The sequence below is a fragment of the Hakea prostrata genome, chromosome 5 (genome assembly GCF_041222555.1).
Source record: "Hakea prostrata isolate BN-2017 chromosome 5, UWA_Hpros_2, whole genome shotgun sequence".
Taxonomy (NCBI): Eukaryota; Viridiplantae; Streptophyta; class Magnoliopsida; order Proteales; family Proteaceae; genus Hakea; species Hakea prostrata.
This window is the reverse complement of record NC_142604.1, coordinates 25,372,888-25,503,873: the sequence shown is the minus strand read 5'-3', so window position 1 is coordinate 25,503,873 and position 130,986 is coordinate 25,372,888. Positions and strand designations below refer to the sequence as shown.

Sequence of the window (130,986 nt, the reverse complement as noted above, 5' to 3'; positions counted from 1 at the left end):
ATGCTAGCATAGAAAATAGACTTAGCATGCTATACAATTCAGTTTAGGAGCTGAAATCATGTTGCAATGAAGAGAATGATGGAAATGTATGGATAAGAATCGAAATGGGGAGCATAGCATCAATAGTTGGGAGGGGTTTAAGCAAATGAAAGGGGGAAACACATGAAGTGGTGTTTGCAAGGTTGCAGCACCAACTCCATGGTTATAACAGCAAGGAGAAGAAGAGGATAGAGTAGAATAGAGAGCAAGGGAGAGAAATCATACCTTGGGGAAGAGATTTGAGAAGAGAGACTATGATTCTTGTAGAAGATTATCACCCAAGCCAAGGAGGAGCCTAAGAGGAGCTTTCCCACGTTCCAAGAGAGTCCCAGCAATAGAATGGGGTGAAAACCATGAAGTCCCCTTTAAATAAAACTCAAAATGACCAAAAACCCCAAAATCCTCGAGCTTAAAAATGCAGCAGACTGCTTGGTTGATGCTCCTTGGTTGATGGGATCGACCAAAGAGCATCGACCAAACAAGATTTCCAGACATAGTTCAACAACTTAGGACAGGGATTCGGAGGGCTATATGGGGTCAAATTGAGTGGGGTTTTCTCCTACAAGTCAATCAAGAAGTTTAGTTTCAGGAAATACCTTTGGATCGAGCATAGGAGTTCATTAGGTACTTCAACTAATTCATCCCTCTTCGATGCACAGTATTTCACTAAACACTAACAATGTACTCAAGTAAGGGGCATCATCGTCAATGTCCATGGGTTTCGGGTCAAACACTGTCTTCCATAAAAAGGGCCCACAAGGACAATTTCCATCACTTTGGGACATGGATCCACCCTAAGGGAAAGGTCTAACATGACTTCCTAAGGCTTTCAAAGATAGTAACACTGAAATTAAGGTCCAACATCAAGGTCTAGCATCAAACAAGTCTTTCTTAACCCAAAACAAATAGGGTGTCATGGCTAGGTTTGGGCTGGGTTTCACAGAGGGTCACACATGAGGAGGAGAGGAAGAAGCTCCAAAATGACCATGACTCCTTAGTCAAAGTTGTGCACGAGGATATTGAGCAAGCTAAAGAGAATCTGCCTTTATGGGTTTCTGTTGGAGCTTTTTCAAGTCCAGTTTTGACGACGTATGGCGTGAAGTGCTCAAAGTCTCTCCTGATTTCAATTTTGGTAAGGTTGGAGACAGGTCCCTCCCCACCAGAGCATTGTTTCGTTCTCGTAAGATTCCATTTTCCAAGGGACGAAAGCTCCTCTGGAGAGACTGAAAGTGGATCATCTAAAGGAAAAGAAGAGGAATCCAGAGTTGGCAGAGAAGTTGATGTAGGGGCTGAAGAATAATTTAACGAAGGGAGTTCCGACACTGGGAGTGGCAAGACTGAATTGGAGAGGCCTCTGATGGTGAAGCTGAATGTTAACCATTTGCATGTTCCTCCAAACAACTCTGACATCTCTTGAAGATTTTTTTTCTAGACAGAGAACAATTTACTTGTCTTTTATTTAATGGTCTGTATTTTTGGTGCTATGATGCATCTTTCACACTATTTGCTTTTGTTTTCACCTTTCTTTTTAAGATCTACTTTTGCATCTACTCAATCCAAACTGTTATTCTTATATTTTGGTCTGCGCTTTTATCTTCTAATCAATTGTTGCATTATGGTTGTTGACTTTGTTGAATTAAGTACACAGCTTTCACGAGCTTCTGCAAGGACTTTTGCAAAAACTTCTCTATTTTTGTCTTGCACATACATGTCATGGTTGGTCTCCCCTCCCCTTGAGGAAGCTCTGTAAATGACTTATTTTATATTGCCTTATTATTTGGCCAACATAGAACCTTTACATTGACATATGATTGTCAGATTGCTTTATTTTGCTTCTTGAGAAGCTGGCTGGTCTAAGCCTCTTGGAAGCATGGCTTACAAAGAGCCTCAACAGAATGGCTAATCAAAAGCCTTTATAGAATGGCTGATCAAAAGCCTTTATAGAGTGGCTAATTAAGAGCCTTGTAGAATGGTTGACTAAGAGCCTTTATAGAGTGGTTGACTAAGAGCCTTTGTAGAATGGCTGACTAAGAGCGTTTATAGAGTGGTTGACTAAGAGCCTTCGTAAAATGGCTGACAAAGAACCTTTATAGAATGGTTGATCATAAGTTGGTTTGATCTGGCTCTGCGTAACTTATCAAAGGTGAATTACTCAATAAGCTTCATTTGAGTTATATTGTAAACTTCTTGACCAAATACAAGGTTCTTCTCTTCTTGTTGGGTCTGACAGATGTAAGTGTTGAAATTGGACTTAGCTTTACTGATAATATTTTTTTCAAATGTATCACATTCCATGGTCTTGGGAGCTGCTTGCCTTACGAGTCTTTGAGCTAGTAGGTGTTTGAACTAACCACTCTGGTTACCACATAAAGTCCCTCCCAATTTGGTGAGAGTTTCCCAACATTCCTTGGATCTGAAACTGGTTTTTTCCTTGGAACTAGATCTTCCACTCTAAAGAATATAGGCTTACCCTTGCATTGTAGCAAGCTGCCATTTTTGCTGATATTCCATGTTTCTAGATAGTGCAGTTTCTTTAATTTCATTAATGAACTCCAGATTCCCCTTAAACCTTCTTTTTTTGCCTCTGAGTCAAAGGCCTCTGACCTTTCTAATCTGACTACTACTACTGGGGCCAAGGCTTCTGCTCCATATGTTAGTTTGAATGGTGTTTCACCAGTTGGGGGACACACCATAGTCCTGTGGGGCCATCATACCTATGGTAACTCCTCCACCCACTATGATCTTGCTTCCTCCAACTGCCTTTTAATCTCTTTCACTAATGTTTTGTTGGTCACTTCGATTTGTCCATTACATTGAGGGTGCACAACTAAGGAGTTCTTATACTCAATGTGGTAGGGGCACAAAACTCTTCAAAACAATCATTGTCAAACTGTTTCCCATGATCAATGAGCAGAATCTTCAGCAATCCGAGTCAATGTATGACTTTATTTCTAAAGAACTTCTCCATTTGATTGGTTGTTATTGTGGCTAAAGCTTCTATTTCTACCCATTTGGTGAAGTAGTCTATAACAACGACTACAAATTTCCTTCCACCTGTGGCTGGTGGGAAAGGACAAAAAAAGTCCATTTCCCACATAGCAAATGGAACATGACTCAATATTTAAGTAAGTTGATTAGCTGGTTGCCTTTGGATCGGAGCATCGATCTTACACTAATGACATCGTCTTACATACTCCATAGCATCGTGTTGCATTTCTCAACCAATAGAATCCTTGCCTTAGAACTCTATAGGCTAAAGCTCTTCCTCCTAAATGACTCCCATACATGCCTTCATGAACTTCTGCTAGAACATATTGAGCATTTGATGGTCCTAAACACTTCAACAGTGGACCAGTTATAGTCCTCTTATATAATAATGCATTCTTCAAAGTGAGCTCTGCTGGTCTTCTCTTCACCGTCCTTGCTTTCTCTTTGTCTTCAGCCAGAACATTGTCTCTAAGATATGCCATTATTGGATCCATCTAGGAGAGTTCATCATCGATTTCAATAATTTTTGGTTCTACATAGGTTGGAGAACTTAACTCTTCGATATATATTGTCGGTGCTAGAGTTGAGAATTTATTTGATGCTAACCGGGCTAGCAAATTTCCCATTGCATTCTACTTTCTTGGTATCCTCTGTATATTGAACTAATCAAACCACATTTTGCATTCAAGGGCCTTTTGTAGATATATGATCATTTGGTCATCTTTTGCTTTGAATGCTCCTATAACTTGACTGATCACTAATTCTAAATCACTTCTAACTTCTATATTATGAACATACCGCGACTTGGCCAAGCGGAGTCTGACTATTAGAGCTTCATATTGTCCCTCATTATTTGAAGCATGGAATTCGAACCAAATGGCACTTTAAACCACAAAGCCTTCTAGACCTGGTCCTTACCTCTTAGAGTTGCTCGAGCCGTCAATGTGGAGAATCCATCTACTGGTACTACCATTGGGATTTCCTCCATCCACGGGTGGCGAGATACTCTTAGCAATGAATTCAACTAAGACTTGTGCTTTCATTGTCATTCTAGGCTTGTAGTATATTTCATACTCAATTAATTCCACAACCCAGGACACCATTCCACCTACAAGGTCAGGTTTATGAAGAACTTTCTTCAATGCCCATTTTGCCAGAACAATGATAGAATGTGCTTGAAAATAGGGTCATAATTTTCTAGCAACTATCACCAAGGCTAGAGCCTATTTTTCAATTTCAAGATACCTAGACTCAGCATCAAGAAGAGTGTGACTTACAAAATAATTTGGATGCTGATGAGTCTTTTCTTCCCAAATTAGCACTGCACTCACTGCCATTGTAGATGAAGCTAGATAGATCTACAACGTGTCTCCTGAGATTGGCCTTGAAAGGATTGGAGGGCTAATCAATCATCTCTTTAATTCTTCAAATGCGGACTAGCATTCTTCTATCCACTGGAATTCATTATGAGCATTTAAGTTCTTCAACGCCTTAAAGAAAATTGCACACTTGTCACTTGATCTATATATAAATTTGTTTAGCGCTGCCACCTTCCCTGTCAAACTTTGAATTCCTTTTAAGTTGCTTGGTGCTTTCATGTCCATTATGGCTTTAATTTTCTCTAGATTTGCATATATTCCAGGTTGTGTCACCATATAACCTAGAAAATTTTCAGATGATACGCCAAAAGCACACTTTTTAGGGTTTAATCTCATCCCATGCCTCCTTAGTACTTTGAAGCATTCTACCAAGTCTGCTAAATGATTAGTCTTCACTTTTCTTTTCACCAGGAGGTCATCCATGTATACCTCCATGTTCTAACCAATTTGCTCAGAAAATAGCTTGTTCATCACCCTTTGATATGTTACTCATGCATTCTTCAGCCCGAAGGGCATTACCTTGTAATTGTAGCTTTCTCAACTAGTCATGAACGTTGTTTGAGGTTGATCTTCCTTCTTCATGAGAATTTGATTATAGCCTGAGTACACATCCATGAGTCAGCATCTGTTGACCAGAACTATCATCGATCAACTGATCAATCCTCAATAATGGGTAGAAGTCCTTTGGACATGCCTTGTTCGGTTTGTATAGTCTACACACATTCTCCATTTCCCATTGTGTTTTTTGACCATGACCACATTTGCTAACCAGATGGGGCACTCAATTGATTCAATAAAGCCTGACTACCTCAAAATTTCCAACCCCTACTTTTATTGCATCGTGTTTTTCTACTAAAAGCTTCCTCCTTTGTTTTACCAGTTTCACAATACTATCAATCCAAAAACTATGTTTCGCAACATCTTTGCTCAGCCCAGGCATATCTTTGGATGACCAAGCAAATATATCCAAGTTTTGTTGTAAAAAGCTCATCAATCGCCTCTTATCTTCTTCTAATGCTCTATTCCAATCATGGTACCCTTTTTCGGATCATCAGCTTTTAAATGGATTCTTTCTAACTTCTCCACTGGTTCCCCCCTTTGAATCTCTTCTTCATCTTTGTTGTCCATAATCCCAATGGCTAGAGCTAGGGCCTTACCTTGAGCTTTTGTGTCTTTTAAGGAATGTTGTGTAGCATTGTCTTGAAAACTTCTTATTCGATCTACATTGGCCCACTCCTTGCTCCATGGGAAATTTCATCTTTATATGTCTAGTAGATACAATTGCTCCTATCACGTTTAAGGTCGGCCTGCCAAGGATCATGTTGTATGTTGACAAGCTTCTAACCATTAGAAATGTTTTGACGGTTGTTATTGTCATTAGTTGACTCCCCAATGTTATTGTTAGTTCTATTGTTCCTTCCACAGGGGTTGATTCCCTAGAAAAGCCGAACAACCTAGTCCCACAAGGCTTCAACTTCACAGAGTTAAGCTTCAACTTCAGAAAGGCTTCATATGACAAAATGTCTACTGAAGATCTGGTATGCACTAGAATTTTGTGGACATCTCGATTTGCGATTGCTACAACTATGACGATCGCATCATCATGTGGCTCCTGTATCACATTCATCTCTTCTTGTGTAAAAGTTATATCCTTCGTCTTTTTTATTCGCTTTGCTATTGATTCGATTGAATGGATTAACCTCATGTGCTCCTTCAACTTTGTCACACCCCACCCAGGCGGATCTGGTCATACCCGAATACCTGTGGGGGTGATACACTATAGGACCAAGGTTCAGTGACAATTCCATACAAATATATGATATAGCATAAATCCAAGGACAAGAGTAAATCAAGTTTAAATATCAAATCAAGAAATTTGAAATGTTATCATTACATTCATCCATCTCTAAGATCAAATAAATAGACATCGGAGTTCAAAAGAAAAGAATATTTGTTTGCAATGGAAAAATGTTTAAGAATCCTAATAAAAGATACCCTCACCTCTTCAAAAGATATCAAAGTGTAAATATAGAATAGTGCCACAAATGACACCAAGGAGTCTCTAAGTATGGTGAGGTCTCTATTAGAAGTCCTCTCCATAGGAGTAGTCTTGGCACAAGCACGAAGCTTCATGCGCCTCCACTTCCTCTCCAATTGTTGTCACATCCACCCAGTCGGTACCCTACCTGGCATACCCGAGTGTGTGATCCACATCCCCGAAGACCAAGTATCGAGGTAATCAACCTCCCACATAGACAATAACATAATCATGAACACTAATAATCAATGTGCAAAAGATCCAAATAAGGAAAGAATAAATCACATGTAATCAGAGTATGAAAGATAATCAGAATGTCTAAATCAATAAGTAAAGTGAGGTGGATTCCCACTCTACAACCAGTGGAAAGTAGATCGCAAATCAAAAGAAAGATTACAAATGTTTCTAAGATAAGAAAGAAATAACAAATTAAACTAGAGTCTATTCTATCTTATAGAGAACGTCTTCATAAACATAGACTTCATCAACGACGCTCAGACGTTCCCATTCCACGGTAGGGCTAATCCTGGTAACAAGCAAAACCACTTGAGCAATCCTCAATGTAATCTTCATGGTTGCCAGCACCTTGCGTGAAGTACGCCTCTTTAGTTTGCGCTTCCTCAAATTGACTTTCATAGTCATCAGTACCTGTAGAGTAGTCTAACAAAACATTGTACAAAAGGAATGAGTTTCAAAGAAACTCAGTAAGGCAACTAATCCATAACAACATAAATAGCAGGATTTCAAAGCAAAGTAAAATGCTATATGATATGAAACACATGATGCAATATGATTCTAACTCTATGTATGCTGGTCTCTATTGGCAGGCATGCTTTAAGTCATAACATTGTACTTCTTTAGGAAGGTCTCATCACACAACGCCTTTTGGTAGTGGGTCTGGTATCCCTCGGGACATTCCATGGTTGGGGGTTAAGTCACCACTCTCTCACATCACCATTGGTCTAAGTACCGGCGCATGTCAGGGTCAAAGCCTAGCCAAATACAAGTCTCCTACTCAGTTACATCAAGTCAGATCCAGATACGTCCATTCCTCGCCCCTGGCGATCCTTTCTGGCATCCTTCACACGAGAGTCCTCATAGTCCCTGACTACGGACTCATCAACCCTATAGGTCATCCACATATGGTAAATGGGAAGCTCTCACGTCCTCTCACGGATTGGTTACCGGTCTTGAGCGCCCGTAAGCCCAAGTCTATCTATATGCAACCCTACCGATAAATGGTCCCCACAATGTGATTCGTGTCCTCTCACGGGTTGGTTACCGGTCTTGAGCGCCCAAGAATCCCCATTGCTACCACGGGTCGTTCGGTCTCAATACCCCTCCGATTAGGGTCTGATATAACGGGGTATCCTAACCAAACACTACTAGACAGTCCTAAATATGTCATCCAACAGTTTAGGAAGGTGTCCAAAGGGCATCTCCGGAAACATCCCATAATATTCCCATAGTAGTCCAAGGACAGAAGTGTCAAAGGACACCTCTCCTTTCCAAACCGTACTTATTCATAGACAAACACAATTCCATAACATCACATATATGGCAGCTTCTTATATGGAAAGAATTCAATAATAACATTCCACTTGCATATATTTGGTAAGTAAATCATACTTGAGTCAGGCTAACATGAACGAGTAATGCTACTGTAGTCAAGACTATGCAACAGTAGTATGTCATTGTAAGCATCTAATTAAGGAAATAAACTAACAAGATTCAAATATAGAACCTAGGAAATGCAATCTATGTAGTTAAGGAAATAACCATCCTTAACTTATATAACTCGCAAAGGATCTTGGGGAATCAAGTAAGACCTTGACTAAACTTGGGAAGAAAGTCCTAAACAAGTGTATATAACATATTAGGAAAGATACCTAGAATGAAAGATATCAAAACATCCAAAACAGACCAAATATGAAGTTGCTGTCTTCATTGGTCGATTGACTTGATCTACTGCCTCGTCGACCAATGAGTCGACCAACAGAGACAGTGGCCTTAAAAAATCAGAGATTTAAGAATATGAAACCAAATTTGGTGGTTCAAAAGGGTACTAAACAAGAGGGAAACTACAATGGCATCATACTAGTATATAGAGGACTCCAAAACACTAATCGAATCAAGTCTTCAAGTTCTAAATTAGGAAACAAAAGTTACCATAATTAGATCAATCATGGTTCATGAAGAATTCATAGTAAAAATCATGGACAAGAACAATAAGATGATGGATCACTGTTTGTGATAAAGGAATCATGAGAAACATGCATAGATCTTCAAGAAAATTAGATCTAAGACTGAAGAACAATAATCTAAATAAGGAAAGTGAATGAATACAAGTTTTCCTTCAAAAGCAAGTGATGATCTTGATGAAGATCATCCACCAAGCTTTAGATCCTTAGGAAAAGAGAGGGAAAGAGTATAGTGATGGTTGCAACAGAGATACAACATCACTAGGTCAGAAGATGAGGGTGACATCGCTGAGGGTGCTGATGACACAGAGGATGATGGTGGTGATGATGATGATCATGATGATGGGGATGAGCACAGAGATGATAATGATGATGACCATTACGGGGTTCCAACTCAGGGTGAGGATGACATTAATGATCAGGGAGGTGAGGATCATAGAGATGAGGATCGAGGTCAGGACGAGATTTCTAGACACGAGGAGATTCCTACACCGCAGCTCTTCGAGGTTGGAGGTCCATTACATACGACTTCTGAGGCTCCAGGTGTGGCTTCTCATCAGTCATCGCTCCATTCTATACTGGAGAGGATAGAGTCCTATGTGTATACCTTGGGAGAGAGATTTGCACGACTGGAGAATGAGTTCAGATTCTAGGAGGGTCCAAACAAATCACCGGAGTCGATCACTTAGATAGATAATGCTAGGAGTTTCCTTTTATGCTTCACAGATGTATTTTCTTTCAAACTTGTAAACCTAAGTGATTAGTGAAATTCAATTTGTTTCACTTAGGTTATTGTACATTATGCATTTTATTTTGTTGCATTAGTAATTGTGAATGTTTAGTTATGACTTATAACTCATGACGACCACTCACGACCATTACTCCCAACAACAACACCCAACTCAAACTCATACGACGACACACGACTTAGACTCATGACAACACACGACGACAATACGACTCACAATAGAGACTCACTGACAAGGACGACTCACAACAAAGACTCACTGACAAGGAAGACTCACAATGACAACTTTCAACAGAAGACTCAACTCACAACTCATACACATACCCAATAACTTAAAACCGACAACTTAACTCTAACCATGACTACAACCCAAGTACAAGTCATAAACTTTAATTATTGTGTATTATTCAAACTTGGTATATTATGCTTCATTTGTTCAAGTCTCTAATCCAAGTTTCTATTATTCACTTCTAAGAAAGTTTGAGTCACTTCTGGATCTATGACTCAAGGATGCTTTCATTACCATGTTCTATGGTTATGATTGTCCGAAAACTTGGGCTCTGATACCATCTGTCACATCCCGCCCAAATACACCCAGCCTATACCCTATCTGGGTTACCCGGGGGAGTGATCCACAGCCCAAAAGATCAAGTTTAGGAACGATCATATCCATTTAGCACAATAACATAATCAAAAGCAAGAACAAATCATTGTATTCTAATAAGTTAACAATAAAAATCAAGAAAGGATCACAGAAGGATCACTAAAGAATATCAGAGTGCGGAATAACAAGATACCAAATCAAAAGACAACTGTAGAGTATAGCGGAAATATACCCCACAACATATGCGGAAGGTAGATCGAAATCTAAAGCAAGCTCTAAGCTAATACAAGTAAAATAAAAGTCTAGAAGAAACAAGAGAATCTAATCCACATCTTCAGTCGGCTCTTCTTCTTCTTCAGTCTTCATCCTCTTCACTTTAGGGTCATGCTCTTGAAGCTTCAGATCAGCATCTAGCGCACGATCCCATCGGCGAATAAGACGATGCCGGCTGCCGTCATTGGGAGTCGTCAATGCAGCCAAAATCCGAGTGTTGGCTGCCTCGTGGTTCATTACCTTGTCCAAGGACATCCGGAGCTGTACCATGTACGGAAAGGTTCTCCGTGCTGATGTACGGGTTCTCTTTCGTACCTGCAATGTCATCTAAAAACAAGTCCCCCGAAGGGTAAGCTCAAAAGAACTTAGCAAGTAAACCAACACACAATAAGCATCTTCACATGCATTCACAAACAAACATATATGCAATGATATGAAACAATATATGCAAATATGCTTCTCACTCTATATAGGTATGCTGGTCTCTATTGGCAGACATGCTTTAAGTCATAGCACCATACTTCTTTGGGTAGGTCTCATCTCACAACACCGGTTGGCAAAGGGTCCTTCATCCATCTTGGAAAATCCATGGCTCGGGGTTAAGTCCCCGCTCTCTCACATCACCATTGGTCTAAGTACTGGCGCATGTCAGGGTAAAGCCTAGCCCAATGCAAGTCTTCTACTTAGTCATATCAACTCAGATCCAGATACGTCCATTCCTCGCCCCTGGCGATCCTTTCCGGTATCCTTCACACTAGAGTCAGCATAGTCCCAGACTACGAACTCATCAACCCTATAGGTCATCCACATATAGTAAACGGGAAGCTCTCATGTCCTCTCACGGGTTGGTTACCGGTCTTAAGCACCCATGAGACCAAGTCTATCCATATGCAACCCTACCCATAAATGGCCCCCACAATGTGATTCATGTCACCTCACGGGTTGGTTACCGGTCTTGAGCGCCCATGAATCCCCATTGCTACCACAAGTGGTTCGGTCTCAATACCCTTCCGAATCGGGTTTGATATAACAGGGGTATTCCTAGCCAAACACTGCTAGACAAGTCCTAGGTATGACAGCCAATAATCCGAGAAAGTGTCAAAGGGCAACATTGGAAATATCCCAAGGACAGAAATGTCAAAAGGACATTCCCCAATCCCAAATCATACCTAAACAATCACAATCATAATTCAGTCATATCATCCACGACAGATATCTCATCAAATAGAAGAGTATAATAAGACAAGATTAAATGAATAAGAAACATACATGAATAAGTATTCATTCATGATCAAGTACATAAAGTAAATAAGAAAATAAGATCCTACTATACTAACAGCATTCATATCATAATGGAAACTAACATAACAGTAGCTAAATCATGCATTCATGTCATAATACATAAAGACATGTAAATAGGCATATTGTGAGTTGGAATACTCACCTCGTAATCCGAACTTATAGTCTTCAAATAAGAGATCAGAGAACAGATCCAAAATCACCTAAACAAGCTTGACAAAACATGTATAGGTCATAAGAAGTGATTCCAAAAGATTGGAGTCGAAACGGATCAAAAACAGAGTTCTTTGTCATCTTGCGGGTTGATTGGCTGGGTTGAGTGCTCCAGTCGACCCAGGCAATCTGCTCAAGAGCAAATCCGAAAATAAAAAGAGAATCTTGATTCGAAACCTATGCTACACAAACCGGAATGCGACGAAACTTGGAGAGATTGTCTAACACAGTAGTCTAAGACTAAAAAGCATAATTTAGACATCAAACCACCATTAAAACCATTACTTACTAATTTAGAATCATAGTTTCTATTTTGGAAAACAAGACTTTCTAATTTGGAAAACAACATGATTTTCATTGAAAACAAGCTATGAATGAAAGAGATGAACTAGAGATGATGAGATCTCATTCTAGTACATGAACACAGTAAATCAAGAGTAAGAATGATCATAGAGATGCATCTAATATGCTAGAAGAAATCGAAATAAGAACATGATCATAGTTTAAGAAGAAATCATGAAAATCATGTTGAGAATGAATATGAAATCATAGCATATAGAATGAGAAGAGATTGTAGAAGATATGATTGCAGAGATGCAATATCTTCCTCATAATCTCAGATCAGAGAAGAAAATGATCATAGTAAGAATGAATCAATAGCATAATAGATTGAATACTAACCTTTGATTGAAGAACAAGAGAGAGAAAGCTTGAGAGTTGAATGTAGATCTTCTTCTACACCAAAAGGAGGCTTGGAGATGAGTTTCCTTCGTTCTCTAGGTGTTTTGGAGGCTAGGGATACTAAAAACACGAAGTTATGAGGTATATATAGCAATAAGGACCTAAACAGAAGATTCTGCTTGAATTTGGTTTACTTGGGTCGAGTGGGTGGGTAGCATGGCCCAGTAGACCCAGCTAGTCGACCCAGGCTGACAGATAGCCTAAAACAGGGATTTGAGGGCCTTTCTCTTATCGGAATCACACGAAACTTTCTACACAACAACTATAACTTACCTAGCATAGGAAAATGACCTTAAATCATATCTAACCATGCTCTAAGGTCATCAACCAATCTTCTCTTCATCAAGGTGCATTCTCTTTTCTAAATCAACCAAGCTCTTCAAGTAGGGAATTCCATCATTAATTTTCTATGGGTTTTCGAATCTACACTAAGGGAGAGGTCCGACTTAACTTCCTAGGACCTTCTAAACATATCAACACCATACTCAAGGTCCAACTTCAAGGTCAAACATCAAACAACTTCTTCTTCATCCAAAACAAATAGGGTGTCTAATTTAGGTTTTGGGCTGGATTTCACATCCAAAGACCCGAAGTGGTGGTAGAAGGGACTTATGGGCCCTACTAGTTGATGACATGGTGTCGGAACTCCAATATATGGACATTGATGATGCTGCTCCTTCCTTGAGCACATTATCAGTGTTAAGTTAGAATCTGCTCACTGATGAAGAGTGAGACAGTTGAGATATCAAACGGACTCCTGTGCATAATCCAAAGGTACCCCCTAAAACTAGACCTCTTGAGTGAACTGTAGGAGAAAACCCCATGCAATTTGACCTTGTATAGCCCTCCAAGTCCACACCTAAAGTTGCTGAACTTTTCTGTAAAATTCTGCAAAAACATGTTTTGGTCGATACTATTGATCGACCAAATGTATCGACCAACAGGTTTGCTGAACCCAGGTTTAAAGATTCTCTGGAATATTCTTTTCTATTTATTTATTCCTCGAGACTAGAACCCTATTCTAGCGTTTTCAACATCTAAGAACGTGGGAGAGCCTCTCAAGAACTTCTCCTTGGTAATGGTGAAGCATCTTCTCCATTAATCATTGCCAACCACTTCCACTTTCTTGTTCCATTCTCAAGGTATGACTCTCTCTCTAAATCACTTTCTCACTCCTCTTTTCTCTATTTTACTGTTGGGACCATGGCCAAGGTGCTGCAACCTTGCAAACACCTTGCCGTGAGCCTTCTATACCTCATACATTGATGTTTTCACCGATATGACTATGATTTATTCACCTCATGATCATTAACGACACATTTCGATGATTTATTGCTCACCAACTTGCTTTATTTACCAAAACTGAGATGAAGCCTATGATTAACCTAATCTACACCTTGCATATGAGTTCAATGTTGCTTCTAAGTGATTCCCTACCTAATCCCCTATGTTTTTCCCCAATTTGCATTAAGATATAGCCAATGCCATGTTTAACAACTCTTGACCTTGATAAATCAATTTGGGGATTTCTAAATGGACCATTGGATTATGTTAAATTCTTGATAATTAGTGTCCCTATGTTGTGCTTAGACTATTCCCCAAGTTTCGTATTGATCCGAGACCCGGAAGACCAAATCTGGGCCAAAACCCAAAACGCCAGCTTGCTGTCCAAAATCCTATTGGTCGATGCTTGTTGGTCGATTCTATCGACCAAATGTATCGACCAACAAAGTTGCTGTCAGCAATTTTTGCCTAGTCCTGATTCGTTTGATCTCCGATTGTTCTGAATTCTTCTCTAACCTTTTATATATGCTTGTTTAGGGTTTTAAAACTATTTGGGCCACTTGCTTGTGATCTTGGACCATTCTCTTCTCCAATTCAAGGTAAGGATAGTTATCGATATAATTATGTAGGACATGAAATTTTGACTTGGTGTTCCTAACCTAGTGAACATGGTTTATATTTCATATTCTTATCATGTTAGACTTGCTACATATGTCTTTCAATAGGAGCCTTGTGTTTACATTATTTTATTTCAATGTCTTATCATGCTTATCAATTTCAATATATGATGAATTATGTCAATGTCATGAATCGAATATTTATTATATCTTGTGAATTGATATGATGAACTTGGGCATGTGATTGCTTAAGTATAACTTGGGATTGAGGAGTACCCTACTGGTGCTTCTGTCCTTGGACATCGGAGGGAATAGTATGGGATGTTCTCTGAAGGTGTCCATCGACGCTTTCCCGGGTTATTGGATGACATACATAGGACTTGTCTAGATGTATGGCTAGGATGTCCCTATCATATCAGACCCGATTCGGAAGGGCATTGAGACCGAACGACCCGTGGTAGTAGTGTGGATTTGTGGGCGCTCAAGACCGGTAACCACTTCATGAGAGGACATAAATTGCATTGCGGATACCCGGAAGGGGCCATTTATTGGTAGGGTTGCAAATGGCTAGACTTGGGCTCACGAGCACTCAAGACCGGTGAAATGATCCGTGAGGGGGATGTGAGAGCTTCCTGTCTACCATTTGTGGATGACCAATAGGGTTGATGAGTCCGGTGAGTAATATCCGTGACTTTAGTGTGAAGGATACCGGAAAGGATCCCGAGAGGGGAGGAATGGACGTATCTGGAATTGACATGATATGATTAAGTAGATGACTTGCATTGGGCTAGGCTTTACCTTGACATGCGCCAATACTTGTACCAAATGGTGATGTGAGAGAGTGGTGACCAAAACCCCCAACCATGGCTTTGTCCGAGAGGGATGCAGGACCCAATTCCCCCCGGTGATGAGTGATTGAGACTACCTAAAGAAGTATGGTGCTATGACTTAAAGCATGTCTACCATATATGACCAACATACTTAGAGTAGAATCATATTGCATTATATGTCTCATATCATCTGCATCATTATATGATTATCTTGTGGCTTATGTGTTGTGGAATAACTTTCTTGCTGAGTTCTATTGAACTCATTCCTTTTCTGTTGCAATATTTTGCTAGGCTACTCTGTAGGTGATTACTCTGATGGTACGTTCCCTGAGGCGGACCCGGATGCATCATACGACTATCCGGAGGCTAGCTACAATGAAGACTTTGGTGACGGTACCAAAGCAGATCCTCTGGCGTATTAGGGTTAGCCCTGGAGTAGTATGGGAACAGCCATGTTGGATCTCCATGGTCTTCGCTTTTGAAGAAGATTTATTTATCGTGGAGGAGACTTATATGTAGCTGCCCCCCCCCCCCTTTTTGTGACAATTAAACTTGGAAGAATTGTAATAACTTTGACTTATTTTCATAACTTGAGACTTGTGCTTATTTAGTTTTGACCTTACTTCCGCCTAATGAAGGAGTGGATTCCGCCCACTGCCTTCTTAATTTATCTGAGATGATATTTACTTCCGTACTCTGATTATCTTTGGTATCTCATTTCTGAATTCTATTATTATCAGTTGTTAGTTTAATATTGATTGTTCATAATTGTGTTATCGTTGATGTGGATGATGTGGTCCCTAAACTATGGATCTTCGGGGCTGTGGATCACATCCGGGTATGCCCAGATAGGGTACCGGCTGGGTGGATGTGACAGAAACAATCAAAAAGAGGGATGCAAGACCCAATTCCCACCGGCTTGAGTGATTGAGACCTACGCAAAGAAGTATGGTGCTATGGATTAAAGCATGTCTACCATAGAGACTAGCATTCATAGAATTAGAATCATACTTGCATCATATGTTTCATATCATTTTGCATCATGTTATGATTGGTACTTATATGGTTATGAATTATGGAATAACTACCTTGCTGAGTTCTTTTGAACTCATTCCTTTTGTGCAAATGTTATTAGACTTTTCCGCAGGTATTGAAGACTCCGATGGCATACCCTACGAGATGGACTATGATTCCACATACTACCCTCCGGGTGGTAGCTACGGTGAAGATCAGAGTTATGGTGCCGAAGAGGATTACTCTGCGGACCAGGGTTAGCCCCACTGTGGTGAGGGAGCGCCGTGCTGGGCTTTCGTCGTCCATACTTATGAAGAGATAATCATTAAGATAGAAGAAACCCTTGCTTAGTGCCCCATTTCCCTGGATTTTGTTAAACATTTGGGATATGTAATTAACTTTTCTTGAGTTACTCTTTAGATATGAGATTGTAACTTAACTTGATTTTACTACTTTTCCGCTGCCATTGAGAGAATGACTTTCACTCATTTTCTCTTTCTTATGATTATATATACCCTTGATATCATTTATTTCCGCACTCTGATTATTTGTTCATATCTTATTCATGATATCTGTTATTTATTACTTTTACCTTGATTATCATTGTTCATGATTGTGTTATCACGTATGTGGGAGGCATGGTCCCTCGATGCTTGATCCTTGGACTGTGGATCACATTCCCGGGTATGCCAGATAGAGTACTGGCTGGGTGGATGTGACAGAAGCTCTCTCGGCCGGCGTTACCGTTCGAGGTGACCTTTTCTTCGCAGCCTCTACTCCCTTGGCTGCATTGGCCCGGATGGCTACTGGGTTAACTTTTGGAGGCACTGCAAAAAAGCTGGAGTTAGATAATTTGATTAAGTAACATGATGATCAGAAGAAACACAAAGACAAGAAAGCTCACACTTAGCCAACCCCTAGTATTGAAGGATAGTTGTATATTCCATCTCCAAACCGTGAATCTCTTGAAACCACGGAATTGACTTGATCTTTTTGGCAGCAACTTGTTCGGCATCATTCAACGGGAGAACGCGGTTAGCCTCAGTATAAGATACAAGCCGGTTCCAACCGATCCGGAAGTTCAAATCTTTTTGGGGCGCTTAGCAAAATAAGTACCGTGTGCGCCACCCTTTGTGATTGGAAGGACAGGTACCCCTAGCTAGGATACTGCCCGACCATCCAAGCTTGGTCTTGTTACGCTTGGACAGGAAAACCCAACCCAGAGGGTTGGATTGAGACAGAACATAGAAATGTACAAAAAAAGAGCAAGAGAAGGTTCAATGCTAAGTTCGAAGCATAAACCAAGAAAGCCGGCGATATGACGCCAGCTATTGGGGAGAAGCATCCTGAGACAAATCTCCTAGTGGTTCAGAATGGCATAAAATAAGGATTAAAAAAGGGAAACCGGACTCCACTTTCTAGAGTATCCAGATACAGTGAAAATTCATTGGGAAGATTCGAGTTGGTCCTCTCGTCAGAATTGGGAAGTCGAAGAAAATAATCAAAAGGAAAATCAAAGTGTTCGATTGTCGAAGTCAATTCAACATCGGTATATTCAAAAACAAAGGAACTTGGGTCTTCTTTGGGGTCTGTTGGATTCTGGAGGGCCTTAGCGGCCACTTTTGAGGTTTTGGATGGTCTAGAATAGAGAGGCATGGTTGGAACCTCAATCTCTTTCTTTTGGCTCACTTCTTCAAACTCACGCCAAACCTCAAATAATTTATGTTCTCCATTATTTGATTGTTCGACGGAGACAGAGGCAATAGCCTCGTCACCAGAGTCAACCTAACTGGCGTAACATTCAGGGGACCCCTCGTCAGAGGTTTTACCACTTCCCATTGCAAGGAAAGTCTGGTTGTGACTCTTAAATCAGAAAGAAAATGAATGCAAAAGTAAGCAAAGAAGGTAAAAAAGTTACTAAACTTACTTGTTCGCCGGAGTAACAAGCTTGGAAGCAGGAAGATAGTTAGGGCACAGAGAAGACGACGACGAGTTTTCGAGTTGCAGACAAGAATGAAATTTGAAAAAGCAACAAGCGGTTTTTAAAAAAGAGAAAAGCTAGCTAGTGAGCATGTGTACGATTAGGATCAGTTTAGATCAACAATCGTGATCGGGAGACGATTCGAAAAGGCGTAAATGAATCTAATTGAAGTTGACGTTTTGACGAACCGTCGTTTTGAGTTAAAAACAATGATGGTTTGGGCTGTAACAGACACGTGGCGACTCCCGCATGAAAGCTTAAGACGTTTGCGTAATTCGAGGAGGATGATGACGTAGCAACATTAAATGCGACTTGACATTCAAGAGAACATGCAATCATTTGGATTCCATGTTCGACTTCCATGTTTGGTTTGAATCAAACCAAGCCCTTGGCGTTCCCGAACGCTTGGCCTGGGGGGCTTGTGATACAGGAAAAATACCGTTGAACCAGGTCGGTCCTTGGTTCAACCCTCAACCCCGGTTGGGGAAAAACCGACCGATTCAGGTTTGGGTGAACCAAGTTCAAAGATAGCGTGCTGAGGAAGAAATCTTACACGATCAACAGGCAAGCATGAGTCCGAGATTCTCGAGACAGATAACTCGTCATGTGACGGTTATAAACAGCGGAAGATCGTGCAAACTTGGAGAACTACCACACCCACAGCATCTGATCATGTGATCAATGGAAGTTGTCCATCACCCCACTAACGGGTCTAACCGTCAAGATCTGATGGCCATCAGAAGAAGGCACGAACGAGTCCAACGGACAGGATTAGAAGGTAAAATCTATATAAATCAAACCTATGCATAAGAAGGTAACTGAATCGTATTCTCAGTATTCGTATTCATACTTTAGCTCTACAATTAGCCAGAGCCTTTGTGATTAGTTCATTAACTGACTTAGCCATCGGAGGTGGACTCCCGACCCCAACGATCGGGCCACATTTGACAATTGTTTTGTAGGTCATTCTCGAGTGATCTAAGGGCTGAGCAGATTTTGGACGCATCATTGTGATACTTACTTTGACCATGGTATCGAGAGGAGGCCATTGTCTGTTCATGAGTCCATGTTTTCACTTTCAGAAACCATGGCACCAACAGTAGCATCATCGAACATGCAACACCTTCCTTGGCCCTATTCTCACTTCCCTCAAATTGGAATTCTCTTGGTGGTGGAAGATGACCTCTATAGAGCTGCAATTGATGATTATCTAGACCACTATCAGTATCGTAGGAGATGGGATCAATATGTGAGTTTTTTGGGGGAGCATCATTGGAGACAGTCTGAGTCATAAGAGTTCGATCCACCTAGACACAGTGCTTGGAATTGACAGTTCGAGATTTTATATGGTTGGATGACTCTATGTATTTGTACAATGAATTGTAGACTTTAGATGATTTGGTTTTTATGAGTTTTTAGATTTCTAGTTTTGGGGCTTTCGCCCTCAAATAGTAGGACATGGGTCGATTAAGAACATTAGTTTAGGTGATGATTTAGGTCAAAATAACACTCCCAATGTGTTTATTGGCCTCGAATTAGGCTACACGTCAAATTTCATGTCAAAATGACCCCAAATACCCTTCGAAATAGGGGTCGATTTTTCATCGAACCCCTGCAAAATATCGGGCGACATGTCCGACATGTCGCCCGTGTCGCCAGGGTCCGACATGGCGACACGAGGTGACATGTCAAGACCATGGGGAAAAGGTTGTAGAAAGGTCTCTATTGGTGATCAATCTTACCTTAGTTTTTGTCTCCTCGTATTTTTTTTTTTTTTGGAGAAAGGGAGCTTTGATTAAATAAAGGGAAAAAAAGAAAGAAAATTACATTCTGAAGAATTTCTTACCATTAGCATCATCCCGAACAAAAGCAGAAAGAGCTAACGGAAGAGCATCTGCAGCTAGATGGATTTCTTGGGAGGTATTAAGGAAACCTGCCAGGAAGTCCGCACAAACGTTAATCTCCCGAACATGATGAACAAAATTACATATCAAAAAACCACCCCTTAACTCCCTAATCTCCATGATCAAATCAACAACCCTCCAAGATGTAGAAAAATGTCCCTGAATAGATTGGATGGCCACCATGGAATCAGATCAAATTTCTATCATCGTCAAACCCATTTCACGAGCAGTCTCCATGCCACGCTTGATCGCATATAATTCCAATCGAGTAATATTTTTCTCATTACTACCACCTGCCAAAGCAAAAATAACCTTACCATGACGATTTCGGGCAATAGCTCCGTACCCACCAATGTCTTCTCGACTAGAACCATCACAATTTATAGCCACCCAATTACCTTCTGGCTTGGGCCATCTATGACAAACTGCCTTTGGAAGTTGAAAAGTCACCCCAATGTGCCATCGAGCAAAAAAATTCCTATCTTCTTGAGTGTCAGTAAGTTTGAGTGGAGGGTGTGCGAATCGCAAGCGGGTATCCTTCTTAATTTTTCCCAATACCACCTGAGCTTCTGTAGTAGTACCACTGAATATTCGACTGTTCCTTTCCTCCCAAATTCTATATATAGTTGTTGTCATAGAGAAACAACGGATTGCAGCTCTTGCTGTCGGACCTGCAAAATGTGTGGTGATCCATATGAGTTCATCCTTCCAAGAAGCCAATGGCAACCTGGTATACCCATTTAGCTCTAAGATATGACACCATATTTCACTAGAGTAGGTACAATAGAAGAAGATATGATCTAAATTCTCTTCACATCTATTACAAAGCACACAAGTTGTCTCTGTCACTACGCCCCAATTACGCAATTGGCTTCTTGTTGAGAGGTGTTCTAGACATGCCAGCCAAGTGATAAATGCAAAACGAGGGTGATTTCTTTTTGCCCAGACCACCGCCGACCAAGCAACTTTATTAGACCTCTTACGCAGGCTATCCCATGCAGTGCGAAGTGAAAAAATACCATTTGTGCTAGGCATCCAAACTACTGAATCACAGGGAAGGCGAGAATAAATGTGGGTATCGTTTATTTCATCCCACCGCTCCAAGATATATGGGTCAAACGTTGTTAATTGCCATGAAGCTGAATTTAATAAAAGCTTGTGCACCTTGTCAAATGTATGTCTACCAAGTGCTTGAGCAATCATCATGCCCTCCTTTTGCAAAACCCCTCCTTTTAACCAGGGATCGTCCCATAAGTTTGTGGTCTTCCCATCCTTGATAAGGCATCGAATGAGACTAGCTGCTGATTTCTTGGTGTCTAGAATATGACTGAGAGATAATGAACACCGGTTAGGTTTAGGTAGAGACCAAACCGAGTGATTTCCCAACCACCGAATTCAAATAAAATTCATCCAACATGAAGATTCCCCGCAGGCAAGCTTCCATAGGTCTCTCATTAGACCAGCAACATTCATTTCCCTCAAACGCCTTATGCCAAGCCCTCCCTCATCATACGGTAAGCAAACATTAGCCCAAGCCACCTTGTATTTATTTGTGTGTGCATTACCATTCCAAAGAAATCTTGCCATTCGCATCTCAATCTTATCCAAGACACTAACAGGTACAACAAGGATATTTATCCAATACGAAATGATGCCCATAAGAACAGATTTTATCAATGTCAATCGTCCAGCATAAGAGAGAGCTCTTGAGCTCCAAGAATGTATTCTGGTTTCAATCTTGTCGAGTAGAACATCATAATTAGTAGCTCGCAGAGATTTGGAGCCTAGAGGGATGCCCAAGTATTTGATTGGAAGGTTTGCTTCTGGTATGCCCAAGGTATTGGTGAAAGTTGTTCTGATATCAATGGGGCAATTCCCAAAGAACAAGGCGGATTTACCACAGTTTATTGAGAGACCCGACAGCGCCCTGAATTGTTCAAGAGACGCATGCAAAGCAATGGCGTTTGCTTGGGTACCCTTTCCAAATACAATCAAATCATCAGCAAAACAAACTGTTGTGATCCCAGGCTCTTTGCAGTAAGGATGATGTTCAAAAACATCTGATACAGCGGCGCTAGATAGGGAATCAGAGAAAAATTGTAGAACAATATTAAAGAGGGAAGGGGACAGTGGGCAGCCTTGCCGAAGGCCCCTATTGGCAGTGAACATTGGGGATTGAGCTCCATTCACAAATACAACATAGCTGGGTTCATAGGTGCAATGCTTAATCCAATCAATAAATTTATGAGGGAAATTTAGTTTAGAAAGCACCTTAAAAAGGAAGTCCCATTGTACTGAGTCATAAGCTTTCCTGAGGTCCAGTTTAGCTGCAAATTTCGACTGACCAGTGTTGGTGTGGTAGCCATAAAGAAGCTCTTGGCAAAGGAGAACATTGTCACTAATTTGCCTTCCTTGGATAAAAGCAGTCTGAGTAAGGTCTACCAGTTTATGGATGATACCCCTCATCCTGTTTGCAATAATTTTTGCCATAAACCTGTATAACAACGAACTCACCGCAATAGGTCTATAATCATTAAATGAATTCTGAGACTCCCCTTTTGGAACTAGGGTAAGTCTGGAAAGTTTGACCTGCCGTGGCATGCGAAGGTTGTTAAAGAAATCATGTATGGATTTGCAGACATCCTCACCAATGATATCCCAGCAATGTTTGAAAAACAGTGCCCCAAATCCGTCAGTTCCAGGTGAGCTATCATCATCCGCTTCAAAAACAACCCCTTTAATTTCATCATTAGTAACGGGTCTGATTAGCCATTCTCCATCTGCAAAGTTGAGATGCCTGTTTAGAGGTAACTCAAAGTCTGGACAAACCAAGGGTTGAGAGCCTGCATACGCTTCTTCAAAGTGTCTACCCGCCTCAATTCTAATCTGATCAGGATCAGTTAGAATGGAGAGATCATTTTTGGTGATTGATGTAATGGTATTTCTACTTCATCTAGATTTTAAGGAGCGATGAAAAAATTCAGAATTCCCATCTCCAAGTTGCAACCACCTCACCCTCGATCGTTGACGTAGTTCTGCCTCCTTAGTTGCCAGGAAAAATTTAAGGTCTGCTACTGCCTGTTTCTCTTGAAGTATGACTTGATCATCAAAATTATTGGTCATCAAAGTAGATTGGAGAGTATCTACTAACTGTTGAGCTTCATTTATTTTTCCATCCAAGTTAGAATAGGTACTACGACTCCAATTCTTAAGTACATCCTTCAATTCCTTCAAGCGATGCATGAGGGCAAACATGGGTCTACCAGGGGCTGGGTGAGCCCACACTTCTTTGACTAAAGGAATGAAATTTGGATGCTCCACCCAATGATTGGCAAAGTAAAATTGTTTACCACATATACGAGGGCGGTCACCAGTGCACACAACCATAGGACTGTGATCTGAAATACCGGGATTCTGAAATTGAGCTGAAGAGAGTGGGTAACAATCATTCCACATGGGATTTACGACAACACGATCAAGCTTACCATCAATTCTGCCGGCCCCTGTACCTTTATTACTCCATGTGTATTTACACCCAGACCATGAGAGGTCCTGTAAGTCAATGGAGTGAAAGCATTCAGACATAGGAGAGGTTTGACTGGGACGAAGCGGGAGCCCACCTCGTTTTTCTGATGAAGATTTGTATGCGTTGAAGTCGCCTAGAATAGCCCAAGGCAGTGTCATATTATCGCCTAATATTGTTAAGTCTTCCCATAGGTGGTTTCTATCGTTAACGAGTTGGAACCATATACAAAGGTTAAAGCAAGCTCTTGAGAAGTAGTACGACACTTTACCTTGATATGAATCATCTGATTGGAAACCTTTAAAGCCTGGACTTGTACTTTCCCTTCATCCCAAAATAACCATAACCGGCCACCAGGAGCATCATAATAATTTGTAAGATGTTGGTAATGACTAATGAAAGGGCGGGACACTCTATCAAATTGATGAATCTTTACACGAGTCTCTATCAAAGCAAAAACATCAAGCATGTTACGTTTCACCCAATCAAGAACAACACTAGCCTTATTCTCATCACATAGTCCTCTGACGTTCCAAGCTCCAAAAATCATAAATTAAATAGAAGAAAGATTTGGGTGAGTTTCAAGGCCACCCCCACCTTGCACCACATTAATACCAATCTCCATATTATCCATTTGGTTTGTATGTTCAACGAGGTTTGGCAGAGACTCTTTATCTTGAAGAAGAGCAAACCTATTCTTGTTAAAACGATTCACATTATCCGAAGTATCAGTTCTGTTAGAGAATAGCCGTGCACGAGATTTCACCGATCTAGAATTTCTAGGATGCAGAGTTTGCGATGTCGAGGAGACTATCGTCCCTTGTGATTCCATATTCTGCTGGGGATGCGATGTGTTTGGATCAAACACAATCATCGTGTTGTTCGTGGTGGGTCCCGCCTGAATGCCCAGATTAGGAGTTTGAGATTGATTCAAACTCGTTCCCGCCAATGTCGTTTTAGGAGTTTGAGATTGATTCAAACTCGTTCTCCCAATGTCGTTTTAGGAGTTTGAGATTGATTCAAACTCGTTCCCGTCAATGTCGTTTTAGGAGATTGAGATTGATTCAAACTAGTTCCCGCCAATGTTGTTTTAGGAGTTTGAGATTGATTCAAACTCGTTCCAGCCAATGACGTTTGAAGAGTCCCAGAGAGATTCAAGTTACTCTGGTTTGGACCTCTTCCATTCACCTTAGAATTAGAGTTTCGACGTCGATCCACTGTTTGCCACTAATCTGCCATCGGCGACAGAGTTTGCTGCTCTTGAGAAGGTAGCACAGTCGGGTTTGCGTTAGCGCATGATTGTTCCCTATGACCAAATATTGCACACTTGGTGCATACAGGAGGAGCCCATTCATATTGTACAGGCTGTTCTACAATGGTTCTGTCTTCTTGTTCAATTGGGATGGAATATGGTAGCCCATCAGATGCCTTAACCATTACACAGAACCTCGCGTAAGTAAGACGTTCAAATGATGACGTTCTCCGATTAGTAAACAATGGTTTCCCAAACATACTAGCAATACAAGCTAAACCCTCATGTGTCCAAAATTGAAGATTTAATCCATAAATACATACCCAGATAGGAAGCTCCGTTTCTTCTTTCTTTTGATGATTCACAGAAGGCGATCATGGTCGTAAAACAAAAGCTCTAGAACCAAAACCCCAAGGTCCCTCATCCATGATTCGTTTGGCCAGGCTTTTGGTAGGGAACTTGAAGATAAACAGGCCATTCGTCAAACCGAAAACTTCCACTGCTCCCACATGGCGCCAATTATCTTCAGCATATTGTTTCATGGCAGTGAACGATGGAGTCTTGCCAAAGACAAACCCAACCAGGGAGGATTCCCAACGTTCCTTGCCTTCCTTTAAGGCTTCCTGGCTGCAACGAACCACCCTCCTCCCATTCACCTCTCCAGGCTGTATATAAGGAAGTTCAACAGGACCTTCAACGTCCTTCCCATTGTTGAAGAGACCAGCCCATGAACCCTCACGCCTAGCATCAGGATTGTCTTCAGCCATTACGGCGACATCGTCGACGGGAGAGCTTTGCTGCATATAAGAGAGCTCAGGCGTTGCTGTCGTCGCTTTCTCCTTCCGCTCCTCTTCCACAATAATTCCTCCCTTTCAGAGCAATTTCGTCTCCTCGTATTTTTAGTCTATGACTCCCACCTTTGTCTTATCTGGTTCGTCAGATCTCCGATTCCTATTTCATTGTTGAGATTCGACTAGAGTCCAGTGGATGACTCAATGTGCATCTTTATTTGGATCGCCGGCTGACCCGGTTTGAACAGGTAGATGGGCGGTTTGCCCATAACACCTACGTCACCATTTAACATTTTAACTATAACTTCTGATGGCAGGGTCTGACTGACAAATTCAATACCTCAGGAGGAGGTGACATTAATTTTAGAGAAACCTGAGGGGATGGCGCTGAAAATTACCCCAAATTAAAAGAACGGGGCCTCTAGGCGCTTCGAAATGACTCCAGCAAGGCAGCAAAGCAGAAAGACGGGAAAGGGAGGCTCTTCCTTCTAGTTTGAACTCTGCAATGGACGAAGCAGCAGAAATGGGAGGAACCTCTATGGACGAGGAAACCGTTAGTCGTGTCTTCTCTGAGCTAAAAACCTTCTCCCTTAACATTCTCGACCTTCTCCAGAACCCCAAGAGAGATGTCCGGACGATCTCTGAACTGACCGAGTTTCTACGTCGGACTCCTGCCGAAGCTCTGCAACCATTCTTCGAGTAAGTTTGTTAGAACTTCGCTCCCTTGCTTAAGTTTTAATTTTCTTTAGCCATTTTCTTTGGCTTTACATTATCGGTTTTTGGGTTATTCTTCGTTGTTGTTGCTTTTTTTTTTCTCTGCTTCAGCGAAGTTTATTGGGCTGCAATATTGGATATTAATATTTCTTGATTCAGTGTATGGCCATTGTCATTTACTAGAAAAAAATTTGGTTTTTATATGGTGCTGGTGGTCTTAATAAATTTGCGTTCTCAGGCTTTTTTCTTCATTCAGAAGTGCAATTTTCTTTTTCGTCACGATTTAAGTGAACTGAAGGGAAGCAAAGTTTGCTTAAGAAAGGAAAATAAAAATGTTTGTAATCACTCTTACAAGACTAACTAGCTTGATGTCCTGCGGGATATGTTAATTGCACTTTTTGAATAGAATCGTTAGGTCAGCGTATTTTGATAGAATGGAGGTTTGGATCACGGGAGAGAATTGATGAACTGAGAAGGGTGAAAACAATATCGAGCTGGCGAGATTCCTTAAAAGGGGATGTGCAGTTTGAAGAACAAAATAAACAAGTATGCTTTTTATATACTCTTTCCAAAAAATACAAGAATTAACTAGTTGTCATTTTTCTTTGGGTAGAACCAGTTGTCATTTAATCCCATTGTACTTGGATTTATGGACACTCACACATACATACACACACATACATGTATTTGTGTGTGTGTGTGTGTGTATATATATATAAAAGCTAGCCTAATAGGGGAAGGGGTTTAGAAGGAAAGCAAGCTGAGCTCAATCTTAAGAGATTGGTGGAGGTCTCTGTTTTCCTCTCGAGTGGATTGCCTCTACTCTATTTGACCTTCTGAAAGTGAAGAAAGTTGGTGGGCTAGGAAGTTGTGCAAACCAGGCTGTTATGAGAACCCAGACAGCTGGGCTAATAGTTGCTGTTTCCTCCTCCTATTGGGAAGTGGATTTTTATCTGTCCTTAAAGTCTAGTATGATGAGATTAAATGACAACTGGTTAATAGTCTTTTTTTTATATAGTTTTATTTAAAAAAAAAAAAAAAAAACTCAGAGCACATAATCAGCAACTCACATGGTTATTTCCTAGTACTTTTGTGCTGGGTGCTGGTGCTTTACTGGACTGGGTCAATTAGGTTTTTGTCACAGCATCTCCCAATTCATGATCTTGTACTAATTCCTTCATTTGTTTCTGCATCAGTCAGCATGCAATTCCACATGTGTATCTTCATGCAACCTATCAAGAGACACCTTGTCCTCAAGGTGCAATGTAGGGAAAAGCTGCATTAGATCAGTTACACTCTCCCTAGATAAGTCTTTAACAAGCAGACCATCCCATCAAACTAGTTTATGAGTTATTATGACATCTCTACATAGCAGTGCAGGCTTTGAGAATGGCTAATGGCGATATGATGGGGTGATTTCGGCATTGTAGAGATGCTAATGGCAATATTGGTTAGTAGAAAGTGGGCCATGTGATGGTTTAAGGAGTGAAATGAGAAAGATATGCTGAATTCACTGTTGGTAGTAAGTTCAGTTTGTATGCACCAGGCTGATTTTGTGACTGATTTGGTATGGGCCATGAAACCTTTTGCTCAATTTGTGGCGTAGTTTGACTGCTAAGGCTTGTTGCTTGTAGGAATGCTGTTTCAAAAGCATGCAGTCATTTATTTGAAACTCTACAGTTCTTCATTAGCTTGTGCTTGCATTTTTTGTTAAGCCTTGACCAAATTCTCTTTGAGATTCTGTAAGACTTGAGTTCTCCAACTCAACTCCTGGTCCACTGGAGAAGTTGTATGGATGGCAACTTTTAGAGGGTCTCTACCGTACTAAGCCTTGGAAGGAGTCATCCCATGGTAGAATGGTAGGAAGTGTTGTACTTGTACCACACGTCTGCCCAAGGAAGATATGATGGTCAGCTTTTAGGATTTTCTTGGTTGAATGACCCAAGGCATTGTATACATTTTTTGAGAAATTCCGTCTGGCCATTAATTTGGTAGCCTAAGCTCATCTTGAGGGTAGCGGCACGAGTTTAAAAGAGGTCCTGCAAGAATTTTCTTGTGAAAATAGGGGCCCTGTTCAGATATTACTACTTTGGGAACTGCCTTGAACTTAGTTATCATTTGAGTAAATAAATTTGCCATTGATGTGGCATTAATGGCACCCAAATGATAGTATTTGGATAGTCCACCAATTATCACTACAATAATGAACATCCCTTTAGAACAACAATGAAATCCATGAAAAAATGTCCTCCCAAACTTGAGATGGAATAGGTAATGGCATGAGTAAACCTGCAGGATCATTTGTAGTATACTTGGTCCGTTATCACATAAGGACATATTTAGCAAAGCAACACCAGTATACATTTTAGGCCAGAGAGATTCACAGTCTCTTATAGCTCTCCAACACCCCTGCCTGTTTTCCAAAATATGTATCATGAAACACCTTTTAACAAGACTGGTTTCAAAGAAGAATTTGGATTCTAGCTGCATTTGCCTTAAAGAACAATACTCCATTTATCATATTACAATCATTGGTGGACAAGATTCCTCACATTCACTGGTTAAATCAAATCAAAGTGGAACAGTGGTGAGGAGAACACTAAATTCTAGCTGCCATTTATGCTGCTGTGATCAAAGATATCATATGGATGACCAATATCCTTGTCATCTGCGGTAGATCTAAACAGGGAATCATTGACTAGTTCTTTGCCAGGCCCATACAGGATGTTGTAAGTGTGCAGCTTACTAACCAGATAAGTGTTACTCAGGTGTTTGAATAACTTCAGTGAGTAATTTTTTAGGACTCTATGGTTTGTCTTGATGGTTAGTTGTCTTCCCAACAATTAATGTATTGATTTCTGGACTGCTTGTGTTAGTGCATGCAATTCCTTAACATAAGTAGAACCTTGTTTCATATGGTCACAAAACCTTTGCTTAAGAATGCAGTAGGGTGTCCCTGTGACCATAGTTGTTACGTCATCTACTCGGGGGTGAAGTAGGGATGGAAATAAAAGCGAAGGTGGCACTAGTTAGGCAACGAGTTGTTTCCAAGGCGACTAAAATGACACTGGATGCCTAGGTGCCGGTGTAGCACTTGGACGCCTAGGCATTGCCCCGTGATAACTATGTTTGAAACAGAGCTTTCCCTATTCCAGTGCCTGATGCATCAGTCTCTAGTCCAATATCTTTATAAAATTGGGAAATTCAAGGACTGGAGCTGCAGTTATATCATGTTTTAAGGGACGGTTTGGTTATCTGGAATCCGGGATTTCAAATCCTAGATTCATGAATCTGAGATTTATATCTGTTTGGTTGTAAAACATCCTTGGATTCATGAATCCAGGGATTTTTCACTTTTTTCCCTAAAAACGTGAATTAAGCCATTCTTGGGGATTGGGTGAAATCCATGAATTCCACCCTAAAGCATAAAATGGATGAAATTTGCGGATTCACGCAGAGTAACCCAACGAAACTCTAGGAACTTCGGTAGATTTGAGGCTAATCAAACAGTTAATATTTTGAACCATGAATCCATAGATTTTAAACCCCATTTCATTTCAAATCCTTGGATTCATGTAACCAAACAAGCCCTAAGAGCATCAGACTCAATTCTGTGGAATCCCCCAATGTAACTATCCCTTTTGAGCATCTTAGCGAGGGGAATATCAATATGAGCGGAAATGCTGCACAATAACCTGTAGTAGCCAGTGACACTGTGACACTGAAGAATCATCTTAGTTGAGTGAGGTTCTTTAGTAGTGGGCACTCTGTGACAGTGTAAACCTTTTGAGGATCAGATTCTACTCCTGCCCCGGAAATGATATGTCCCATGTAATCCAAGGAGTGCTGACAGAATTGGCTTTGCTACATTTAGCCAAAAACTTATTGCTAGAAAAATATTTCAGCACTTCAGTTAGATGAGGTAAGCGGTCCCCTAAGGTTACACTGAAAAACCGAGATGATGTCAAAGAAGATGGTCATAGGATTTTCATAAATGGCTTGGGAATGCTAGTCATAGTGGTTTGGAAGGTATAGGAGCATTTGTCAAGCCAAAGAGCATCACTAAAAATTCGTAATGGCCCTCATCTGGTCTTATAGCAGTCCTATCAATATCTTAAGCATGGAAAGGACAGTGGTTCCATGCAATTTGTCTAACACATCTCGACTGTTGGGATATGAAATCTATGCTTGATGGTTATGGAGTTCAATGCACCTATAATCGCCATAGAATCTCAAACTACAATCCTTCTTCTCAACTAAGAACACTAGGGATGATGAGGGGCTACTTGCTTTGTTGGATTAGACTCTTAATTAATTATTTCAGTTACCAATCTATCCATCTCACTTTTCTGAAAATGGGGTTATTTATGGGGGTGTACCTGTACAGTCACAGACTAAGCTCCTGTAGCTGGATGAATGATAGGGTCGGTAGCTCAATGAGGAGTTAGGGCTTTAAAGACTTGTTGGATTGGGGCTAGACTGTTTAAATACTGGCGGGGATTGGTCGTAATGCAGTTTTAGTGAATTGGCGGTGCTTTTCACCTTTGAGTGAAAGGAGGAAGCTATTTCAGCCTACTAGTTAGTTCTCTCATGTGAGTGACTGACAGTTCTGCTAGAATTTGGGTAGATTCCCCTAGCAAAAACACTGTTATCGGGTCCCACTAAAATTCTACGGACAGTCATTTGTAACCATTCAAAATAGTCCTGAAGTTTCAAAAAATTGAACGCCTAGGGCTATATTAGCTCCCTTTATAGGCAAAACAAATAAATCCACAACAAAAACTCTTTCCCGTAGCTTAAGAGATGCAACACTACAGCACTTACTACACATACAATTATTTCCATTACCAAGAAAACTCAAAGGACTTAAGTTGGGGTAAATGTACAATTTAAAACAACACCAATGGATTCTTGGATTAAATTATTGCATTCACATGGTCAATCAGTATGTTTAATCTATATGTTCATAATGAAAAGTACCGAGTCTTTTATGTGAACACAAGGACCCCCAGCTGAAAACTCAAGTGGCCCCCTAGGAATGATCTAAGAAGCCTCCATAAAGTGGCCGAACCCTATAGCAGGAGTATTTTGGGCATTTTAGCCCTTTACTCCTGAATTGAATTTAGAATTTATTTCAGAACTTTGTTAAGTCAGTTTGAGTATGGTTAGGATTTGTTTTGAGCATTTTACTTTGAGTTGAATCATGGTTGCCAAGGCGGTAAGGCGATAAAGCGGCGCCTAGGCGTTCAAAGCGGTTGGGTAAAAAATTTTCAATTCAACTACTTTTACACTACTTTTCAATACAACTACTTTCTATAGTAAGCTAAACAAATGTTGAATAGTCACATTCATATAAAAAAAAAAAAAATTCAAGAATCATAATTATGAAAAATTATTTAAAAAAAAACATAAACATAAGTTGTCAAAGCGGCCACCTAGGCATTTACTGATTCATTGATTCTTGATGTTGAGTATGGCTCATGCTTCACATTCTGTTGCCGATGGGCATGGGGTCCCGCTCTTCGGTGAGTGGGCGGGGGTCCTGGGAGGCCGCCCTGGTGGGGACAGCGCCCCTGGAGCAAAAAATAGGTTCTATGTCACTTTGGGCCTTGGAGTTCCTTTGCAGATTGGGCATCAATTAAGCGGTTGAAAATAAAGCTTTGCCGCCTAGGCGGACGCTTTGACAACTATGAGTTGAATTGTTTGCTTCGGCTTTATCTTTCAAGAAATTTGTTAGTGAGATTCTACTCAAAGGGTTGAAATCTTGTAGTAATTTGATTCCTTTTCTTAAGTGTTGATAAGAGCCCAATTCTATATGGAATGGGACCCTATTAGTAAGGAGATCCCAGTTAGAGTCAGAGTTTTATTTTCAGCTTATAAATAGCCTTTCCATGTAAGTTTTTTTTCTTCAGATTTGATGAATTAGAAATTTGAGTTAATTGCCTAAGTGTTGGTAGGGTTCCTAAGAGGGGGACCTTGTGGTTGTCTTTGAAGCCTTCAATTTCGATTCCAGTATTCAAGCATTCCTTCTTCAAGTTCAGAAGCATCAGTCCAGCAACTCCAGCAACTATTCAAGTAAATCCAAGAGGCCCTACCCCATTCCCAGCTCCCTTCTTCTGTCCCCTGCTTGATGAACCTTAGCATCCCTAGCCCCCTCCTCCCTTGCTTGGCCTAGAAACCCATCCCCACCCCATCGCAAATCACCCCTGCCCCCTCCCCTTTAGTTTTCTTTAATTCCAGCTCCTTCCCCTAGCCATCATGACTTTCCCCCACTCCCCCTCTACCCCATGACAGCATATCCTAATCACTCTAGTATATCCCAAATCCTAGCCCAAAACTCCACCATTCATCCACCACTAGAGTTGCAGGAACCCCTATACCTCATTCCTACTCCTAGTTTCTTCAAAACAGACCTATTCCCGAGTTCTAAAAACCTGCACTTCATCTTTTCCTTGAGTTTTGCAGAATTTTCAGAATTCCAGAAATTCTGAATTTTATTAAGTTCTTTCAATTATATCCCATTCTAGTTGAACAATAGAAGTCAGTTCTATCCTGCCAAACCAGCAAGGCTAGCCCCTTCCCTAGCCCTAAGGCCCCTAACTGAAACCTAGTTGCCCTAGAATTTGTATTTTCAAATCTGAATTTCAACTTCCAATAAAATTCAGATCTGAACTTCATATATTCGGCGGGCTTGAATTGCCTTAGAAACCTAGAAATCACTCTACCTATTTGCTGGAAATTCATGGTAGAAGATCTCGCTCTCAAGCGAGATCTTGCCACCTTGAAAAACTGAGATCTCGGTCGAGGTATGCAATTTTTTGGCGTCAACTTGGTGGCCCATCTCGGTGGGTTTTAGGGTCCCAATTGGGTTGAAACTTGAGAAGGGCGGGCCTGGCGCAATGGTGGAGTCTTTCCATTGTGCGCTGGAGGTCGCGGGTTCGAATCAGCCTCTCTGCAAAAAGCTGGGGTAAGGCTGCCTGGAAAGTCCCTTCCGCAGACCCCACAGTGTGGGAGCTTCGGCACTGGGTATGCCCTTTAATTGGGTTGAAACTTGGTATTTAGCCTATTTAAGGCCTTTTGAGCACATTGGTGGCTTTGGATTTGTTAGAAAACAACCCTATGTATGATTTCTAAGTCTACCTATAGTGTGAAACCGAAATCTTGTAGGATTAGAGAATGCAATGTTATACAACATATAATATAGAATCTTTAAGGCGTATAAATGAAAAGCAAGTGTATCAAATGCATCAAGTAACCTAAATGTCATCAAAATTTCATCCATATGAGTATCACAATCTCAATTTTCAAGAATAGAATAATAAAATTATACAATCATTAGAAGTTCTATATAAGTCATTAAATCATAAGTTCATAAGACAAGTAGAGAATGATTGATCTTCCTTTGATGTTGTAGATGTGCTAAGAGTAGTTGCAGGTGAAAGTCCAGTCGAAATCCACAAAAAAGGCAAAAATTGAGAGTTCTAGCAAGATCCAGGGTGAGATATAGTGAGATATGGCAAGATATGGGGAGATATGGCGAGATTTTGAGCGAGATGTTCCAACTCTTTGTTCTCGACCTCCATCTCGTCTCGCCTATGTGAAAAATGAGATATCTCACGAGATCTCCCACCAAGGCTGGAATTTCCTGGGCGGCCACATTCTAGGGAAATCACAACTTTACCCTTGACCCTAGATCCGTGGTTGCATCTGTCTCAAAAGTTTTTGGACTGAGCTAACTTGTTAAGGCATGAAGTCTACTTTCAAGTATTTCCTCACTGCATCAGGAAGCAGCTCTGATTAGTCAGCATCCGAACTGTTGTTGGTGATCACAGTGAACTATTTTTCATCCATGGAGATCGTAAACAACCATCCCTTACATTATGCGATGCTATAAATTTCTCATCACAATGGTAGCAGAGGCCCTTTTTGCATCTGGCTTTTCTCAGCAGACACAATCTAGGTCAAAGCACTGGACTGGGGGCATGGGTTTGGGCAGGGTCTTCAGAAGAGGCTCTACAGCTGGAGGCCCAAGCTTGGCCAAGAGGGTTTGGGACATGGTGTACTAAAAAGAAAAAATTTCCTAATTCAATCTTGGTAAGGAATTAGCCTGGTTTTCTTGCCACTATGGTTGTGTCACCAGTAGCTCTATGCGGAGCTCTGATTGTAATCTAGAGATGAGGAAACTGACAACAACAGGCTTTGGAACACTATTCGCCTTATTAAGGAGTTCTTCAAATTTGGATTGGTACTCAGTGATTGTGCCTTGTGTCAATATAGGTGACATTGTTTATGTTCCTCAGATAATGAAGTCCTGAGTTGAGTCTTCAAGGCGTTGAGGAACTGAAGACAGCTCGTTTAAGGCATTTAAGGGCATCCATTAATAACAAGACAGGTCCATCCCTGTGAAAGGAAGTGATAGTGATTTGTCAATCTTCTGGGATAAATTGTTACATTTCAAATTGCTGAGCCCTAAAGGTTCAACCTAAGGGGTCTGTGCCATCAAAAGAAGGAATCTTCCATCTCATATATCTAGGACTGAGGTCCATGTTGAGGTGGTGCAGAAATGGTGGAAGTCAGATTCAGACAAAGATTGGTACTAGTGAAATGGTGGAAGTCAGATTCAGACGAAGATTAGTATTAGTGCAGATCAGGACGTTCAGCATTCATGACAGATGTCTGGCTTCAGGAATGCTGTAAGGCTTTAGTGATATCAGCGAGAGGAATTTGTTTTGGTTTCATATGCGTTAGCTTCTTGCACTTGGGAAGCACTGAGAATTGAAAGGTTTTTAAAGGCTTCTTCTGGCTTTGACAGACAAGTACCACCAGCCACATTGAGGATGGATGAAAGCACCAATAAATAGAATGAAAGATTGGATTAAGGGAGAGTTTTGATGAGCTGAGAAGGGTAGTAATTTCAAGCTGGCGAGACTCCTTAGAAGGGGATGAGAGGTTTGAAGAGCAAAAAGAAACAAATATGATTTTTCAAAAAAATTCCTTCAATAGTTTGGTTAAAAGTTTTATGTCATTAAACCTGATTACAATGGGATTAAATGATAACTAATCAATTCTCAACTAATTACAATCAAGGTTTAAAGTATCGGTCCGTATCGGCCGATACGTATCGGTATCACAGGTTTGCGATATGATACATGCCGATACGTCTCTAAAAAGTTATTTTTCCTTGTCGTTTCCCATGTATCGTTATGTATCGGCCGATACGATGAGAAACGATACAAAATGCTACGATACTAACCGATACAGTCGATACAAACTACTGCAACGGGTAAATGCCTTTTGATGTCTGGTAACAAGTTGCAGAAGGGGGAAGAAATGGGTTCAGTCTTGATCCATTGGCCTTTTCTTCACAGAGCAAGAAATGAATTTCCAGAAAGAGAAAGGGAAGGAGTTGATGGAAGGGAAGAAGTTTGAGACCATGAGATTGAAGGCCATGAGTGGAAAAGAAAAACTCCGAAGCTAAACCTGGTGGGTCGTTGAACATCAACTTTTATCGGTGATTGATTCCAGAAGTTGCTTCAAACTTGGCGGGATAAATCGCATTTGTTTTGGATGTGAATGATTTCAGATTTTCAGTACCAACTTAGAATCGTTGCTACATAGTACAGGTTCTGATCAAGCGTACATAACTCCAGCGGCCCAGATGGGGTTTGGGCGTCGGAACACAAAGCCAATTCAACTTCTCTTCTTTTCACTCAGGTAGGCAGCGTCACCTACAGAGTACAGACTTGGGTGTGGCCTGCTGCCGGTGGTTTCCATAGCCGCCTTCCTGTACTGTTACCCTCCGGAGGACGTACCAGAGTTGAAGTAACTCACACCTTTGGCCTTGCCTCCAGGAATTCACTACTAGCCTTGACAGCTCTATCCACCACTTCGACCGATCTCCACTTCAGTTGTCTAAAGACTAAACTAAATTAGTTTTGCCAAGCGCTTTTTAAACCTAAAACAAAAGAAGACAGGGTTTCATTGATGTTCGTTTGATTTTTTATTTATTTATTTTCCATTATGATGGAGTGGTTTCATTGATGTTAGTACCGGTAAATTTTTAAACAAATGTAAAAGATAACCTCTGAAGTCTGAATCAATTTCCCTGATGCCCAAAACCAAAAGTTCATTGGCCTCCATCCCACTTCCCACATTCCCACCTTGTATGTATAATTATATTTTAACAATTACAGAGTTAATTCACAATAAGAAATTTTCATCATGAATAAAGTCTGATCTTAAGAGATGTCATGCTTAGTGGTTATGAAGTACACATGATTAAGTAGATGCATGATAAAATAATTATTTACTAGCTATGTCTATATATTATATATATATATTAGACTATTTTTATATATATGCACTTTGATCATTTCTATTTAATTCCACATCCATCGATACGTATCTACGATACGATACGATACAAACCGAAACGTCTCTTAAAATAACTCGACCGATACACTACCGATACGCGATACTTTAAACCTTGATTACAATAAACTCTTTTCTCTTGTCTTTTATGAAAGATACTCATGGGACATAATCAGTAGCCCACACTGGTATTTCCTAGTCTTTTCATGGGCCTGGCACTGATGTTTGACTGGATTGGGTCAATTATGGTTATCACAGCATCTCCCAACTCATCATCTTGTACATATTCCTTCATTTTTTGCTATTCTCAGTCAGTCTGCAATTGCACGTGCATCATATTTTTCCTATTTAGTTCATTGTCATTTGGTTGGAAGCTGAAGTAAAATACATTTATTATGTTCCTGTAAAATAATAATTGTTGTGGATGGTTAGCAAAGTTTTCATTTAATTTTGTTTAGTTTGACTTTCCTCCATTTCACCTTACCTGCTGCAACATAAATATGGAACTTTGACGTTTGAGTTATGCCATACTTTATTCTTATTATATGGTTTTGACATGTGATTATTTCTTGACAGTTACATCTTGTTCCCGTTGCTTCTTCTCCTAGATGCAGCGGTTGGTTGTCGGTCTTCCCCAAAGAATGAATCGTATGGGGACTTTAGTATGGCTAATATAGAGAAAACACCACATGAAGTAAGTGATAGTGTGGCAGAAAGCATGCTTCTCTGTCTTGAGGAACTTCTGAAGAAATGTCACTTTGGATCTGTGGATCAGGTAGTCAAATTCAAGAGGCATAGAAATTTCAAGTTCTCTATTTGTTATATTTCATGAACACAGTTGTGCATATTAGAAAAATATTCATCTTTAGAAGTTACTGGTTGTATAAAATCTTTGCCAACTTATCTTGGATTCCCTGGAAAAAGTTGAAATGGAACTTGTCAAGATTGGTGTGGTCTACCACTATCTGTACCATGCGCCTGGTGGGTTGGGTGGGGGGGGGGGGGGGGACAGACCTGTATGTACCTCGGTGGTGTTTGTGTGTTGCATAACTCGTCTTTGTTTAGCATAAGATACTTTTTCTTTTTCTATTTTCTATTATGTACTTTCTGCTTTACACATGTAATCTTTTCAGGAAAGTTCGTTCTCCTGTTTAATGCCATTGTTTTTTTTTGTTGGGGGGCCAGGGGCCCCTGGGGGGGGGGATGGGGGAGCTTTAATTGGACTACCAAATCATGAGCTACGAACTCTTTCTTTGATCCAACATTCAAAGCTTGTGAAGTTCTCTTCTTCTTTCTGTCTTCCCTCTTCTTCTCCGTGGTATGTTTATTTTATTTTATTCTTTTCTGATAAGTGAGATTGTATATTAAAGAAAAAACAATACAAAGAAAGCATCTTCTGCGAAACCCTTTAGAAGAGAGGTTAGGAGAATCTAGACAAGGAGGGCATTCCCTCCTATTCAGTATCTCAAATAGGAAAATAAACCCAATCCTAATCTGTAATAAACATGTGGTGCTGCATCGCTTTGAATCAAATCAACTAGTTCTTTAGGGAACTGTATAGGTTCCCACCACTCCTGTTGCTTCCTAAGCTGAACCTCTTTCATGTAATCTGCTGTTTGGTTTTGTTCTCGCCACATATGCCTAGATTCCACCTCAATTAATGTAGCTGCCTCTTGCGAAATCCTCCCTTTTATAGCTTGACACTTCCATGGCCCTTGGATAGACCCATTAATAATACTGCTAACTTTGAATTAGGTCTGATGGAGACCTTCAAATTTCTTCTTGAGTGCAAATTTCAACCCCTCCAAAAATGGCTTGCAATCCCACTGCCAACGCTGAAAGCTCTTCCCCTCTACCAACATATGCCATAATAAGATTGCCTGAATAATGTCTTAGCACCCCACCCAATGTAGCTATTGAATTCATTAATGCTCCATCACAGAAAGCCTAAACCAGGAACAAGCCTTTGGAACCCTATTCTTCCATACCAACTTGAATATTCCACTTCTCAGCCATATAAACAGCTTGGGCAGTTTGCTCACTAATTTTGATATCCCCATCTTAGTTTACTGGGAAGGTAAGATCAGCTAGGGGACTGATGGGAACCAGTGACTCTAAGGGGGACACTCTCTATGAAAACCCACCCTAGAACTAGCCTAAGAATCAGAGATCCAGTGAAGGAGAAGGGAAACATAGAGGAATGGGTTAAAGAATGATAAGAATGATTGAGGGTAGGTATGTGGACCCACAAAATACCTATTTATGGGCAACTAGACCAGCCGGTTGATAACCCATTGACAGCCAGACCACCCGGTCGATGATAAAAGTTAAGGTAAAAAATCACCAAAACAGACCCTAACACCTTGAGGGTAACCCTAATACATCCAGTTCGTCAAACTCAGATTGAGCCGTGGGTGAGAGAGAAGAAGAGAGGAGCTCTAAGCCAAGGTGTTGGCTGTCCATATTGGAGGTTGAAGGCTGTGTTTCTGCCAAGAAAACATCAGCACAAGGTACACCATCTTTCCCTCTACCTCCCATGTGATTTTTATTTAATTTGGCCATAGATGGATCCATTGATGGAACCATCAATGTGAGAAAGGAGAAATCAAAGGGGTTTTCTCTATTAATGTTTTCTGTATATTTCAAGGGCCTAAAATGAACTACTGATGTAAATGGAAGGGTATTCTAGTAGGAATAGGGCAGCATTGGTGTTGTAACCCAAGGTTTGGGTGGAGTGGAAGCTAAAGTTGAGATGGGATTTGGGGTTAATTAGCTAAGAAATATAGAACACGTTATTGAATATTGCCAACCCCAATCCATTGTACATATCGTTAATCAAATGTCATGTGATTATGATTGTATGATAAAAACTGTAAAATTAAACATCAGTTTGATTAGTAAAATTATTTGTTCAATAGATAGAAAATAAATTTTGTAAACCATTTAAAGAAATATCACTCAATCCAAATTCTTGTGCAATCAATCACTTGCATTGTCTCTACTTGATAAGACTAGTGATTCACATATGGCACCCCATTGGTTGATGGCTACCCCTTTTCTACCCTCTTCATCAAGGTTGTTAAAGTGACAAAGCGACCAAAGGAATGGAGGGCTTCCCAGACACTAAAGCAACAAAGTGCCAATAAAGCAATGACTCAGCGGTCAAAGCGATCTAGTGTTAATTTTTTGATATTTGATCAAAATATCAAAAGTTACATAAAATTCCTAGCATCTAAGTTTGAAACATTTTGCAAACTTAATGAAAAGCTCATTCATATAGTATACAAGATTGGAAAATGTAACATAGTCATTAACTTCAAATATAACAACTTCAAAGTCACAAATCAAACTTCAAAGTTTTAACAACCAAATTATCAAAACAACTAAACAACCCTACTGGGAGACAAAAAGTAACTCAGACACCTGCTGAATAAATAACTTAGGCATTATGCATTCACTTCTAGTTGATAACCAGGAAAAGTAACATTAAAAAAAATCCAATATTAAAATCTCAGAGAAGAAATGCTATTTTAGAATCACAGAGATGTAATATTGGGTTTATTGTTGGTAACCGAAGATGCGATATACTGATATTGGGTTTACCATAGAAGTATTATTTCAGTATCTCAAAGAAGAAAACAGGAAAAAAAAGGAATTTAAAAGAAAAAAAGCGCTAACAAAGCGGTGGCTGGGCGACCAAAGCGTCCAAAGTGCCCACTTGGATGCTTAAGCAACAAAGCAACCGCTTTATTGACTTCAAAAAAAGTGATGGTCGCTTTGACTGGGCAGGGACCACCCAGCGGCTTAAGTGACACCTTGACAACTATGCTCTTCATTGTCACTTCTCTTTGTGTTGATGCCTAAGTGCTATCCTCAGCATTGTGAACTAAAGTGATGTCTCCAGCAGTCTAAGTGTTGATTGGACATTTGATGTTTGTGGTTTTCCCAATTAAGTTTAGCGGATTCCATATAGAGCATCTCTTTCATTCATGATGCACAACTCTAAATCTATTAAAGTGATCTAAAGTTAATTTGACATCAATAGTTGATGCAAAAAAGCCTGGAATATTATGCCATAGACAATAAGGATTTCTGCAGTCAATGGCCAGTGAGTGATGGTTAGACATTTCTACTTAATACAATTAGTGGTGATATGTATGAGAATATCTACCTAATTCTTCACTGTAAATGCACTTAAGTGTACTTACATTTATGCCTTGAAATCAACATTTTTTAGTGCCATATACTGTAAAGACCATTTGAATAGGATTTGCAATCCCATCCCTGGTTGACAACATTTTTTTCCAATGGATCAAGCTTGTCAGCCCATAAATTAGTTTCATGTATGATGTATTATATTTATTTATTTCAGATAACGCTGCTAGTGCTTGCTGCTGGTCCCAAGCCTGGGTCAAGGAGGAGGGTTGATGTGTTAGGTCGGCAGCTAGCACCAGAAAATGCCAGCCAAACCCTTTTTTTACATATTTATTTATTTCAAAGTTATCTGGGTTCGATGGATACAATAAATGCATATGGCCTATTTCCCTATTGTCCTTTGAAGGGCATTTTAATTGAAATATTTTTTATAGTCTGGTGAATTTGGAAGGAATAAGAAACTCTTGAATCTTCAAGACATAAGGATATTCCCTCGGGTGTGTATGGAAAATCTGGGTTCTGTTTTTATATCAGTCATGCATGCTGGAAGAGTGTAACATCAAATGGAAGGGATTGGTTTATGTGGTATAAATAATAAGTGCTGGTCACCTTCCAAAGCCCAATATCAGTGGCCATCCTGCTTAATTACTTGAAGGTTTTTCTTTCTAGAAAAGGATGTAACATAGCATGCATAGGGGGCCATTATGTTGATATTCATGTACATTATTAAAATTTTGTACATATATTTCTTAGATTTGTGTCATAGACATGCATTCAACTTAAACAAGGATCTTGAACTGGATGGCTGATAACTAGAAAAGACAATATAAGGCATGACTAGATTAGAGCCAATTTAAGAGTAGCTCCAATACGTATAAGTTGTGCAAAGTCATTTGAGGTTGAACCGATGTAGTGGAATCCTTTGAGTGATTCAATATGGACTTATGGAGGGATGACTTATTTCAAGGTTTAAGGATTTAAAAGAGTCAGGTTGTGCCTGGGTTATGCCTAGAACCCTAGAGAAGTGGTGAAGAGTAATATGCATTGCATGTTGTTAATGGTCTTTTTGTATTCTCTTATTTTTATGGGGTTTTTTTTTTTTTTTTTTTTTTTGGTTTTTTTTTTTTTTTTTTTTTTTAAAAAAAAAAAAAACCCCCAACCCCATTTTTTTCTCCCCCTCCCCCCCCCCCCCCCCTAAGATAGAAAGTATGACTTTGAATAGAGCTGATTGGAGGGAAGGACCATTCAGTCAACCCTCATTTATTTGTATATGGCTGAGTTGAGTTGACTTTCATTGTTGCTCTTTCTGAAGTATGTACATTTACCATTATGTGAATGCTGTTTTTGCAGATGATTGTTGTGATGAAGAAATTAACCTATGGGGCATTGCTTTCACCGTCTAAGTCTGCAGAGGAATTTCGTGAAGGAATAGTTCGTTGTTTCAGGGCAGTGCTTCTGGGTCTACACCCATGCTCTGATGATTCTTGCATTTGTAAACAAATTCCTGGATTGCCTATTTTTCCATTGACTAGTGGTTTGCAATTGCCACATGTTCCATCGAGAGGTTCTTCAAAACCAGAAAATTGTTTAATTGCGTATCTCCAGTCACAAAATGCATTGGCTGCTGTTGGGCATTGGCTTTCACTACTTCTCGAGGTTTGTATAGCTTGCATTTTAACTATTTTTTTGATTCATTTTGACATTTAAATCCTATTTTCTTGTTGAATTGCTTGATTGTAACATGATCATCTCATGTGTGTTAAAGTTGTGCCTTGCTTAGTAAATCAATTTTGTTGTTCTCTGCAATTAATGCAGTGAAAGTTGAAACCTATTGCTGATTTGATCATGCACAAGGCAAGTTTGTGAGATGAGTTGATTTCTACAAGAATGGGTAAAAATAATTTGCTTTTGATGCTTGTCGAGACAACACTTTGAATGATGCAGGTCCAGCACCTAATAGGCCTATTTTCCTTTGAAATCAACCTAGGGTTGATAAGTATGGGTGTTGGCCCTTTGATTCATATGTTTATGTGGTCATGGGCTTTTCCTATGGTTCCATTAGTTTAGTTTCTAGGCCAAGTAAGAAAAAGGGGTATTTTATTTGGTTTAAATTAAGTCAGGCCTATTTAGAGTGATACACATTAATTAAATAGATCTTATTTGGGACATGATGCAGATTAGTTGAATAGTCCTAATCAGAGACATAATACACATTAACTAATTAGTCCTTTCAAGGATCTTATAGACAATATTATTATGCTAGATTGCTAGTACTTATTGTTGGAGTTATATTTCAAATCAGTTATCTATTTGAGTACGACTAGGAGTGCAATTGGAAGGCTAAAAATAAGCCCCTATGCATGTAACAGTTCATAGATTCAAATTAATAAGATTCAGCTTTTAAGCTCAGGCTTGTGTTTTGCTTTGCTGTTCCATTGAGAATAGTGCTCTCAGCATTGGTAAGGAACCTCCAAGGCTCCAAGTGTATGAGATTAGGGTCCCTTGTGAAGCCCAGCAGGGATTCCACTCGGCTGTGGATCGAGCCTTCATTCAAGGCATTCCATGTCCTCCACAGTTCAAGATAAGGCTCCTAGCCTTCTACATCCATGTAAATGGCAGCCAGCATATCCCATCCTCCTTCCGTCTCATATTTTTCTATTTTTTCTGGAATTCTCGGATCTCCTAAAACCCTAAAAGAAACACACTATGTATCTTTCAATTTAGTCATCCAAATCCAACCAAACTTGGAGGATCGTATCTCTATATCATTATCTACTTTCTCTCCAAGTTTCAGCCCATTTTGATCAGCCAAACCCTAAAATTAAGCCCTCATTCGAAATCCTAATTTGAACCTCATGCTAAGGTTGGTTTTGATGAGATCTTGGAAGAACTGATCCTCGTTAAATTAAGGCTACATCAAGTGGTACCAGAGCATGACATAACCAACCCAAAATTGCTTTCCTTCTCATCATTGTTGGAACAGAGGAGTAAAGGAACACCATAGGCCTCCAGTCATGTACAAATTGAGGAAGTATTACAGCGTCGATAATCTCCATGTATTATTTTACAAGTAGTTATATGATTTAGACAATTATTTTGATTAGTTGATTCATCAGAGCGTAGCAAGATGAGACTAGCACACGATCAACTAGTGGGTTATGCTTGTGAACAATGGAGCAACGCAAAAAGGAATATGGAATATGAAGGGAATTATATGGGTGGAGATCAAATCTTGCATATTTTTCCCACCAGAGTATAGAGCTTGATGACAGCATCAATTGAACTCCTTCGAACAACAATGCCACCTTAGGTCCACCAAAGCTGAAGATAGGAATAGGGAGGTGCTGACAGGAATGCCCACATTGGAGTTCCTAATAGTAGAGATCATAGGTATGGAGGTTACATGAACAGGGAAGCTGCTGGTAGGAATTGCCTGCATTGGAGTACCTCATAACAGAGAATTCAGGTATAACAGTGATGTAAACCAGGATCTAGGGCTAAGGGTATTGAGATAATTCCCCTAGATTCAGGTTTGCCCAGGAAATTCCAGCGACAGAGGGAGGCTGAATCAGGAGGTTTTAGGGTATTCTAAGGCTCTCTTTGGCATAATTTATATTTATGTTTATGACCAATTTATGAATAATCAATTTTGTTAATAGGTTATGAGTTATAAACAGTTTTTGTTTTGTTACCACTAGAAATGTATATTATATAACAAGAAATAGGTTTGGCGCCATTGGATGAATAATATATTATGTATCATCAATATGGTTTTTTTAGGTTAGTTTTGATGAACCTTCTGAAATATATGTTGGCTTTTAGTCTTGGTTTCATCTCGTTTTTATTAGTTTTGGGCCTTTTGGCTAGTTTTGATATCCTTAAAATATTTTTAAAGTGGAAATGGGAGCAATGTGGAGGTTGGACTAGAGAAAAAAACATGGTTTCGTTCTAATTTTATGTTACTTTACCTTTTACTCCTAGTTAATAATTCTGCACATGTTCATTAATGGTACTGGCATAAATAAAAATTAACAATTTATAGTGATAAATCATAAACAGTGCCTGACCTATTTATGAATTCTGTTTAAATCGATTTATTTTAATAAGAAACAGGAGTCATAAATCTTACCAAATACATCTATTTATATTTATAGGTCAAATAATCATCATAGTTGTCATGGCGACGAGGCGATGCGAGGCGGTTTTAGCTAGTTGGGGCGATGAGTCTCCGAGGCGCTTTTGAGGCGGTCAAGGCGTTTTAAGTGAAATTTTTACTTTGTAGTGTACATCTTATACACTAATTCATTATAAACCTATCTTATATATAATGAAAAAACTAATATTAGCCATTTAGCCTATCTCAAGTCATCCAACATACTACAAACCACACATAGTAGGTCCTAAATAAATTCCAAGTATCATCCTATCATTAACAAGAATCAAGATACGATAAAAAATGTAACTAAATAGTAAACACATAGAAGTACAAGCTCATAAATCAAATGCAAGGGATAAATAAATAAATAAAAGCAGATAATATCAAAAGAATTGCAGTTCAAAGGAATCTCATGTACATAGTGCATACACCAAGTAGTATATCTTAAGAATGCAAGCCAAACCAGAAAAAAAAAAAAGCAACTTATAACATTGTTACAACGTAGAAAAAAAATAATTCCGGCGACATACGGTTGTCTGAGATGGTGACCAGAGTCACTGCAACTTGGTCGCTGCAACTACAGTGGCTTTCGTATGAGCCTATGAGGGAAAAAAAAAGAAAAAAAAAGAAGCAGAAGTAAGAGATAGCAGGCTAGCAGCAAAAGTCGATCAATTTTGGACCTTCGAAACTGAAAAAGACAGTACAGTGGTGTCGCCGGTGATGTTTCTGGCAGTCGCTGGATGTCGTTGGATGTCACCGGAGTCGCTGGCTGCTGTTGTCGATCAGATGGAACTAAAGATAGTAGCAGAGAAGAAATGAAAAGCTAAAAGAGAGTTCTGGCTGTCGCCGGAGTTGATGATTTCATCGTCAATGAAGTGGAAGGTGAAGAGAGTAGCAGAGGGAGAGGGCCGAGAGGCAGAGATGACGAGAGCAGAGAGTTAGGGCTCGCAAATTGCAATTGGGATCGAGTGATTCTCGGGTTTTCTTCTTTCTGTTTTGTTTTTTTTTTCGGTTAATGATTTAATGTTAGAATGATCCCATGTATCTCATGTAAAACTTATATATGCACTCAACCATTAGATGATTCCCAATTGGAATCTAATGATCCCATGTATCTCATGTTGTTACTTATGGATTTCACATGAGGCGCTTGTCGCCTCAACCCCTTAAAGCCTTCCAGGACGCCAAGGCGTCGCCTAGGCGATGCCTTGACAACTATGATAATCATAAATTTGAACTATACCAAAGACTGCCTAAGGCTCAAAACCCTGCTGTTACTTGGTAATTCAGATCTGAAATTTTAACCAGAAGTCAAGTTAGGGTTTCTAAAGGGTTCAGCTAGGGTTAGGGTAGGGAAGCAACCTTGCTGTCCTGCAATTTCTGAACTGATATTCTTGCTGTTCTGCACCTTTAGAATTTGGCTTTAAGGAATGAGAAGGGTCTGAATGGTAGGAGTTTTAAAGTTTCAGAAGTTAAGAAAATTTGCAGAAATTAGGGAAGAAGATGAAAGTGCAGGATTTTCTAAAACTGGGTAAACTGGGTTAACTAAGAGAGTGACTACAGAATTAGTACCTAAAGGATGGTGCGACCTTAAGGAGAGATGAAAGGAATGTTTAAGGGTTTGGAATTTAGGAGTTGACGGGAAGGCCTCTATGGTTGCCGCAGGGGAGAAGAAGCCAACGGGGAAGAGGGGAAAGGGAAACTGTAGGGCAGGGGATAGTTGAGGAGGGACTAATGGAGTCGTGGGAAGATAGGGCAGGTGCAGGGGAAGTCGTAGGGGCTTATGCTGCACAGGTGTGGAAACAAGACCAGGGGTGGGGGATGTTGCGCAGGACAAGGGAGGGCCTGGGGTATGGGTGCAGTGGCTTAGGGGAGGTGGGGGAGCTGCTGTACTTGCTTGTACATTGAGGCTGCTTGCTGGAATTATTGCTTGAATGCTTGAAGAATACTCTTGAAGATCGAATGCAGAAAATTAGAATGCTCAACTTGACAACCGTAGGGTCCCCCTCAAAGGTACCCTGCCACATCTTGGCAATAACACTCAAATTCCTTATTCAATCAAAACTGAAAAGTACATTGAACCAATGGCTATTTATAGCCTTCAAAAAGAGACGCTGACTTGGGTTGGGATTCCCTAAGGGATAAGGATCCCCAACTCTAGACCAAAACACTCAAAATGGAATCAAATTACTTAAAAGACCTCAACCCTAGATTTGGAATCTACTAATAAAAGACAAATAAAAAACAACTCCTTGAAGATAAGAACCCTCTTGGATAAGGAATCTTATCTTCTCCACAACTAACTTATGATGGGCTTGGACTCTTCATAACTCAAAATTTACTAACCCAAATAAAAAATTGAAGATTCATAACCCTTGGAGCGTGGGGATTTAATCTAGACCCATATTGATCCCTAAAGGGCTGAAAAATGACCAAAATGCCCTTGAGGGGAATTTGGCCAGCTTTGGATCGGCTTATTTGGTCTGAGTTTTGGGCCCAATTACAGATTTTGGTCACATCCATGATACAACTTTTGAATTTCGGTTTTAAAAAAAATTGAGACGAAACTTGGGTTAAGTCGAAAAATACCAGGTTTCGATTGAAACGTCGAAATTTCCATTGAACAGTGTAAACCTGTTGAAACCTACAAGGTTTCACAAGTTTGGACATCTTCCGCTAGGTTTCGCCCTTTAAGTTTTGACCTCCAAACCATATTTTGGCTGGCTTTTGTAATTTCAACCTCTGTTTCACCCTAAGTCAATAATTCATTTGTCAAAACTTGTCAAAAGGGGAAAATGCTGGAAATTTGTTGAAACGGGGAAAAGTTCACGTGATGGGATATCCATATTTTGTGGATGACTCCACCTATAGAAACACAATGTCTCAGTTCATGGGTAACTTCACAGGCAAAATGTCATGGCTAACTTTCATCGAGTAATTGGAGTACTACTACGGATAGGGGATAGATCCACTGGTTCCTGGCAAGCACTTAATATGGAACTGAAGTATGGGACATTGTATTTGCTAGTTGGTCATTATATTTTGGACTTGCTGTATATGTAATCATTCTATCAAACAATTCATGCATGTTGATGATTCTATGCCTGTATGCAACAAAATTTGTACTTCTCGGAACTATTCATTTGTTAGTATACTTGAATGATAACTTTTCAGTGGTTTTTTCCCCCATGGCAAACTACTAGTTCCATTGTGCTTTAAATAGATAGAAGGCAATAAATCAGATGAAATGGAGGCTGTATATGCCTCGAAACCTAGGGCTGAAACCTTGCTCTGAGTGTATTCAGTTGAAACCTGAAAACTTCAGTTTTTGGCCGTGTTGAAGCCGGCCTCAAAACCAAAACTGCGATCCTTGGTCACATCATAATACAAACCTCGCTTTGAGGAGCACATACAAGCTATTTTAAATGTAGGTAAAGATCAAATACAAGAGGAATACCTCTCATCTAGATGCATCAACACCCCCATCGTTGGAGATCAATATCAGACTAATTTTCAGATTCAAATTCCTAGTGATGGACTGATGGGAATGGCAGTAAAGCCAAAAACAAGGTGGATGCTAGGATGGAGTCTTGATAACAAGGTAAAAGAAATTTGTGATCTCGTAGGAAGTCTAAAGGATCTGATGGTTGAAAGAATCAAGGCAAGCTGGTGGTTGAAAGAATCAAGGAAAACTGTGATATGGATAGAGGTAGCACTTGACGCTCCAACAAAGGATGTACTACAACATGAAGTCAAGCCCACACAGCCCATGGAAGAGCTGCTGCAGCCCATGTTCCCTGAAGTAATTTCAGAAGCAATCAGTAAGGAGAGCAAGGCTAAGACAATGGAAGTTGAAGAGCTAAATCTGAATGCTCCACTACTAGTCCACTAAATGCTGTTGAAGAGATAGAGCAGGTAACTTCATCAAAGAGTACCCCCCCTTCTTCTTCTTCTTCTTCTTCTTCTTCTGGTAACTAGCATGGAAAAGGTAACTGAAGCTGAAGATGGTACGACATGATTAAGATGCTGTACCAGCAAAAGTTGTGATTAAAGAAGATACCATGAGCATGACTGTTGATTTGACATTAGCATATTGAATTTGTCATGCCATCATGTTTTTTGAAAAGAAAGCTCCTGGAGTTGAAGGCTTCATTCCTAGTGTTCCTACAATTGTATGGTACAAGTTGCTACACATGTTATTCCCCCCATATCACTACCAAGTTCGAGGACAGATCCTTAGAATATGGAGGGAGTTGATGCAGATTGGTCACTGGATTTGCCTATTTTCCTTTGGAATCAACCTAGGGCTGATGGATATGGGTCTTGGCTTGTTGTTTCATACGTTTATGTGGTCATGGGCTTATCCTATGGGCCCATTTGTATATAGTCTAGGCGAAGTATGAAAATAGGTTATTTATTTGGTTTAAATTGAGTCATGTCTGTTTAGAGTGATTCACATTAATTGAAATAGACCTTATCAGGGATTCAGGGACTTGATACATCAATTGAATAGACCTTTTCAGGGACGTGATACACATTAATTAAGTGGTCCTTATTTGAGATTTCATACACATTAATGAAATCGTTCTTATTAGGCTAGTACTTATTATTAGGGTTAATTTCAATTTAGTTTTCTGTTTTAGTACTGCTAGGAATCAATTGTAAGGCCATAAGCCCCTACACATGTAATAGTTCATACTTCATAGCAAGGTTGTCAAAGCGATGGAGGGCTTCCAAGGTACTAAAGCGACAAAACGCCAATAAAGCGATGACTAAGCGGTCAAAGCGTTCTAGTGCTAATTTTTTGATATTTGATCCAAATATCAAAAGTCACATAAAATTCCTAGCATTTAAGTGTGAAACATTTTGCAAACTTAATGAAAAGTTCATGCATATAATCAGTATATAAGATTGGAAAATGTAACATAGTCATTTCTTCAAATATAACATCATCAAAGTCACAAATCAAACTTCAAAGTTTAACAACCAAATTATCAAAACAACTAAACAACTCTACTAGGAGACAAAAAGCAACTCAGACACTTGTTGAATAATAACTTAGGCATTATGCATTCACTTCCAGTTGATAACCAAGAAAAATAACATATAAAAAAATCCAGTATCAGAATCTCAGAGAAGAAATGCTATTTTAGAATCACAGAGATGTAATATTGGGTTTATTGTTGTTAACTAAAGATGAAATATACTGATATTGGGTTTAGCATAGAAGTATTATTTCAGAATCTCAAAGAAGAAAACAGAAAAAAAAGGAATTAATAAAAAGAAGCTCCAATAAGCGGTGGCTGGGCGACCAAAACGTCCAAAGCGCCCTCTCGGATGCTTAAGCAATGCTTTAAGAAACAAAGCGGCCACTTTATTGACTTCAAAGAAAGCGACGGTTGCTGTAACTGGGCAGGGACTACCTGGATGCTTAAGCGACGCCTTGTCAACTATGGTTCATAGATTTAGATTAAAAAAATTAAGCTTTAATCTCAGGCTTGTATTTGCTTTGCTGTTCCATTGAGTATAGTGTTTTAGCATTGGCAAGGAACCTCCAAGTGTATGAGATTAGGGTCCCTTGCAAACCCAAGCAGGATTGACTATGGCTGTGGATTCAACCTGCACTCAAGTCACTTCATGTCCTCCACAGTTCAAGACAAGGCTCTTAAATTCCATTTAAGTTACAGCCGGCATATTCCATCTCACCTTACCTTCTTTTTTTTTTTTTTTTTTTTTTTTTCTTTTCTTTTCTTTTTTTTTTTTTTTTTTTTTTAATTATTTTTTTTATTTTTGAATTTTTTGAATTTTTAATTTTGTAATATGCTACACACACCCCAATGACCCCGTGTCTTCCAGTTTAGCCATCCAAAGCCAATTAAACTTGGAGGACCTCATACCTTGCTTTCATTTATATGCTTAAAGGTCCTAAACAGTTGTATAACATGCATTCCATAATCCTACATTTCGGTTCCACACTTGGGTAGACTTAGAAATCAACATAGGGTTGTTTATGACAAATCCAAGGCCACCATTCTGTTCAAGGCCTTAATTAAGCTATACCAAGTTTCAACCCAATTGGGACCCTAAAACCCACCGAGGGGGCCACCGAGGTGGCGGAAAAAAATTTCGGCCCCCGGGGGGGCTCTTTCCCTGGGGGGGAAACCTCAAGCCCTAATCCAAAACCTTATCTGATTGTTAGGCTAAGGTTGGGTTATATCCAAGTAGCATCTGAGAGTGAAGCCAAACCTCAGCCCTCCAACCTATCGATTGTTAGGCTAAGGTTGGTTTTATAAGAGGTTAGAAGAACTGGCCCTCATTCAGTTGAGGCTACATCTTTCAATTTAAGGTTTACTTGTTTTAGATGTCTATTTCTTTCAAAAACCATAAATCTAATGATTCAGTACTCAGTTGTATAATTCATTTTTAAAACTATGATTCAATTAATGTGCACTGTTCTAGACAGAAGTATGAGCTCACATCTACATTTTTTCTCTCTTTTTCTCTCTTTTTTCTCTTCTGAACCAATTGAATCCTTGTATGTACCTGGAACTACTAGCATTCTCTCAGTTATGGTTGTCTAGGTGGCCCTAGGTGGTTGAGTTGGGAAAAAAATCAAGGTGACACCAATAAGACTCTCTCTTTGTGACCAAGGCACCCTTCCTATGCCTAGGCAATGCCTTCTTGACTATTATGCTGACAAGCATCATGAACTTCTCGAAGACATTTTTTCTCATGTGAAATGCCACTAAAATGTTGGATCAAATACTTGTATGTATCAGATACAGATTGCTTTGAAATGTGAGCCTCTTCATTTGTGCATCAATTTGGCTTCGTTGTCGCACATTTTGTTTAAAATGTGTTACTTATTTCTAGAATGATAGTTTTATCATGGGGAAAATCATTACAATTTACATTCTTTAGGAAAACTTTGTGAGGAACGGCTGGATCATCTCATTGGTTGGACAACAAGTAGCTTGTCTTAGGAGTTTAGAGGAAGTTGTTTTACAGAATTACAGAGTAGAATCTAATGAAAACATGTGTCTTTTAGAAAACTGGCTCCGTGGATTTGTGCTGGAAGGTGTGAGAATTGTGACTATATAGAAGTACGAGTTAAGTGAAGGACATTGATGGATTCCACTTACCTGTTAGGACAGATTTGATATACTAATCCATTGGGGGGAGGGGTGTCCTAGTGACCCGGCTAGGAGAAATTAGCACAGAATAGAGAAAATCAATAATTAACAAACCAGTCACAAATGAGGCTGAAAAATTGATATAAAACCGGCCTACACTTATGTAGTTGTGGCTAAAATATCTAGCAAACCCATAGTTAAATGGTAAGTGTGGTGGACAGATAAAGAAACCAAGGAAAACAGAAAAAGTACGTTTCTAAAAACAAGGATGACCCAGACTTTCTTATTTAGGGGGAACATCATATCCAGAATTGGGCTCAATCCCACTGTTAAATGAGCTGGAATTTTAAGAGGCCTGAGAACACAAGTGGACAGAACTGGTATGCAGGAAGAGAAACTTAGGAAAAATATTAGTATTTCATAGTGAACAAAACTAAACAAAATAAAGAAAATGGATACTAGGATGTAAAACTGAACTAATGTAAAATGGTCAACTAAGTAGAGATCCACACTTACCTTCTACCTGCTGGAACTGAGAACAAGATGGGGGGAAAAGAGGGAAGACGGGAAAGAAATGGAATATTACCTTGCTCCACCATCGAGATCTATGGGAGGCTTCAGCCCAACCAACGTACATTCACCACCTTGAATTTGCTGGTGATTTGCCACAGTAGCATGGTCTTACATTGACAACACTAGTTTCTTCAGCAGCCAAAAACTTTGGGAGGCCTCCCTTCTCTTATATTTGGGAGAGAAAAAGAAAAAAGAAAAAGGCATGTCGTACAAAAATAATGATTCATAGATACTAAGTACCCTTCTCAGCTTAACAGAACAGCAACTCCCTAAAGTTCTAATAGTAAGAACACAAAGAAAAGAAGCAAAAGAAAGAAGAAAGAAAGGCGAAAAGGATTATATATGAAATCTACTTCACTAATAGAAACAAACTACTTAATCCCTCAAAGGACCTAAAACCTTAATATTTTGGGGGATTTTTATTTGCTGCAGCGGCTGCGGCTTGCAGCCAACCGTCAAGATTTCGCCACGTGTACTGAATGTAATTGGACGGTGTCAAATGAAATGGCGGGGTTATTGTTGTAAATACGACTTTTTATTTTTACATTCATGGGTTTAATAGTCATTTAATTTACAAAATAAAACCATTAACTCTACGTGACTCAAATCTTCCTTTCTCTTCTGCACCGACAACTCTGCCGTGGAACTTCCTCTTCCCAGCTCCCACGTCCACTTCAAATCCCCATCCCCCAGTCCCCACACTCTCATGATCAGCCTACCCTTTTTTCAGTTAAATTTTTTTTTCCCTCTGATGGTGTTCTGCGGAAATCATTTTCAGAGACTGCATGGTGTTTCTGCGGAAACCGTTTCAGTAATGATGCCAACTGCAAAAGTTGATTCTTGCACAGCAAAATCGAATGATATACAACTTTAATTAATTAAAAAAATGAAGAGAAGAAAAGCAATCAATGAACCCTACCTATCATTAAATTGGAAATAAAGACTGATACAGCTAAGATTCTTTTTTCCGTTCTATAAATTTTCCACGTTTTGATCTGTCGAGTCTCTCTAATTGGGGTTTTCCCTCTTGATTGAGGATCTGGGTTAGATCCTGTATAGCCTTCTTGTATGCCTCCTTGGTTTCTCCCATCATCCGCTTCTCCTCATACAACTGACCCAAGAGGCGGAACACCTTAGAATTTCCTGGGCTGAGCTTCACTGCCTCAATCAAATCCGATAATGCCGAGTCAACCCTGTGCCTGTGATTCACTGCAAACTGCAGCTTAGCATGCTTGAAGAGGGTGTCTCCACGCTCGTTATCGGAGAGACTCTTGACGGCAGGTGGAGAGAGAGAGAACGATATTGAGTGATCTAAGAGCAAAGGACTTTTGAGTCAAGAGCAAGGGATTTCAAGATGTGAGTGGCAGTCTTTTGAGTTGAGAAGAAGGGCTTTATCAGCCTCATCGACAGCTTCCTTGGTGAGGGGTATGCAAGTGGATTTGTTGCGGGCAGATCAAGCTCAACTGAGAATCTGAGCGCCTTGGATGAAGTGGCGCTTCACTTGAATGTTGCCTCGATTTCTCGATCGCAGCTTTGCTATGGCTTCTCTGGGGAAATTCTGCATCGCTGCGAACATTCCTAGGCTCAGTAAGAGAAACAAGATTTATATGAGAATGTCCAACACCATCTTTTCTTTGGATCTCCCTCTCTCACTTGTTCGATTGTGTGGGGCGCATGTTGAACAGGTGGGTTGGATGTAGGAGCAGGGAAGGGAAAGTTCTAGGTTAAAGTAATCGGTGCAAACTGAGAGGAATCAGGGGTTTCCTTTTGTAAAATTTTAAACTATTAAACCCTTGAATGTAAAAATTAAAAGTTGTATTTACAACAATAACCTGTCATTTCATTTCATACCCTCCGATAACGTTTTGTACATGTGGCAAAATCTTGATGGTTAGCTGCAGCAAATAAAAATCCTATTTTGGGCTTTTAGAGTTCACCAATACAGTAGAAAAGCCAAAAATACTAAGCCCATTGGCTTTCAAAAATTCAAACTAAGACAAATTAAGTAAAGCTAGAGTAGTAGATTCAGAAAACTACTAAGCGAAGAACATCAGGCCCATCTTCTCTTCTTTCGGGAACTCTGAATGAGGTGGGATATCAATCGAGTCCAGAGATACTCTTAGATTCCCTTGGAGAGGATTTCAAGCATGGAATAAGATCTTGCGAGATGGGCCCTTTAGTTCACTCGAGTTGGCCAGGGAAAAACACCAGATCTCAAGCGAGATCTTGCTTTTTCTCAAGGGCAAGATTGCCTCCGAGGGCAAGATCTGGTACCATGATTTCAAGTATATTTCCCTTGTTTGTTTCTTGGTTTTTAGATTGTATTAGAATGTCAATAACCTCGTCACCATTGATGTGACAGTTTCATAGATTCATAGCCCATAAGACCAATTTGTCCTAGAAACTTTACTCTACTCCCGTAAGCTGGATCATATATGCCACCCATGCTCAGTTTGTTGCGACATTAACAATCATATATACTAACTGTATGTAGCTTCTTTTGACACTGCTGAAAGTAAACAAAGACGCAATGATCATGTGATGCAGGTCCTACACCAGATTGACCTAGTTTCCTTTGAAGTCAACCTAGGGTTGATAGGCCTTTGTTTCATATGTTTATGGGGTCATGGACCAAGCTTATGAGCTTGTATGTTTATTGTCTAGGCCAGGTATGAAATAGGTTAGTTATTTTGTTTAAATTAGGTCAGGTATATCGAGAGTCATACACGTTAATTAAATAATCCTTATCAAGGCCGATACATGTTAACTAATTAGTCGCTATTAAGAGTCATGCATACTAATTAAATAATCCTTACCTGGGCTGATACATAATTAGTCCCTATTAAGAACATTCCATATTATTAGAATTTTATCTCAAATTCTCAATTAGTTTAGTATTTCAAGTATAAGTAGGAATACAATTGTTAGACTATAAATAAACTCCTACACATGTAATAGCTTCTCAGATTCAGTTTTTAAGCTCAGGCTTCTTTTTGTTTTGTTATTCTATTGAGAATAATGAATATTACCCCGATTGTCCAAAGATGTGGAAGTAGTTATCAATAGATGCAAGGTATGCCAATTGGCTAATGGGGAAAAACAAAATATAGGGCTATACTTCCCCCTCCCTATACCCCACCAGCCATGGAAAGACTTGAATATGGATTTTGTTCTAGGACTTCCCTTCACTCGGGTGAAGATGAATCTATATCTTCATGTAGTTTACAGGTTCACCAAAATGGCACACTTCATCCCTTATAGGAAGACCTTTCATGCCATTCACATCACCAAAATCTTCAAGTAATTTGTGAGGATCCATGGTCTACCTAGCACTATATTCTTAGATTTGGGATGTCAAGTTTATGAGCTACTTTTGGAAAACCCTAGGACAAATACGAAGCTGCTATTCTCCACGGCTTTCTACCCCCAGACAGATGGGCAGACTGAAGTGGTGAACCGAAGCCTGGGGAACCTACTACGAAGCTTGGTAAGGGATTATGAAAAGACCTAACCAGCTATATTGAACATAGAAGAACTTGTTATAATATCTCAGTGAACAGAATCACAGGTAGGACGCTGTTTGAGGCACTTCTAGGCGTACAACCTTAGAAGCCCATTGAATTGGCACCAATGCCAGCACAAGCCAGGATCACTATAGAAGCTGATGAGTTCCTAAGGCATATGAAGAGGTCCACACAGACATTAGAAGGCGGATTGCTCTTAATGCCGAGATTTATAAAGCCAATGTAGAGAAGCACATAAGGTTTGTTGAGTTTAAGCTAGGAGTTATGGTCATGGTGAGATTCCACCCAGAGCGGCATCAACTAGGTGTCAACACCTCCATCCCTAGTAAATGGGACCTTATAAAATTGTTAAGCGCATATACCCAAATGCCTATGTGCTAGAACAATCACTGACAACATCTTCAATGTGGCTGACCTATACCACTATGACACTACCCTTGGCATCACTCTAATGAAGGAGACTCAGAGCATATGTAGCAATTGCCTCAACTTAAGCCCCCCATTAAAGATTTAATTGAAGGAGTTCCCAAATGACATGCATAAGACTACTTGAAAAGGGCCAGACTACTCTTTTCTTGTTAAGTGGAAAGGCAAGCCTAGGAGTGAGAGCACATGGATTCATGTTGATGATTTTGAGAGGATTGATCTGGATCTGTAAGAGAAGTATATGGCCTCCACAACTCATCGGAGATGATGTTTTCGAGGTAGAGCTGATTTAGGTCACCTCACCTACCCCAAGAAGAGCCCAAAGGCCCGAAAGAAGTCCTAAGCTGCCCAGCAGCATAATCCATTCCAGGGGTTGTTTGGTAATATTGGCAGTGATAATCGAGCCCAGCTGGGCATGATTTTAATTAGGAGTTCGTTGGGGGTTCAATTCTGTTTTAAATTTATTATTTGAGTCAGTCTAGGATGAGACAAGGAGTCTTTAAAGATTATACATAGAAGTTATATTAAAGTAAAAGTTCACTTTGAGGTAGAAGTCCTATTTGAATTTTATTTTTGATGTTAAGTACTGTTAGTAGTCATTATTAAAGGCTATAAATAGCCTATGCTTGTAGCACAACACAATTTTGTGAATACAATTATTGAGAGTTTTGTTGGAGCCAAGATCTAGGTGTCGAGCATCTTAGGTTTTTAGATTCAAGGAATTCTCCTTGGTAGAACTGTTGGTCTGCCTCCACTCCTATATCTCGATCGCAGCCCCTATGGTCTTGGTAAGTAACCATTCTGTTTATTCCATTCATCTTCTCCTATCATATACTTCTGTTCCCCCCCCCCCCCATTTCGGTGCTCCCTTTTCTCCCCCAAAACCCTAATTTTCCTATCTCTCAAACCCTCCAGCAAAACCCCCCCCTCCTTATAGATCCACCACGTCCCCACTCCCATCAATACTTGATCCCCATCTCGGCCCTATTTACCTTCTGAAAACCCCAAGACCTTGAAGCTTTAAATCCCTAAAACGTAAAAGCTTAGATCTGAAATTGAAAACAATATGATTCATATTTTTGTTTTTATCTATAACCCTAATTCAGACCCTGTATACCGATATGAGAGACCCACAAGACTTAAAACAACCCTTGAATGCATTAGCCGAGGGTTTTGTAAACCCTAATTAGTCTGCTGGGCATTGAGGGATCTTGGTTTCTTAGTCTTTATCCCAGTGAGACCACATCAAATGTAGTATAAGGTTAGGAGTCAAGGTGGGATATTACAAAAGGTGCCTCAAAGAATGTCAGGTCAGCACTAAAAAACTGTTTTTAGTTAGCTAGGTGACAATGTTGGTACCATTTTTGAGCCACACTAGAAAAAAAAATTAAAATAAAGAATGTAGTAGAACCTGCAGTTTAGAAAGTTAGAGCAGTAGTGGCGTTGAAGAGAAGAGTAGAGAAGAAGAAGAGAATGAGGACAGGGCAGGGGGGAGTTCAGAGAGTTCATTTGAACCTCTCCTCCCTACTTAAGCTTTATTTATAGTCAAAGATCCAGAAATACTTTCCTAAACTGAGTTACATAAAAAGAAAGATATTACACTTAGAAAATAGAAGCTACTTAAAAATTTTTCCAGATTAAAAGAAATCTTCAAATATCATTAAATGTGGTTTCAAATATTACCATCCTAAAGTAGACTTCTTTCACACGCAAGCAACATGAAGGAAAGGAGACAAAACTGAGGTAGAAATAAACTGAAGGAGTGAGGAATGATGAGCATGAGCATCACCCATGTGCACCCCTACAGTACACAAGGGTCATGCTCCTTTACCTATGTGAGGGGGAGGGTTTTGTGTGCAACCTCTCTCTCATCTTCATTCTCTTCTTCTTCTTCTTCTTCTTCTTCTTCTTCTTCTTCTTCTTCTTCTTCTTCACTCTTCTCTTCTCTTCTCTTCTTCCTGCGGTTCTAATTTTCTGAAACAACAGCAATTGTAATTTGAGAAAAAAAAGAAAAAGAAGAAGAATAGAATAGAAAAGAAAAGATAAAAGAAAAGAACCAAGGTTCCACCTTACCTCTGAAGAGCTGACAAGTATGAGCAAAATAAATGTGACCAAACTCCCGTGGAGGTAAGTGGAAGGGAGAGAAGTTAGGATACAAAATCTAAAAGGAGACTACGGGCCACAGGTCGAGAGTGAAAAGAAGCATTTTTCCAACTTATAGTTGTCATACTCTTAACATAAACCAAAATTTGAGCCTATTCAGAACAAATTTCTAGCTGACAGAAATAAGACCGTTGTTGCACTTGTGGGAAGAAAAATTTAGAGTTCTTGGAGAAACTTTTACCTCAGATGTAAAGGAAGATGAAGAGCAATGATCAGTGATGGGGTGCAGCTGAGGTTTAGTAGAATGTCGAGTTGGCAGGTGTCTCTGTTAATTGAATTTTAGAGGTTTAGTGCATGATCATTTTTGTATTTTGGATTTTTGTTGTCTTGGGTATCTTCTGTTCTTTTTATCCCAAGATTATTGAATGTTATTTCATAGTTAATTCTGTATTATTTTCTTATTGGCTTACATGTGTTGCGTTATTCTTTTACAGTTCAGTTTTGCTTTGGAAGCTTTGTTTGGTATCGTTATTATATTGATTTTATCTTCTTATGAAAAAAGAATATGAGGTACCAATTGTGGCCTTTATGCAAAGATTGCAGGTGCTGAGGCTGCACGAGGACATCGTGGAAGTTCAAAACTCCGTGTGGAGGCTTTTTTAACAATCCGAGTTCTTATTGCTAAGGTAACTTTTTAAAAAAATGCAGAAGCTACTGAGTTGCATGGACATAGTTCTTTTTCTTAAGTTTACAAATGAGTGGTTATTCAGATCTATCATAACTTCTCAAACTCATTCAGGGTTCACTGCTTTAAATGATGCGAGTGGGCTTTGATTTTCTATCTGAATCACAATTTTAGTGAGAAATCCAGAAAAGGTCTCAGAATTAACCCTTAGTCCAAGGTGGGTTCAAAGCAAGAATAATGCATGTTAAGTTCAGCAATTTCTCTCTTAGCATTTCTCACGGTCTATGCGCTCTTTCTACTTAATTTCTTAACGGTTCCAGACCATCTCATAGGATGAGCTGCATATATTCCAACCTTTCAAAGTTGTTGACTTCGTTGGTTATTTGGTTGCAAGATGCAACATTTCTCTTCATATAATTGAACCAATAGCACCTGGAAAAAGAACCACTGGTCTTTTCTTTCATTTCTCATGTTCAGTGAAACAATATTCTGTAGTGATAAATTGCATAAACAAAAAATGAGCTGATTCAATTTCCAAGTGTTAAAAAAAAGGAAGAAAAGGGTTACATGTGTTCATTCAGGTTAAAGAGATTTTACTCACTCTTAGAATTGAGATGCTTTTATTGGGAAAAAGATAGTTTCAGCTCGTCAAATTTTCTGTAGTTGATGCTCCAATCCATCAAAAGTGATTGGGTGTCATACATACATCTGTGGGAGGAAACTCATCACAGCACCTAAGATCTATTTATACGATTCCATAATTCAGCTCCACAGCCTTTTGCAACCCATTCTTCATTTCCCACCCACTGCCCTCAACAACTCCTGCCTTCTGCTGCCATATTTTTAGCCAGCCACACCGTCGTCTTGCCCAAAGCCTTATATATATAAGGCTATATACACACACTCACGCACACGCACGCACATGCACACTCACTACATAAATCACCTCTTACATAATCATGTGCATACGTATAATACTGCACTGTGCAAACACACACACACACACATATTATATGTTATTCTGTAATATATAATATTTGAACTTGATGACTCATGGAGGTGGCACCTTCCCTTTGCCTCTCCTTTGGCCCCACCAACCTTTTTCTTGCATTTCATGCATAGTTGTCACAGCGATGAGGCGTAGTTGAGGCAATGAGTCGACGAGGCACTTTTGAGGCGGTCGAGGCGTTTTAAGTGAAATTTTTAGTGTACATCTCATACACTAATTCATTATAAATCTATTATATTTTATATACTAAAAAAACTAACGTTGGCCATTTAGCCTACCTCAAGTCATCCAAGATACTACAAACCACACATAGTAGGTCCTGAATAAATTTCAAGTATCATACTATCATTAACAATTGAATTCAACAATCAAGATACGATAAAATATGACTAAATAGTAAACACATAGATGCATGAGCAAAACAAGTAGACAACATACCTTCATTAAACGTCACCAACACACGGACCACCTACAACTCCACCTCTTCTACATTGTTGAGCTGTAGCCAAATATCCTCACAAGTAAAAGAAAAAAATGAAACAAAGCATATAGCCAAATATCTAAATAGAAAGTTTTAAATATTTAAGCAAACAATCCAACTTATATCTAAAATCTAAAGTCCAAATCCCAAATATAACAACACATCCATATCCAAAATTCCCAATAAAAATTCACAATCCATATCCAAAATTCCCAATAGGAAAGTATAAGTCAGCTAGTTATAATCATCATCAAGCAAATTGGTAGCAAGTGGGAGATCTTCTCGAAGTTGTTGTTGCTCCAAAGAGGTAGACCTCAAACCATAATCATCTACAATGTTCTCATCATCATGCAAATCTTCCACTTCTTCCATGTCTCCATCAAACTTATAGTCATGTTCCTCAACCACCTTTTCAAAGACCTACGACGTGAGTAGCATATATTAACTCCAGCAGATGTTGATTCATTTGGTTGACATCTCTTCGGTCCTGTTCGGCCCTCAAGTGATGTAGATGCCCCTATGGCTCTATCAACAGTGCTCCAAGTAAGATCGCCCTTAGGGTGGACTAAATCATTAGGCTGATTAACCATCCACTCATTGCTCCAGTCAAGTTCATCAAGGAGTAGTGGATCATAATTTATACTCTTTAATCGCCTTTCATTGAACCTTTCTTGAAGACGGGCGATTGTATTGAATAAAAACTAGATCATTCAACCACTCATGTTCCAGCTTATTCCTCTTCTTGGTGTAAATTTGAATTCATAAGCAATTGAAAAGAATCCTAAGTCATTCTTCTAAATTTAAATTTAGAAGTGTTTTAAATACTTAAATCACTTAATACTTACAAACTCAAATGCATGCTCCAATTCCGTGCAATCCTTGTAAGCCGGGGGGCGGGGGCTTTGGGGCCCGGGGGGCCCCCCGGGGGGGGGTCTCTTGGGTTGAACTTGGTAAGCATTTTCTCCATGTATATCCCACCATGTAACTATAATTTAAAAAAAAAAAAAATAGATTAACATAAAAGCTAGAGTTATTAACCAAATAAGTATAACTAAAAATAAAAAACATACAAGTAAAAACTTATGAGGACTTATAGTTGTACGCTGTCTGATAGCCATTCTTGTGGAGAAAGGACCTCTACCTTGCTTTTATTCACTTGCTTGGTGCAATACCTTATATTGTAGATGTGCATCAGGCACTAGTCTTCCAACTTCACTGAAAGAAGTTTGGAGAGAATTGATCAACACACAATCATCTACAATATTTAAATTGTAGAACTTTTCAGGATTTAAAAATAAGGCTGCACCATATAGAGGTTTCTCAATCTGACACTCTCATCGCCTATCAATTATTTGTATCACTTTCTTCCACAGTCATTCTTTGCCTCCAAATTTGTCCTTCATTCTTCTCTTAGCCTTTTGCATGGCTACAAATACTTTAGGCAATTCGGGTCTTTCATTAGCATCCGCAATCCTCAATACAATCATAAGAGGTTGTGATTAGACCTGTAAATAGATAACCGAAATCCCCCCCCCAATTTTCTTTTTTTTTTTTTTGGGGTTTTCCAAAATTTTTTCTCAAATTCCCCCTTTTTTCCGTCTGGGTTGGTTTTTTTCGATTATTTTTTTGTTTTTTTTTTTTTTAAAAAAAAAAGCCGTGTGTGCTTTAATACAATCCTCCACACCATGCCAAAATGGTGTAGAAAAAGTTGTTTCAACTACTTTCTTCCCTGCTTCTGTCTTGGACAAATTGGATTTTGTCCACTCCTCAGAAATGAATAAGTGCCTTAAGTCATCCTTGTGTTTCAATAAGCTTTGCAATGTCGAGAATGAAGTGGCAAATTTAGTCACCGTAGCCCTCACAAGATCCCTGTCATTTGTCTTTTGTCTCAAGGCCTCCAACAATCTTTTGTGCCTATAAATGAAAGTGGTTATTCTCTTCCCTTGAATTATCACCTTCTTATATTGTTTCAAATTCCCAATGTCCTCTAGCATCAAAATCAATACAATGGGTTGCATAGGGAGTCCAATATAATGTAGTCCTCTTCTCCATTAATAATGCCCCTGTTGCTTTGTAATTTGAGGCATTTTCAATCACCACTTGAATTACATGCTCTTCCCCAATTTCTTCAACTTTGTTATCCGATAACTAAAAGAGCATTTTTGCATCTTGCACATGGCTAGATGCATCCACATAACCAAGGAAGAATGTTCCCTTTGGACAATTGACAAGAAAATTGATGAGGTGCCTACCCTTTTTTGTTAGTCCACCCATCAGACATGAGTGTGCATCTATACATCTTCCAATATCTTTCATAACTTTTCCTCATCTCCATCTTTCTTTCTTTTGCATTCTTCAATAAAGGCACCCTAACTTCATGGGAAGTTGGGGGCTTATACCCAGAAACATATTGTGCAACAGACTCGATCATCACCTCAAAGCTTTTAGCTCTAACTGCATTGAATGGAATGCCACACTGATACATCCAATCAACGATGTGGTTATCCACTCGCTTCTTTTCTTCCGCGGATCTCATTCTATTCAAGATTGTTGTTTGAGTAGCACCCTTTGCCCTCCTTTCATCAACAACTTCTTCAGGAGTGCGTCTAACATGCATATTCGTAGGACCCTTTATTGGTGTCTTATTGAGGGCTCTTTTCAATCTCTTTGATGCAATCCCAGAGCTTGGTTTCTTGGAGCACACCTCAGACCCTACACTAGGTAATGTACCTCCTTCAGTAGAGGCAGGAGTAGGATGTTCTTTTCCAATTACTTGTTGAATGTCATCATACTCCTCATTATCCCAATCAGTAACTACTGCCCTCTTTTTATTTTTCACCAACACTGCATTCATCTAATGGGCAATTTCTGCAGTGGTCTTAGTGCACTTCACAACATCTCCATATCCTCCTACTAGATGTTGCTTCAATCTTCTAATTCCTCCTTTAAAGTTTCTGTTGCACAAAGTGCACCTGATTGTATTCCTATCAGCCACATCTGTTCAATACCCATATTTCCACCCTTGGTCATTTGACTTGACCTTTCTCTTCGGGTTTTTCAAGGGATCATAACTACCTTCACCCCCACTAGGAATAGGCTGACTAGCAGGAACCGCTGGATTATCAGTTAAGGGCCTTGAGTAACTGGTAAATATCTACAATAAAAAACATGAAACATACACATATAATCAGCCAAAATTAAGAACAATAATAAAATTGATAATGATACCATATAATTTAAATTTTGCACCAGACCACACCACAATAAAAATCCTATGCATTCATCTAATCGTCTCACTTGATGATAATTAAGCTTCTATTCTGAAAAAATTGGTTCTTTAGCAAACAGTCTTTTATTTTTTTGTTGAATTTCAGCAAAAACTATATAAAAAATACACGAAGCTAATAAACCAGCAATAATCAGTAGACTAGAAGCTATTAAGCTAATATTGGCTGGTCTCGGTTATACTTACAAGTTATAACATGGTTAAAACATAGAAAAAAAAAAAAAAAAAAAGGAAGGCCAGCGACATACCGTCGCTAGAGATGGTGAACAAAATCACAGGAGTTTACTAATTTAGTGATTATTAGTGTTAACAAAATCTGTTAACACTTAACAGAGAAGAAAAAGAAAAGCAGAAGAAAGAAGAGGAAACATCCCAACCTATGCGTGAGACAATTTAAAGAACCGCCGGATTCCGCTGCCGCTGCAACTTGGTTGCTGCAAGTCTGCAATCGCAAAGGCATTTGTAATTTTGTACCAGACTTCTTAGGGGGAAAAAAAGTAGAAGAAAGAAGAAGAAAGTGAGAGACAACATCCACCTTCGCCTGAGATGCTGCCGCTGGAGTGTTGCTCCCGCTACAACTTGAGAATGGTCGTTGCAAGAGGTTTGTACCAGACACTTTAGAGGAAAAAAAAAAAAAAAAGAAAGAAGAAGGTAAGAAAAAAGCATCCCGACCTTTAGATGTTGCGATGTAATGAATCGCCGGAGGGTTGCTGCTGCTGCTGCTGCAGCCACGGGTGTTTTTGTACTAGACTTTTGAGGAAAAAAAAGAAAAGAAAAAGCAGGAAGTAAGAAGGCGTTGCTGCAACAAATCGCCGGTGTAGCTGGCTGTCGTCAATCGAGAGGAAGAGAGTAGTAGAGGCAGAGACTCAGAGAGACGTTAGGGCTTGATGTAAATTTGGGGCTTTCCCTCGACCGAGTCAAGTTTAATTCTCTGGCTTTTTTCCCTTTTTTTTTGGGTTAATGTAACAAATGATCCCATGTAACACTTACGTAAGCATTCAACCATTAGTTGATTCCTAATTGGAATTTAATTTTCAATTCATTTTCCGCCTTTGATTTGGAATCACAAAGATTGTGGTTTTTAAAATCCACAAAGGCGGTGGCCTAGGGGTCCAATGCGTTCGAGTCATCTGAGGCGTTGCCTAGTCGACACCTTAGAGCCCAAAGTGACCGCCTTATGGACTACAAGTGAGGCGATGCTTGCCTCAGGGTCTCCACGAGCGCTCGGACGCCTAGGCGACGCCTTAACAACTATGATTTCATGCATATGTAAATCTAATGCATGCAAACGGATGAGCTGAATTATGCTTCGTCTTTGGGAAGGATCTAATTGCCAAAGAACCTAGTCCATAGCTTGATCCCAAGTGAAGGCAGAATGCTATTGAGAAGGGGATAGGTTTTGTTTGGTTCTAAGGCAAGGAGACTTTAATATAGACACATAGTTTATCGAAGTGTCCACCTAGGCGTGCCTAGGCGGCAAGGCGGTTTTTCAACTGCATTGTTTTGAACCGCTTAATTGACGCGCTGTTTTTTTGCCGCTTTTTCGCCTAGCCTTGTGCACCTTATTAGCGCCTAAACGCTAAAGCAGCTGCTTTTTTGGCATTTTGTATATAATAGTTTTTCTTGACTCTTCTTTTTTTAAGTATCAAAATTTATTCTACAAAGCCGTATATAAATTTAATAGCTTAGTCATTTCGGAATCGAGGCCCAAATTGCAAAGGAACTCTGATGCCCAAATTGACGTATGACTTCTACAAGCTCCAAGGGCATTGTCCCCACACCCCCGTCTGTTGGCAACATAATGTGAAGCATTAGCCATACTCAACATCGAGAATCAATGAATCATTAAATGGACAATGACTTGAAATCGGAATAATGAGATCTATTAATTTATCGTGTTGGCCTTGTTAGTACATAGTCATTGTTATGATGTTTGATAAGATGAACTTATGTTTGTGTTTTTTTCTTGGATAATTTTTCATAATTATGATTCTTGAATGCTTTCTTTTTTTGATGAATGTGACTATTGAATGTTTGTTTAGCTTATTATAGAAAGTAGTTGTATTGAAATTTTTTGACCCAACTGCTTTGTTCGCCTTATTGCTGCCTAGGCGCCACTTTGTTGCCTAGTCGCCTAGGTGGAGCCCCAATCGCTTTGGTCGCCTTCCCGCCTTGACAACCTTACACACACACCCACCCCTATAACTAACGTAAATAACCTCTTACATGATTATGTTCATACAGTTAATACTGCACCGTGCACATTAATTTACAAATTCACATCTTTGAATCCAAACATGAATAGTTGATGCATACAGCCATTGCACAAAGCAAAATATGAAATCATAAACTAGTATACACCCTAAACATGATGACAAAAATAGACATGATCATAATGTTCTAGCATTAGAAGCAGGGGGAGTGTGGTTCATGATTAAATGCACAAACAAGGTTTATCCACTCACCTTGTTAAGTGGAATGTAAATTCAGGTTAGGTTGATGACATTCATGGTAATTTTACATGGCTTCCAAAGGGGTCCACAAACTCTAAAGTATGTGTAAAACATCATGTATTAGATCTCATTGAAGGGCCATATATGAGAGTAGAAGCACCCTTAATGTGCCCTAATTCTGTCCTTGGTGGAGACTTCAGCAGCAAGTGGATGGATGATATTAAGGTAACTTGAAAACCTAAGGGAAAGGTTATTGGAAGATAGGAAAGAATTAAGGTTTTACTAAATTCCCATGGGGATACTTCAGATCATCATGGTAGGGTAAGAATTATTTCAAATTGATAGGGGATGAAAAGGATCAATAAAAATTATATGGGTTTGCTTAATTAACAAAGCCTAGATGGGTTAGGTTTAATTGGGAAAAGGGAAAATTTAGGGTTTAACAAAACCTAGAGTGGGATGGTTTACCTGGTATCCAAACTTACCCTTGGTAAGATGGGATGAGAAAAGAAAGCCTTGGTTTGGTCTAGGGAGAGTTTTGGGATGGAAAGGATGTGAGCGGTTATAGGGGTCTTGATGGATCCTCTTAGGGTCTTCTTCTACTCCCCCCCCCCCTATTGCTGGTTGCTGCAAGCTAGAAAAGAGGGAGAGAGGGAGCCGAGAGGGGAAGGAAGGGGAAAGGGGGTGCCACAAGGTAGAAGGGAGGTGGGGGAGGCGTTCAGGTGTATCACAGGGGGCAGGGGAGGGATTCTAGGGTGCTGGCAGGGGTGGTGGGAGGAGGAATTAGGGGCTGCAATTGAGGGGTGTGGGGTTTCCTAGCTAGTGCAAGAGAAAGAAATGGAAGGTGAGGGATGCGATGGGGGCTGGAGTTGCTGGTATTTACTTGGTAGGCTGCTGGTTCTTGAAGTTTGAGTGCTGCAATTGAAGGCAAGAATATGTGAAATCCGCCGTGGCCCTCCGAAGAAGGCCACGACCTGTTTTCTCAAAAGAGTTCTCAATTCTTTATTCAATGTAGACTGCCTTTACAATGAAAAGATTGGCATATTTATAGCCTTACATCAAGAAAGAAATAATCTAACTCTAATTTGGAGACTCAACTTAGACTCACTAAGACTTAGAAGCCAACTCAACTAGGTTTTCCTTCATAAGTTAGGATACCCTTTACAATTAAATAACAACCACATAAATAAGGAACTCATCTTGAAATAAAAGATCTAATTATCTATAAAGAGTCCTTAAAAGAAAGACTCCTTTTGACATGAGAACTCAACTAACTCAAACTAAGACTTCAAGACATGACTGGACTGTAAAAATTAAAACTAAAATTCTGAAATTAAAATCCAAAATGCTCTTTTTTAGGGTTCGGCCAGCCCTAGGTGCGCCACCTGGGTGGGGACTTGGGGCCCACACCAAGGTTTCAGCCAGGGGGGAGGGCCTTTTGTTCATTTCAGGTGAAATTGCTGATTTTCAGCCAAGGGTTTGTAATTTTTTTGGGGGTTGGGAGATCATGCTATGGGAATCGAATGAGCTTTGAAGGGTGGTCCAAGGGTCACTATGGCTTGCATAGCATGACATCCATAACATGTAGGATACTTCATTAACTTTGCATATGCTGGCCACGTCAAGTCCTTTAGGATCCATGCTAGTCCACCCTTCTATTTCCTCAATAAAACCCAAAACCAAGAGGAAGGGTATTCCTTTTACTCCTTTTTTCTCTTCTTCTAAGCGTCTCCATGAGATTATCTTTCTCTTTGAGCTATTTATGAAAGTGCATTAAAGCTCATGACTTTATTTGTAAACCCAAGAGTAGGGGCTGTTTGGTTGTGACAACTAACAAGTGACAACTATTCATCCTAGAATCACTCGAGCGTGTAGTTTTATACTTGGATCAAGGGAATTAGATCTCCGAGGTCTATGTGAGCATTCGTAGTGATGTCCTTGGTTTATGATTAGCCTAGAATTAACATTTGGTATTATCATGTAGTCCTACAGTATTTATAGGCATTTCCCCTAGTAGATGTTTTGACATAAAAACACTAGTAATGCTTAGAACTAGTGTTCAAGGATAGTTATTTACCCCCAATTAACATTTGAGTGTATTGTATACTTGAGCCAAAACTCCTTAGTGACTAGTATCAGGAGAATGAACAACTACTATTCCACTATCAATGATATGTTAGCTTCCTATTGGGGAACCTCAATTTGTTCACCAATTCAATAGTGAAAGATCTGCTAAGAAGGCCTCATTGTTCTAACAATAGAACCAAATCTCGGTTTCCTTTGATAACGAGGCAAGGTATGTATGTGGCTTTAGAAAATTAGAAGTACCAAATTCGACTCAGTTTTTGACCTATAAACCTGTAAAACATTTACTGACCGCACTAAAATTTGTGGAAAGTTGACTAGTAAGCAAGACAGGCATATCCCATAGATATATAGATGTATAATGACGCACGTGCACATGCATGTGTGATGTGTTCTCGAATATAATTTTTTTATTTTTGGTGTATTTTTTTTTTTAATTTGTATTTTTTTCTTCTTTGGATTGGGCATTAATTCCATAATGAAGGAATATGAACTGGTTAAAATTGGTTACGTTTTAAACTGGGGTGGAATTTAAAGCAATAATTGGAGAGACCGAGAGGGAGATTTGAGTTTTTCCATAAAAGAGGATTCAAGAGAGAGAAAGACTGTTTGACAATTAATTTTAATACTATTGAAATTAAGAAGGAGAATTTACTATTAGGTAATTTCAATTAATATTAATAAAATTATTGAAATTCTTATGGATAAGAATGCCATAGGGAGAAGCAGCAGCAGCAGAGGAGAAGAAGAATCATTTGAATTTCCCAAGAAGAATGTTGAGGCCTTGAGGGCTAATGGCATATAAGAGGTTCACGTCATTAATGAATCTCCGTCTCTATCCTTGGATTAGTTTTTAAAAATTGGGACTCTTAATATAAATAAATATATTAATGATCAATTAATGATAATTATTATATTATTTTATTAATTAACATTATTTTTATGAGTTATAATTACAATTTTGGACATCATTCTTAAATGATTTAAATACCTAATGAATTGAATAGGCTAGGGTATTTTGGGAAAGAAAAATGTTACCATGTTCTTTGAGTTCGTACTCAATTAATGATAATTATCATATTATTCTATTAATTAATATTGTGTTTATGAATGAGAATTACAATTTTGGACATCTTTCTTAAATGATCTAAAGATCTAATGAATTGAACAGGCAAGGGTATTTTGGGAAAAAAAATGTAGCCATGTTGTCTTTTCGGTTTGTGCTTTTACAATAGTAGTATGAACTCTTGACCTATTCTTACATATGAGGTGATGGTTTTTGCCAACCAATGTAAATGATTTTCAAGGACAGCTTAGGGCATAGGGTTACTCCCCCAAACCCTACGGCTCCTAATCCCACCAGGTACATTTTGGTCATTTTTGGTAAAATTCATAGAGCTCAAATTAGGGTGTCATTGGGTCCAGCATGTTAGTAGGCTAGTTTTATTTTTGCAGTTAAAGTCACTATTTTGTAAATTATTGAAGGGTTCCTGTTAGTGTTGGATTTCTCTGTTGTTAGATACTTAGGTAGTCCTCTAGTTTCAGTCTACTTTTTGTAGGGATTCCACACTTAGGATCCAAATTGGATCCTTCTAGAATCTAGAGTGAGATATGATAGAATCCTTGTTAGACTCAGAGTCAAAAATTCGTCAAGTAAGAGTCTTAATTAGAATTGGATTGTTAGTTTGAAACCAAGTTGGTGATGTATAACCCAATATTAGGGTTAGAGTTTTTGGAAGAATTCCCTAAACTTGAGGGTTTGCCCAGAATCTTCCAGTAATTAAATGGATAGTATGGTTGAATTTGGGTTGAAGAATTTGGTTTAACTCAGAAATATGGGAAGGTTAGGGTTTTAACAAAACCTAAGATGGGATGGTTTATTTGATAATAGGGTATCAATATGGGTTGTAACAAAGAAATATGAATGTATCGGAGATGCCTAGGAAACCTGCAGTTGGGTATGGAAAGGTCTAGGATGAATCTTGGGATGGCTATGGGTTGTGGGATTTAGGAAATTAGGGTTTCAAAAGAGAATTGGATTTGAGAATGGATCTTGGGAAGGAAAGGATCTCTTCTAGTTCTTCCTTGCTCTTTTCTTTCGTTCTATTCTTCTTCTTTCTTTTCTTTTTCTGGTTTTTTGTTTCTGGATTGCTGCAAGAAAGAGGGGGAGAGAGAGTAAAAGAGGAGAGGTGTCGGAGGGGAGGGGGAGGGGGAGGGGTAGGGGTAGGGGAGGCTAGAGAGGGTCATAAGGTGTAGGGAAGGGGATTAGGGCTGTTGTGGTGGTCTAGGGAAACTGCTGCTAAGATTTGGCAGCAAGAGGGAGAGGGTTTGAGAGTGTCACAGGACAGGGGAGAGTAGGGGAGGGCGTCGTGGGAGATTGGGGTGGTGGGGAAGGGGGCTGGGGATGCTGCGATGGAAGGGGAAGGAAGGGAAGGCCTGCAATGGTGGGGGAGAGAAGGGAAGGGGTCTGGGGGTTGTTCACTTGTAGTCTTGCTGGAATTTCTGGAAGAAGACAGAAACTAGATTGTTGTTACTGATCTTTGAAAAAGAACTTAACTTGAAATCCGTTGTGGCCCCCTCAACAGCAACCATGGTCCTCAACTCAATTAATATTGTTCAAGTAATCAGACTTAAGAAACTTGCAAGCAAAGAAGAAGCTTAGTTATAGCCTAATAAAAGATTCTATACTTGAGTAGATTTCCTTTTTAGATTAGGATCCGCTTACAATTAATCTCAACCCTCCAAATAATTAATCGAAGATCTAATGAATCTCCTTGAAAATAGATTCCCCTAAGACTTCAACACTAAGGAACTTTTCTTGTAAATAAAGACTGGTAAGGGTGTATCTTTAAAGAAGAATCCCAATGACTTGAGAATTTATCATTATCTTAAACTAGACTCCTTTGAAAAATGAAAGAAAATTCTGAAATTTGAAACAACTAATTAGGGTCGGGATGGACCAAACTACCCCTCTAGGAGGGTTCAGCCAACCCTAGGTATGATACTTGGTATTTAGCCTATTTAAGGCCTTTTGAACATGTTGGTGGCCTTGGATTTGTGAGAAAATAACCCTAAGTATGTCTTCTGAGTCAACCCTATGTGTGAAACCGAAATGTTGTAGGATTTGGGAACACAATGTTAGACAACTATCAAATACATCAAACTTTGATCAAATAACTTGAATGCCTTCTAAATTTTACAATCATTAAAAATATTCAATCAAGATCCTTAGCTTCAGCTGCTCCACCACCAACTCCAGACTCTCCAGCATCAGCTCCACCACCAGCTCTAGCACTAGGACCACCAGCTCCAGCAGCACCACGACCATGAGGTATGGCCACGATGTAAATTGACAACCACACGTCGGCCCTCCATCTCCATGAGGTGGGCTACCATATATTCCCTCGCAGGAGTAGGGACAACACGTCACATAGGTGTATCACAATATCCACCAGCCAAGTATTGCTTGAATCGGCATTTTCCTCCATTGAGGGCGTAGTTGTATATGATCCTCTGGCCTCGTGGATCCCGGGGACGCCATGTTGCCACACAACATCATTGTCCTTCATGCTTATAAATAAAAATATAAAGCCACATCATCACATATTCAATTGAAATCAACGGTAGACTTAGAGTACTACATGCAACATGTCTACATTTGTTGTACACTTGTACACAAGTAACCAACTGCACATGTAAAATCTTAAGTTTGAATATTGAAACTTGAATCACCTGGTGACTGGGGCCACATACGACTCCCAAGTCAACTCATCACTGTGGTATGTTAGATATCGATTTATGTGGTTCTAATATGTTGCTATGTTTGAATATTGGAGGAATAACACTGGGGTAACCGTCAATCGTGGGTGGGTGAAAGAGCCATTGTTGCTCTTGTTGTTCGTGTTGTTGCTTAATATTTGGATAGGGGTTTCTAAACCATTCAGTTAGCAACCCATCTTCAGTCCCATATCTGTACTCTCGAGGTGTAGGGTCTTGTTATGATCTCCATAAGAAGAGTATCCAGTGTAATTTGACTCGGTGGTTTATCCTCGTATAGGTATTACGATGACTGCCAACTGGCCAAACTCTGTGTACCATTGTGACTATGATCTATGTTCATGCTTCCCATATTCAATACAAGATCTTGTATGCTTGCGTCATCATTCCTCTGTCCTTGGTTTGATCTAGTCTTCCTACTCCTACTATAAGTTTGGGCAGCAGGGGAGCCACGACCCGTATCCTGTGTTGCATATGTCGGATGACTTGGACCTGGTGGAGGTGACTCCTTTTGCTGACTAGCCTGACTTCCACTAGTAGCACAACCAACCTGACTGCCTCCATGACTTGAAGGCTAACTTGAAGGGATGGTACCATTGCCATCATCTGAACTGCGACTACTAGACCTCACCTCAATTGTCTCAAGTCGACCAGGTGGCTCCACAAAGGGTATAGTTGGTCTTACTGATGCAGCTACAACAACCTGACCCTCATCAGAAGACATGTTCTCATCCACAACATTTGGGCCCATGGCAGCAACAATAGTAGGATCTGGCTACCCTCCTGCCCATTCAGCATTGGGCCACCTCGATCCCTAACCCATTGATATATGACATCATCCTTCTCATCCTTTGCGGGGGGATTCGTGATTATCAATCAACTCAATCGGTTCACGATTTTCGTCATCCATGTCACCAACTGTTCAATTATTGTATTATATATATAATCAAGCAAGAAGCTGAAGAAACAATTAAATAAGTTCTCACCTCTCCATTAATTGTTGCATGACGGGATCTAGCATGAGCTTCTCCACCACTTCTTGCACTGGATTCATCAACCTTACAATAAGCCTCAGATCATTCTTGTAGTGATACTTTAGGTTGAGGTAGTAAGCTTGTATGGTGGAAATAAAAATTTGGTTAGTGACTTAGTTGTTTGGTTAATTTTATAATTTATGACAATGTAAAATGTAAATTAAAGTATACAACAAAGACTTTAAGTGACTCACTAGCTAAGTGCAAATGATGCATTAAGTGCATCTCCCATCTCTCATTGACGATCCTCTCTTAGGATTTGAAGGAGCTGGGGGCGGCAGCTCTATCAACCCCTTTATTTGCAGGAGGGCAACATATATGTGGGCCATTGTGAGCTTCTTCTCTGAATCCACAATCCTTAAAACAAACATAATAGGCTCTAAAATGCCCATTGTCCTATTCAGATGCCTCCAGAAGGAATTATCAGCAATGGTTTGTTGGGCTAATATTGCATTAGGATGGCTAGATCCACGCCAATTAAACCACTCCTCACTTGTAACATGTGTTGAAGACCCAACACTTTCCTCCTGGAAGCTTTTCGAGCCATATAGTTGGTGGCGAATCTAGTTAATCTAGGTCTCACTAAATCATCCTTACAATGGTTCCTCATCATTTTCAGCACATAACCATGGTTCTAAATAAAATTACTGACCCTTCTCGCCCTCTCAACCACAGCATTGATGGACTTCCTCTTCCCTAAGTCCTTAAACATGAGATAAATTGAGTGTGCTGCAGCTTTCCAAAAGAGGGGGATTCTGATGCTCTTCTTTGTCATCAAGATTTCATTAGCTTTCTTGAAGTTAGCACCATTATCTGTGACAATTTGGACAACGATGCTTGGCCCTACCTCGAGGACCACCTGCCTAAAAAGCTTGTAAAGGTAGTCAGCATCTTTGATTTTATCTGATGCATCCACTGACTTAAGGAAGGCTGTCTTTCCATTGCAGTTCACCATGAAATTGATGATGGACTGTCTAGTAGGACCAATCCATCCATCAACCATGACAATAACACCATCTATTGCCCATTGTTCCTTCAATGAACCAATGTATTCCTCCACCTCCTTCTGCACCTTTGGTAACTATTTATTCATCACTTCCCAAGCTGTTAGGCCTTTAACCCCTATACTTGCCCTAGCAACTACATTGACCATCCCTTGGTTGTATGGTGTTTTGGCTACATTGGCTGTAATGTTGTTGTAGAGCATGAATTTGTTGATCGCCAACCTAGCTTCCTCCTCCCTACTACCTTCTTTACCTCCAGCAAACATATATGGGATGCGTATTTGATAAGTGTTTTGATGCTTGAAGAGGGACGGGTCTTGGTCAAATGTGGCATCGTAATGTGTAGTATTCCTCCTCCTTTCAGTCCTCTTACTTCCCCACTTTTGTAAAAATTATGTTTAGGTGGCATGGTTGCCCTTGACCCCCACCCCCTTAAACCACTTGCTCCTCTTGTCCGTTCATATTGCCTTACATTCTCAAAATATAAGGACTGCTTGCTAGCTTCCATTGCAGCCTATATCTGTCACCATTCGAACTGTGACTCAATGCCCATACACCTCCTCTCTTCATCATTGTTTGATTCCTCATCAGCGTCAACAAAAGGTCTGTGTAGCACTGTATCCTCAAATTTCCTTTCCTTTTGTACCATCTCTTCCTTTCTTTGTCTCCCTCCCTTCAAAGGTGCTGCAATTTCTTGTTGCACTTCATGAGGAACCTTGGGACACTTGGCAACATCTTTGTAGTCACCATCCAAGTGTTGCTTTAATCTGGTTGAACCACTAGAGTTCAAGGTCTTGAGGCAATACTTGCATTGGGATTTTTTTTCTTGTTGGCAGTCAATGGATCCCCATGTTGCCAAGCAATGTCTTGGGTCCCACTGCTAGTGCCACTCCCACTAGTTGCCATTTAAGTTACAAGCCCACAACACTCAAATACATACAAGAATGTTCACAAATAATCATTAGAATAATTTTTAGAAAATTAAAAACATGTAAAAACAATTTATAAAACAACAAAACACACACTTAAGTTCTAAAATAAGATATATGCAATTTTCAAACATACATGTTTGCACTTTTAAAATAAACTACCTAACAAGGGAATCATTTAAAAAATAGATTTTTAATAAAATATTATTTTTCATAATTAGTTTATTTAATTATTTAAATCTGAAATAAAAAAAATAAAAAAATACAGCAAGCATGACAAATTAAACATGGGATTGTAGCCCTCTTAATGTAGTCCAACCTCAGTTACAATCACATTCATACCATAAGTATTTATTTTTTATATTTTTTTATTTTAATTTTTTAGAAATTATATTTTTTAAATCTGAATATTAAAAAAATAAATTAATAGCGGAAAATTAAATTTGTTTCGATGAAAGTGTAGATTGAAGCTAGTAGATCAACATATATTTACTATACACTCATACATCGATTGTAGAACATGCTATTTGAAAAAAATTCAAATTTGGGAAAAAATCTTACCTTTGTCGAATATCTAGTTGAAATAGGCTTGAATGATGGTAATTTGATGTTGTAGATGTGCTAAAGAAGGTTGTAACTTCAAGTCCAGCTAAATCCCCAACAAATTCCGGCAAAAAATCTTACCTTTGTGGTGATCTCGGCGAGATCTCGCGAGAGAGGCAAAAGAGAGGTGAGAGATAGGCGAGAGAGAGTTGAGATAAGGCCACTTAGAAGGCCCTGAATCATGTGGTCCAACCAAAATGGACCATATCTCGCCATTTCACGAGACCTCGCTCAAGACTTCCCATCTCTTCCCTCTCGATCTCCATCTCGTCTCGCTTCTTCAAAATAGTGAGTTATCTCGCGAGATTTCCCACCATGCAACCATGTGACCTTCACATACAAAAAGCACACCACCTGCCCCTATGTTGTATAAACCTTTTGAATGAATCTGAACATCATGTGCAAGCCTGGTTTGCATCTTTTTACTTGCACGTTTTTTTATTCAAGCTACTGAGTGAAGCACCTGCAATGTATTGATTTATAAGAGTTTCTACTTCTGTCTTAAATCTCCAATTACTTCTGCTTTTTTTCATTCTGCAATGCGTTCCAAACCAAACATATCATAGAACTTCTCTCTTCTTCCTCAATTTTTCTTCTTCTTCATTTTAAGTTTTAGAATGCTCAGCAACTTGAAGAGTTCCAGTATCATATAATTTCCTCAGCTATTCGTCTTCATTCCAAGCCCCATTCTCTTCTTGATCCTATTGAAATTCTTCTTCATTTCATGGTTCAAATAGCTCAACTCACAACTTCTTAAATTCAGTTGTTCCAACCTTCGTAAGCAGAACTCCTTAGTTGGAATCCCAGCTCCTATGTTAATTCTTGGTTTCATCCATCTTTTCCCTTCAATTTGATAACAGTACCAACAGCACCATTCTCTCCTATCCCAGTAGCTCCAATCCACCACATAGCATTTACAAATTAAGCTGCCATTTCCAATACTTTCCAGTCCTTGGTAAGTTCACTCAAGTTCTAAATTCATAGTTATGTTTTGGAACTTGATGAGCTAGCACCCAGATCAGCATGAATCACTCTTTATTGCAGAGTCCACCAATTTCTGATCTCTCTTCTTCCTGCTTTATTCTAGTGAGAGTGATGCAGTGCGTCTGAAACCTAGGTTCAGCTTTGAACTTGAAAGGCATCTTTCTACTCATAGATGAACCCAAGAATTACAAAATAAAGTCCCAATTCTGAACGCTACCCTAGCTGGTAATCAAAATCTACTTAAGACTGTAAGGCCCTTGAGAGTCACTCTGATTCTTTTGTTCACTCAATAACTTGTCAAATCCTTGAGGTGGAGTTCTTAAACCCTTAAAACAATGCATTTAATTCATTTTCTGCTCAAATGATTTCTAATTCAGCAGTTTAATTCATTTTCTGCTCAAATGATTTCTAATTCACCGGCTTATTTCTCTTTTCTTCTTGTCTCTATGGTTCCAGCCATTGAATTTACATAATTCGTCAGCTTCATGACCCATAATAACTCCTCTTGTCTCAGCGTTCAGTAAACCCATCAAGCTTTGACTGGCTCAACTGAATGCTCCTTTCATCAATTAGAAAATATTTTTACTCTAAATGCTAATCTATGATTAGACCATCAAATATTTGGTAAATTGAATTAACACAATTAACTTTTCTAACTCCCTTCAGCTTGCTCAAAACCCTTCTTAGGACAGCTTGTCCTTGCATGTACTAGGTGGCTGGTCCTCCCGTGCCACACCTAGGATCCCTTAATCAACCAATTAACAATGATTAATGGGGCTGTGGCTAGTGCACAAGACTCCGGCATGTAGCAGGGTTTGAGGACGTCAAATGTACACAGCCTACCATCCAGGAGGTTGCTTCTAGGGCTTGAACCCATGACAAAGCATTCTGCAAGTGAGAACTTAACCAATGCGCCAACATGACCTGCTACCTCTTAATTCACACATAGTATACACTGTAATATCATGTGCCTATATGAGAAGAAATAGAAAATTTTGTTTAACCCTAGAATGGTGTAAAAATCATGTTTCTCAATATGATAATATAAAAATGATAAAAACAGCTTTATCAAAATAATTACCTTCTTATGGCACTGCCATGATTGAAATTATGATTATGCCACTACTCTTTTACATTATTAAAATAATAACAATATAATATAATATAACATAAAATAGCTGTTAAGCATGCCCATGTTAATGCAAATATCATTAAAATATTTACAGACATTTAAAAAAAAATAAGGACTTCTGACAATGATAAAATAAACATGACATTCCATGCAGGATATTACACAAGAACCATGAGAACTTAGATGAGACAGTGGTGAATGACATGATACAGTATGTTGATTGGAAACAATACTTTAGGGCAAGGACCGCAATCTCAGTTTCGAGGCCAGTTTTGACCAGCCAAGAAACCGAGATATTGTTGTTTCAACTGAAATATTCGGTTGAAACCTGGAACTTTCCCCCCAAATTTTGACAAGTTTCGACAATATTCCAGCATTTCCCCCCCAAGTTTCCGTAAGTTCCAACAAATGAGTTATTGATTTAGGGTGAAAAAGAGATTGAAATCACAAGATCCAGCAAAAACATGCTTTGGGGGTTGAAACTCAAAGGGCGAATTCTGGCGGAAGCTGTCAAAACCTGCAAAATCTCTCAGGTTTCGACAGGTTTGGTATTTTTTTGATTCCACCCAGGTTTCCTCTTGTTTTTCTAAAAAAACTGAAATCTTGACCAAAATTTTAACCATGCTTTAGAGTATAATTTGAAGTTTCTTGTTGGTGTTGTTTTAGTGAATAGATGAGGCTTTTATGAACTTTTTTTTTTTGTGGGGTGGGGGGGGGTGGGGGGGGGGGTTCATATATCTTATGACTATCTGTATTATTGTACCTAGTTTGTAGCATTTGAGTTGATGTCCTGTTGAGTGACAACTGATCAGAAGTTCATCTAAGCCATCCAACTTTTGCTTGATCTTTTTCTTTTTTGGCTGTGACATTTTCTTGATCCTTACTCAGAGTGATCCAGTTACAGACATTTGGTTCATAACTGTGGGGGGAATTTTTTTTTCAATTTTAATGTTGTACGAACTTATGATAAGCCAACTGACTCTTTGTGAATTTGAAATAAAGAATGAATGGATAGAACATCAGTCACAGTCTGTCGACATCAATCCTGTTCATGCTTAGTTACAAACCTCGTTGTTTGGAATTCATTTGTTTTATAGGTTATAATGTTTCTTTCTGGACTCTTTGCAGGTTGGTACTGCTGATGCACTAGCTTTTTTCCTACCTGGTGTAGTTAGTAAATTTGCGAAAGTTTTGCATATTTCGAAGACAATGATAAGTGGTGCTGCTGGAAGTGTGGAAGCAACTGAGCAAGCTATCAGAGGTTTAGCTGAATTCCTTTCTATAGTTCTTGGAGATGAGGCAAACTTAAGTGGCTTCAATGTGTCCACAACAGATGTTATTGTCTCTGATTCAAACAAAGACAAGTCTACCCAATCGTTTCTTGAGGCACTTCGTCATTTGCCTAATAATACCCCTTATAATAGTGAAAGAGAGGATTCCCAGGCAATCAATATTGTTACTTCCTCAGTTGATCTGAAAGAGAAAAGCAATGTCAAGGCATCCAATACTTTGGGTTCTTTTTATGTGAATCGTACAAAATATTGGATTGAGGATACTTCTGCTCACGTTGATAAAATGTTGGCTGCTACTTTTCCCCATGTAATGTTCCTTCTGTTAACTTTTTCGTGATGTATCTGATGTTGGTATTCCTCAGCTTAAGGTTCTTGCTTATGAAATAGTCTACCTATTATTACTTGCCAATTGAAATGCTAAACAATTGGATTTTTGTCAGCTTGTTGGTCATCCTTCAAAAAAGGTCCGGCAAGGACTTTTAGATGCTATACGGGGACTGTTGTCAAAATGCCGTTATTCACTCAAGAAGAGTAGGTTGATGCTTGTGGTGAGCCATGAAAACTTCTTGATACAGTTCAGCATATTTTTTTGGTATTTAATTGCTGGCTTAGGTCTCCTGAACTGATGCCATACAATCCACTGGTACCAATTTGTGTTAGGACTTATTAGTTACCCTTGCATCCTGTTGTATTAATGGTACCTCATATAAAATGGTTTACCCATATACGTTTCAGTCATTGATTTTTTTGCTGTTCCAAGTGTACACCTCATTTAACTTTGTATGTGGACCTTACTGTGACTCTTTGTGTTCTTGTGTTCAACGTTCTGTCTTTTGCCTTGTGGGAAACTGATTAGCTAGTTTTTCTAGTCCCCAGATTTGCTAATTGGATGTATGTTTTTGCTTTCAGAGTGGAAACCAGAGATTGAGGGCTGGGAATCAGTCCTGGCCAACAGCGATCTTTTTCTATGTGGATTAATTTATTCTATGTGCAAATGTTTTGTATTTATAGTGGTTGACTAATTGGTTTTGCTCCAAGAATGGATCCTGTTTTAAGTTTCAAATTCAGATTGAGATTGCATGGTGAGATTTGGGAAAATGTAACGTCTGTCTAGACTCTAGACTCACACTAGTCTCTTCATTTATAATAGAATCTAGACTCACACTAGACTCTAGACTCACACTAGACTCACACTAGTCTCTTCAGAAAAGTATTGACAGAAAAAGTAATTTGAAACCATGAACTCATAGATCAGGCAAACTTACGTTACATATATTGGAATGAAGCAAATCCTGCAACATTTGAACAATTTTTTTCTGGTTGTTTTGAGGGAGAATGAGTACCTTCTTCTAGGTGAGATTGTGGGTGGCTGTAATGAAGTAGATTTTGTGTAGATATCCAAGGTATCACCTTTATGATCTGGCCAAAATTGGAAAAAAAGTATGACGGATGGGATTTGGCAAAGAAATCTGACGAATGGAGCTTCCAGCAGCATATCAAATCAAGGTCTATTCTAAATACAGCTTTGATTTAAACCTAGTCAAACAGAGGTCCCGAATCGACTCAGATTTCAACTGAGTTGGGGTACAAATGCTGGACCAGGTAAAGATTTAGTGAAGATGTCTCCAACTTGTTCACAAAAACAATATACGGTGTAGCTATAGCTCCTCTCATGATTGCATCCCGTACAAAATGCAAATCCACTTCCATATGTTTGGTCCACTCACTAGATTACTAACAATGTAGATTGCTGCCTAAATATCACAAAACATCTCAACTGGCCCTTGAACTTCATTCCCTACTTCTTTCAGGAAAGACTTGACCCAAAAAATTTCAGTTACTGTATGACCCATAGCATGATACTCAGCCTCAACACTAAACTGAGCCATTGTAATTTGCTTTTTACTCTTCCAAGTAATCAATTTCCCTCTAAGGAAAGTACAATTACCAAAAGTTACATTCGATCATCTTGCGATCCTACCCAATCAGCATATAATAAGCATGCGACTTTAAATGAGCATTTTTCATGTATACAAGTGACAAGCCCTTTTCTTGGGGCCTTCTTCAAATACTGTAAGATATGCATCACAACTCCCAGTGAGGCTTCTTAGGTGAATGCATGAACTAGCTAGCAACATCGACAACATATGACCAGTCTGGATGAGTCACAATAAGATATATAAGTTTCCCTACCCACCGTTTGTACCTCTGGGGATTCGCCAAATCCTCCTCTTCATCCTTGTTGAGTTTCCATGGGTGTATTAACAGGTTTACACCTAAGTTTACTAGTTTCGATCAACAAGTCTAGCACATATTGACGCTTAGAAAGGTTGATCCCATGATTGCTTTGAAGAATTTACTAAGAAAATGCTGCAAATGCCCCAATTCCTTTATTTGGAACTGTGTTCTCAAAAATTTCTTTACCTCATCAATGCCTACCTTATCACTTCTAGAAACAATTATGTCATCCACATAAACAATTAGTATCACAATTCCAGACTTTGTCTTTCTTACGAAGGCAAAATGATTTGAGTAACACTGGGAAAATTCAACTTCAGACAATACTGAACTAAACTTTTCAAACCATGCTCTTGGTGACTGTTTCAACCCATAGATGGACTTGTGAAGTCGATGTACTTTAGTAGAATTCCCCTGGAGCAACATACCCAAGAAGTTGCTCCATATACACTTCTTCAGCCAAGTCTCCATTCAAAAAGACATTTTTTACATTTAACTAGTGAAGTGGCCATTGAATTCAAACAAGCTACAAGGGAGAAAGTCTCAAAAAATCCACACTGTAAATCTAAGTATACCTCTTTGCAACCAGCCACACTTTAAGGTGCTCTACAGATCCATCAGGCTTCTACTTAATCACAAATACCCAATGACATTTCACAAGATCCTTACCTAGAGGCAAATCCACAAGAGTCCAAGTATCCCTAGTGGGTAGAGCCTCAATTTCAGATTCTATTGCAGCTTCCAACCTGGATCAGAGAGAACAATAATAGAAGACAAAGATGTGGTAAGGGTACATTGGCAAGTGAAGGAGTAGTAACATAATGAGAAATATGATACACCACTTTAAAACGTTGGGAACAAGAATGCTTTATCTTTCCTCAAAGCAATGGGAGTATAAGACAATAGAAGAGGATCTGTAGAAGTGACATCGACTGTTGTACCATCTCACTGTTTTTGTCCTTCTACTGATGATAGACTTGCACTGGTGGAAATTGAACTGGCACCTCATTTGGGCCAGGAAGTACAATCAGGAGTTTCATAGTCTGGTTCACCCTCAGGCATTTCAGAAGGAAATGGTACAACCACAGGTAAGGGGGGTCAAACCTAGCATCTTTGGACAACTGATTAGGGTCATACTATGATGTATCTTCAAAGAAGGTAACATCTGCCATAACGAATTGATGTTTGGCTGAAGGGTAAAAAACTGTGTCCTTTTTGGTACCGAGAATGACAAAAAAATTTGCACTTTTGAGATTTGGTTGAAAATTTATCCTTTGGTTGGAGTAAAACATGCACATAACATGCACATAACATGCACAACCAAAAACTTTAGGTGAGACAGAAAATAGAGGCAAGTCTGGATACATAACTTGAAACGATATTTCATCTTGCAACACTGAAGACGGCATTCAATCTATTAAGGTACAAGATGTAAGGACAACATCACACCAATATTCCGTAGGTACCTTGCTACTTCTAACAAGTACCTATATTTCTGCTCGGCTACACCATTTTGTTGTGGTGTGTATGAGCAACTAGATTGATGAAAACATAGATCAAAAATCGCATTTTGCATATGTTGGAAGTATATGCAAGTCTGGACTATTTTACTGTTCATGTTACTGTTCACGTGAATAGTAAAAACTGCATAGTTTCTATTTCTAATGTAGGAGTCTTGCTACATAAGTTTTGGGAGTTTTTAGAAAGTATATTTCTATTTTGGTGGTAGTTTCTATTTTCAGAATTTTCTATTTTAGGAGCTAGGAAGTTACTAAAGTTGTAATTTTTTGTTTCCTTTTTCTAGAGGACAATTACTTGTCTCGCAAGTTGTATTAGATTCATTAGAAGCTATAAATAAAAGGGCTTTGTGATTCTAGACTCTTAAGCAAGAATCACAAGCCTCTTCTACTAGTTCTTCATCTCTCTTCTCTTCTTCTTCTTCTTCTTCTCTCTTTTCTTTGTTCAAGTTCAGCTGCTGTTTTGATTATTTAATGCTTGTTTCCTAACAGCATATACTCCAAAGCATTATCCGAACGAAATATTTAGTAGATGTATTAAATTGAGTAGAAATTTCAGCAAAAAAATCTGTCATGATTTTTAAAACTTCACTTCGATTCATTAAAAATAACTGGGTAAATTTGGAAAAGTCATCTACAAAAATGATAAAATACTGAAAACCAAAACTATTAGGGATACGACAGGGTCCTAAAACATCCGAAATGTACTAGAGAAAATAAAGTTGTACTTCGAGGTTTAGTTCTAACAGGAAAACTTGCCCTATGATGGTTACCTAACTCACATGCCTTGCACTTTATTGACTTAACATCCTTGCAATCAGGAACAACCAACCTAACCTACTAGGAGAAAATTGTCCCAAACGATGATGTCCAATGGTGACACAGTGTATGCCTAGGCACATAAGTGTCAAAATTAGTAGATGGTACAATCCATTTTTCTTAATTCCTCCACCAATTATCCTTCTTGTTCGATGATCTTGAAATTCATAAAAAGGCAGAAAAAGCAACACAAGACAATACAAGGCTTTAACAATAAGACTAACATAAATAGGATTTATTAGAAATTGTGGAATAAATAAAATAGAGGAAATGTTCAAATTTGGTAAAGGGGATACACTCCCATTACCAATAGCAGAAGACTTTTCACCATTAGCCATAACAATAGGAGTAGGGTTAAAAAATTTGAAAACATGGATGAAATACTTGTCATATGTACGGATGCCTCAAAGTCTACAATCTAGAATTCCGAAGCATAAGACTTGGTTGATATACTTGTTTGGGCAAGATTGGTGGCAGATGTATTTTGACTATGCTCTAACTATTGTAGGCGCTTTAGGATTTGATTGAGGTCAACGTTAGGAGACGAGGAACTTGTAAAAGCCATCGGAGCGGATACATATGAGTTCTAATTGGTATCCTCTCTTGTAGATGTTGTCATATTAACATAGTTTTTTGCTCACTCCGGCTGACCGTGTTTGTACCAACAATTTTCTTCTATATGATTTTGCTTGCCACAGTAAGAGCACACTCAATTTCCTTTTAAATTTGCAGGGAGCGTTCTACCTCCTACCCTTCCTCTTCCTTGATCGTTGCCTCCATGTGAGGGATAAGAACCACGGCCACAGCTGCAACCATTGCTGAATTCTCCTTGCTTCCTTATGTACTCTTTTGTCCACTATTACGTAAGTACTTAACAACCAGTAGAAAGCATCACTCAAGGTAGGTATAGTTTCGAATGTCAAAATTTGACTTTTACTTGTCAAAAATTCTTTATCCAAACCAGCCAGGAATTTTAAAGCATAGATTCAGCACATTGTGCCTTCAAAGTTTCCTGATTGGTAGTAAGGGGCTGATGTTGCTGCAGTTCTTCAACTATTCCTTTAGATCCACTATAATATTCCATCAGCGAGCAACCATTCTGAGAGTAATGAACGTCCGATCATACAGATCATAAGCTCGTAAAATATTTTTTTCTTAACCAAAGGAATCACGCTAGTCCTCCCATATCTGCATAGATGTGTCATAAAATATGATGTTATTTGCAATAGGAGAACCAACGCTATTCCAAATCCATAGCTTTACTACAACATCTTCACAAGTCCATGTTTCATGTGCAAAAACAATGGTTGTATCCATCAAATCAACCTTAGGACAATCTTCCTTCAAATACTTAGATCTTCCTTGGGCATGAATAATTGCATTGCCTTTGAAATAATTTTTGGCTTCTTTCAACTTGATGCTTGTAATTTGGAAGGGCATACCTTTCTTGGACAGAATTTTGAAGGATCTGCCATTACGGAGCTTATGACTAATTACTGACTTTACGGACAGCTACGAACATAGAAGACTTAATTATCTTCTTAAAAATTCATTCATGTGAACATTACGCCTACTTTTGCAGCTTAAGGCTGCTGTGGCCACGCACGGTTTACCACCAAACGAAAGGAACCCAAATGGCCACAACCTCAGTTGAATTTCTCCGATGCCATATGACAAACAAGAATCTCTACTGAGGTGCAGCTGAAGGCCAGAAACTGAATGAAAAGAAGCTGTAGAAGAAGAAGAAAAGACAAGACAAAGTGAAGAGAAGAGGAGACACAAGGGGGTAGAGACTACTTCAATGGTCTGTGTCACTACCCCAGGAGGTTTATTTATAGATGAAAAAAAAAAAAAAATCCTGACTCTCTAAGATTCTAGAGACAATTTTCAGAAGGAAAGAAATTATAAATAAAGCTATTAGGATATTAGTAACTTTCTAATTCTGTAAAGCACTCAGTACTTTCCAAATCAATAACTACTTTTCCTCAAGGTAGAACTTTTTATTTTTGAGACAGCTTGGACTCCAAGAAGCCATGACTTGCTCTCCAAGTATCTATTAGCTATTGCAACAATCTCCAATTTGGACCAGAGAACAACTGGCTGATTTATATACCAAATCTTTGGTGGCCGAGAGAGTGAACTATTTCTTCAACAAGCTGAGAATATTTAATGTTTATCCAATTTGAGGGGGAGTGTTAAAAGGAAAACTTGAGAAAAGGAAATGGACTTTTTAGAGTCCTTTTATGACTCTTTTTTATGCTTTTAAGTTTAAACCTGTAGCAGAAATGAGGATGCTAAGATGGATGAGTGGCAAAAATAGGAAGGATAATATAAAGAATGATCATATTAGAGTTGGTTTGGAAGTTGCTCCCATAAGTGATAAGCTTTGGGAAAGTGATTTGAGGTGGCACAACCATGTTCAACGGAGACCTATAAATGCCCCGGTACGGAGAAGTGATATAATCTAGATTGAAGGAACTAGAAGAGCTAGGGATAAACCTAAGATAACCTTAAGAGAAGTGGTGAGAAAGGATATACATGGCTTAGGCCTTGTATCTAGCATGGCCTCAAACAGAACTGATTGGAAGGCAAGAATCCATGTAGCCGACCCTATTTAGTTAGGACAAGGCTTATTTGTTGTTGTTGTAACTTTGATATGTAATCGCTCGCTCTCTATAAATAAAATACAGCTTATCTGGAGTCTCTCACGATGATAGTGAGGCGCCTCTATTCTCCCTATCAATCTCTCTTTCTCTGTTTATCTTCGTCAATGTCCCTGTTCTCTGGTTTTCTATTTTCTGCTTCTCTTCTTGTTCTCAATCTCTCCTTCGCTTCTGCAGTTCAGCAACCCTAAAAACTTGCAAGTTCTTGAATCCAAGAGCTTGAATCCCTAGAAAATCGTGATTTTGAGAACTCCTAATCTGCCCACAAGTCCATCTAAGCATAAGGAACATCTTCTAAACCTACCCACTGAGCATGACCCAAGTTACAACCCCATCCTATCACTCAAAATTGTAATTTCCCATCTCTAGTATTTTACCCCATATTTTTTACACCCTATATACATCTTAAGAAACAGAAACCCTTAAATCTCTCATTTATTGTGAGTTGTGATCCCATTGTGACCTGTTGGTATTCATTCTTGATTCCCCAAACTTTTAACCCCATCGTGTTGCAGCTTGAACCTAAACCTTGACCACAAAACCTAATATGAGGTCATCCCATGAGCAACCTATGCTCCCTAAGTGTCTAGAAACCCTAATTTTTCATCCCATTTAAGTTGGTCTAGCTATAGATCTTGGTTTTTTGGCCCTCATCTAATTGAGGCTAAATCACCAAAGATTTCTTCTTTTGTGACTAACATGGACATGGGCACACCACTCCATTCAAGATCTCATTGTGTCAGGGCCACATGTCATAACCACACAATTAGATCTCAGATACCAATAGATATAAGAGAACCAATTAATCATGGCAATGGAAGTCCACTATTATTTAGTTAGATGATTAAAGGCTCTCTAAAAGTTTGAATCCACCAGAACAAACAACTTGTCTAGGTCTACGACATCAAATTGCTGTTATATGTCACCAAACTAACTTCTTAAAAGTTTAGTTGCATATTAAATAAATAACAAAAGTATAAGTTGCCCATGAATGTGCTCTATAAGCCTAACCCTCGCACATATAACCTGAATAATATTCTGTTGGGTTTATCCTAGACAATTTGTGGGCTTAGATTATTTACTGGAATTATAATTAATGGGGGTCTCAACACACTAGGCCGATGCATTGCCATTGAGTTTGAGATGGCCAAACCGGTTTACTATGGAAATGAATTAGGGTTTGGGTTTGCTATTATAAATAGTTATGATGGAGGTCCTCCAATCTCTCAAGTCTTCTGTTCCCTTTTTCTCCACAAGAAAGAAGTATGGAAGGGAAGAAGAGGAGATTGGAGAAGACTTCATTATCTGAGGTTTCAGGTTTTGGATTGATCTTCTTCAACAAACATTGGTGTAAGGTACATGCAATCTTCCCTTTGAACATTACATTGTATCCTAATTTTTGTATGCGTTTTGGTTAGGGTTTTGAAAAATTCCCATGGTTGTTCTACGTTCTAACATATTCATCTCGCTTCTGAGTATACCAAGTATACTCCTCAAAGGTTGGAGTATTATTACCTACATCATAACCTAAAATGCTTTTCCACGTGAGTTGAACTTTCATCCCGAAGTTCAACAAGGGGGTTGAGGCATTAAGCGTACACACATAGTCCATGATAAATGCATGATGCCAATTATTAGAAACTAAACCGCTAGCTATCAATTACAAAGTCTCAGCTGTTAAATATTAGATCCTTCATTTGGGATGTGTGCAAGGAAATACAAACCCAACACATATTCTTAAATAGGGTTGAATTTTTTCTTGCAACTTGGACTATGTTCATGTTATCATCTCCATGGTTTTAAAATTTTCATTGTCATTTGTCTTTTTGTGCTTGTGATTGTATATCTACTTATGACTGACCATGGTTGTTAAAGCATCCGCCTAGGCAGCAAGGCGGTTTTTCAACCGCCTTGTTTTGAACCACTTAATTGATGCCCAAACTACAAAGGAACTCCAAGGCCCAAAATTACATAGGACCTATTTTTCACTCCGGGGGTGCTGCCCCCACACCCCCGTGCTCGTTGGCAACAGAATGTGAAGCATGAGCCATACTCAACATCAAGAATTAATGAATCAGTAAATGCCTTGGTGGCCGCTTTGACAACCATGGTTTGATGAGATGAACTTATGTTTATGTTCTTTTTTCGAATAATTTTTCATAATTATGATTCTTGAATGCTTTTTTTATTTTTTTATTTTTTATTTTATTATTATTATTTTTTATTTATGCATGTGACTATTGAATATTTGTTTAGCTTATTATAGAAAGTAGTTGAATTGAAAAATAGTTTAAAAGTAGTTGTATTGAAAATTTTGACCCAACTGCTTTGGTTGCCTTATTGCCGCCTAGGTGCCGCTTTGTCGCCTAATCGCCTAGGCGGAGCCCCAGTCGCTTTGGTTGCCTTGCTGCCTTGACAACCATGTGACTAACAGGTTGTAGGGCTAGATCCTTAAAATTTTGGTGGACTAAATCTGGACTATTGATTGAATTAAATGATATGTCATCTTCTGTACTGGCAGCTCAGTATTCATTTTTATTGTCAGTAGGCTGATGATCTGTCTATTGTTCTTGTAGGAGTGCTTATGCATCCTGGTTTGTGATGACTTGGAGGAGTTGTCCATGGCTGCACAGGAGTTCCTTGAGTTCTTCTTCATTTCTGGTGATAAAGATCTTATGGAAAGTGATGTTGCTGAAATATTTGGCAGGTTTGTGTTTCCTAGATTTGGAAATTGACTGATTATTGAAAGCTTAAATACAAACCCCTGCCTTCGAGGAAAGTTGACTTTATTTTTTCCCTTATGGCAGGCTCGTTGAGAAGCTTCCGAAGGCTGTACTCGGAAGTGAGGAAACAGTAGCACTTTTACATGCTCGGCAGTTACTAGCTGTGATTTACTATGCAGGTCCTGGGATTGTTGTCCACCAGCTTCTATGTTCTCCTGTAAGTGCAGTTGACCTTCTACCTTTCTAGCAATTACAGAAAAGTGACAGAACCAATATAGGAGATGAGAAGGATGAGAAAGAAAAAAGAGGAGAGAAATTGAGCCAGCAAGAACAGACTCTCAGTTAGAGTGGATGGCCGCCCCAGAGCTGTAGTGTGTATTTGTAGTAACTAAAGGCACTTCAATACTAATATATCCAACCATAAATTTACTTAATAATTTTTATTTGGTAACAAATTTATTATAAATTTACTTAATAATTTTTATTTGGTAACAAATTTATTTAATAATAAATAGGGTGAACCCAGTACAGATGGCTTCAGCACAAGCAAAGTCTGGGGGACAATTTTTCCATGCAGTTTTACCTCAGCAATTCTAAGAGGCTCTTTTGATAACTTGACCTCAGGCTACAACTGTGGTCCACTAACCATCACACCAGGGCCCACCTCTCTATTTAATAATAAATATATAGATGTATTTCAAATGTTCCCCTGACTATAAACCATTTCAACTGTAAAAAATAAACATTAAATAGATACCTAAATAACGCCTTGCAGTGGAACAGCATTAGAATCTTGGCAACTCCTCTCAACTTGGAGCATATCCATCTCCCATGCCCAGCTTGGAGGGCCCCTCAAGAAAGGTTGAATGAACTAGGCTTTGATAAACATCTCACCAAGTTGATTACCAGCAGAAACAAATGTTTTAGGGATTAGTTTTCTCATTTCTGCCCCTATCACAAATGGTTGTCCTCCTTGATGTTTTGTCCACCCACGACATATCTATCAGTTTAGTAACTACAAGTCCAAGCTCAAGAAGGGCATATCTCAATCACAATAACTCATTGCTGTATGAGTGGCAGCTTTATACACAGCCCAGTACAATTACTGGTGGTAGATCTAGTACTATGTGCAGCACTAGCCCAGTTTGCAATAGAATATCTCACAGGATCAATATAATTAATGACAAAGGTTTGAGAGCTCAAGCTCTGAGGCCAACTTGGCATTCCAAAACCGAGTTGGACAAAGATCTCGCCGAGGGTCTTTTTTGGGGGGTGGGGGGAGTTTAGGTTTCTGAAATCGGAGCTAGATAAGGTTATATGGCATGGAATTACAATAATCCATGATAAGCGACTGAGGTATTGCTGAGATATGCTAAGGTTTGACTAAGATAACCAAAATCAGTGTTCAAAATCTCGCTGAAACATGGTACAGTGACATACCATGTTTCGGTTGAGTGTTTCAATGGGTTTTGGGTCTTCTTTTTATTTTCCCGTTTTGTGTACAGTCAGTCTAATTTGAGGCCAATAAACACAATGGCTTCATTATTATTTTTTTACTAAAACCTAACATAAACTGGTCTTTTTGATTCACACAAGCTATATGTGGACGTAATTGGATCACATATATTCACAAATCTATAACATGGATATACAAGAGCACGTTGAAACTTTTATTAAAATGGATGAACAAATACCAAGTAGTAGTCAAATCTGAATTATTACTTAAAAATTACAAATTACAATTTTTATTTAACCCTTTGAAATTCTCCATATTTCACCTGAATTTCCAAAATTTCACAAAAATATTGGAATTTCATTGAGATCTTGGCAAGACTTAGTTGAGATTTTGTCAGTTGACTGAATCTCATTTTAGACCATATTTCGTCTCGCCAAGGTCGAGATGGCCAAGATTGTTGTAATCTCATGAAATTTTGAAACTTGGTCAAAATATGATCAAGATCTTCAAGATATCTGAGATATGATCAAAGTATAACCAAGTTCTTCAGTTAAGTTGGGGTAATCCTGGTTTTAAACGTTGCCCAGATCTTGAGTTCTTGATCCATGCTATGTGCAAGTCTCTTCCCTGCATCACACTCAACAGACCATCTCCCATTTAAACTGCTTGGGTGATTCCATAAAGTGATTTATTACACCAATGAAAAAGATGTCATGTCAGGTAACATTATGATACATGAGTTTGCCACAAAGCCTCCTCTTCTGGTGTTTATGCTGCATGTTCCTCACCATCTTTTCTTCAGTGTGGATTCCTAGGATTGGAAAATTGGTTTAGAAGGTAGCATGACTGTCTCAGATAGAAGGTCTGACATATTTCTTCCGATAGTCTAATAAATGGCATCATGGTATAGAATTTAAATTATCTAACCAGGCTTTGGGTGACTGATTATAAATGACCTGTAACATTGAAACTGTAGCTTGCTGTATACCCAAGAGCATAGTCATCAAGGCACTATGTATTTCAAAGCGTCCAAGCTGCAGGTGGAGCATTCAGATGGCACCTAGGCAGTCTACATCAAATTCTAATATTACTTTTCTATTATGTCAATTATAATACTTGCTATCAATAGTCTAATAGGTAAAAATTGCAGTATTTTGATTACAAAAAAGTAATAAGAACTAACTAAATGCAAATTAAGATGCCAAATTATAAACGTTTCCAATATTCATCCAAACAACCGTCAAAATAGAACTATAGAAGTGATCATGTTATCATCGGTTACAAATTCACCACATAATGACATAAAATTATGGATGTAATGGGGAAAATGTCTGTTAAAGACTTAAATCACAGATTTACAATTGACAACATGATGACATGTTATAAAACAATTATAAATATAAAGAGGAAAAGAAGTCTGTCAAAGACAATTTGGGCTGGGAGAAAAGGGGAAAGAAAAGAAAATAATACATTTGTTATATGTGTGTTGTACTTTTCTTGCTTTGGGAGGTGTGTGTGGAGCAGTGGTATAGTAATCTGATATCTATTTGAGTCAAAATGCCTCTATATTGCTACTTCACAAAGATGCACTTCAAGATAATCCTCGTGCATACTCAATTGGATACTCTTCCATCGCATTGACATAACAGTGGATTTATGCTCCTTTGTTCTCTTCATTATTACTGATATTGGCATGCCATTCTTATTATTGTCCTATTCTTTGTGATCTAATCTCATGCTATTTAAATATAAAATGTCATATGTGCATTAGTTTTTAGATGCATTTCTTAGTTATTTGCTTATATCATATTGATATCATATCGAATATCTCTCCTGGTAATTAACACATGGAGCTTCCAGATTGCAGCTGCTCGATTCTTTGACGTTTTAGCTCTCTGCCTGAGTCAAAACTCTGTATTTACTGGTTCACTTGACAGGCTTATTTCAGTGAAACCACTGTCAGTAGGGTACTTGCCTTCTATTTCTGAGTTAAAAGGAAGTCCCCTGGTCACTGCTGACAAAGCTTCGATGAGTGTTGTACCATCTGAATTTCCTAAAATCTCAGAACTTGACAATAAAGCTTGTGAAGCTGAAGCAAGAAATACATCTAGAAAATATGTGCTACCACGAATGCCTCCATGGTTCATTTACATCGGCAGTCAGAAATTGTATGAGGCGATTGCAGGAATACTTAGGCTTGCTGGATTATCGGCAGTGGCAGGTCCTCCAGTTTCCTGAATCAGTATGTCCTGTTTAAAATTTTTTTATACTTGTTGACTCTACTTAACTTATGTGCATTCTAATTTGTCTAGACCCTGAACATGAGGTCTTGTTATCTACTATCGTTGATATTCCCCTGGGCTCTCTGCGTAAATTAGTGTCTGAGATTCGAATGAAGGAACACTATAAAGAAAGCTGGAATTCTTGGTATGCCAGAAGTGGTTCGGGTCAGTTACTTCGCGAAGCAAGTACTGCTGTTTGCATTCTAAATGAGATTATATATGGCCTATCGGATGAATCAGTTGATATTTACCAAAGGATGTTTGGTAAGTATAGGATGAATGCGGATGATGTACAAGTGTCTGAGATAACCAGTACAGATAGTCACCATCGCAAGCTATGTCATTTTGCCAGTAATGACTCTTTCTGGAAGATTTCTCACGGGAAGGTTGCAAGAAGTGAATTGGTTGAGTGCATCGGGAGTATTTTGCATGAATATCTCTCTCCTGAAGTGTGGGTTCTTCCTATAGATCAGAATTATGAACAGAACAATGAAGAAGAAGAAATTAAATTGCATTTTTTCCGAGACACCACCATGCTACACCAGGAAATACTTTTTTCCCTTGATTTTTTTTTTAATGCTAAACCATGATCATTGCATTTGTTTAGCTGGTTATGTTAGCCATTGTTTATTCACATTGTACCAATTTTGGTTTTTTTTTGAACAGGTTATTATTGATGGAATAGGAATCTTCAGTCTGTGTCTTGGAGAAGATTTTTCTTCTAGTGGATTTCTTCATTCTTCTCTATTTTTATTACTTGAAAATCTCATCTGTTCTAGTTACCAAATAAGAACTGCTTCTGATGATGTCTTACACATCCTTGCTGTTTCATCTGGCCATCCTACGGTGAGACTTTCACATTATAATATTTTTTTCTGTGGAATGGTGTATTTTTGCAGTGTGTGGATAATGTTATCCTCATCTTTAGCAGGTAGGGTGTTTAGTAGTGTCCAATGCAGACTATATAATTGATTCCTTGTGTCGGCAATTACGTCATTTGGATCTCAACCCTTGTGTACCTAATGTCCTAGCTGCTATGCTTTCCTATATTGGAGTTGCTCATAACATATTGCCATTATTGGATGAACCGGTAAGATACTAACTTCTGTCTATCATAAGCTGGTTGTTTTATGAGAATACACAAAGTTTATGGTCATTGCTCTACCAATTGGAATAACTTTTCTTTCCTTATTCTCGATGTGTGTATTTTATCACTTAAATTGCGATTCTCCTGTGGGTTCATTATATTGATATTGATTAATGTTACAGATGCGTTCTGTTTCCCTGGAGCTTGAAGTTCTTGGCCGGCATCAGCATCCAGATTTAACTATACCATTTTTGAAGGTTTTATGGCATGAATTTCCACTTTAAATTGTTGGTGCTTTCTTGTTGTACATCCATCTACAGTTCTAGGCTTCTCTTTTTCTTCCCCCCCCCCCCTCTCCTTTCAAACTGAAGGCTTTATCATAGTATCTGCTGGTTTACTTTAACTACTCACCTGGTTTTCAGGTGACCAATGTTTCTTCCATTTCATACATCTATTTTGGTTACTGATGGGAGAACGGGATTTTGGTAGGCCATATGTCAAATCATTCCTAGTTTCAGTTATATTCACAGCCATGCACATGCATGTTTTGCTGGCAGCTCTCTGATAGGGAATCTCTGTCACTCCTGCTTACTGCAATATCAATTATCAGATTATTAGGAAAATCTCTTAATTCACTTTTTTTAGTATCTTCACATTCTAATATTCATTAGCTAGTGGTCCAAGCAAACAGTTATATGTTTTGTTATCCATAATGATATCCACCCCAGAGCCCCTAAAAGGAAACTTTAGCTTAGAGGATGGCTTCCAGCCAATGGAATCATGCCCAAAACCACCTTTCTTTCTAACAAGGATCAGTTTGGCTCTGTCCAACATTTTGTTTTCTAATTCTGTTGGTGTTAAGGGTGCTACATGCTGTATATAGTTGGGGGCTTATGTCTAGAATTCTAATGATTGTGTGCATATAAATGTCCAGTATTGATTCAAATGGTTCCTTAGAATTCCCATTTGACTCATTGACTAAAATGCTTGATTAGCCAACATTGTTTACCTGTAGTCAAATGGGTTAGATAGTTCTACGATCAGATTAAACTGTTTCTTTAATTTTGAGCATGTGAAACCATCCTTAACAATCCGATTAAATTGTTTCTTTAATTTCAAGCATGTGAAACCATCCTTAACATTTCTGTCCTCAGATATCTCTGTAGAATGATGTACTGTTCTCTTGTAGACTTGTAGTCCATGTAATGCTGAAAACATGGTTTCCCTGGATTATAATGTTCTCCTGAGGGGAACTTGTTTGTAGATTGGTTGAAATATTTAGTTGTGATGTGCAATATCTTATTCTAAATGCATCTGGCATTTGAGGTTTGACATTCTAAAGTATCTTTCTCATTGTTATTATTTTCTTCATTAGGCTGTGGCAGAAATTGCCAAGGCATCAAAGCATGAAGCTACTGTAATGCCCACACAGGCTGAACACTATGCTTCACAGGTGAAATCCATGGTCTCTGTAATGGAAGACAGAGTGAAACAGGATTCTGAAACTAAAGCAGTGTCACATGATAATCACAGCAGTGAACTTTGTTATGTGGAATCAGGTAGATACTTGTTGCATGCAGAGTAGCCTTTTTTATCTGATAATATCGGTAATTTAATCTCCAAATGAATCTTATTCAGTGGTAGGTGGACAATGGGGGTGTGTATCTGGACCTGTCCCACTACCCTGCCACTCCCTTCTATGACTATTGGGTTTCCACCTCTCTTACCTTGTAAAATCAGTACATCCATTGTATTCTTAGGGGGCCAGGGAAATAGGTTGACTGATATGTGTACTGTTAGGTTTGGAAACCTGTAACTTGTCTAGCTGCCATTCCTAAATATAAATGACTTGTTAAAGAATTGAACTGTGGAATGCTTCATGAAAACACGGTCCTCTAAGGTGTTTTCCCAGTGTCCTGCTTTGGAGTGCCAACCAGCTTGTGCTTGATACTCATGATACACCCATTCTACCCTTCCAGGTCAGGAAAATTCTATCTCTCATGAGAATTACATATTTGTGATACACCCATTGTGCTTGATACTTGTAATACACCCATTTAGATTTACTGATCACGCATTGTGATTTGTAACTCATTTACTTCTGTTATATTTCTTAGTTTTATCTAAGGATTGAAATTTCAGTTTCGAGGCTGGTTTCGACCTAGCCAGAAACAGAAATCTTGAGGCTTCGGGCCTTATATGACCTCCATTTCATTTGATTTTTTGCCTTGTACTTATTTAATGCGTATTAGCACAATGGAACTAGTATTTTGCCCTCCCTCCCCCACAAAAAAAAAAAAAAAAAATTAAAGAAACCACTGCAAAGTTACTATTCAAGTATACTAACAAAAGACTGATTCCAGTAAGTACAAATTGTATTGCATTTACAATATTCAAGTATATTAACAAAAGAATGGTTCCAATAAGTACAAACTGTATTGCATACAAGGCATACAATCATTAACATACATGAATTGTTTGATAGAATAGTTACAGATACAAGTAGTCAACAAAATACAATGACCAACTTGGTTAAGTGATGGTGTTTCACATATATTAAGTTCAAGCCCATATATCTTGTATACATGTATTTTTTTTTCAAAAAACACAATTTAGAAAATAATTTTTAAAATATAAATAAATAGTGCAATAATCAAGATATAAGTTTAACAACACACAATCATTGATCATTGTCTTAGACTAAACATATATTAATTTCAAAGCAATACTAGATGGTCTAAGGCATGAAAGAAGCCAAAAAAAATAAAAAATGTAATACTAGATCGTCTAAGGCATGAACACCCAAAAAAAAAAAAAAAAAAAAAAGGGTTTGGAACTGTTGGGTATGGCTCATGCTTCACATTCTATTGCTAACGGAGTTTCCTTTGTAGTTTGGGATTTGGCCCATGAGTAGTTATTATGGAAATTAGGTGAAAATGGAATATAAATCAACAAAAACCAAAGAAAAACAAGTTGGAGTGTAGAAACCTAGCTAGAAAATAGAGGGTGAAATGGTTGAAACCTGTGAAATTTTGGTCAAAACTTTGTACCGAAATGAAATCTACCTAGTTTTGTTTCGATTTGGAGATATGCTGGCATTTCGATTAAAATTTCACATGTTTCGTCGAAGTTTATTCCATGGTTTTATCAACGAATGTTGAAGCTTTTATGTTGTTAATTTTCACTAGTTTAGTTATTGATATGATCTCTATTTATGACATGTAATGTTATCCATAGTAATGAGTAGGAGGAGACCAAGGTGGGTGGGCAAGCCATCCTGTAATTATGCATCTTGGACTTGCGTAGGACACTGACAAAGAAAAGATCCAGCCACATTTTATACTTGTGGGCCTTGGCCAGGACTTGCTCTGTGCTGGAACTGTTGAGCTTCTAGTGATATGTATTTTATATTTTCATTATAGAAGATTACTTTCAGTGGCCAAGAGAGGCATGATGGAAGAACTTAAAAGACATCCATCTTGGCACAATTCATTGCAAAATACAGTTGAGAAATCAAGATTATTATTAAAAAGGATATCATAGTACATACCTAGATGATGCCTAAGCATACTGGCACCTTAGTCACCTGTTGGTGTCACTTGCTTTTTGACTCTACCTAATACCATGGATCTGTGACGACTTTGTGGTAGTATGATACAGGATAGGGCCAGAACTGACCCCAACAATATTCTAGCTGTATTGATCTCATCATGCCATAAGTCATCTTGGCCCAGCCCAAGTTTCATTGTAGTTCCCATTGGTGGTCCTCTCTAGATATTATACACAGATGGGTCTGATTCTTGATGCTTTCATCAGCCAACATCTATATCCAATTATGCATTTAACCTAATCAGGCACTGAATACATATATGATAGGTGTTTTATATATTTTAACTATTGAAATGAAATGGCAGAAGATGATCCCAACTCCAATGAATGCGATTCAAATCTAGAGCACTGGGAGAAAATGTTGTTCCTGTTAAATGAAAAACGTAGATATAGAAGAACAGTTGGCTCTCTTGCTGGTTCATGCTTGGTAGCTGCAACCCCGTTACTTGCTTCAGCAAAGGAATCAGCATGCATTGTTGCTCTGAACATAATTGAGGTAAGTGCTGAAATTTTATCTTTTGGTATCTCTATCAATCTATCTATCTAACATTGTAGGAGTAGCAGAATGAATGAGAACTAATGAACCATGATAGGAGTATTACCGTGAATATTTTCTTTTGGTTGAGCAGTGGGGGCCTGGTTGGTTTCCTTTGAGAACCCCCTCCTGTTGTTGTTGAATTCACACAACAAAACTGACATCAAACACTTCATCTTCTCGCAAATATGATTATTCTTGCAATTTATTTTGTGTTGTATGACAAGGTAGACTGGTGGAACTAGATTACTGACTCTGGGATGAAAATCCTTTTAGGATGGTATTTCCACTCTGGCAAAAGTTGAAGAAGCATATAAACACGAGATGGAAGCAAAAGTAGCTATTGAAAAAGCCATTATGATTATTTCTTCCCATGATCTTCAAGACATGATAGAAGCTGCAGAGGAAGGAACTGATGAGAATAGACTGCTTCCTGCAATGAACAAAATTTGGCCCTACTTGGTCGTTTGTGTTAAAAATGCGAAGGCAGTGGTGAGTAGTCATAATCTTCTTGTTGGTTTTTCCTTATTGGCAATGCTATTCATTCCTCAACTAAGCTGTTATCCAAGTCTCTGGAGTTTGGTCTATTATGTAATCCCCTTGGGTTGCTGCCGCAAGCAGTAATTATTTTAGTGGCCGCAGTAATTATTTTAGTGGCCACCGTGTCAAGTGATCAATGATGAGCTTAGGTTGATGCCTGTACAATGAATTCTATTTTGGGTTTTCTGAAACTTATTCAAATTATCAAGGGACATGAACCAATGATTTGTTGGATACTTGTCCAGAACCTAGTTGTTAATTCATGTTATGCTTGCAGCCTTGCACACAGGTCTTGAATTCAAGTAGCCATGGGTTGTTCAGGCTAATTAGTCAGTTGTATTTACCATAACTTATTTTTAATCTAACCAATCTCCCCAAAAATATGTCAAGTTCATCATTGTCTGTCTCTTTATTCCTTTCTTTCTTTCTTTCTTTTCGAGGTCCCAGCATCAGTTGTGCCTTTCAATGACTCCAAATTTTCTGACTTATTTCTTATCACATATGAGTTATGATATAGTTTTTTAACTGGCCCTTGGCAGTTTGTGCATTTCGTTCTCATTGTTGGAATTCTGATCTTTGTTTCTACAGGCTACCCGGAGGTGTTTGGGTGTGGTGAGCAGTGTAGTGCAAATCTGTGGAGGGGACTTTTTTTCCCGCCGTTTCCTTACCGATGGACCCCACTTCTGGAAGTTGCTAGCCACATCTCCATTTCAAAAGAAACCTAAACCAAATAGCAAAGAAAGGCCATTACAACTTCCCTATAGAAGCACTTCCACAACTTCACAAGATGTGATGGCTGAGGTTTCAGATATGAAGGTCCAAGCTGCTGCACTCAACATGATTGCTGATTTATCCAGGAACAAGAGGAGTGCTTCAGCTTTAGAGGTAGTCCTCAAGAAAGTTAGTGGGCTTGTTGTGGGAATAGCATGCAGTGGTGTTACAGGATTACGTGATGCTTCAGTTAATGCCTTGTCGGGGCTTGCCTGCATTGACCCTGATCTTATTTGGCTTCTCCTGGCTGATGTGTTCTACTCTTTAAGCAAGAAAGGAGGACCCTCACCACCCAGCTCAGAATTTCCCCAAATCTCCCAAGTTTTGCCCTTTCCAATGACTTCAAAGGAATACCTTTACGTGCTGTATGGAGGGGAGAGCTTTGGCTTTGATATTGACTTAGCCTCGGTAGAATTTGCGTTTCAGAAGTTGCACGCTATTGTATTCAATTCACAACCATACAATTAGGAGAGGAAGTTCTTTTTTTTTTTTTTTTGTAAGTTTTTATTTTTACCTTTTCTTGGGTTTGGGGGCATTGAAGGCTGATCAGTTTAGTTCTGTAAGAAATATAGAAAATAAATTAATTTAAAAAAGGTAAATGACAGTTACCTCTCTCTTTGTTGATCAAATGTCATTTAGACCTTCTCATGCATTAAAACCCACTTATCTAGTAAGGAGATGAAATGCTCTTTACCATTAACTTTCTTAGTTGAGTGGTCCGTGTCAATAAATCCATATCAACCCGAATCGGCTCAAGTCGGCCTTTTAAGTCTGATTCAAACCCAGATGAAATTATCAAATTGAAGGGTGTATTTGGGCTACAAAAGAACAACTGAGTGATGTGAACCCAAAACGACATGCTTTGAGACCTAAAGTAATTGGAATATCGTCCAAGAAAGTTAAGAAGTACAGATTTGAAGTTTATGGACCGTGGTTTGACGTTTATAAGGAACATAAATCAACAGTATAGCAAGAGGGAGTTTTGACTCGATGACTATAAAGAGTTGTGAACCAAAGGTGTGGAAGAGAATGCCACAAGTTGAAGACTGTAAGTTTAGAAAAAGAAATATTTTTTGAAGAAGACGAGGAAAACAATTCACAATTTATAATTATGAAACTTGTGTTACAACTTACAATATTGAACCTAGGGCCTTTATTTATAGACTAAATTGCCCCCCCCCCCCAAAAAAAAAATTTCATAATGGTTAAACATTTTATAGAGTCTGTTGTTTGCTGCGTGAAGCATTCTCTTCTATTGTTCCCTCAGTTCTACAGTATGCAACGTCGGCTATAGACTGGTGAATCTTCAAACAGCCAAAGGAGGCTTATACCAAATCCTCCATCGGAAGTTCTAGACAGTAACATGTTCCTTGATGAAGAGGATGACAAAATTCTGGAGAAGAAAGATGAACTTACTCTTGTTGGGAAAGTTATCGACAATCGACCTTACAGGAGATAAGTTGTCACGGAGGGGCTAAAAGTAGCATGGCACCTGGTAGACGAGGTGATGGTTGAACCAGGAAGTTGTGTTTCAGATCAAAATTCAGATTTTTGTTCTGTTCCGTACTGTTCATTGGGTCGATTGGACCTATCGACCCAGCCAATCAGCCCAAGCTGACAGTAGTTGTTTTGTTTGTCTGTTTCGATCCGTTTGACGTCCGATCTTTGTAATCTTATTCCTAATGATTGAACTATGCTTGTTTAGGGATTATTTGCTAACCTTGGACCTATCCTCTTTGTTCCTCTGAAATTCTTCGAAGATTAATTAAGGTAAGTTTGGTTGTGATATGGAGAAAATATAATCGAACCTGTTGGGCTCTTTCAACCTTCAAGCTTATCGAGAAGGGCAGAATGACGTCTGGAGAAGGGAAAGCGAACTCCGCTTTCCAGTTTATCTATATACAGGGAGAATTCGCCTGGAAGGATTGAATCAACCCTCTCATTAGAAGTGGGAGCCCTAAGTTGGTACGAGGAAGGAAAGTCAAAACATTTGACGGTTGAAGGAAGGTTTTCCTCAATATAAGAGGAAGCAATAGAATCAGGTCCACCAGCGGACCTGGTAGGTTGTTCGGACTGCCCAGAAGATTCGGCGGTCACCTTCGGAGGCATGGATGGTCCAGACTCAGGAAGGGCAGAAGAAGTCTCAGCTTTTTCTTCTGCTTTTCTCTGTTGGCTAACTTCTGCGAAGTCACGCCAGAGAGCAGTTAGGGTTTTCTTGTCGCTATCTGACTGCTTAGAGGGGACAAGGGCAAAGGCCTCATCACTACTATCGCCTTTACCGGCGCTAGGTATAGGGGAAATTTTAGAAGAAACCCTACCGCCCTCCATTACTAAAAAGTTTGATTGTGGTTTCTAGAGAGAGAAAAAAGAAACCTAGAGACGAAAGTAAACTGTGCAAAGGAGTCAGTAAACTTACTGAATCACTGAGGCAGAAAGCTCGAGAATGAAAGGATCGTGAAGGCGCGAAGAAGACGACGAGGTTTCAAAATTCCAGACAAGGAGAATGAAACCTACGGAGACAACGAACCGCTTTTAAACACCCGGACGAGTGTTCGAGGACATGTATGATCGAGATGAATTCAGCATCAACGATCGAGATGAATTCAGCTTCAACGATCGAGATTTAGAGACGGTTTGAAAGTTTGAACTCACAAATCCAAAACAGGCATTCAGAAACCATCGTTTTGATTGCATGAGCAACGATAGTTTTGGCTGCAAAGGACGCATGGCGTCACCCCCACAAAAAGTGAGAATACTCACAATGCTCGAGGAAAAAGCGACACAGTTGCATTAAATGTGAAATGACATTTAATGGGTTGAGGATTATGCAAAACTATTGTTTGATGGGGAACCCAATTAAAACCAAGCCCTCGAGATCGACCGAACGCTTGGTCTGGGGGGCTCGTGATATGGAATATAACCGAACCTGGTTCAGACCTGGTTCGATCCTCAACTCCGGTCGGGACGAAAGGAATCGACTTCGCTTCCGAGCAAGCCGGGTCCAGGAGATAGCTTGTTGAGGAAGAAAACTAACTCAGCCACAAGCACGCCCTAATCCGATGCGATCTGAATACACTAATCAACCTAAAGGCGGCTGTATTCGGCGGCTATCACTCATCGCTATTATATGGATAACTACCATATAACGATCGTATTATCAAAGGAGTCATCTACTAGTCCAACCTAGTAGAGATCTATCACTCAACGGATCTATCTGTTGAGATCCAACGACTATCCGAAGAAGGCTCAAATACATCCAACGAAGAAGATTCAAAGGTACACTCTATATAAGACATCACCTACCCACAAGGTAGGGACGAAAACACACAGATACATACAATCTGAATTGTATTCTCGTTATTCATTCCTTAGCTCTGTGCTCTAGCAGAGCCGTTTGTGATTAAGTTCATCAATTGACTTAGCCTTTGGAGGTGGACTCTCGATCCCAGCAGTCGGGCCACATCTGACGCTTTATTTTGTAGGTTACTCTCAGGAGATCTAAGGGCTGAGCAGATTTTGGACGCATCAGGTTGGTTCTCTAATAACCTAAAATGCATGCTCTCTTGTTTATGATTTGGATTTGCATGATCTTACTACTATTCTTATAATTCTTTATAATTTTATTACTATTGTAAGTACTGTAATTACAATAGGTCTTGTTCATGTAATTCCTTTATTAAATTGATCATGTATAAATAATTATGTTTCTATGTATTGCATTATCAATTGTGTATGTGAATGAATGATTTAGAAATGTGATTGTTTAAGTAGAATTTGGGAATGGGGAATGTCCTTTTGACATTTCTATCTTTGGATATCAGTGGAAGTAGGGTATGGCACATTTTCTATGGTGCCCCTTAACTCTTTCCCGGATTATTTGTTGACATACCTAAGGCTTGTCTAGCAGTGTTTGGCTAGGATGTCCCTGTTATATCAAACCCGATTCGGAAGGGTATTGTGATCGAGTAACCCATGGCAGCAATGGGGGTTTGTGGGGGCTCAAGACCGGTAACCAACCCGTGAGAGGACATGAATCACGTTGTGGGGGCTATTCATTGGTAGGGTTGCAGTAGTAGACTTGGGCTCATGGGCGCTCAAGACCGGTAACCAACCCGTGAGAGGACATGAGAGCTTCTCGTTTACTATTTGTGGATGACCAATAGGGTTGAAGAGTCCGTAGTTCGAGTTGGTTGTAGCCATAGGATACGCTAACTCTAGTGAGAAGGATACCGAAAAGGATCGCGAGAGGCGAGGAATGGAAGTATCTAACTCTAACTTGATATAACTAAGTAGAAGACTTGCATTGGGCTAAGTTTAACCTTGACATGCGCCAATACTCAAACCAATGGTGATGTGAGAGAGCGATGACCTAAACCCCAGCTAAGGAATGTCCGAGAGGGATGTAGGACAGTTACCACCGGAGAACCCAAGATATCGAGATGGTTGAGGGAGAGTGATTTGAGACCTACCCAGAGGAGTATGGTGCTATGACTTAAAGCATGTCTGCCACTAGAGACCAACATACATAGAGTTAGAATCATACATGCATGTCTATTTCATATCATCTTGCATCCTTTATGTTTTGCTATCATGTCTTACTGTGTTATTATGGAATAAATTACCTTGCTGAGTTTTTTTGAACTCACTGCTTTTTGCAAACATATTTATTAGATCTATTTGCAAGTATTGATGACTATGACAAAGCAGCATATGAGTTTCCCCTAGATGACTTATACTACACCCAAGGTGCTGGCTACGGTAACTACGATGGTGAAGAATATCATCGTGATGGAGGAGCGTATTAGGATTAGTTGTACTCATGTGCTAGTACAGCGTTATCTAGATATAGAGACCTTAACCTTTAGAAGTGTTCTCTACAGACTTGAAGAAACATTAGTTTAGTTTTTGATTACTTCTTTTTCTATTCCTCTTGTTTTGGGAATCGGTTGTAATCTTTTCTTTTTAGTTTCGATCTACATTTCCGCTGTTACTGTAGAGTGATTTTTTGTTACACTCTATATTGGATTTATTCTATTGGTATCATTCTTTTTCCGCACTCTAATTATGTTATTTATTCTATTGAATCTTATCTTGATCTTTCACTTAATGTAGTTTAACATTGATTTAGTCTTGTTCCTGATTATATTATTGTAAATGTAGGAGGTTGATTTCCTTGATATTGATCTTTGGGGCTATGGATCACACACTCGGGTATGCCAGATAGGGTACCAGCTAGGTGGATGTGACACACATAATAATAGATATAAAAAATAAAGCGATAACAATGTCACATCCATCCAACGGGTACCCTATCTGGTATACCCGTGATATGGAGAAAATATGACCGAACCTGGTTCAATCTTGGTTCGACCCTCGACTCCGGTTTGGACAAAAGGAATCGACTCGCTTCCGAGCGAGTCGGGTCCAGGAGATAGCTTGCTGAGGAAGAAAACTAACTCAGCCACAAGCACGCCTAATCCGATGCGATCTGAATACACTAATCAACCTAAAGGCGGCTGTATTCGGCGGCTATCACTCATCACTATTATATGGATAACTACCATATAACGATCGTATTATCAAAGGAGTCATCTACTAGTCCAACCTAGTAGAGATCTATCACTCAACGGATCTATCTGTTGAGATCCAACGACTATCCAAAGAAGGCTCAAATACATCCAACGAAGAAGATTCAAAGGTACACTCTATATAAGACATCACCTACCCACAAGGTAGGGACGAAAACACACAGATACATACAATCTGAATCGTATTCTCGTTATTCATTCCTTAGCTCTATGCTCTAGCAGAGCCATTTGTGATTGAGTTCATCAACTGACTTAACCTTCGAAGGTGGACTCTCGATCCCAGCGATCGGGCCACATCTAACGTTCATTTTTGCAGGTCATTTCAGGAGATCTAAGGAAATAGAGAATCTAGATGAGCAAGTAGCTAAAACTGCTTTGTTCACCGGACTCACCAACCGAAGACTCCTGGAGTTACTACTTCAGGATATGCCTACGACTTGTGCTGAGTTGGTATAGAGATGCCAAAAGCAGGCTGAAGTCACAAAAATCTTAGATGCACGCCAGGGGGACAATAAAGCCTCCACCAAAGAACAAAAGGCTCCTGAGAACAGATAGAAGCCAAAGCAATATGTTTGGGATCTAGTTGGAAAGCCTCAGGCATGGCGGCAGACATCTCCCGGTAAAAGTGAGTATACTTCATTAAATACTCCTCGGGCTGATATTTTGAATATCATTAAGAAGCGAAATATTTTGAAGTGGCCTCCAAAGATTCCTCTAAAACCTGGAGAGCAACAAGATCGAGAAAAATATTGTCGTTTCCACAAGGATTATGGTCATTATACCAATGATTGTCGTCATTTGAAGGCGGATATTGAGAGATTAATATCTCAGGGACATTTGTCCAATTTTGTTAACAAGAAAAGAGAGGAGCCACGTGAGGCTGGCCCCAAAAGGGACCGTTCGGATAATCCAGAACAACAGAAGGAGGCTCCGAGGTCTAAAAAGGGTAAGGAGGTGATTGATGCTACTCGGTCATCGATCCTTACAATATTCGGAGGCCCAGAACCCGAATCACTCCGGAGGTTGAAAACAAAATCTAAATTTGTTGGAACCGGAGAAACGCAGAAGCGTAAGAGGCCGAATGGTGAAGATTCTATCACTTTTGGTGAAGAAGATGAGAGAGGCGTTTGTTTACCTCATGATGATGCCATAGTCATCAAGGTAGAAATTGCGCGCCGAGAAATACATAGAGTTTTAGTTGATATAGGGTCTGCTGTGGACCTAATATCTTATGAGGTGTATTAAAAGCTTAAGGTGGATAAGGACTTGATGGAGCCATCATCCACACATTTATATGGCTTTGCAGGATCGTTTGCAATAGCGGAGGGATCTATCCGGTTGGACCTATCAATTTGGAGTTTTCCCAAGGAAGCTACCGTACGAATAAATTTTTTGGTGGTTCGGGAACTTCCAGCTTACAATGTTATCCTCGGATGGCCATCTTTGTCCAAGCTAGGCGCTATTGTTTCTACGAAGCACCTGAAGATAAAATTCCCGACTGAGATGGGAATTGGTCAAGTTTCACCTGACTAGAGGATCTCTCGGCAATGTTATGTGGCCTATTTGAAGGACAAGGAGGGCCCAAGGAAGGTGATTGCTCTACCAATAGAAGAACGGGATGATCAGGAAGAAGCGAAATGCAAAGGCTCGAGCCGGTAGAAAAGCTAGAGCAAATCCAGTTGTTTACTAATAATACAGAAAGGATTAATTACATTGGATCTGAGCAGTTGGAAGAGTTCAAGGGAGAGTTGAAGTCTTTTCTTCAACAAAATAGTGATGTATTCGCATGGTCTGTTGAAGACATGCCAGGAATCGACCGAAATGTTGCAGAGCATAAATTCTAGATAGATCCAAAGGTGAAACCAGTTATCCAAAAAAGGAGAATTTCTCTATAGAAAAGTACGAAGCCATTCGGGGCAAAGTCAAAAAACTGAAGAGTTCTGGTTTCATAGAACCAATTGAACGCCCAACTTGGTTAGCCAACGTGGTAATGGTCAAGAAGGCGAATGGGAAGTGGAGGATGTGTACAGACTACACCGACCTCAATAAAGCTTGTCCTAAGGATTGCTATCCATTGCCCAGGATTGACCTCTTGATAGATGCAACTGCAGGATATGAAACCTTGAGTTTCATGGATGCCTACTCGGGGTATAACCAGACCCTCATGAATAAGGTGGATGAAAAATTTACGGCTTTCATGACTGATCGTGAAAGCTTCTATTATAAAGTCATGCCGTTTGGCCTGAAAAATGCAGGAGCTACATATCAGAGGGCCGTCAACAAAATATTCAAGGACCTAACCGGGAAAAATGTTGAGGCTTATGTAGATGATATGTTGGTAAAAAGCATTGCAAGGGCAAAGCATATCGCAGATTTAACTGAAGTATTCACAGTACTGCGAAAATATCAAATGAAGCTGAATCCAGAGAAATGCGCCTTTGGAGTATCTTCAGGCAAATTCTTGGGCTTCATGGTGTCACAGAGAGGTATTGAGGCTAATCCAGCCAAAATACAAGCTTTAATTGATATGGAAGCCCCAAAAACTGTTCGGAATGTACAGTGCTTGACGGGGAGGATTGCTGCTCTGAACCGTTTCATCTCAAAATCTGGAGAAAAGTGTCTACCATTTTTTAAGGCACTTAAAGATTTGAGGGGAAGCAAGGAAGCGAATTGGACTGAAGAGTGCCAGAGAGCTTTCGAGGAATTAAAAGAAACATTGGGAAGACCACCGCTTTTATCCCGACCCGAAAGGGGAGAAGTTTTACAGCTATATTTATTATTATCCCTTTCAGCGGTCAGTGCGGTACTCGTTCGGGAGAAGGATAAGAACCAGTGGCCAATTTATTATGTCAGCCACATTTTACTTGATGCGGACACGCGGTATTCTCAGATCGAGAAGCAGGCTCTAGCTCTCATGACAGCAGCTAGGAAGCTACGGCCATACTTTCAAGCTCACTCGATAGAGGTATTTACAACTTTTCCTCTTAGTAAAGTTCTTCGTAAACCTGATTTATCTGGAAGGATGGTGGCCTGGTCGGTTGAACTTAGTGAGTTTCAAGTGAGCTTTAAGCCTAGAATGGCAATCAAAGCTCAGGCACTAGCCGATTTTGTAGTAGAAACTACTGCACCAATGGAGAACATTGTTGAAGAGCCCACTATACCAACCATTCGGGAAGTATATGTTGACGGTTCGAGTAATAAAGACGGAGCAGGAGCTGGAATTCTTTTGAAGAGTCCAGCAGGATTCATCATTCGATATGCATTGAGATTTGCATTCGAAGCTAGCAATAATGAAGCAGAATATGAAGCCCTGATAGCTGGGCTTAGATTGTCAAAAGCATTGGCAGTAGCAGATGTAACTATTTATAGTGACTCTTAGCTTATTGTCAATCAAGTTCAGGGTGAGTATGGTATTAAAGAACCTCGCTTGCAAAAATATCGAGAGATTCTACAAGCATTGCAAAAAGAATTCAGGAATTTGAAGGTATGTCAGATTCCAAGGACAGAAAACACAGTGGCAAATGAGCTATCCCGATTAGCCAATGCCAAAGAGAAACATTTAGACCCTTCGGTCTACATTGAAGAGATAACATTTCCAAGTTATCATGAGAAAGGAATTTCCTATATTGAAGCAGAGCGTTGCTAGATGGATCCAATAGTGGAATACCTGAGAGATGATAAATTACCAAAGGATCCAAAAGAGGCAAGATTAGTCAGAGTACAATCGGCAAGGTTCATTATGCAAAATGGAAGGTTGTATAGAAGATCTTATTCTGGACCCCTTCTCAGATGTCTAGGTCCCAAAGGGGCAGAGTCGGCTCTGGCCGAAGTTGTCACATCCCACCCTAAATCCACCAAGGGGATACCCTATCTAGATTACTCGGGGAGTGAATTACAGTCCTGCCGATCAAGTTTAGGAACGATCATAGTCACTTAGCACAATAATATAATCAAAAGCAAGAACAATTCCTTGTATCCAAATAATTTAATAATAAAAGTTGAGAAAGTACCTCAGAAGGATTCACAAATAACATCAGAGTGCGGAAAGGATTTCATTAGTATAGACAATCAAGTGTGAAAAGGAGGGAGGAAACCCATCCTATAATATTAGCGGAAGATGAAACGACTAAAAGTAAAGGTTACAACCGATTCACCAAATAACAAGTGAAACAACTAAGCTATAGTCCCAACAATTCAAAAAAAAAAAAAAAAAGGTTAAAAAGGGAATGAGGCGACATCCCATCCCTAACACACAAATATAAAACTGAACTGCTACAAACAAGTCCCGATCTCGGTCTACTCGTCTTTATCAACTGATTCATCATCACCAGTATGATACAAGTCTTCAACTCGGCCTCCAGAGGGTTGACTGCCACAGTCAACAGTGGTAGTACCTGTAGAAAAGTCTAACAAAATATGTTGCAAAAAGGAGTGAGTTCAAAAGAACTCAACAAGGTAGTCATTCCATAAAATATAAACCATATGATACAAGCCATAATATGATGCAATATGATATGGAACACATGATGCAAGTATGGTTCTAACTCTATGAATGCTGGTCTCTAAGGTAGACATGCTTTAAGTCATAGCACCATACTTCTTTGGGTCGTCTGTCACTCTCCCATTCCATATCTTGGGAATGCCAGGGGAATATCGGTAAAGTCATCTCAAAAACCATGGTAAGGGGATCAGTCACCGCTCTCTCACATCACCATTTGGTATAAGTACTGGCGCAAGTCACAGTAAAGCCTAGCCCAGTGCAAGTCATCTACTCAGTCATATCATCTCAGATCCAGATACGTCCATTCCTTGCCCCCGACAATTCTTTCCGGTATCCTTCACACTAGAGTCAACGTAATCCCGGATTACGGACTCATCAACCCTATTGGTCATCCACAAATAGTAAACGGGAAGCTCTCACGTCCTCTCACGGGTTGGTTACCGGTCTTGAGCGCCCGTGAGCCCAAGTCTATCCATTTGCAACCCTACCAATAAATGGCTCCCACAATGAGATTTATGACCTCTCATGGGTTGGTTACCGGTCTTGAGTGCCCACAAATCCCCACTACTACCACGGGTCGTTCGGTCTCAATGCCCTTCCTATTAGGGTCTGATACGACAGGGACATCCTAGCCAAACCACTAGACAGTCCTATGTATGTCATCCAATAACCCGGGAAAGAGTCGATAGGCACCTTCGGAGAACATCCCATACTATTCCCTCCGGTGCCCAAGGACAAGAAGTACCAGTAAGGCACTCCCCAATCCCAAATCATACCTAAGCAATCACATGCTTATTTCCATCCATTACATATCAACAATACATTATCATATTGAAAACATGTCATAACATCTCATAATACAATGTATAAATAAATGACAAGAATAAGTAAACATGATAAACCAAGTAATTAAGCATGGTGCTACTGTCATAAGGTAACTACAGTAGTCATATGATGTCTGAAATCAACTAATAACTTATGTCTACTAAGTTGCCAACAACAGTGTAAAAGTCATACAGTCTATGTTATATGGCAATAACCGTCCTTACCTTAAGTCGCGATGATGATAATCAACCAATCTCAAAAAGAATGATCCAAAGATGGTAATAAGACCCTAGACAAACATAAATAAAAGGTTAGGAAAGAAATCGGGAAAATCGGAGGTCGAATGGGTCAAAAGGGAGCAAGGTTGCTGTCAGTAGCAAGTTTGGTCGATGGTCTTGGTCGATGGTATCGACCAAAAGGATCGTCCAAAATTCTCTTCGGGACAAAATAGTGGATTTTGGGGATTTTGGTCCAAAATGGGTCTTCCGGGGCTCGGATCGATCCGAAACTTGGAGGGATGATTAATAACAATGTAAGAACACTACCTAGCAAGTATTATCACAATCCAATGGTCCAAATGAAAACCCCTAAATTGAGGTCCTATGTTCTAAAGACAAGAATCCTAGCATTCATGAGAAATTGATGTAATTGAAAGGGAAGCTAGAGAATTAGTTGGGGAATAGGTTAGGAACATGATTACAATCATTTGCAAGCCAGAGATTAGACTAATCATACTCCACATCTCAGTTTAGTATAAGAAATCAAGTTGTTAAGCAAGGAATCATTGTAATGTATATGTAAGGATCAAGATGCAAGTGAGGCATAGCAAGAATGAAGGAAAAGCAAGTATAAATGGGAAGAGACGTTCATGGCAAGGTGTTTGCAAGGTTGCAGCACCTTGGCCATGGTCTCATCAGTAAAAGAAGAAGGGAAGTGAGTAGAATAGGGAGCAAGAGAGAGAATCATACCTTGGAAGATGATAGTTGGAGAAAAGAGACAATGATTATTGTAGAAGATCATCACTCAAGCCAAAGAAGAGCCTAAGAGGAGCCTTCCCACGTTCTCAGGTGTTGAAATGAGTAAAATATCGTTCTAGGTTTGAGGTTTCACTTAAATAGATGAAGGAATATCCCAAAAGCATCTTTTTCTCGATTCTGGGTAACTTTGGTCGTTGGTTTTGGTTGATGGCATCGACCAAAAGGATCGACCAAAATAGGTAACAGGTTTCAGCAGAAAATCCAGAAATAGTTCATCAACTTCAAACAGGGATTCGGAGGGCTATACAAGGTCAAATTGAGTGGGGTTTTCTCCTACAAGTCAATAAAGAATTCTAGTTTCTAGAAATACATTTGGATCAAGCATGTGAGGTCATTAGGTTCACCAACTAAGCTCACCTTCTTCGATGCGCAAGCAGGATTTGCCAGACATAGTTCAGCAACTTCGGACAGGGATTTGGAGGGCTATATGGGGTCAAATGGAGTGGGGTTTTCTCCTACAAGTCCATAAAGAAGTCTAGTTTCGGGAAATATAATCCGATTGAGCATAGGAGTTCATTTGGTATTTCAACAAATTCACCCCTCTTCGGTGCGCAGATTCAAAACTAACACTAACAATGCTCTCAAGTGAGGGGCATCATCGTCAATGTTCATGGGCTTGGGTTCCGACACCAAATCATCAACCAAAAGGGTCCACAAGTCTCATTTCCCCCACTTCGGGTTTTCGGACCTACAAACATAATAGGTCCCGGGCCGGGTCAAGGTTAGGATAAGGCCAGACATTACAGATCTACCCTAAGGGAAAGGTCTGACATGCCTTCCTAAGGTTTTCAAAGATAATAATATTGAAATTGGTCCAACTTTTAAGGTCTAACATTGAACAAGTCTTTCTTTATCCCAAAATAAATAGGGTGTCCGGGCTAGGTTTGGGCTGGATGTTACAGATGTACATGAAGGGATTTTTGGCGCTCACATGGGTGGACGAGCCCTGGCCCAAAAAATCTTAAGACTTGGGTTATATTGGCCTAATATCCAACAAGATGCTATGGAATATGTTAACCGGCGTAGCAATTGTCAAGTCCATGCTATAGTATCCAAATGCCCAGCGGAAACCATGACATCAATTCTAGATCCCATCCCTTTTGCGATGTGGGGAATCGATATCATGGGTAAATTCACCAAGGCGTCAGGCGGAAGAGAGTATTTGATAGTAGAAATTGACTATTTCACTAAATGGGTTGAGGCTAGCGCCCTGGCAACAATCACTGAAAGAAAGGTGGAGAAGTTTATACTTGAGTCAATCATATATCGCTTTGGGATGCCGAAGATAATCGTTACTGATCATGGTACCCAATTTGACTGTCCACAATTCAAGCAATTCTGTGGAAGTTACATGATCGAGCATTGTATGTCATCACGAGCATTGTATGTCATCAGTGGCATACCCCCATAGTAATGGACAAGTAGAGGTTACTAATCGAACGCTACTTGAGGGAATAAAGAGAAGACTTGAGACCGATAAAGCCTTATGGGTCGAAGAACTGCATAATGTACTGTGGGCCTACCGAACTACTGTTCAAACACCCATAGGAGAGACTCCATTCAGGTTGGCTTATAGATCCGAAGCATTGGCACCTGTGGAGGTAATGGCGGGAACATTGCGGGACAGAGAGTTCAAGCTGAAGAACATGACAACCCATAAAGAGTTGGATCGTTCATGGAATGCCAAGCATCTGAAAAATTTTTATCCTTGAAGATTATCAATTTTGTTCGTGATGTAAGAAATTTCAACTCAATCAATGCAATTTTTGGTTTTCAACAACTATTTTTTGATTGGGGGGCATCATACACCACACTCAAGAACATATCCAGCCACAAGGCATCGGATGAAAATCCAAGTGAGTCCCTTCACGTACTTATTGTATTTTTTCGGAATTTCTTAAGTCAAGGCATCAGATGAAAATCCAAGTGAGTTCCTTCCACAAGGCGTCGGTTTAACACCCGAGTAAGTTCCTTATTAGACTTATTGAATCCGGAATATGTCTAAGTAAAGGCATCGGTTTAAAACCCGAGTGAGTTCCTTCTCAGACTTATTGAATTTCTCCGGAAATCTCTAAGTAAAGGCATCGGTTTAAAACCCGAGTGAGTTCCTTCTCAGACTTATTGAATTTCTCTGGAAATTTCTAAGTAAAGGCATCGGTTTAAAACTCGAGTGAGTTCCTTCTACAAGGCATCGATTTAAAACCCAAGTGAGTTCCTTCTCAGACTTATTGAATTTCTCTGGAAATTTCTAAGTAAAGGCCTCGGTTTAAAACTCAAGTGAGTTCCTTCTACAAGGCATCGATTTAAAACCCGAGTGAGTTCCTTCTCAGACTTATTGAATTTCTCCGGAAATCTCTAAGTAAAGGCATTATAAGACCTACTACAACAATGACTCAAATGACTAGCAAAGTTCAAGGATGAAGTTCAATTCTTTATTTCCTAAAACGACTAGAAGAGGCCGACCTTTACAACCAGCATATGTAAAAACAAGTGTTGGGGTACAATCTTCACTCGGTCAAATAAGAAAGACATCATCAAGAAGTTACAAGATTGAAAGAACTTTGCCATAAGTAATACAGAGTCAAGAAGCAACACAAATTCAGGAAGAAGAAGAACAGAGTCGGGAAAAAGCATGTTTATCAAAATCCTTTGCAATTCCATACTCTTTATCCAGCTTGACCAGAAGAAGTCTGATCTTTGATGAAACTTGTACTCAGGCCAAGTTCTTCATAACTGAATCCCTGGGGAGGAGCATAAGGAGGGGAATCATCGAGATAATGCATGATATCCGGATCCGGAGGCGGAGGATCAATCTTATCCTTGGTCCGTTGGGGGGGGGGGGGGAAGACCCAGCTTGGCAAACACTTCAGGATGGCAAACAACGCTGTAGGGAGTCGTATCAAAATGATGATCTTTCCTTAATATCGATTCCCATACTTTGTTTTCACCATCGCGGTATGCCTGCAAGTTATAAGCATTCAGCATGTCAACAAAGGGCTTACTGTGCAAATACTTGAAGGTGCAAGCTCTGCGAACGTCAGGTTGGAAGGGATTCGGGCAAGGGAACGTTAGCTTGCCTTTGGGGTAATGCTTCAGATCCTTTCACCCCTGACTTTCCTACTTCTCGTTCCAGCCACCGGATCTTCTCCTTGGCATCATCCAAATCCGAATGGAGACGCTCAATCATAGAGTTCTTCTCTCCTGCAACCTCCCAAGCTAATTTCCTAAGGCGAGCAATTTCAACATCTTTAGCTTTGAAGTCTTCCCGAAGCCTGGAAACTTCATTACTCAGTTTACTGAGTCTAGAGGCTGCTTCCACTTGGTTGTAGAAGTTGCTAGTAAGACTACTGCAAACAACTTCCGAGTTAGACAGGAGTAAAAGAATAATCTTCAGCATCAAAAGATAATGAAGAAAAACTTACATCACCAGTGACTTCATTAAGTCATCGTCTGGAAGTTTGGAATGAACTCTGCTCTGGCTAGGCATTTGAACAACAGTGCACCACTCCAGCGCTTTGTCAAACTCGTTTGACACTAATTCAGACTTCCTTAGGGGAGGAGAAGGATGAGCTGCATCCTCCACAGGCAGCAACGAAAGGATCAAGATCTTCCTGGGAAGATCAAACGGTCTCTTCAGGCGGAGGGAGCGAAGGAGAAACGTCAGCAGAAACTGTGGGAATTTGATCTGAAGATTCACCAACAACAATCTCCTTACGCTTAGAAGATTCATCAGATGCAATCACCTCACTGGTGGCAACCTGCGTCGGAACTGGTACAGTCTTCTTGCAGGAATTCGCCCTAATAAAATTCAAATCGATTTTGGGAGGCATTGCATGTACAGAAAAGGCAGTATAAGTACGAAAATCCAACAACATTCGAAAAAGGGAAAACCCTAATTCTCAAATACCCATTAAGCGAACCCCAAGTATTACTGCTGTGAAGTTCACTCAGGGAGAAGGAGAAGAGATTCGTGACATGGGCAAAGTAAAAGCTTACTTGTTCAGATGCTGACCGAAAATATTACTGGAATACGAAAAGTACGAACTCGGCAAAGGAAGACGGAATGTCGTTTTGTTTTGCAAATCTAACTTGTAGATAGAAGGATAAATGAGAAGTACCCTTGAGGAACTTAAATAGCCTCAGGGAGTGAGGCAAAGGTTAAGTGTCACATCCTCCCAGCCGGTACCCTATCTGGCATACCCGAGAGTGTGATCCACAGCCCGAAGATCAGGTATCGAGTAATCAACCTCCCACATAAACAATAACATAATCATGAACAATAATAATAAAAGTGCGGAAGATAAACCATAGTTCCAATAAGGAAAGAATGAATCATATATAAATCAAAGTACTAGATATAATCAGAGTGTCAAAAACAGATAAGTAAAGTGAGGCAAAATCCCACTCTACAACCAGCGGAAAAGTAGTTCTAAAAGAGAATAAGCATGACAAAATCTAATCCCAGTAGCAAGTACAATGGGTAACTAAATTGTTCTCCACTTTATAGACAACATCCCTATAAGTATAAATCTCATAAACGGCACAAGGGCGCTTCCACTCAATGGCGGACTAAGCATCGACGGAGCATAACCACTGCGGGATCTTCGGTGTAATTGTTGTAACCGCAATCACCTTCCTGGAGATATGCCTCTTCTCCTTGCGCTTCTTCATAGGGGCCGTCATAATATTCAGTACCTGCAGAATAGTCTAACAAACATTGTACAATAAAGGAATGAGTTTCAAAGAAACTCAGTAAGGCAGTTAAATCCATAATAACATAAATGGCAGGATTTCAGAACAAACATAAATGCAATATGGTATGAGACAAGCAATGAATGAATGAATCTAACTCTATATATGCTGGTCTCTTATTGGCGGACATGCTTTAAGTCATAGCACCGTACTTCTTTAGGAAGGTCTCAATCACTCATCATCAGTTGGTAATGGGTCCGGCATCCCTTGGGACATTCCATGGCTGGGGGTATAGGTCACCACTCTCTCACATCACCATTGGTCTAAGTACCGGCGCATGTCAGGGTAAAGCCTAGCCAAATGCAAGTCTTCTACTTAGTTACATCAAGTCAGATCCAGATACGTCCATTCCTCGTCCCTGATGATCCTTTCCGGTATCCTTCACACTAGAGTCCTCATAGTCCCTGACTACGGACTCATCAACCCTATTGATCATCCACATATGGTAAACGGGAAGCTCTCACGTCCTCTCACGGGTTGGTTACCGGTCTTGAGCGCCCGTGAGCCCAAGTCTAACCATATGCAACCCTACCAATAAATGGCCCCCACAATGTGATTCCTGTCCTCTCACGGGTTGGTTACCGGTCTTGAGCGCCCATGAATCCCCATTGCTACCACGGGTCGTTCGGTCTCAATACCCCTCCGATTAGGGTCTGACATAACAGGACATCCTAGCCAAACACTACTAGACAATCCTAGATATGTCATCCAACAGTTTAGGAAGGTGTCCATAGGGCATCTCCGGAAACATCCCATAATATTCCCGTAGTAGTCCAAGGACAGAAGTGTCAAAAGGACACCTCTCCTTTCCAAACCATACTTAAGCATACACATGCATCAATTCATATCATCACATATATGGTAACTTCATATATGGAGAGAAATCAATAATTACAATCACTTTGTACATAATTGATAAGTAAATCATACATGAGTCAATTCAATATGAATAAGTAATGCTACTTATATCAAGATAGTACCACAGTAGTATAACATTATAAGAATCTACTTAAAGAAATAAATTAACAAGATTCAAATATAGAAACTAAGATATGCAATTTATGTTGTTAAAGAAGTAACCATCCTTACCTTTTATAACTCGCAAAGGAATCCTAAGAAATCAAGTAAGATCTTGGCAAACTTGAGAAGAAGGTCCTAAACAAGTGTATACAACATATTAGGAAAGATCCCTAACAGAAAAGATACCAAAACATCCAACACAACCAATGGAGTTGCTGACTCATTGGTCGAGTGGATTGGTCGACTGTCCATCGACCAATCAATCGACCAATGCAGACAGACCTATAAAATCAGAGTTTTAAGATATAAAATCCGAATTTGGTGGTTCAAAAGGGTACTAATCAAGGGGTAAACTACATCAGTAGTATTCTAACATAAAGGGGACCTCAAAATCACTAATCCAATCAAGATCCAAATTAGGAAACAAAAAGTTACCATAATTAGATCAACCATGGATCTTGAAGAATTCAAGATAGAAATCAAAGACAAGAACAATAGGAGAATGGATCATTCTTCAGGTAAAGGTATCATGAAAAGCATACTTAGATCTTCAAGGAAATAGGCTTAAAAGCATAAATCTAAATAAGAAACAAAACCTACCATATATGTAACTATCATGATTCATGAAGAAAACATGGTATGGTAGAAGAGAAACAACTAGAGATTGATAGATCATGGATCATGAAAAGAAAACACAACAATTGACTACTAACATGATCAATATAGAAGATCCAAGGAGATCAGAATTCAAATCAGAAGTTAAACAAAGACTAGATCATGGTTTGATCATGATTCCTTCAAAAGCTTGCAATGATCATGGTTAAGATCATTGTTTTAGCCATTAATCCTTAGGATGATCATGAGAGACAAGTCCAGAGATGTTTCAACAGAGAATGCAACATCTCCTCTACTCTCAACTCAAAAAGGAAAGAAAAAAGAGATGGAGGAGAAGAAGAGAGTGTAGACATACCTTTGATGCAAAAGGAAGAGTTTTGACGAAGATCCGTCAAGAAAATCACCAAGGATGCAAGGGAGATGACTTCAGAGGTCTTTGGTTCGCTCCAAAGAGTTTGGAGCAGCAAATACAAGTAGACTCAGATTGGACTTAAATAGACAAGCAAGACCTAATTCCAAAGACACACCCATTGGTCGAGTGGATTGGTCAATCGACCAATCACATCAATCACAATTCCAAAACAGGGGAATTGAAGACCCAATCAAATCCAATCCTAAAGGGGTTTTGCACACATAACAAGTGACTTACCTAATAGGTAGAAATGCCTTCAAACCATGATAGAGAGCACTCCAAGTCCATCAACTAATCCGATCTTCATCAAGATTCAGTTTCCATAAATAGAACTTCATCTTCAACTCTCATGGATTCAAAGCCAGACACCAAGTCCTCCACTGGGATGGCCCAAAGCTGACTTCTTACTTTACTTCGGGTCACTGGACCTACAAATAACAAGGTTTCTGGGTCAAGGTTAGGGCTGGGTTTTACATTAAGAGCCAAAGGCAACCGAAGGACCGGATCGAAGAAACGCTTCGAGTTCTTCAAAAAGTAAGATCGACGGTCAGAGGAAAGCCACGTGGAAGTATGCACTTGGTACGAGAATACCTCCAACCGTCGCGCCACCACTTAAATGATATTTATATTTCCAACTCGTTGGGAGAAGTGAGTGGTACACAAAGGCAGGGAAACGTTTGGACTTCGTAATAAATGAAGGAACAGTTGAGAATATGTAAAAGCTGGAAGCTGAGACATCTCTCCCTGTCACATCCCGCCCAAATACACCCAGCCTATACCCTATCTGGGTTACCCGGGAGTGATCCACAGCCCAAAAGATCAAGTTTAGGAACGATCATATCCATTTAGCACAATAACATAATCAAAAGCAAGAACAAATCATTGTATTCTAATAAGTTAATAATAAAAGTCAAGAAAGGATCACATAAGGATCACTAAAGAATATCAGAGTGTGGAATAACAAGATACCAAATCAAAAGACAACTGTAGAGTATAGCGGAAATATACCCCACAACATATGCGGAAGGTAGATCGAAATCTAAAGCAAGCTCTAAGCTAATACAAGTAAAATAAAAGTCTAGAAGAAACAAGAGAATCTAATCCACTTCTTCAGTCGGCTCTTCTTCTTCTTCAGTCTTCATCCTCTTCACTTTAGGGTCATGCTCTTGAAGCTTCAGATCAGCATCTAGCGCACGATCCCATCGACAAATAAGATGATGCCGGCTGCCATCAATAGGAGCCATCAATGCAGCCCAAATCCGAGTGTTGGCTGCCTCGTTGTTCATTACCTTGTCCAAGGACATCCGGAGTTGTACCATATAAGGAAAGGTTCTCAGTGCTGGTGCACGGGTTCTCTTTCGTACCTGCAATGTCATCTAAAAACAAGTCCCCCGAAGGGTAAGCTCAAAAGAACTTAGCAAGTAATCCAAACACAATAAGCATCTTCACATGCATTCACAAGCAAACATATATGCAATGATATGAAACAATATATGCAAATATGCTTCTAACTCTATATGTGTATGCTGGTCTCTATTGGCAGACATGCTTTAAGTCATAGCACCATACTTCTTTGGGTAGGTCTCATCTCACAACGCCGGTTGGCAAAGGGTCCTTCATCCATCTTGGACAATCCATGGCTGGGGGTTAAGTCACCGCTCTCTCACATAACCATTTGGTCTAAGTATTGGCGCATGTCAAGGTAAAGCCTAGCCCAATGCAAGTCTTCTACTTAGTCATATCAACTCAGATCCAGATACGTCCATTCCTCGCCCCTGGCGATCCTTTCCGGTATCCTGCACACTAGAGTCAGCATAGTCCCAGACTACGAACTCATCAACCCTATAGGTCATCCACATATAGTAAACGGGAAGCTCTCATGTCCTCTCACGGGTTGGTTACCGGTCTTGAATGCCCATGAGCCCAAGTCTATCCATATGCAACCCTACCCATAAATGGCCCCCACAATGTGATTCATGTCCCCTCACTGGTTGGTTACCGGTCTTGAGCGCCCATGAATCCCCATTGCTACCACGGGTCGTTCAGTCTCAATACCCTTCCGAATCGGGTCTGATATAACAGGGGTATAACCTAGCCAAACACTGCTAGACAAGTCCTAGGTATGGCAACAAATAATCCGGGAAAGCGTCAAAGGGCAACATTGGAAATATCCCATACTACTCCCAATGAGGTCCAAGGACAGAAATTTCAAAAGGATATTCCCCAATCCCAAATCATACCTAAACAATCACAATCATAATTCAGTCATATCATCCACGACAGATATCTCATCAAATAGAAGAGTATAATAAGACAAGATTAAATGAATAAGAAACATACATGAATAAGTATTCATTCATGATCAAGTACATAAAGTAAATAAGGAAATAAGATCCTACTGTACTTACAACATTCATATCATAATGGAAACTAACATAACAATAGCTAAATCATGCATTCATGTCATAATACATAAAGACATGTAAATAGGCATATTGTGAGTTGGAATACTCACCTCGTAATCCGAACTTATAGTCTTCAAATAAGAAATTAGAGAACAGATCCAAAACCACCTAAACAAGCTTGACAAAACATGTATAGGTCATAAGAAGTGATTCCAAAAGATTGGAGTTGAAACGGATGAAAAACAGAGTTGCTGTTCTTGCGGGTTGATTGGCTGGGTTGAGTGCTCCAGTCGACCCAGGCAATCTGCCCAAGAGCAAATCCGGAAATAAAAAGAGAATCTTGATCCGAAACCTATGCTACACAAACCGGAATGCGACGAAACTTGGAGGGAATGTCTAACACAATAGTCTAAGACTAAAAAGCATAATTTAGACATCAAACCACCATTAAAACCATTACTTACTAATTTAGAATCATAGTTTCTATTTTGGAAAACAAGACTTTCTAATTTGGAAAACAACATGGTTTTCATTGAAAACAAGCTATGAATGAAAGAGATGAACTAGAGATGATGAGACCTCATTCTAGTACATGAACATAGTAAATCAAGAGTAAGAATGATCATAGAGATGCATCTAATATGCTAGAAGAAATCGAAATAAGAACATGATCATAGTTTAAGAAGAAATCATGAAAATCATGTAAAGAATGAATATGAAATCATAGCTTATAGAAAGAGAAGAGATTGTAGAAGATATGATTGCAGAGATGCAATATCTTCCTCATAATCTCAGATCAGAGAAGAGAATGATCATAGTAAGAATGAATCAATAGCATAATAGATTGAATACTAACCTTTGATTGAAGAACAAGAGAGAGAAAGCTTGAGAGTTGAATGTAGATCTTCTTCTACACCAAAGGAGGCTTAGAGATGAGTTTCCTTCGTTCTCTAGGTGTTTTGGAGGCTAGGGATACTAAAAACACGAAGTTATGAGGTATATATAGCAATAAGGACTAAACAGAAGATTTTGCTTGGATTCTGTTTACTTGGGTCGAGTGGGTGGGTAGCATGGCCCAGTCGACCCAAGCACTCGACCCAGGCTGACAGATAGCCTAAAATAGGGATTTGAGGGCCTTTCTCTTATCGGAATCAAACGAAATTTTAAACACAACAACTATAACTTACCTAGCATAGGAAAATGGCTTTAAATCATATCTAACCATGCTCTAAGGTCATCAACCAATCTTCTCTTCATCAAGGTGCATTCTCTTTTCTAAATCAACCAAGCTCTTCAAGTAGGGAATTTCATCATCAATTTTCTATGGGTTTTCGAATCTACACTAAGGGAGAGGTCCGACTTGACTTCCTAGGACCTTCTAAACATGTCAACACCATACTCAAGGTCCAACTTCAAGGTCCAACATCAAACAAGTTCTTCCTCATCCAAAACAAATAGGGTGTCTAATTTAGGTTTTGGGCTGGATTTCACACTCCCGAACGCCTCTTCATGATATCCCAAGGGTCATCCCTAGTCAAGATACAAGGAGATCGTCTTCATCAGTCTTCTTTTCAGTAGCAGGCTGTGAAGTTTCTTCTTGAAGGGGCAGGGAATCAGCAAGATATTCCTCATCATTCGGGTCAGCTGGAAAAGGATCATTTTCTCCCGAAGCCCAATCTGGGAAGGCCAACTTAAGCTTTCCAAAGATTTCTTTGTGACACACCTCACGAAATGGAGTTGTGTCAAAGGAAGGGTCGGACACGAGGATCTTTTCCCAAACATCATTCTGCCCCACGCGGTAAGCTTGAAGGTTGAAGGCGAACCCAACAGTTTAGAGAAAGGAATGCTGTTCAGATATTTCCGAACACAATCCCTTCGAAGCTCTGGTTTGATATGTTCGGGTTTGCTAGGAACTGCCGGTTCAGGTATATGTTCGTTCTCTATGGCTTTAAACTCAAGATTGTCACCGAACAACGTAGCAGCTTTCTTTTGTTTCCTAGCCTCACGCTCGGTAGCAACAGCGCGGGCCTTTTTCAAGGAAATCATTTCCTCATCATGCTTCACCTTTAGCTCTTCGGCTGCTACCTTCAGCCGGTCTATTTCAGAATTGGCCTTCGCCAAATTCTCTTCACAGGTCTGCAGCAAGGAGCCATTGCGACCAACTCGGCTCAATGCCTCCATGTGTTGGTAAAAGCTCAACACGGCATTCCTGGGGACGAGGAGATTATCAGAAGAACTCATAAGAAATTATGAAAAGCAATTAATGAAAGATTAGGAGGGACGGTACCTTGTGGACTGATTTACAAGGGCATCATCGTCCAGGGCTTCAAAGGCCTGACGATTAGCAGGAAGAAGACCAAGAGAACTCCATTCTACAGCTTTCTCAGGGTCTTGTGTTGCCCTATCAGTTTGCTTCAGTGTCTACCGAGGCATGAAGATCTCCTCGTAATCTTCGTTGTATTCCATCTCATATCCATGTATCTCTTGATACCATGGAATTGATTTGATCTTCCTGACGGCCGTTTTGTCTTCTTTGGATAGGGGAAGAACCCGGTTACCCTCATAGTATGAAGTATACTGTTTCCAGACGGTCGGGAAGTTGAGATCTGATTGAGGCGCTCAATAGAAAAAGTATCGATGGCGCCATCCTTTGTGATTGGAAGGGTAGCTTCCTTTAACTAGAATGCTGCCCCTCCAGTTAAGCTCAGTCTTATTGCGCTTGGAAAGCACAACCCAATCGGGAGGATGGGAGATAGAAAGAAGATGAAAATGCACAAAAAGAGCAAGAGAAGGCGTAATTCCAAGTTCAAAACATAAACCCGAGAAGCCGACGATGAGAGACGCCAGCTGTTGGGAAGGAGCATTCTAGGGAAAATATCCCAGTGATTCAGGATGGCTGCGAACAAAGGATTAAAGAAAGGAAAGCGAACCCCGCTTTCCAGGGCATCTATATATAGGGAAAATTCACCTGGAAGGGTCGAATCAACCCTCTCATCAAGGTTTGGAACCCTAAGGTGGTAAGAGGAAGGAAAATCAAAGCCTTGAATGGCCGAAAGAAGAGTTTCCTCCTTATACGAGGAGGCAACATAATCTGGTCTACCACTAGTTTTGGAAGTTTGTTTTGACTGCTCCAGAAGACTCTGCGGTCACCCTAGGAGTCATGGATGGTCCAGACTCAAGAAGGGCAGAGGAAGTTTCAGCTTTTCCTTTTAATCTCTTCTGGTTAACTTCTGTGAAGTCACGCCAAAGAGCAGTTAGGTTTTTATTATCACTATCCGACTGCTCAGAGGGAAGGGAAACAAAAGCCTCATTACCATTATCACTATTACAGGCGTTGGGCACAAGGGAAGCTTCGGAAGAAACCCTACTGTCCTCCATTGCTAAAGTCTCAGTACGGTACAAAAAGAAAAAGAAAAACCTGGAGACAGGAAGTTAACTTTGCAAAGAGATCAGTAAACTTATTGATTCAATAAGGCAAAAAGCTTGAGAATGAGAAGGTGCGAAGGAGACGACGAGGTTTCAAAATTCCAAGTCAAGAAGAATGAAACCTATGAAGACAACTAACCGCTTTTAAGCACCCGCACGAGTGTTCGAGGATGTGAATGATCGAGATTGATTCAGCATCGACGATCGAGATTTAAAGACGGTTTGAAAGTTTGAACTCACGAATCCAAAACAGGCGTTGAGAAACCGACGCTTGGGTTACGTGAGCCACGATCGTTCGACTGCAAAATGACGCGTGGCATTGCCCTCACAATGCTCGAGGAAAAAGGTGACCACCGCATTAAATGTGATATGACATTTAGTGGGATATGCAAAGACTATTGCTTGACGAGGAACCCAGTGAAAAACCAAGCCCTCAGGATCGACCGAACTCTTGGTCCTGGGGGCTCGTGATGTGGAGAAAATATGATCGAACCTGGTTCATACTTGGTTTGACCTTCGACTCTGGTCGGGACGAAAGGAATCGACTCGCTTCGAGCGAGCTGGGTCCAGGAGGTAGCTTGCTGAGGAAGAAAACTAAATCAGCAACAAGCACGCCCTAATCCAACTTATGGATTAGGTTAATTACCCTAGTGATGGCAGACACAACTTGGCGGCTGTCACTTATCACTATTGAAGGGATAATCATCAGATAAGCGTGAGGTTATCTCAGGAGTCCTCTACTAGTTCAAACTAGTAGAAGTCTATCGCTCAACGGATCTAACTGTTAGAATCCAACGACTATCCGAAGAAGGCTCAAATACATCCAACGAAGAAGATTCGAAGGTACACTCTATATAAACATCACTTACCTACAAGGTAAAGAAATGAGATCTACACACACATTTGGACGTAAACACTCAAATGCTTATGATCTAAATCGTTTTCCCATTATTCATTCCTTAGCTCTGTGCTTCTAACAGAGCCGTTTGTGATTAAGTTCATCGACTAACTTAGCCTTCGGAGGTGGACTCCCGACCCCAGTAGTCGGGCCACATCTGACGCTTTCGTTTTGTAGGTCATTCTAAGGAGATCTAAGGGCTGAGCAGATTTTGGACGCATTACAGGGCAGCACCAAGGATTAGATCAATTGAAAATTCCACTTATCTATCAGGTGGCACACCTGACAGATCCTCCGGAAATACATCAACGAAGTCACAAACAATGCTAACTTCCTCTACTTTCTTTCCTTCTTTAACCTTTCCTTCAGATGGCATCCCTTCTACTAATGCATAGACTTGCATCAGTGCAGACAATGTCTTCTTACAAATTCTTCCTTTCTCGCCTTGGAATTCAAAAATTGAACTTCCACTAAACTGAAATTGAATTCTCTTTGAAGAACAAAGAATTACAGCATAATGGTTAGTCAACCAATCAATACCCAAAATTATATCAAAATCCCTCATATCCAGAAGTACCAAATTGGCTTCCAAATTCTTCCCACCAATCAAAATAGGACACTTAACTAATCCTTTATCTAGTTTCACAATAGGTCCAGTTGGGGTACAAATCAATAAACAACTAGATAAATTCTCATGTTCTAAATCAGTCTTCTTGATAAATGCAGATGATATGAATGAATGGGATGCTCCCGTATCAAATAACACAAATGCAGGAATAGAAGCAACAATTAAAGTACCTATAACCACATCATGATTCACATCCTGTTCAGTACCGGTAATACTGAATACTCTTCCGAAGGAGGAACAAGGAGTACTCTTCACTAAAGGAGCCGATGGTTGAACTGGCTTCTTAGGACAGGCACTAGAAAAGTGACCAGTCTGCTTACGGTAGAAGCAAACAGGGTTACTGAATCCAACAGGAACAGGTGCAACTGGAGGCTTCTGATCCAAAGGCCTAGGAATAACATTCACGGGCCTAGCATTTGCATTCATCGGTCTAGCATTCGCATTCATCGGTGGCCGATTCCCACCATATTGACTATACTGGCCTGGTTGCTGAAATCTAGAGCTTTGACCTACACTTGTCACATCCACCCAGCCGGTACCCCATTTGGAATACCCGGTATGTGATCCACAATCCAAGGATTAATGATCCGGGGGCCATGCCCCCCAAAAAAAGGGGAAAAAAAATGAAGAAAAAAAAAAAATAATAAAAAAAAAAGATTATACTAAGTATCATGAATAAGATAAGATTAACTAAATCAGAGTGCGGAATATAGATAATAATAGAGTGTGATCAAAATCATAAAGGGTGAGAAGGTGTGGTAGCCACCCTCTCAGAGCAGCGGAAAAGAAGTAAATCAAGTTAGTTACATATCCAAGTGTCACCAGAATAATTCAAAAACAAGTTAATTACAAGATCCAAGGTTCCACAAATACACCAGGGGAATGGGGCACTATGCTAGGGTTTCTTCTATACTAATGGTAGTCTCCTCAACAGTACGGATGAAGTAAACCCAACGCTGCCGCTCCCGCACAACTGTGGGGCTAACCTTGGTGCGGATAGTAATCCTCCTCGGCTCCAATATACGGATCCTCACCGACGCCACTACCCGGAGGGTAGTATGTGGAATCATAGTCCGCCTCATAGGAGGTGCCATCGTAATCTTCGGTACCTGGAATGTAATCTAAAACATTTGCACAAAAAGGAATGAGTTCGAAGAACTCAGCAAGGAAGTTATTCCATAATTAGAAATCATACACATTCAGAACATATAATAATGCAATGCGATATGGAACATATGATGCAGATATGAGCCTAACTCTATGAATGCTAGTCTCTAGGGTAGACATGCTTTAAGTCATAGCACCGTACTTCTCTGGGTCGTCAGTCACTCTCCCATTTCCATATCTTGGGAATGCCCGGGGAAGATCGGTAAAGTCATCAAAAAGCCGTGGTAAGGGGATCGGTCACCACTCTCTCACATCACCATTTGGTCAAGTACTGGCGCATGTCACAAGAAAGCCTAGCCCAATGCAAGTCATCTACTCGGTCGGTCAAGTCGATTCAGATACGTCCATTCCTCGCCCCCGGCGATCCTTTCCGGTATCCTTCACACTAGAGTCAAGCGAAATCCCGGATTTCGGACTCATCAACCCTATTGGTCATCCACATATAGTAAACGGGAAGCTCTCACGTCCTCTCACGGATTGGTTACCGGTCTTGAGCGCCCGTGAGCCCAAGTCTATCCATATGCAACTCTACCAATAAATGGCCCCTTTCGGGTATCCGTAGCATGGTTTATGTCCCCTACCGGATTGGCTACCGGCCTAGAGCGCCCATCCAACCATACACTACCACGGGTTGTTCGGTCTCAATGCCCTTCCGATTCGGGTCTGACACGACAAGGATGAACCTAGCCACACAACTAGACAATCCTATGTATGTCATCCAATAACTCGGGAGAGTGTCGATAGGCACCATCGGAGAACATCCCATACTATTCCCTCCGATGCCCAAGGACAGAAGTGTCAGTAGGACACCCCCCAAATCCCAAGTCATACGTAAGCAATCACACATCCAATCTCATCATTTCTCATGCATCCAATGCATATTCATAATAGTAATCAAATCATGATATTGAAACGAATCATTATAATCATAAGCAAATCAAAATGATAAAGTAACACAACAAGAGTATAAAGATTTAAATGCTACTGTTCTAACACATATGTAACAGTCTCATAATGATTGAAAGGAAATTTAGGGATTTCATTCTTTAAATAAAGCACAGTTCAATATTTGATGACTTATATGTTTATGGATATAACCATCCTTACCTTGGATGAATTGATGATGAATTGAGAATACCAAGAATAGTCCAATAGAATTGTTAAGGCCCTAAACAAACATCAATAATAAGTTAGAAAAGAAGTCGGGAAGATCGGATGTCATTTGGGTCAAAACTAACCAAGGTTGCTATCAGCAACAACTTTGGTCGATGGTCTTGGTCGATGGTATCAACCAAAAGGATCGACCAAAATTGTCTTCGGGGCAGAATAGTGGATTTTGGGGATTTTGGTCCGAAATGAGTCTTCCGGTGTTCGGATCAATCTGAAACTTGGAGGCATACTTAACAACAGTAGTAGGACACTATAAATCAAGGAATTAACCCAATCCAATGGTCTAATTAAAAAGCCCCAATTTGAGCTATCAAGTTCAAGTGATAAACATCATGGCATGAGTTGGAATTGATTGCATTGATGAGGAATAGCATGCAATAGTTAGAGGAACTAATAGAAATTCGATTGGAATCATATGGCAATGTTAAACATGAACATAATACACTCTATAGCTCAGTTTGATATCAAATGGCATGATGTTAATAGGTAAATCATGGAATACATATGCTAGGCATGAGATAGAAGCATAGCATCAATGAATAGCTAAGGAAATCATGGATTGAACATGAGAAGGCACTTGGAGTGGTGGTTGCAAGGTTGCAGCACCATTCCAAATGTCTCATCAGCAAGGTGACAATAGAAAAGAGTAGAAAATGGTAGGGTAGAGAGTGGAATGAGGAGTCATACCTTAGTGTGGAAGATGAAGACAAGAATCAATGATAAACTAAGTGTCTTTGATGAGATACCCTTCACACTAACCAAGGAGCTGCTTTGGGAAGCTCTCCCCACGTTCCCAGGTGAGAAAAATGATTGCAAAAGGCTCAAGGCTCGAGGTCATATTAAATAGAAAAGGAATATTCCATGGAATCATTAACTTGGCAGACTGGGATATTTTGGTCGATGGTCCTTGGTCGATGGTATCGACCAAAATATTTTCAGCAGAAAACTCAGGTTTAGAACAACAACTTCAAGTAGGGATTTGAAAGGCTATACAAGGTCAAATTGAGTGAGGTTTTCTTCCACAATTCAATCAAGAAGTCTAGTTTCGGGGAATACCTTCGGATTGTGCACAGGAGGTCATTTGGTACATCAACCATATTAATCTTCTCCGATGCGCAGACTTTCCTTAAACACTGACAATGCATTTAAGCAAGGGGTATCATTGTCAATGTCCATGGGCTCGGTCTCCGAATCATGATCATCAATCAGAATGGTCCATAAATCTCTTCTTCCACCGCTTCGGGTCTTCGGACCCGAATACAACAAAGGATCCGGGTCGTAGGGTCAAGGTTAGAATAGGGCTGGATATTACATTCTCCCCCCCTTAAAAGAATTTCGTCCTCGAAATTGAAAGCGTACTTGTGCTTCCAAAAAGATGAGGAAACTTCTCCTTCATGTCTTCTTCTTTCTCCCATGAAGCTTCTTCAGGGGTATGGTTTTTCCATCGAATCTTCACCGAGAGGAATGGTGCGATTCCGCAACTGCTTGTCCTTTCTATCTAGGATCTCGGCTGGTCCTTCATCGTAAGAAAGATCGGCACTAAGTCCTTCGGGTGCTTGCCGTAGTATGTGCTCCGGGTTTTCTAGGTATTTCTTTAGCATTGAAACATGGAACACATTGTGAACTCCAGCAAGTGACGGAGGCAAGGCCAAGCGGTATGCTACAGGTCCAACCCTTTCCAAAATCTCAAAAGGTCCAATGAAGCGGGGACTAAGCTTTCCTTTCACATTGAATCTCGTCACCCCTTTCATAGGTGATACTTTAAGGAAAACTTTCTCTCCAATTGGAAATTCTAAGTCGGTTCTTCTCTTGTCGGCATACGACTCTCTGTCTAGATTGAGCAGACTTGATCCTTTCCCGAATCATGTCAACCATATCACTTGTAGCTTCAATCATCTCTCGGACCTAAGACTTTTCTTTCACCAGCCTCAGTCCAATACAAGGGCGTTCTACAAGTGTTACCATACAAAGCCTTAAACGGAGCCATGCCTATTGTTGCTTGATAACTGTTGTTATAGGCAAACTCGACTAAGGCTAGGTGTTCATCCCAATTTCCACCCATGTCAACCACACAAGACCTAAGCATGTCTTCAAGAATATGAATTGTCCGCTCAGATTGTCCATCAGACTGTGGGTGATGAGCTGTACTCAGATTCAATTGGGTTCCCAAGGCTTTCTGCAGTCCATTCCAAAACCTTGAGGTGAACCTAGGATCACGGTCCGAAACAATACTCACTGGCACTCCGTGTAGACGAACTACATTGTCCACATAAAGTCTAGCTAGCTTATCCAAAGAGTAGGTGATCTTCATAGGAATGAAATGGGCTGATTTAGTCAACCTATCAACAATCACCCACACAGTGTCATTTCCCTTACTCGTCCGCGGCAAGCTAGTCACAAAGTCCATTGAGATATCTTCCCACTTCCAACTAGGAATAGGAAGGGGCTGAAGTAATCCAGATGGGGGTTGGCGAACAGCTTTCACACGTTGGCAAGTTTCACACCTGGCAACAAAGTCTTCAACGTCTCGCTTTCAAAACCATTCCACCAAAAATGTTCCCTTAAGTCCTTGTACATTTTGGTACTTCCAGGGTGTACTGTAAAGATGGACTGGTGTGCTTCTTTCAATATTTCCTTCTTGATTTCATCAACAGCGGGCACACAGAGTCTACCT

General features: G+C 39.6%; 1 protein-coding gene across 1 annotated transcript; it reads left to right on the top strand.

Moving 5' to 3' along the window:
• Positions 1-26,101: 26,101 nt before the first annotated feature.
• On the top strand, positions 26,102-100,778 carry LOC149015747 (ARM repeat superfamily protein). The gene is made up of 17 exons (XM_089155229.1): positions 26,102-26,418; positions 37,381-37,579; positions 42,310-42,615; positions 59,471-59,560; positions 79,465-79,935; positions 80,069-80,176; positions 89,442-89,572; positions 89,673-89,805; positions 92,905-93,265; positions 93,357-93,868; positions 93,990-94,172; positions 94,258-94,416; positions 94,596-94,670; positions 95,789-95,972; positions 98,328-98,518; positions 98,834-99,049; positions 99,686-100,778. The coding sequence occupies exons 1-17, from the start codon at positions 26,225-26,227 to the stop codon at positions 100,334-100,336; spliced, it is 4,164 nt and encodes a 1,387-aa protein (XP_089011355.1). The 5' UTR covers positions 26,102-26,224; the 3' UTR covers positions 100,337-100,778.
• The last annotated feature ends 30,208 nt before the right edge of the window (positions 100,779-130,986 follow it).

What these genes read in the sequence shown, in the direction of transcription:
- LOC149015747 (XM_089155229.1), top strand. Translation starts at nt 26,225, where the DNA reads ATGGACGAAGCAGCAGAAATGGGAGGAACCTCTATGGACGAGGAAACC. An exon ending in ACTTTGGATCTGTGGATCAG is followed by an intron (nt 37,580 to 42,309) that starts GTAGTCAAATTC and finishes CTGTTTTTGCAG; the next exon opens with ATGATTGTTGTGATGAAGAA. An exon ending in TTAAAAATGCGAAGGCAGTG is followed by an intron (nt 99,050 to 99,685) that starts GTGAGTAGTCAT and finishes TTGTTTCTACAG; the next exon opens with GCTACCCGGAGGTGTTTGGG.